The sequence below is a fragment of the Mustela putorius genome, unplaced genomic scaffold (assembly GCF_011764305.1).
Source record: "Mustela putorius furo isolate JIRA1106 unplaced genomic scaffold, ASM1176430v1.1 tig00000765_pilon_pilon_pilon, whole genome shotgun sequence".
In the NCBI taxonomy this organism is placed as follows: domain Eukaryota; kingdom Metazoa; phylum Chordata; class Mammalia; order Carnivora; family Mustelidae; genus Mustela; species Mustela putorius.
In genome coordinates this window covers 8,671,685-8,813,551 of record NW_025421470.1, presented here as the reverse complement: position 1 = coordinate 8,813,551, position 141,867 = coordinate 8,671,685, and the positions used below count along the sequence as shown (strand labels likewise).

General features: G+C 47.5%; 2 protein-coding genes across 8 annotated transcripts; both read left to right on the top strand.

Moving 5' to 3' along the window:
* Positions 1 to 13,202: 13,202 nt before the first annotated feature.
* Positions 13,203 to 21,639, top strand: LOC101679204 (carbonyl reductase [NADPH] 3). Its single transcript, XM_004762133.3, has 3 exons — positions 13,203 to 13,676; positions 15,071 to 15,178; positions 21,156 to 21,639. The coding sequence occupies exons 1-3, from the start codon at positions 13,388 to 13,390 to the stop codon at positions 21,590 to 21,592; spliced, it is 834 nt and encodes a 277-aa protein (XP_004762190.1). The 5' UTR covers positions 13,203 to 13,387; the 3' UTR covers positions 21,593 to 21,639.
* A 5,762-nt stretch (positions 21,640 to 27,401) lies between these two features.
* DOP1B (DOP1 leucine zipper like protein B) lies at positions 27,402 to 135,892 on the top strand. 7 transcript variants are annotated; one of them, XM_045084525.1, is made up of 38 exons: positions 27,403 to 27,580; positions 34,140 to 34,304; positions 61,917 to 62,098; positions 62,470 to 62,640; positions 68,014 to 68,203; positions 71,628 to 71,726; positions 72,052 to 72,175; positions 73,839 to 73,948; positions 74,210 to 74,324; positions 78,116 to 78,236; positions 79,996 to 80,115; positions 81,655 to 81,757; positions 82,851 to 83,042; positions 85,327 to 86,011; positions 87,834 to 88,105; positions 96,607 to 96,759; positions 97,440 to 97,540; positions 98,236 to 98,426; positions 101,405 to 103,034; positions 103,520 to 103,631; positions 104,468 to 104,656; positions 104,796 to 104,918; positions 106,837 to 106,971; positions 111,625 to 111,680; positions 113,081 to 113,185; positions 113,282 to 113,348; positions 115,164 to 115,308; positions 120,290 to 120,375; positions 120,614 to 120,723; positions 120,846 to 120,992; positions 121,915 to 121,976; positions 122,479 to 122,607; positions 128,600 to 128,736; positions 131,983 to 132,038; positions 132,260 to 132,421; positions 134,755 to 134,884; positions 135,082 to 135,089; positions 135,396 to 135,613. In XM_045084525.1, exons 2-38 carry the CDS (start codon positions 34,167 to 34,169, stop codon positions 135,424 to 135,426), a joined length of 6,687 nt encoding a protein of 2,228 aa, XP_044940460.1. In that variant the 5' UTR covers positions 27,403 to 27,580; positions 34,140 to 34,166; the 3' UTR covers positions 135,427 to 135,613. The 7 variants fall into 7 exon arrangements, 6 of the variants coding, with proteins under 6 accessions (XP_044940460.1, XP_044940459.1, XP_044940458.1 ...); XM_045084524.1 differs by lacking the exon at positions 135,082 to 135,089 and having other exon boundaries at positions 27,404 to 27,580; positions 101,408 to 103,034; positions 135,396 to 135,892; XM_045084523.1 differs by lacking the exon at positions 135,082 to 135,089 and having other exon boundaries at positions 27,404 to 27,580; positions 120,293 to 120,375; positions 135,396 to 135,892.
* Positions 135,893 to 141,867: the final 5,975 nt, after the last annotated feature.

The window sequence follows — 141,867 nt, the reverse complement described above, 5'->3', positions numbered from 1 at the left end:
GCCTGCTTCTCCCTTTCCCACTCCCCGTGCTTGTGTTCCCTCTCTCGGTGTCTCTCTGTGTCAAATAAATCAAATCTTAAAAAAAAAAAAAAGGGCAGGAGGTAATACTCTGTTACATATGCCCCAGAAATGGACAAGAATGGCGGTTTCTCCCAACCTTGGCAATTCCGCTCTAGAACAAGCAGTGAGGTAGGTCCCAAGGACAGAGCTAAGGACCTTAGACCCACACCTCCTAGTTCAGGCGACTCACCATTGTGATGGATACTAAAGATCTCCGGTCTTCTGAAACTTCTCCAGCCAAGCATGGGCACAGGTGATTCCCTTTTCAGGCGTGGAGCCCAGCCTTTCAGACATCACACTTAGGCCGGTTCATACCACACTGTGGGGAGAAGGTCCTACTCCAAGACTACGATGTTTCTAGTAAGCAGCATCCCTTTTCCCTGAGTCCCTCTGAGCACCGAGCCCTGAAACCACAGGGACAGCCACCATGGTGTCCCCAACAACAGTCCTCACACCCAGGCATATACTATTTGACAAGGAGCCAAGAATACCCAGTGGAGAAAAGACGTTTTCTGTTCAAAAAGCAGCGCTGGAGATGGAACTGGAGGGGATCACGCTGAGTGAAGTCAGTCGAGCAGAACAGAGAAAGACAATTATCATATGGTCTCACTGATATGCGGAATGTAAGAAATAGCACGGAGGACATTAGGAGAAGGAAGGGGGGAGGGAATCAGAGGGGGAGAGGAGCCCTGAGAGACTGTGGACTCTGGGAAACAAACTGAGGGTTTTAGAGGAGAGGGGGGTGGGGGGCTGGGTGAGCCCGGTGATGGGTATTAAGGAGGGCGCGTATTGCATGGAGCGCGGAGTGTTTTACCCAAACAATGAATCATGGAACATTACATCAAAAACTCATGACATACTGTATGGTGACTAACGTAATAAAAAATAATAATAAAAATCATTTTTTTAAATGGTGCTGGGATGGGCGCCTGGGTGGCTCAGTGGGTTAAGCCGCTGCCTTCGGCTCAGGTCATGATCTCAGGGTCCTGGGATCGAGTCCCGCATCGGGCTCTCTGCTCAGCGGGGAGCCTGCTTCCTTCTCTCTCTGCCTGCCTCTCAGTGTACTTGTGATTTCTCTCTGTCAAATAAATAAATAAAATCTTTAAAAAATAAATAAATAAATTGTGCTGGGAAAATTAGATAGTCAAATAAAAAAAAAAAAAAGAAACTAGACTCCCATCTTACACCGCTCACAAAAACTAACTTGGAAAGGATTAAAAGTGTGTAAGTGTAAGACTAGGAACCATAAGAAGAAAAGCAGGAAGAAAGCTCCTTGGCATGGATCTTAGGAATATTTTATCATATGATATCCAATACACAAACAACAAAACAAAACAAAAAAATGAGCGGGAATACATCAAAATAAAAATCTTCTGTCCAGCGAAGGAAACCATCAACAAGATGAAAAAACAACCTGCAGAATGGGGAAAATATCTGCAAATCCTATAACCAATTAGAGGTTAATAACAAAAGTATATTAAAAAGTTGGGGCACCTGGGTGGCTCAGTCGGTGAAGCGGCTGCCTTTGCCTCAGGTCATGATCTCAGGGTCCTGGGATCGAGTCCCACATCAGGCTCCCTGCTCAGCGGGGAATCTGCTTCTCCCTCTTCCTCTGCCTGTTGCTCGGCCTACTTGTATTCTCTACCTGTCAAATAAATAAATAAAATCTTTTAAAAAAATTTTAAGTATATTAAAAAGTCATACAACTCGATAGCAAAAGAAAAAACCCCACTAAAAAACAAATAATCTTTTCTTTTTTTTAATGGGCAAAGGATCTGAATAGACATTTTTCAAAGAGGATATACAAATGACTAACAGGTACGTAAAACAGGTACCAACAGGTGCTCAACATCACTCATCATCAGGAAAATGTAAATCAAAACTGTGAGAGACCACCTCACAACCTCCAGTTATAAGATGAACAAGTCTTGGCAAGGCAAGGCACACCATACTGACTACAGTCAACAATACTGTCTTGTATATTTGAAGTTGCTAGGAAATAGATGGTAAAAAGATTCATCGCTGGAAGAAATATTTCTAAGTAGGTGATGGACATTCATTAAACTTAGCATGATGATCATTCCACACTATATACATGCACCAAATCATTATGTTTCAGACCTTAAACTTACACAGTATTACACGTCAGTCTTCCTAAGTGTCTCCTGGGGTAAAATCCCCCCAGCTCTCTCAACCCGCACTGGGAATCAAGTGATCAAGGTGTCATTCTTGACTTTTCTTTGCATAGTCCACACACCATCAAGTCCTATTGTTTTATCTCCCAAAATAGATCTCAGACCTATGCATGTGCCTCCATCTGGACCACCACCCCTTAGCTACCACCAGATCCTCCCTGGACGGCTGCAAACAGTGTCCCGACTGGTCCACTGCTTCTACTCCTGCTCTATCCAACCCATTACACAAACTGGAACCCAAGGAGCCTTTTGAATTATAAGTGGATCAAAGTAATACCTCCCCTTGCTTAAGCTCTTCAGTAGCACCCACATGCTTAGAGGAGAGTCCAAGTGCCTCACCACGGTCAACAAAGTCTTGCATGATCTGTCCTGTACAGCTCTGTGACCTCTGTTTCCATCATTTGCCCTTTGCATATTATGGTGCAGCCACACTCCCCATTAGGGGCTTCCCAGAAGCAGTCCTTGAGACAAGGATTTTGATTCAAGTAGATAATTCGAGAGAAGATCCCAGGCAGCGTGGTGAAGGAGTGGGTAAGTGAAACCAGGCGTATTAAACAGTGGATTACCTCTGTGAACAACTGGCCTCAGCTCTGCTGGAGACTCTCTGTGAGTACATACCTCCAAGTCATCCCAGTTCAGAGTGAAGGAGGTGGGGAGATCATCCACCATGTCCCATCTCTCACTGTTGAGCATCATTCTGGGGATGTCACTTCCCAGTGTTCTGTCAGGTGCCCACCCAGGGCTGGGGAACACTCTTTGGAAGACACAGGACCGTGACCACCTGGACAGACTGAAGGGACCTGGTTGGAAATCCATCCGCTCCTTCAGCGTGCGGCCCTCACACCAGCTCCTTTCTACAAAATGCAACCAGTCTGGGATGAGATGAGGCGCTTGGGCCAGAATGCTGATCGGCGACATCATTAAAACATGCTACTAGAGTCTACTGACATTTTCTTCACAGCAAGACTTTCTCATTGAATTAAGCACTGCATACTGTGCACTCTGGAGTAAGCTCCTTACCAGGTCATAGCCTGGCACAGAGCCACAGACTGGTGCTTTCAATAGCCCTGTAGGTTAGCCTCTGTGTGTTGCTAGAACATGTCAGGTTTATGATCTCTGTCCTCACCATTCCCACTGACTGAAGTCACCTTCCCCTGGCTCCTGCCCAGCCTTCAAATGGTCAGCATGGTCCCACAACAGGAAGGCCTCCCTGACTCCCCATGTCAAATACCTACCAACCCCCTATCCTTGGTCTCAGCACCCTACTTATCTCCTTCAAGGTGCTAATCACATTCTACTTAATCTAGGAGTTTGTTGGCTGGCATATTGTCCATCTCCCCACTTGAATATTTATGTTCAATGGGCCAGCCAAGTGGCCTATCTCCTTTGCCATCATATCACCAGTACCAAGCACAGGGTCAATGCTCAAGAAACATGGAATGGATGATGGATGGATGGATGGATGGAGTCTGCAACCAAATCCATTTATGGGATGCCTTCCTCCCATCAGAAGGTGCCTAGTGCTGATGTACCCTCCCTACTGACAAGAAAATGTCAGTAGACTCTAGTAGCATGTTTTAATGATGTCAAGGAGGAACACAGTTCCCCCACGCTCAACACTGCTCCCACAGAAGACTCCAAGTTGTAGCTCACCCACGGTGATAGCCACATCTTGATGACAGTGCCCCCACATCTGAATTCCCAAGCCCACTCCTCTTCTCCATCCCTGAAATGTAGCATACCAACACCTTTGGAGCAGGCTACCCTTGTGGTTAAAACCACTGTCTTAGGAATTAGACACACGCAGCTTCAACCCTCAGGTCTGCCCCTGACCAGCTGCGTGCCTGGGTGGTTGAGTTCACCCTGTGAACCTCGACTTTCTCACCAGAGTTGTTGTAGGGATTAAAGTAGATCCCTTGTACACAGCAGGGTTCTTCAGCCTGGGCATTAGTGACAGTTCCAGCTGGGTAATCGTTGTCAGGCACAGGACTGAGGGTGCTGTCCTGCATATAGTAGGGTGTGTAGCAGCATCCCTGGTCTCCACCCACTTGATGCCAGCTGCAATACCCCCCAACATCATGGGACAACCAAACCCTGTCTCCAGACATTGCCAAATGTTCCCTGGGGGGTGGACCCCAAATCACTGGTAGCTGATAGCCACTGGTATAGAGTCTGTAATACAGTACTGGACAAGTTCATTGCATGTCATACCTCAGTTTCCTTACCTGTAAAGTCGACATAAGAATGGTGCCTAATTCACAGGTTGGTACAAGGGGTAAATAAGACAACATTAAGGATGTAAATGGGTAAAATATAACACAAAGGAGCAAATGAGACAATACAACGTACAGGCCTTAGTAGAATCCCTGGAACATGCTAGGGCTTTTATGACTGACGCGCTTCCTACTGCGCTAAGGAGGCACCTCATGCTAGGGCTTTTGAAACAGAAGGCTACTGGGGCGCCTGGGTGGCTCAGTCCATTAAGCGTCCAACTCTTGGTTTGGGCTCAGGTCATGATCTCAGGGTTGTGAGATCGAGTCCAGCATCAGGCTCTGTGCTCAGCACGGAATCTGCGTGAGGTTCGATTCCCTCTCCCACTCTGCCCTTCTGGTTCACTCATTCTCTCCCTCCCTCTCTCTAAAATAAATAAATAAATACAATCTTTAAAAATAAGTAAGCATGGGGTGACTGGGTGATGGACCTTAAGAGGGCCACACGACATGATGAGCACTGAGTGTTAGAGAGCACTGATGAATCACTGACCTCCGCCTCAAGCTAGTAACACGCTGTATGTTAATTAATTGAATTTAAATTTTAAAAAATATTGGGGGAAAAAGCGATAAAAGAAAAAATAAGCAAAAATAAAACAAAGGGCTATATGTGAGGGGACAGATGTGTTAATTAACCTGATCGGGATGATCATTTCACAATGTGTATGTATATTAAATCACACTGTATACCTTAAAAATGTGTATGAATATTAAATCACGTTGTATACCTTTTAAAATATCTCACTGTACACCTAAATATGTACAATTTTTGCTTGCCTATCATACCTCCACAACGCTGTTGGGGGGGGACAAAAACGTGATGTTTTCTGTAAAGAAAAATAAAGAAGAACTATTTTTAATCATAAAAAAAATATTCTATGTCGGAGCTCAGTAAAGCTGGAAAAAGGATAGGATCCCTTGAGTCTTGGGTAGTTTAATAGAAACAAGACCTGAATGGACCTGCTAGTGGCACCAGCCCTGGTCCTGGTCCAGATAATAATGTAGTCAAGAGAAAATTCAACCGGAAGTCTGAAGACCTGCTTTTCATCCTGGAGGCCTTCAAGCAAGCAGAATGTACACCCCCGAGATCACCGCAGCGTTATTCTCAACAGCTGAGAGGTGGCAGCAACCTAAGTGTCTACTGGTAGATAAAGGAAATGTGGTGCAGGATGCCTGGGTGGCTCATTCGGTCAAGCGTCTACCTTCGGCTCAGCTCATGATCCAGGGGTCCTGGGATTGAGCCCGTATCAGACTCCTTGCTCAGCAGGAAGCTTGCTGCTCCCTCTACTCCTCCCTCCCACTCCTGTGCACACTTCTGTGTGCATGTGCAATAAAAAATAAAATCTTAAAAGAAAAGAAAAGAAAAGAAAACGTGATGTATACGTACAACAGAGTATTATACAATCTTTTTTTTTTTAAAGATTTTATTTATTTATTCGACAGAGAGAGATCACAAGTAGGCAGAGAGGAAGGCAGAGAGAGAGGAGGAAGCAGGCTCCCTGCTGAGCAGAGAGCCCGATGCGGGACTCGATCCCAGGACCCTGAGATCATGACCTGAGCCGAAGGCAGCGGCTTAACCCACTGAGCCACCCAGGCGCCCGAGTATTATACAATCTTAAAAAAGAAGGGAACCCTGCCAGGTACCACAATGGGGATGAACCTTAAGGATATTATGCCAAGGGAAATAAGCCAATTGTAAGACAAAAACTGTCTGATCCACGTACAGGAGGGCCCTAAAGTGGTCAAATGCGTACAAACAGCAGGGCGCCTGGGTGGCTCAGTGGGTTAAAGCCTCTGCCTTTGGCTCAGGTCATGATCTCAGCGTCCTGGGATCCAGCCCTGCATCGGGCTCTCTGCTCAGCAGGGAGCCTGCTTCCTCCTCTCTCTCTCTCTGCCTGCCTCTCTGCCTACTTGTGATCTCTGTCTGTCAAATAAATAAGTAAAATCTTTCTTAAAAAATGTGTACAAGGGACGCCTGGGTGGCTCAGTTGGTTAAGCAGCTGCCTTCGGCTCAGGTCATGATCCCAGCGTCCTGGGATCGAGTCCCGCATCGGGCTCCTTGCTCAGCAGGGAGCCTGCTTCTCCCTCTGTCTCCTGCCTGCCGTTCTGTCTGCCTGTGCTCGCTCTCTCCCCCTCTCTCTCTCTCTGATAAATAAATAAAATCTTTAAAAAAATAAAATAAAATAAAAATTAAAAAAAAATGTGTACAAACAGGAAGTAGAATTCAGTTACGAGGGGCTGGGGGACAGGAGGGAACAGGGAGTTGTTCAAGGGGTACAAAGTTTCAGTTACAAAAGACGAAAACCTGTTCCCCAATATGCACATGGTCAGTGCTGCTACACTGCACACTTACAAATGGTTAAGAGGCTACAGCTTATGTTACGTATTCCTTACAACAGTAAATATATATACATATATGATTTTTTTAGAAGAAGAAGAAGAAATAGAGCCATCCCACACCTGCTTAACCTGCCTCCTGCCTGCCTGGTCACACCTTGCCGGGACCTGAGATGAACCCATGGTCCGCAGGCAGGTGCACAGCACAGAGGACAGAGGACAGGAAGGCGATATGGGGGGGGGGGCACTGCAGCGCTGCCAGGATTTGCCCCCCCCCCGCCCACCTGGCACTCAACAGCACCACGGTCCTGCCCCAAACCACTTCGCCGTGCACTCCTGGGAAGGGCAGGGCTGAAGACCTAGGGATGAAGAGGAGGAGGGGGCAGCGGTTACCAAACTGCGTTGACTTCTTCCTTGGTCTCAGGAATCTGACCTTAATCTTGCTTCCAGAAAGACAATGGGCCCCATTGCTGCCCAGGCTTGCCTTCAGCACCCCAAGTGTTCTGAGAAGCCGAGGGAGTCACTAGGACTTCCTTGCAGCCAAGGCTGGAGGCAGGTTCTCCTCATCTCCTACCTCTGCCTACGTTGCTACCTGCCTCCAGCACAGCAGTGTCAGCAGTTGTGACCATGCCTAGCACCGCTCCTGTTTCTAGCCAGACCTCAATACGGACCTGTAAGTGCCTGGATGTGTGGGTTTTAGAGGACTGTCTGCTTCCCCTTGCTGGAGGAAATAACAACAAACAAGTCTAAAGGGTTCCCATTTGCACCTTTATAATATTAAGTCATTCAATCCATATACCCGTCCTAAGAACTGAGCACTGTAATTGCTCCTATTCTACAAATGGCCAAACTGAGGCTTGACCAAGATCACACAGCCAGGAAGCAGCAAAGCTAAGAGCCGCTCCATGGGGGCAGGACGCTTTCCCCCAACTGTTTCATTCCTAAATGTGCCTGGAACCTAACTGATACTCAAATATTCCCCAGAGGGACACAGATGAATGAATGCCATGGACATCCAGTCCCCCGGGTGAAAACGTGCTTTTTGGAGCAGAACCACGGACACACCATGCTGCTGGGGAATACTTTGATTCTGACCCTAATGATTTAAGAAACACGAAGAGATAGTAGCCCGAGTGCAAAGGCAGCTGAAGAAGAATCACAGCTGTAAACACACACACACACACACACACACACACCCCAGAACCCGTAACTCTTCGGAATAGGTTTACCCACAGCTACTGAAATGATGGCCACTTGGATCAGGCCCAGGGGTTTGCCCTTCACTTCTGCTTTTGGTTGACACAGACCACCGACCGACTCAAGTTTTCCACGAAACAGATGATGTCAAGCGTCTTGTTCCCTTTTATTCATTCTTCCTCAATCTTCAGGAACCGCATCAAAGCTTTTTTTACCCCAGACCAGTCCTTTTCTTTAAGAATGTGTTCTAGATGCCAATCCTTTGTGTGATGCTGTGCTGGGTACCAGGGAAGGGTGTTTTCCTGACATTCTGGAGGTGGTGAGGCAGGAATCCTCCAAGAAAACTCTATCCGTTTCCAATGGCTGCCAGCACAAACCAGCACAAATGCGGTGGCTTACAACAACACAAGTTTATCATCTTATAGTCATAGAGGCAGTATGCCCTAAAGTCAAGATGTCAACAGAGCAGCATTTTTTCAGGAGGCTGGGGATGGGGGCCGGGTGGAGATTTGCTTGGTTTTTCCGGCTTTTGGAGGCTGCCTGGCTTCTGGACCCTTCCTTGGTCTTCAGATTCAGCAGTACAGCATCTCCCAATTTCCCTCTCTGCCCTCTGTTTTATCTTTTATCTCTTCTGGCTCTGAGCTCCCTGCTTCCCTTTAATAAGGACCCTGGCAGGACCGGTTGGCAGGGACACTTGGCTAGCTCAGTCAGTACTGCATGTGACTGGTTGTTGTTGTTGTTGTTTGTTTGTTTTTCATTTTATTTTATTTCTTTTTAGTGTTTGCATGTGACTCTGATCTCAGGGTCGTGAGTTCAAGCCCCACATTGGATGTAGAGGTTACGAAATCATAAGAATAAAATAAAATGTAATTAAGGACCCTTGGGACTACACTGGGCCCACCAAGATAATCCAAGATAATCACCCCATCACAAGGGCCTTGACTGAATCACATCTGCATGTGATGTGATTGGTCTCAGTGAAGTAAAGTAACATTCAAGGTTCTAGGGATTAGGACATGAACCCCTGAGAGCATTGCTTAGTCTATCTACCATGATAACCTGTGCCAAAGCTTTTCCCAGCTTCTCTCTTTTGAAAACACCAATTTTTTTTAAGATCATGTCACTTTTAACCAATCAACCCACTCTGCTACTCAAACCCAATGGCTGCCAACCTTTGTTGCACAGTGGACTCACCAGGAGAGCTTTTAAGAGTCCCAGGGCTTAGGTCACACCCCAGACCTATTAAATCACAATGTCTGGGGATGGAGCTAGGATTCTGTATTTGTTTTTCTGGGGTTTTTGGTTTTTATTTTAAGATCCCCAGGAGATTCTAACACGGAGAACTTGGGCTCTGTTGCTATGAAGGACACACTTCCTTCAAGCCAATCTCATCACATCCCTTCATTCATGGGGGTGACAAGGACCTGCTACATAATTTGCAGGGCCCAGCACAAGATGAAGATAAGGGACTCTTATTTAAAAAAATCAAGAATTTCAGGACAGCAACAGCAGAAGGGTACATGCCTTGAGGCCAGCACATGGCTCGGTATCTTCTTCTCTATGCCTGTTCTCATCTCTGATGAGGTCAGAAACCATCCAGAATCTTGACTTCCCAGTCCCTTGACCTCCATCACACCGAGATTTCCCTCCCCCTTCACAAAGTTCACATCCACATAGCCTCTGCGACTTCCATCTCCAAGAACCCCTCACTGATGCCCCAGGACCTGGCTTCCTCCAAAGGTGTCCTGCCTTCAGAGTTCTCCCCTTCCATCAACCCTAATATTTTTCCTTCATTATAAATCTCCAACTTCCTCAATTGCCTTCCTCCATCCTTTGAGACCATAGTCCTACACTATCACCCTTTCCTTGCAAACACCCTGTGTGCCTGCCAAAGCACCAGCTCTCAACTTCACCATCATTCCCAGCCTATACTAGCAGCTAGACACGCTGGGGCGGGGGGCGGGGGCTGCGGGGTGGAGGGGGGACATGGGAGAATTGCGGGAAGCTGATCATGCTGTCTTGGTGTTAATGACCACGGATCACAAATGGGGCCCAGCGCCACTAGTTAATGCTGCCTAGTTCCCTAACACATTCACCTTCACACTCCACAAGATGGCTATTATATTCTCAAATCTCCCAGACTGAAACCTCTTGCTGATGACTTCGAATGGCCGATTCAAAGAAAAAATAATGCCTTCAAGAATGACCACACATGGGGCGCCTGGGTCGCTCAGGTCATGATCCCAGGGTCCTGGGATGGAGCCCCGCATGGGGTTCTCCACTCAGCGGGGAGCCTGCTTCCTCTTCTCTCTCTCTCTGCCTGCCTCTCTGCCCACTTGTGATCTCTGTCTATCAAATAAATAAATAAAAATCTAAAAAAAAAAAAAATGACCACACACTGCTTTCCTCCTGTTACAAGAAGTGCCTGCTTCCAGTGACAAGCCCCATCTAAGCCCTAGATCCCAAATGCACCTGCCTCCCATATATTTTGTTCTTGAATTACTCCCTTTCTCTCCAACACCAATTTTTTTTAAAGATTTTATTTATTTATTTATTTGACAGATCAGAAGAAGGCAGAGAGGCAGGCAGAGAGAGACAGAGTGGGGGAAGCAGGCTCCCTGCTGAGCAGAGAGACCGATGCAGGGCTTGATCCCAGGACCCTGGGATCATGACCTGAGCTGAAGGCAGAGGCTTTAACCCACTGAGCTACCCAGTCACCCCTCCAACACCAATTTTTACCTCCCCTTGAGATTATTACCTTTGCACAAAAACATGCTTTAATATCTCTCTCCCAGCTTTTAAAACTCTTTAAGGATTCAGGTCTTACAACAGTATGTTCTCTGATTACAATGGAATTAAGTTAGAAATCAATAACAGCAAGATATCTGGAAAATCTCCAAATAGTTGAAAACTTTTAAAAATACACTTCCTGTGCTCCTGTCTGGCTCAGCCAGTAGAGCGTGCTACTTTTTTTTTTTTTTTTAAGACTTATTTATTTGGGAGAGAGAGGTAGTGTGTGCACATGAGCAGAAGAAGGGCTAAGGGGCAGGGGGCAGAGGGAGCAGCAGACTCCCCACTGAGCAGGGAGCCGGGCCTGTGGCTCTCCATCCCAGGACCCCGAGATCAAGACCTGAGCTGAAGACAGATGCTTAACCCACTGAGCCACCCAGGTGCCCCAAGCATACAACTTTTGATCTCAGGGATTGCGAGTTTGAGCCCCATGTTGGGTGTGGAAATTACTTAAAAATAAATTTTTTTTTAAAGATTTTATTTATCTATTTGACAGAGAGAGATCACAAGTAGGCAGAGAGGCAGGCAGAGAGAGGAGGAAGCAGGATCCCCGCTGAGCAGAGAGCCCGATGCGGGACTCGGTCCCAGCACCCCGAGATCACAACCCGAGCCGAAGGCAGCAGCTCAACCCCCTGAGCCACCCAGGCGCCCAAAAATAAAATATTTTTTTAAATGATTTTAAAAATAACTTTTAAATACAAGCCAGACAAGATATCAATAAGCAAATTAGGAAGTATTTTAAACTGATTAAAATTGAAAAGTCAACATATGAATATTTATGTGATGCTACCAACAGCAGTACTTAAAGGGAAATTAATAGGACCCTGGGTGGTTCAGCTGGTTAAGCATCTGATTTTTTTATTTTGGCTCAGGTCATGATCTCAGGATTATGAGCTCGAGCCCCACATTGGGCTCCCCCCTCAACATGGAGTTTGCTTGAGATTCTCTCTTTCCCCCACCCTTTCAAAAAAAGATAAATATAAATAAAGGGAAATTAATAGCCCTTAACACCTACAGAAAAGAAGAAAGATCTCAAATTAATGACCTTAGAATCCATGGTGAAAAACTAAAAAAGTAAACAAAACCCAAGGTGAGCAAGAGAAAGGAAATAAAGGTTAGAATAAAATTATAATTGGAAAAAAAAATAGAGAAAAAATATCAGTAAAACTAAAAGATGTTTCCCTGAGAAGGGGAAAAAAAACATAAAATCAATAAACCTTTCCCCAGGCAGAGCAGGAGAAAAAATATGAAAGACACAAATGACCAATATCAGGAATAAGGGAGATGGCATCACTACCAATATTAAAAGGACTAGTCAGAGCACATCATGAACAACTTCATGTCAAAACAATCAACTTCAATGAAATAAATTTTTTGAAAACCACGAATTAAGCTCACTCAAAAAGAAGTAGAAACCCAGAATAGCCCTACCTCCTTAAAATAAAGTTCCACATAATTTTTAGAGGGGGGAAAACCCAGCAGGTTGAGTCACAGTAGGGGACCACCCAGGAGAAGCCCACTTCTTGACCGCCCTTGTTGGTTTGGGGAAGGTTGGAGTCACAGTGACAGAGGCAAGCAGCTTAGCCAGCTCTGCTTGAGAAAAGCTGAGTCATAATGAGGTCCCAGCTCTCCATAAATTTAAGAGTCACTAATCAAACACCTTCAGATTAGGCTAAAGAAGGTGGGGGGGGGGTCCTAATTGCCTATGCAGATCTCGACACACCTGGAGAATCATTTTCATTTGATCTTTGTGAATGCACAGGTTTCACTGGGAGGAAAAAATATATCGATATCCCTCCTCCTTGGACAACTTAAAACTCAGACACTTGGCACCCACAGGAGTTATGTAAGGTTTAAGTAAAAACATTCCAATAAGAGGCTTGGCACACAGCAAGAGCTTCATTAACACTCCCTCCCACTTGGGGGCGCGCTGGGAATCACACCCAGAGATGAACCCTACCCCCACCCGTGAATCCACTCATTGGACCTTTTTTCTCTCATTCTTTCTTGAGTTTAAGCAAAAAGAGGTCACTATGGCCATAGAAGCAGTTGCCGTGTCTAAATAATTTCACCGCATTTGAGGAAACGGCAAACATTTTCATTTTGCAGTGGATGGTAGGCGCACGCCCAAGAAAATTACTCAGCCCTTGTTTTTCTCCTTTAGGGGTTTTCCTAAAATAGTTTTTTCAATCCAAATGCAATGCATCTCTAGCATCCATCGACTCATCACCATCGGCTTTGGTTTTGGGAAAAACTACCACCGCTCCCGCCCGCAGACCACCGCTCGACTCAGGGGCGGGATCCAGAGCGCGCAGCTCCAGGGAAGGGGCGGGCCCGGGAGGGGGCCGTTACGAAACCTTCGGGAACAGACCGCCACTCCTCGCAGGGGAGGGACCAAGGGCTGGGGCCTCGTTCTCTAGAAGTCGCAGCACTGGATCCCAGAACTCAGGGCTCTGTGGCGTCTCTGTGTCCGCGTCTCTGCAGCGCGCTCCCCGGTGGCCCACAGCCCGGTCCGCTCTCCAAGTGCCTCCCCCGGCCATGTCGTCCTGCAGCCGCGTGGCGCTGGTGACCGGGGCCAACAAGGGCATCGGCTTCGCGATCGCGCGTGACCTGTGCCGGCAGTTCTCAGGGGACGTGGTGCTCACGGCGCGGGACGAGGCGCGGGGCCGCGCGGCCGTGCAGCAGCTCCAGGCCGAGGGCCTGAGTCCCCGCTTCCACCTGCTGGACATCGACGACCTGCAGAGCATCCGCGCCCTGCGCGACTTCCTGCGCAGGGAGTACGGGGGCCTCAACGTGTTGGTCAACAACGCGGGCATCGCATTCAAGCGTAAGTCGGGGGCGGGTCCCCGGGCGCGCCACGGGTTCGGGGCAGAGAGCCGCAGGCAACCCCCACTCGCCTGCTCGAGTGACCGCGGAGCGCAGCGCCGGCTCCTCGGTCCGCTCTCGGCAGTGGCCTCGCGCGGTTGCTTCGCTTTCCACGGAGTCGCCGGAGCCGTTCGCTTTCGCGCAGGGCGGGCGGGGCGCAGCCCAGGGCCCTCCCCGAGCGGTCTGCTGTGGAAGTGTGCCAGAAAACCGGCCTCCTGGGAGGGGGCCACGCCCTGCTAAACTCATCAGCTTTCTGTCTAATGCAAAAAAAAGAGAAAAAATTTCTTTGCGAGGGGTCTCCGAGCTCACTTCAGGCTTTCGCTTTCTTTGAAAGGGTGAATTCATAGATGCCCGGAGGCATCTGCTCGGGACAGGAAATGATCGCGGAGACACGATGGGCGCGCACTGTGCACGTTAGTGGACTTGAGATTTTGTTTAATGGAGAGCTTTGATAGGCTCAGGCAGAAAGGAAGCGAGCCTTGTTCCCTCCCCCGGGCACTTAGGGTTGTCATCAAACATACATTCTAAGTGGGGTTTTAAGTAGCATCTTTGGCGGGGGGGGGAGGTCGAGGAGGTTACTTTCTCTGTTGCTCCAAGGAGAAAATTAGTTGAGCTGCCTTGTGCTGGGGTAGAAATAGGCCAACCTCATTTACCAACCTAGTGGGGAAGAGACACCCAAGAGACAAAACACAACTAGTGCGAGGCCTCGATTGATTCCCGCCCCGGCCTTGACCCCTCACCGAGGCTGTGCATCCGCACCTCCAGCTCAGCCTGCGGGCTGTCTGCGAGCGCCGGCGGGAAGGGGCAGACCCCTGCTGCAGCAGACCCCGGCGGCCGGTGGAGGGGTTGGTAGCTGGGTGCTCCGCTTCCTGGAACGCACGTCGGCTGGAAGCCCCCGCCCCCTCCCCAGGGTGGGCCGTGCACGAGCGGCACCTGCGCTAAGGCCTCCTGCCACACCTGCTGAATCACAATTTGCGTTTGAACAGAATCCCGAGGTGCGTCCCATACCCGGTCAGGATTGATTGAACAGCGGTCCGGGAAAGCCGGGAATTCCCAAAGTGGGGCTAGACCAGTAGCTGCCACGTCACCTGGGAACGCGTTCGAAATGCACATTCTGGAGCCCCACCCCAGACCTTCTCCGTCCCCAACTCGGGGGGGTGGAGCCCAGAGCGCTGTGTTTTAACCCGCCCTGCAGGTGCTTCAGAGACCTGCCTGAAGTTTTGGGAACTACCGACCTAGGGGTTTAAAAATCCTTTTAAAGTTAGCTTGTTTTTCTTGTAGTTAGAGATAAGATGCGCTTGTCGTGTACATTTCAGGGGGGTAATCCGTGACTTTGTTTCCTTCTCTTTTTGGAAGCCGACGATCCAACACCCTTCTACATTCAAGCTGACATAACGCTGAAGACAAACTTTTTTGCCACAAGAAATGTCTGCATCGAATTACTGCCGATAATAAAACCTCATGGTAAGTCCAGCCACGTGGATTGTCAAGTTGTATCCCTTGACAAGAAGTGGGCAGTGGGGCTGTCCTTCAGGAGTGACCTAGGGATGCCATTTCTCTGTGTGGGGGACACAGAAAACTGCACTGTTTTCTCCTAAGCGTTCACCTGCACATTTCAGCTTTAAAAGGCATATGGTAAGGGCGCCTGGGTGGCTCAGTGTAGCCTCTGCCATCTACTGGGGTTGTGATCCCAGGGTCTTGGGAGGGCTCTCTGCTCATTAGGGAGCCAGCTTCCCTCTCTCTCTCTGCCTGCCTCTCTGCCTATTTGTGATCTCTGTCAAATAAATAAATAAATCTTTTTTAAAAAATAAAAATAAAAAATAAACGGCATATGTACATGGCAAAGCTTTTCAGGGCCAAGTCACAAACTCAACCCTAGAGTAATCGGGAAGTCCCCAAGGGCCTCTTGGCCTCTGAGCAGCCTCAGAGGGTCCTTCTTAGCTCCCGCGGGTTGTGGGGCCACCCTAGCTTCTTTGGGGGTCTGAGGGAAGGCTCTTTCTTTTCTTTTCTTTTCTTTTTAAGCATTTTTATGACTTTCCCCATGTTCCTTTCTTCACTTCCTCAAGCTGATGCAGAACCTCCCAGAGAAGTTTATTACAGAATATCTTACCCACATTATTCAATCAATAACCTTTATGACTTTTTCATTACTTTTTCCACAAATACTGGAGGGCCTACCCTAACCCAGGGTGCTGGGGACACAGTGGGAAGCACCGTGGACAGGGAGAATCTTGACCACAGAGCACTGAGTCCAGTAGAGCAGACTATAGTTGAGGAGGGGTGACGGGGGCAGAGAAGGCTTCCCTGAGGACTCCCTTCCTCCAGAAAGGCAACTGGGACTCTTAAGAAGAAGAACTCTGTGGTTCTTATTAGAAATGTCCTTTTGGGGGCGCCTGGGTGGCTCAGTGGGTTAAAGCCTCTGCCTTTGGCTCAGGTCATGATCCCAGGGTCTGCCTCTGCTTTCGGCTCTCTGCTCAGTGGGGAGCCTGCTTCCCCCTCTCTCTCCCTGCCTCTCTGCCTACTTGTGATTTCTCTCTCTGTCAAATAAATAAATAAAAATATTTTTTAAAAAATTAAAAAAAAGAGAAATGTCCTTTTGTTGGACAATTATCATATATCTCACTAACAGGTGGAATTTAAGAATCAAGGCAGAGGATCCTAGGGGAAGAGAGGAAAAAACGAAACAGGATGAAACCAGAGAGGGAGACAAGCCAGAAGCGACTCTTAATCATAGGAAACGAACTGAGGGTTGCTGGAGGGGAGCGGGGGTAGAGGAGTGAGGTAACTGGGTGATGGACATTGGGGAGGGTATGTGTTCTAATGAGCGCTGGGTATTATATAAGACTGATGAATCACAGATCTGTATGCCTGAAACAAATAATACATTAAAAAGCTTCCAAATCTCAGACAACCAGTCAGACTAGAAGGAGCAGTGTCTAGAATTGCTTTGCTTCTCCTGTTATGCATGCATTTTTAATTAAAATAACTGCATAATAAAAATGTGCTTTTCTCAGTTTTAACATTTTGAAGAAAGATGATCTCTCATGCAAATATCTTAAAAAATCTAAAAAGAGGGGTGCCTGGGTGGCGCAGTGGGTTAAGCCTCTGCCTTCGGCTCAGGTCATGATCCCAGGGTCCTGGGATCGAGCTCCACATCAGGCTCTCTGCTCAGCAAGGAGCCTGCTTCCCCCTCTCTCTCTGCCTGCCTCTCTGCCTACTTGTGATCTCTCTCTCTCTCTCTCTGGTCAATAAATAAATAAAATCTTAAAAAAAAAATCTAACAAGATGCATGGTGAGAGTTGCATCGGAACTCCTGCCCTACTTGCCCAGTTCCCTTTCCCGACCTCTACAGGCAATTCCCTTTATCCTTTCTTAGTGGGTTGAGTTCCCACTCAACAGGCAGAGTGGCAGGTACTGGCTGAAGAAAGCCTTGGGTCCGGGTGCATGAAGATGGTGAGTGCCCAGGGCCAAGAGGATGGAGGTTTGTTTTTTTCTTTATTTTTTTTTTAAGTAGACTCTCTGGAGCCCATCTTGGGGCTTGAACTCATCATCCTGAGATAAAGACCTGAGCTGACATTAAGACTTGGACACTTAACTGACGGAGCCACCCAAGCATGCCCACACGGTGGAATTTTTTTAATGCAAATCTAAATGCATATTTTTTTGCTCTCTTTTTTACACAAAGAGAACATTAAGTATAAAGTTTGCTGCTTTGCTTTCTTCGTATATCTGGGGCTCTTTCTAGATCAGGACAGAAAGCTTTATTTTTTATAGCTGCATAGTATTCCATTGTAAGTGTGCCTTTTACCAAGTGTCTGAAGTCTTCTCTCAAGGGGCTTTAGAATCCTAGAATTTGAAAGCTGCACGGTATTAAAGAAACCTTACATTCCTGGGTCTTCATTTTACAGAGAAGGAAACTGAGATACAAAGATGTGAACACAAGGGGTGCCTGGGTGGCTCAGTGGGTTAAGGCTCTGCCTTCAGCTCAGGGTCCTGGGATCGAGCCCTGCATTGGGCTCTCTGCACAGTGGGGTACCTGCTTCCCTTCTCTCTCTGCCTGCCTCTCTGCCTGCTTGTGGTCGGTCTCTCTCTCTCTCTCTCTCTGTCAAATAAATAAATAAATCTTAAAAAAAAAAAATGTGAACACAGACAGGTAGTCACAGAACTGGAAACAGTATTCAGGTTTCCTAACTTCGCCCCTCAATCAAATCAGGATAATTAGTTCCATGGAAGGGAAGGATCATAACGCCAAATGATTGCACACAAAGCCTTTTTGAAAGATAAAAGGTGGCTGTGGGGAGGGTGAGGTTCAGGCAACAACCCAGAGCAAGTGATGACTGGCTTTAAACAGCCCTCTAATAGCAATTCCCAAAGTGGACTGGTTTACAACACACTGAGAATATTCGTGATTTTTCGGTAAAACTCAGCGTTCACCTGGAGGGCAAAAAGCTGAGGATTATTGCCTCCTGGTTGGTAGAGAATCACTTTCTCCCCCAAACAAAACTGACTTAAAAGCCACATTTTATTTAATGTTACATTATCTTTAAAGAAAGCCATCCCTCTTTCTCATTTAAGATTCTGAGGAACTAGGTTAATCAAGTGTTTGCCCACTAGGGGGAGCTACTTGCACACTTTCTAAGAATGAGGGTAGGGGTGGTTTCTGTACCAGTGGGCCCCCTCGGCCCTCAGCATAGAGGGGTGTGGGTGCAGCCTTTCTTAGGGCTGATTGGAACCATCTGGCTGTAAAGACAGTCACCCCTTGGCCTTTCCCAGAGGTGTCCCCTGAGATCAGAGAGGACACCTCTTACAAGCTTTTCATTTCCACCAAAGGCACGGAGTGGCTCCTGTAATTGGTGTTGCTTTTCTCCTTTTCCTTTTGAATTCAATTCCTTGTGGCAGCCAGGTGATTAAGAACAAAGTCGTTTAGAAAGTAATGAAGAACACGTCATCAAAGTAGTAGTAGTAGTAGTATTCCCGGCCAACCTCTTGAAGTGAATCTGATTATAAGACAATCATACCTGGGATGTCCGGGTGGCTCGGTCTGTTAAGTCTCTGCCTTCGGCTCAGGTTTATGATCCCAGGATCCTGGGATCAAGCCCCATATCGGGCTCTCTGCTCAGCAGGAAGTCTGCTGCTCCCTCTGCCGGCCGCTCCTCCTCCTGCTTGTGCTGTCTCTCCCTGAGAAATAAATAAAATCTTTAAAAAATAAAAATGCTAACCCAAGTTTACAAATAATGGCGTAGAGTCTTCAAAAAGACCATTGTTAACTACTTAGATTAAAATAGACTAAAGAGAGGGGTGCCTGGGCTGCTCAGTTAAGCATCCGACACTTGATTTCAGCTCAGGTCCTGATCTCAGCGTCGGGGATCAAGCCGCACATTGGGCTCCTCGCTCAGTGTGGAGTCTGCTTGGGATTCTCTCTCCCTTTCCCTCTGCCCTGCCCCCCAAACCCCCACTTTCTTTAAAAATAAATAAATCTTTTTAAAAAGTAGACTAAAGACATAGACTACTGAATAATCCATGATCCCACATGGGAGTCTGGATGCAAAGAAACCTGTAAAAGGAAGATTATGGAGGTAACTGGAGTCCTTTGAATATGAACTGTGCTTTAGATAATAGTTTTGTACCATGATAAAGGGCTTGAGTACGATTACTCTTGTGGTTATATAAGTAATACTCTTGTTACCATATCTGTGCTAACATGTTTAGGGCAAAGTTTTATATTTGTCTGCAGTTAAGAGAAAGCAAATGTGGCAAAATGTTAATAATTGAGGAACTTAGGTGAAGGTTATTTGGGTGTTGATTGAACTATTCTTGCAATTTCTCTATAGGTTTCAAATTTCTCAGTTAAAAGTTGGAAAGAGTGCCAGGGTGGCTCACTCAGTTAGGTGTCTGCCTTGGGCTCAGGTCATGACCCCAGGGTCCTGGGATTGAACCCCACGTCTGGCTCCCTGCTCTGCAGTGGCTGCTTCTCCTTCTCCCTCTGCCCTTTCCCCCTCTTCTCCTCTCTCTCTCTCTCCTCCCCACCCCCGCTCACTTTCTCTCTCTCAAATAAATGAATAAAATCTTTTTTTTTTTAAGTTGGTAAAGAAATACGTATTACAAGAGAAGGAGAAAATTACTGAACAGTGTTAGGTACCTGGAGATAAGTGAGGTGCTCCTGTCCAAGATAGAGTGAGGTCATCTCTGTGGGGTTGGTCCACAAGGTATCCAGTAGAATGTACTACACCCCCCCCCCACAAAGCCCCACTCCTGCCTCATCTCCATGGTGAATGCATGCCACTCAGAAAATGCAGTAAAATCCAATAAACCTGGTACACCTGGGTAGCTCAGTCGGTTAAGTGTCCAACTCTTGATCTCAGCTCAGGTCTTGATCTCAGGGTTGTAAGTTCCGTCAAGACCCATGTTGGGCTCCATGCTCCATAAGTAGGCCTGGAGCCTACTTTAAAAAAAAAATCTGGGGGCACCTGGGTGGCTCAGTGGGTTAAGCCTCTGCCTTCGGCTCAGGTCATGATCTCAGGATCCTGGGATCAAGCCCCACGTTGGGTTCTCTGCTCAGCAGGGAGCCTGCTTCCCCCCCTCTCTGCCTGCCTCTCTGTGTACTTGTGATCTCTCTCTCTCTCTCAGTCAAATAAATTAAAAAAATATATATCTGATTATCCTGTTGGATGCACAGTAAGTGGATTCAAGATAATATGTAAGAAAAGAACTCCCTAAATGTGGTGGTGGTTGATGTTGGATGAACTGTATAAATTAACACATTTACTGGTTTGGGGAATTTCCACCAATACTTCAAATTATCTTATAGTTTGAGGCCTGCATATTTTTTTAATAGACCTAACAGTGTCTTTAGTAGCTGTGAGTTGTTGTTACTATGAATATTAACTCATTAATTACATTATATTTACTTTTTGGCTATGGGCTAAAAAAAGTGATGAAAATCAAAACTGGGTTGGAGAATCAACCCACTCCACGTGTGAAAGTAGCCATCGTTAAGGATAGACAAGGCATTACCTCACCCTGATTTCTGGTACTTGGAAATAAAGAGGTGGCTGCCCTTGGCCCTAGGAAACTGTGCAAACCAAGAAATAGCTTTAATCCTCAGGGTGAGGGTGCCGTCTCTAGGAAAGCAAGCTCACAGGCACCTGGAGTGTTTGTGGGTGCCGAAGGATGTCTTTATAAAAGCACCTGGTGATTTCACTAAAGACTTACCTCCTCCTCACCTGCTTTCTAGCCCCTGTTGCTGATGGGAATGCATCCTTCCCTTTGGGGGAAGAAAGCACGAAATAAGGTCAAAACCCACTGGTGCCTTCTAGAGTCTTTCTTTCTTTCTTCTTTTTTTTTTTTTTTGATCGGCAGTTAAATCTGCCGTATGAATCAGTTACATGTAGGGTATTGTTTATGTGTGACATGCTTCCGTGTTTCTACTGTTCTGTTTCAGGCAGGGTGGTGAATGTTAGTAGTTTAGAGGGCTCAGAAGCGCTTGAGAATTGCAGCACAGATCTACAGAAGAAGTTCCAGTGTGAGACGCTCACGGAGGAGGACCTGGTGGACCTCATGAAGAAGTTTGTGGAGGACGCAAACAATGAAGTGCATGACAGGGAAGGCTGGCCCAACTCGGCTTATGGGGTGTCCAAGCTGGGGGTCACGGTCCTATCGAGAATCTTGGCCCGGCGTCTGGATGAGGAGAGAAGAGGTGACAGGATTCTGCTGAATGCATGCTGCCCGGGGTGGGTGAAGACGGACATGGGAGGGGCTCATGGCCCCAGGACGGTGGAGGAGGGAGCCGACACCCCTGTCTACTTGGCCCTGTTGCCCCCAGATGCGACTGAGCCTCATGGCCAGCTAGTCCATGACAGAGTCGTCCAAAACTGGTGAAGGTCTGCTTTGGTGCTTAATAAATGTTTGCGGAATGAATGAATGAATTCTGTTGTAGTCTGCTTCTGTTTCTGTCCTTGGGGAATGTCGATTAAAATCTCCGTGCGGGGTGGGGGTGCGCCTGGTGGCTCAGTGGGTTAAAGCCTCTGCCTTCGGCTTGGGTCATGGTCCCAGGGTCCTGGGATGGAGCCCCGCATCGGGCTCTCTGCTCGGCGGGGAGCCTGCTTCCTCCTCTCTCTGCCTGCCTCTCTGCCTACTTGTGATCTCTCTCTGTCAAATATATAAAATCTTAAAAAAAAAAAAAAAAGAAAGAAAGAAACAAACAAATCTCCCTGGGAGAAAGTGTCTTGTTCTAGAATCCTACTGAGCAATTTTGCTATGTCCGAACTCTGGCCTGAAAGGGCGAAGAATCTGGTCTAGGTTCTGCAGTGGTTCTGCAGTGTCAGAGATTGCCCAGGGTTGGGGCCCAGCATGTGCATTTCTGACAAGCTCCCAGTGGGGCTGGTGCTGGGACCCAGTTTGAGAACCACTAGTCTAGCAAGAGCTCTCGGGCTGTGGAGCAGGTTCCAGCCATGTTCCAGCCATCCCTCCATGATGCAGCGGTGTTCACTCCCTAAGGATGTGATTTATCCCGTGTCTATAGTTCTGCAATCCTACGTTGTATCACATTCTGTTTCATTATATTTGAGCATATTTTCATTGGTTCTTATGAAGCGGTATGGCTTGAAAGACTCAGAATGTCCTTTTTTCCGTTGGGGTATGATTTCTTCCGGACTGGGAAGTTTTCACTTGGGTTTTGCATTCTGTGTTGCCAGAAGGTTTGCAAAGTTGCTCTGCACCTTCTTTCAAATTGTTCCTGCCTGGGAAACTTTTCCCAGACCATCTCTTTGCTCTGACACGTACAGACACCTTCTCCCTGACCTATTCCCGCTTCTTTCTGGGCTACAGCCCAGGGTGACTCTTCAGATGCCTCCCTGAGCCCCTTTTGTAGTTCTGACGATAAGCAACTCCACATCCACTGCTTTCAAATGGGATTGGTTTTGTAATCTGCTCCCTGGCTTCTGGTTATACACTGTAGGAAAAGGACTTGGAACTTAAAGAATCTTATGAAAGAAAAGTATAGTTGTGAAGAACGTTAGCTAGGAAGTGAAGACCTTAAAAGGAATGGCTAGCCAAACAACAGAAACATAACAGGTGCACAACGGACAAACTACAAAGGAAAGAAACCACAAATGTACCAAGTATATGATGGTAAGTTCACCATGAGATACAGCAGTGTTGTCACTTGATTAGAGCCACAAAGATCATGTCATATCACCTGAGACAGCATTGCCGAAATAAAGGGTAAGACTATCTTCCTTCTGAGAAGCCGCACAGTATGGAAATGCTCAAGGTTTATTTGGGGGAACCAGGACTCTGCAGGTAACCTCATTATTTCTGATCTATCCCAGCTTGCAAAGTGTTTCTGGACTCTCCAACCTACCGATGTCAGTAGGGCAAAGTGTCATTTAGCTCTGACAACCCACACCTCACTGCTTTATCCACTTTGGGTGGAGGGACATCTGAATCCCACTCAAAATGCATCTCACTTCCTTTAGCCATCTCTATCTTGCCTGATTAAATCCAGCTTGCTCTTATATTTGTCCAGGACCATAGCTCTCAAGACATTTTAATGACTTCTTGTCTGGCTCTAAAAACATTTTAATGGCTTTTGGTATGTTTCCTCGATGTCTGTCATACTCTGGTCTCCTTCCATAGGCAGCTTCCAGAACCCTGCCAATGATAAGCAGTAGCACCAGGGCCACGGAGTACTTTCAGGTTCTGCCTAATGGAGTCACAGACAGGAAATGCACAAGTAAACAGGCCATTTCTTTTTATTTCTTCTCCCTTTTTGGTCTCTAGCCAAGCATCACCTTGACATTTTTGGATCAGTGTGTACCCGCTTAGAAGACCCTTAACTGTAAGCTGCTGATCAGAACAGCAGGTCTCATGTTTATGGAAAGATTGACCCTCATGGGCCGACTGCCCAGCACCCTCCTCCCACTGCTTCCTCCCATGTTTGGAGCTACAACAGCCACAAGGTGACTTTGCCCTGCTAGCCTCTGATGACGGTTCCAGCTGTAGGTCTGTCTTCTAAAGAGAAGGACCAGCTGGACTGGATCAGGGAACACTCAGAGCTGTTACTGTGAGTGGCCCTGCCCCACCCCACATTGTCTAAGGTGCAGAGGGAACCAAGTATGTGGCTGGAAAAAGAGGAAACCAATTTTCAAGAGACGCACTTACAGAGCGGCCCCAAGAGGAACTGTCCCACCCCCACACAGTGGCCCCTTACCTCAGATTGTTTCTGAGATCAGATTCGAGGAGATGCTCCCTGAATCCTTAAAAGAAATATTCCTATTCCTTAAGCTACTTTGAATTATGTTACTGCTTGCAACTGAAAAGAATCTAATACATGTGCATGACAATGGTTCATGGTGTGTTGTAGTGAAAAAAGAACTACGTTTAGAATGAAAAGGAAAAAAAGAAAAAGAATTAAAAGAGTTGAGAACCATGGCATACTAGGCCATATGTTATGCTTAATATTTTCCCTGTGTTGTTTTAGGTATTTCTTACAGCGTCCTTTGAGATAGGCATTAATATCATTTTTCAAATAAGGAAAAAAGGCTTGGAGAGTCGATTAACTTGTCCAAGATCACAGAGCTAAGAGACTAGAGCCAGGATCATATCCAGGATTATCTAACAGCAAGTTCCTTGGTTTTTCTTGGTGACCAGTGCTTGTCATATTATTTCTAGTAATGTTACTAGTGCTTCAATATTACGAGTCTAGAGACCAGGGCAACTCCCTGGGTGTAAAAATTAGGGGAAATGATACATCAAATCCAAGTTGTTGTTTTTTGTTTTTTTTTTTTTGACAGGGAGAGAGATCACAAGTAGGCAGAGAGGCAGGAGGGGGTGGGGGGTAGCAAGCTCCCTGCTGAGCAGAGAGCCCAATGTGAAGCTTGATCCCAGGACCCTGAGATCATGACCTGAGCCGAAGGCAGAGGCTTAACCCACTGAGCCACCCAGGTGCCCCAAAATCAAGTGTTTTGTAAGCCAAATGGTTATTAGATTCCCCACTTAGCCTCTGTGTGAACTTTTCCATAAAATAGGTAAATGAAATACGGTTTTTCAATGTGGTGTATTTTTTTTTCCATTTTCTTTTAAAGATTTTATTTATTTATTTGACAGGCAGAGATCAAAAGTAGGCAAAGAGACAGAGGCAGGCAGAAAGAGAGAGAGGAGGAAGCAGGCTCCCTACTGAGCAGAGAGCCAGGTGCAGGGCTCGATACCAGGGCCCTGGGATCGTGACCTGAGCCAAAGGCAGAGGTTTTAACCCACTGAGCCACCCAGGCGCCTCTCAGTGTAGCGTATTTTAAGTGGATTATCCCATTCTGTGTGTTTTTAAGACACCAAAGGGAGCCAGTGATTCTGTCCAAACCAACTTCTCTGTGACACATTTTTCTAGGTTGACACAGGCATGTTAAACCCACACATAGTATCAGCTTTAGGTCTGGCCTTTGGGCTTCTCCCTCACCTACTGAACTTCAGCAAAGAGTGTGTCAGACCAAGATCCTGAACAGTGATGTAGTGTGGAGATGAAACCGGTGATAATGACGATCCTGACAAAGGTTTCCTTGTTACTGCAAGTCAGCCACAAAGTGGGCACAGCATCAAACACAGAACCACACAGGACTCTGTCCAGATGGGGTGGTGGAGAGTCTAGTTTATAGAAAAGACGGAGTTAGAGGATCACCAGGATTTGCATATAGAAACTCAAAATGTGTTTACCCAGCCAATCTCTCCAACTGATGGGCCAGCCTGAGCCAGAGAATGTCACGTCTGATTTATAACCCTTCTTTATTATCAGAAGGAGTAAGGATTCTGGTTCAAATTAAATCTGAGATGCTCTGATTAGTGTGTTATTATGTGAGGAACGGGCTCTATTTATATGTCTTGAACAGATAAGCACAGCCTAGAAGACTTTTAAGAGTGACAACTTGACCCATGGAAACAGATTTCATGTGGTAATAAACTTTCGAATCTTAATGCTGTACATTTACTGTCAATCCTGATTACACATGTAGTGGCTTTTTTTTTTAAGGGTTTATGATACTTGAATCTGTCAAAATTAATTTAAATGAGTTTTCCACACACCTGGAATTCTTTAGCAAAAGGTGACAAATACAAGGCATGCATTTTATTTTATTTAATGTATCAGGAAAAAGTTACACATAGTGGTTTTGACATGAATAGACTGGTTCTCTCTTTCAGTGGGGAGTATAAGCAGTTCTTTCATTATTAGATACAGTGTGGAGTGTGGCTAGGGTTTGAGGAACTTAAAACAAAAAAACCCACCTCACCTCTTTGGCAGCTGTTTTTGTAAAAATAGAGTTTGTCATATCTTCATCAGGAAATCAGCTTCATGAAATTAATTTTTTCCTAGTAAATGCTCCATCCTTTAGCTTTCCTGTGCTTCTACTTTAAGACCACTGCTAAACTTGGCCATCAGAAGAGTCACATCTGGTGCACTTGGCATATGTCACATGCAGATGGAATCAGAATCAGAATCAGAAGCCTGGGCAGGCCAGGGACTGGCCCAGCATCCCAAACCATGAAAAAATTCTTGGTGATTTGTGGGCAGTGATAGATCCCCTTAGGAATCTGCTACAAACTTTAAACCCTTTTCCAGAAACATATACACAAAATGTTGTGTACAGCGTCGAAGTGTCTGTGGACCTCCCATTCCCACCTCCTAAGTCTTTCACGACGGCCTAGCTTTTAAGAAAGCCGGACTAGATCTGAAAATTCCTTAAACGGTCAAGGGTTAAATGGTCAGAGGCCTGTGCAGAAATTACTACCTCCACCAACAGGTGCGGCAGCTTTGATTGGCTGGGAGCCCCAGCTGGTGCAATCAGGATGCACAAGTGAACTCTGCCTGACTCCAGCCCTTCACGGTGCCTCTGGCCCGGCAGCTGTCAGGCCAGGTTGGGTGGGTCTGAACCGTCCAGGTCCCGAGGCTCCTGACGACGGCAGGATGGGGTTAGGGTTTATCTGGAAATATCAATGCTCTTTATAGAGTTGACTGAAGTCTCCTTTCTGAGCCAAAACCCACATAATGAAACTCATTCCACGAATTAATTCCCTTGCCTCTGATGCCAAGGGCCAGAAGGGTGCGGCCTCTGGGGGCGGGGGCGAACTTAACCAGGTCCCCGGGACCTCCTAGGGCCCCAGCGTGTATAGAAGGATTCATTTCACCTCCTCATCGAGGGTTTGGGTGTGGTCCCAGTGAAAAGAATGGGGTGAGTCGGATGCCATCGGCCCCACTTTTCTCGGGCCCCACGGTTCTCGGCTGTAACTCCAAAGCCCCTCCTGGAACACAGGGATAAACGGACTGCTGTCCCCTTCCGTTTGGGTGTGTCGGGGGAGCCCCAGGTGAGAGTCGGAGCCAGCCCGCCCACCAGCGCAGGCCTTCCCGGGAGCAGCCCCGCTGCGAGGGCGGTAGTTTGCTCCAGCAGCTCAGAGCGACGCCCACCGCCCGGAAGCTGTGGAGGACTCGGGATTAGAGCCCCAAGCCCCAGAGCCGTCGTCCAGGGCCCGCCCCCCGCGCTCTGAAGTACCGCCTCCTGATCCCGCCCCCTGGGTCAAAGGCCCGCCTCCTGGCCCTGCCCCCGCGCCGAGGGTTCTCCCTTGATCCCGCCCCCGTGCGCTGAGGGCCCGCCCTGACCCCGCCCCGTCCGGCCCCGCCCCGCCCCCCACGCCGAGGGCCCTCCTCACGATCCCGCCCCTCAGCCTGGGGCCGCGGCCGCTCGGGCTCGGGCGCGGCGCTTCCTACGCGGTGCCGGTTCCCGGCTGAGCCGCTGCGGCCGCTCGCTCTACCTGCCACGGCCCGGCCGCTTCCTCCGCGCCGCACGTGGGCGCGCCCGCCGACAAGGGACGCTGCTGTCGCGGGTAAGCCGCACCCGCGCCCTCGGCCGCCGGGCGAAGCCAGGGGCAGCCGGGGCGTCTCCTCCCGCGGGCCCGGGAGCGACGAGGCGGCGCGGGCGTCCTCCCCAGGGTGCGCAGGGTTCGAGCGGCGCCGTGGGGGCGGTCCCGGGGCGGGGGTGGGGGGGCGCCCCGACCGCGGCCCGGGCCCGCGGCGGGCACTGCTGCAGTGCGGGGACGGCCCCGGCGAGGCCGCGCGTGGGCGTGGGCTCCGGCCCGGGACCCCCGAGGGGCAGCCCGGGGGGGCAGGGCGGGGTCCCCTCGGACCCCAGCGGCAGAGGAAGTGCGGCCGAGCCCTCGCCAGCCCCGCGCGGCCTGCGTTCGGGCAGGTGGAGGTCAGGTGGGTCACCGCCCGCCCTCCCCTCCCCTCCCCTCCCCTCCCCTCCGCCGGCGGACGACGGCAAGCCGCGCCTTTGTTTGCCTGCGCTGTCCTGGTCCCGGCGGGGGGCTAGGGACAGAAACGTTTGTAAACCGACGGCTTTCCCGTTAAGGGAAGACCCTAGAGTCTCCCAGACTGTCCCCAGGAGAAGGGATGGGAGCCGCAGTGCGCGCGCCCTCCCCGCCCGGTCGGGGCGTCTGCAGGATCGCCGCCTGCTGCCGGGTGGATGGGTCTTTAGCAACTCGTAGGGCGGCTGCTGATGGAGACTGTTACCCGCAGGTGTTTCCCGAACCTTGCGACAGTCGCTCTGTATTTGGAGAAACCTCTGTAAGGGTTTTTTGGTAAGGTGATGGAGGCCTTCCCGTCCCCCCCACCCCCCAACGCCTGTTCTCGTTGGTGTCTTAAAATGTTTCCACTGCAATTTAATTACCACTCTGAAAGACCAGATTCAAAATAATGTGCCCCAGAGTTGATTAAACCAATGGCAGAAGAGTTTCCGTGCTTTTGGCTATGTCATTATCTAATGTTCTTGCTGGTGAGAGGGCGGCTGTTTGTGATTTTTCACTCTGTTTTCATCTAATTCACGTGTTCCTTCGTATAAACATCTTTACGATCGACTTCCTTCTGATCTGGCAGTTGATTTTTCGCCCAAGCTTGTTTTTCTAAGAAATTGAGAACGGATGAGATGGAAGATGTCTTACTGGCATTTTCCATTTTAAGGCGGGTATATCTGCTCAAATATACTGGAGCAGATATGATTACTCCTTTGTGTATGGAATTGTTAGTAGGCTGTGGAACTCTATCGGTTCTGCTGAGCTGAGCCTCTCACAGGAAGGGTATTCAGGATAGGTTGCAAGAGCGTTTTCGGAAGAGCTATTTAGTGGCTGAACTGTTCATTTTACCTGTAGATAATATAGTAAAAGGCTCTGTGCCATTGTGCTAACCTGAGCTGGATTCCTAACTCTGCTGGTTGGTTTTGGAGGGCCCTGGGCAATTTTGGGAGGGGAGGCCTGATTCCCAATATACCCTTCTTTTTTTTTTAAAAAAAAAGATTTTATTTATTTATTTGACAGACAGAGATCACAAGTAGGCAGAGAGGCAGGCTGAAAGAGAGAGAGGAAGAAGCAGGCTCCCCGCCGAGCAGAGAGCCCGATGTGGGACTCGATCCCAGGACCCTGGGATCGTGACCTAAGCTGAAGGCAGCGGCTTAACCCACTGAGCCACCCAGGCGCCCCCCCCAATATACCCTTCTTGATCAGCCTCAAGATAATACCCATGCCATAAGATTCTTGTGTGTTGCGAAAGATAAATGCAGGCATAATGTTGTATTTACCAAGCCCACCCGGAAGACTTGCCTAGTAGTATAGGATTGAATGCCTCATATTTTGAAATAAAGGAGCTTGCTTGAATTATTACTTATAAACTTCTCATCTGTGCTTTTAGTTAAACAAATAGTATTTTCTTCGTGTAGCCAACCATAACATTGAACTGCTCCAGTTACCCGCTCTGACCTGGCCAACACCTTCCTTGCCATGCAGTGGTGCCTTTTTGCCACCCCAGCTCCTAATTACAAACTACGGCAGATGAAGGCTCTCTCTCTTGGTTTTTTGTTTTGTTTTGTTTTGTTTTTTAATATTTATTTATTTATTTGAGAGAGAATGAGAAAGAGAGCACATGCCAGCAAGAGAGCTGCAGAGGTAGAGGGAGATCCGCTGAGCTGGGAGTCCCTTATGGGGCTCAAGCCCAGACGCCGAGATCATGACCTGAGGCAAAGGCAGACGCCCCACCAACTGAGCCACCCAGGTGCCCCAAGGCTCTCTTCGTACTAACTAGCTGCCCAGACTTTGAGTCTGAGCACTCTCGTCTGCTGGTAGTTGGGCTTCCTCTGTCTTTTTTCCTTTTGCCAGTGTGAACTCAGGACACTTTCTGTCATTGTGTGTGTCACCTGAAATTGAAATCATGTGTTTAGGTATTTCCTCTTGTATTATGTTATGAACAATGAAAGTGGAACCCTGTTTTTTTTTTTTTCCTGTTTCTTTGCCCAGTGCTTAGATATGACGAAGACTGTGCATGGAGTTTTGCAGTGGTTCAGAGATGTTGTAAATTATGGACTATTTGGATGTAGTAACATCTTACAGGGAAAATAAGTTGACATCTTTCATTGCCATCCTTTAATATTTTTAGAAGGTGGGAAGGCTAAGAGTGCCTGGGTGGCTCAGCTGGTTAAGCGACCAACTCTTGATTTTGGCTCAGGTCATGATCTCAGGGTCGTGGGATGGAGCCCTGAGTCGGGCTCTGCGCTCAGTGCAGAGTCTGCTGGAGAATTCTCTCCTTGTCCCTCTGCCCCTCCTCTTGCTGGCACACATGCTCTCTCTGTCTCTAAAAATAAATAAATCTTTTTTAAAAAAGTATAAAGGCTATTATTTCAGAAAAAGAGGCCTTCCCAGGAACCAGTGGGTATCTTATTGTGTACGATCATACACATAGTACAGTATATTTTCCCAGAGAGCCGCAGCATGTGCAAAGGCTCTGTGATAGACTGAATCCGTTTTAGGACAAGGGAGTGCCTCGGAGGGAAAAGTAGCTGGAGCCTTGTAGGCCATGGGGTGGGGAAGTTTGGATTATTGTAAGCGTAATGGGATGAGTCCAACATGGTGGGGATGTGCTGTGATTTATGTTTTAAGAGTCTTCTTGGACTGCTCTGTGAAAATGCACTGGAGAGGGGCGAGAGCGAAGGAGAAGCAACAGAAGCTGGCGGGGGACGCTCGCACAGTGGTGTGGCGGAGATGGAGAGCAACTGAGTCCACACGTGTTTTAGAAGAAGAAAAGCAGGACTTGGGTTGAGTGAGGCAAGGGAAGAGAAGGAAGAGTCCAGGGTGATGTCAAAGGTCCCAAGAATGGTGGGGCTACTTTCTGAATGAAGGAAGACTGGAGAAGGAGCACTGAGCAGGTAGAATCAAGACTATAGGGTTTTTTAAAAAACAACTTTACTGAGGTGTAATTTTTATAAAAGATCTTTATTCAATAGGGAGAGAGAGGGAGCATGAGCCAGAGTGCGGGAGGGGCAGAGGGAGAGGGAGAAGCCGGCTCTCTGCTGAGCAGGGAGTCTAACATTGGGCTCCATCCCAGGACCCTGGAATCATGACTCTAGCTGAAGGTAGACGCTTAACTGACTGAGCCCCCCAGGTGCCTCCTGAGGTGTAATTTATAGACCATAAGTCTGTACATTGATTTCAACCTACAATTCAGTGATTTTTAGTATATTTATGGAGTTGTGCGACCATTGCCATGATTCAGCTTTAGCACATTTCCATTACCCCAGGAAGGTTCCTGTGCCCATTCGCAGTTCTTCCTTGTTACTCCTCCCTTCCCTAGGCGGCTGCGAATCTACTTGCCGTCTCTACAGATTCACCTGTCCTGGACATGTCATGTGCATGGAATCATACAGTGTGTGGCCTCTTGTGTGGCTTCTTCCGCTATGTTATGTATTACCCAGGTTCACCCTTACTGTCGCATACATCAGTACTTGGGTCCTTATATGGCTAGACCTTATTTTGTTGACGAAAGTTTGGGATGTTTGTTTGTTTGTTTGTTTGGGACGAAAGTTTGAGACACCTATGCCACATCTGGGCAAATGAGGCAAGTAGGTATTTGCGTGAATCCGGACCTCAGAGGGGGAGATTTGGGCAGGCATTATAAATCGGTGGGTCATTAGCAGAAAGATGGTATCTGCGAGTTGTAGGAATGGGGAGATGACCAAGGATAGAAGGAGGACACAGCGTGGTGCCGGGGAGTCGCAGTGTCTGGAAACAAGGTGGAGGAGGACTAGCCTGCGGAGGAGGAGGAGCAGAGGAGAGGTGGACGCCGGCACAGGGCTGGCAGGGCCAGGGGAGGGTACGGGCTGAGAGGAGGCAGTTTCGGGAAGGAGGGAATGGTCTGCTGCATAGTCCTAGGTAAAAAGTCCATTGACACTGGAAACTTGAAATTTGTGGTGGCCTCGGGCAGATCGGACTGGGCCCAGAATGACCAGAAAGTGAAGTAGCAGATACTGTGGGATTCTTAGAAATTCACCATGGCCAATAAATGAAAGATTCAATAAATGAGAGATTCATTGTACCTACAGGTCAGTTTCTTTCATCTATGATGTGTTTGCCATTCTGCCCGATGACATGCAACTTGGTTAGCTAACTACTGCATTCTCAGTGTGTTTAATGATACCATGTTGCTCTGTATTTTATTGTCTTTTCAGACTATGTACTAGTGAAATATTAGCTTCGTATGTCAATCAGGATTGTGTTTGGTTGTGAGTAGCAGGAAACCTGATTGCACAGTGACTTAGATCAGCTCTTCTGTGCAGAAAACATCAAGTTTAGGGTTGACATGGTGCCTTCTTAAAGTCATCTGTGGCCTCAGCCGCTCTGTCTTCCCACTTATCCACAAAAGTCACGCACCGAGTTTGGCTGTTTCCTCTTGCTTGCCACACGTGGCTTCACCTCCAACATCAAACCTTTGTTCCAGGCAGAAAGATGGGCAGGAGTAATGGGCCAGGTCAGAGGAGTCTACCTCCTTTCAAACCACTTTCCTGGAGGCCCCACCACCAGCTTCTACTGACCTCTTGTTGCCTAGAGCTGTGTGTGGCCACCCAGCTGCAAGGGAGGTGGAGGGCTGTTAGCACTACCTTGAGCAAAATTTGGGTTCCCTTAGTATGGAGAAGGGGACACGGAATTTCAGGGTAGATGCCTGCCACGCTTCGAGTAGATCTTAATCAGATGACGACTAAAGGAGGGCAAGTCAGAGCCCCAAGGCCTCCCTTTTGAGAAAATGCCAAAGTATGGAACTTGGTGCCAGACCAAGGGAACCGTTGAACATTTCCATATCTTGTGGACTATTTCACAGTTGTTATTGTTTGAATAAACTAGTAGGTTGACCTACAGATTTTTTTGTTTTGTTTTTAAGGGAATAAAAACAAAACTCGACATAAGCATGCACTCGTATTGCGTCCATCGTCACATATTAAATGACAGATAGTTTCATGAAGTCAAATGAGTGCAGCATTCCGTGCTGTTCTTTGTTTCCTTTTGTCACATTGGAGATAAAAAGAGGAAATGGTTGCTGTTGGCGCCTGGATGAGACTGTATTGGTCTTAGGCTTTATAATAGCTGCAGTGGTGGTTCATACATAATGAATGCATCTAGCCACAGGAAAAAACCAAAAGAATCCGTCAAAGAATATACAAGGGCAAGAAGAATAAAGTGGTGATTGCTTTGGCCTTGACGTCGCCACCCCACGTCCAGGCTCTACCTTGGAGGAGGCATGAAACTGTCAGCCCAGTGGCTGGCTGGCGGGGATTTATGGGGGATTGGAGCTTAGTTACTGAACAGGCACCTGGTGGATTTCTGGCAACACTGATGTCAGACAGTGCATTCTTACATCCTTATTTTTTTAAACTTCTTTCTTCCCTATCAGATTTTCTTCTAGAATATTCCCAATCCTCTGACATAGTCTAGTTGTAAAGGATTAGATCACTAGAGGTTGCTCTGATTACTAGCACTGACCTGCTTTTCCTTAGCTTTTTTTTTTTTTTTTTTTAATTTTATTTATTTGACAGACAGAGATCAGAAGTAGGCAGTGAGGCAGGCAGAGAGAGAGGAGGAAGCAGGCTCCCCGCTGAGCACAGAGCCCGATACCGGGCTCGATCCCAGGACCCTGAGATCATGACCTGAGCGGAAGGCAGAGGCTTGAACCCACTGAGCCACCCAGGCGCCCCTTTTCCTTAGCTTTTATAAATGCCCTACTGCAGGAAGGGCCACTTGCATTCGGAATTACCAGCAGGCAACAATATTTAGTGAGCGGCTTTGTACTTTTCACTCCTAGAATTAATTTGGTCAGTTAAGAGGAATCCTGGCATTTTTGCTGCTTTTCTGCTCTGTCCATTTGTCTCCATAAGAATCCAAGAGGACCGGAACTGTTTATCTTTTATCTACCACAGTGCCTGGCCCAGGAGCCTTGCTAAATATTTGAGTTGCATCGCTGAGTGTGTTTGTGCATGGGAGTGTTTGTGGACACGTGTCCTCTGTAGCTCTGGGCTGGAAGGAAGGCTCGGGGTCCTTGAGTAGCTCCCTCATTTCTTTCTTGATTCGCTTTTAGATACTTTCTCCACTGTGAGAATGTAAGATGGATCCAGAAGAGCAGGAACTCCTGAATGATTACAGATACAGAAATTACGCCTCGGTGATTGAAAAGGCTTTAAGAAATTTCGAGTCCTCAAGTGAATGGGCGGATCTTATATCTTCGCTGGGCAAGCTCAACAAGGTATGTGGGGTGTAGAATATTTAGATTGCCTGGAGGTGGGGACACAGCTGTCTTTTTATTATCTCAAGGAATTCTTTTTATTATTACATGACATGCTGATTATAACAATTAGAAAATGCTGATAAGAATATCTACCTGTAATTCTGTAATTCCAGTTGCCTGCTGTTAACCTAGTCAGTATATTTACCTCTTTCCAGCTTTGCATTTTTTTCTGGGCGTAGAATTATATTGTAGATATAGTCAATGGAATAGCTGAACGGTGTTTTTCTCCACTATATTTACATCTAAATAAGATAAACTTTAAAATTGACCAAGCAGTTATTCAAAGATGAATTATCTTATTTATTTATTTATTTATTTTTAAAGATTTTCTTTATTTGAGAGAGAGGAAGTGGAGGGAGGTGCAGAGGTAGAGGGAGAGAGAGAATCCCAAGCAGAATCCCCCACGGAGCTTGGAGCCCAATGCAGGGCTCGATCCCAGGACCCTGAGATCATGACCTGAGCCGAAGTCAAGAGAGGCTGAACCACCCAGGTGCCCCAAGGATGAATTATCTTTCATGTACTTCTTAGTACTTAGGACTTTTATGACTTTTTCTTCTTTGGTCTACTTTTTTGGCCATTTGAATGCTGAGGGGTAACTCATGGAAGACCAAGGGATGACTCAGGTTCTTCTGGGTGTTTCAGTGTTTCATTTAGTACTTGACTCTCCTGGCATCTAAAAATAGCATGCTTACTTTGGGAGGGCGTGTGCTTGTTATTTTTGTTGTTGAGGTAAAATCCCACAAAACCTAGAACTTGTCATTTAACCATTTCCGAGTGTATGGTCACCTGGCTTTTCCTGCATTCGCAATGTGGAGCAACCATCACCACCATGTAGTCCAGAGCATTTTCACCAACCCAATCGGAAACCCTCTGATCTCCCCCTGCCCAGGCCCTGGCAACCACGCATCGACTTTCTGTGTCTGGACATTTCATATACATGCACACGCACAGTATCTTTCTGTGTCTGGCTTCTTTCACTTAGAGTGTTTCGTGGTTCCTCCATGTTGTAGCGTGTATCAGTGCTCTATCAGTTTTTACAGCTGAATAATACTCTGTTATGTGGATACGCCACATTTTATTTATCCAGTCATCTGTTGACGGACATCTGGGTTTCTGCCTTCTGGCTGGTTGTGACTAGTGCTGTTGTGAACATTGGTGTATAAGTTTGCGTACACCTGTCTACACTGCTTTGGGGGTATAGACCTAGAAGTGGAATTACAGAGTCACATGTTAATTCTGTGTTTAGCTTCTTGAGGAACTGCCAGCCTGCTTCCTCAGAGGCTCCGCTGCTTCTTGTGCCACCAGCAATGAACGAGAATTTCCATTTCTTCATAGTCTCACTAACCCTTCACAATTTTTTTTTTTTATCTTGATGATAGCTGTCGTGATGCTGTCTCATTGTGGTTCTGATTTACATTTCCCTAGTGACTTATAATTTGGATATCTTTTCATGGGCTTATTGGCCATCTGGATATCTTCTTTGGAGAATTTCTATTCAAATACTTTGCCCATTTTTGGAGCATCTGGGTGGCTTAGTGGGTTAAGCCCCTGCCTTCGGCTCAGGCCATGATCCCAGATTCCTGGGATCGAGCCCCGCATCAGGTTCTCTGCTCAGCGGGGAGCCTGCTTCCCCTCCCCTCTCGCTCTGCCTGCCTTTTTGCCTACTTATGATCTCTCTCTCTGTCATATAAATAAATAAAATCTTTAAAAAAAAAATACTTTGCCCATTTTTTAAACTGGGTTGTTTGTCTTTTTGTTGTTGATTTGTAAGAGTTCTCTACGTATTCTGGTTACTAGCCCTTTACTGGATATATGGTTTGCAAATTTTTGTTTCCCATTCTTAGGTTGTCTTTTTACCTTTTTGATGGCGCCCTTTATGCAAAAGTTTTAAATTTCTGTTTCTGTTTCTTTTTTTTTCTTTAAGTAGGCTCCACACCCAGCGTGGAGCCCAATACGGGACTTGAACTCATGATCCTGAGATTAAGATCTGAGCTGAGATAAAAGATGTTTAACTGTCTGAGCCACCCAGGCTCCAAAGAAGTTTTTAATTTTGATGGAGTCCCAAGCTACCTACTTTTTCTTCTGTTGCTTGTGCTTTTGGTGTCATATCCAAGAAACCATTGCCAAATGCAAGATCATGAAGATTTGCCCCTATATTTTCTTCGGAGAGTTTTATAGTCTTAGCTCCTACATTCAGGCGTTTGAACCATTTTGAGCTAACATGTATGCATGGTGTGAAGTGAGGCTCTGAGTGTAACCTTTTGCAGGAAATCCAGTTGTCCCAGCACCACCTGTTGGAGAGCTTGCTCTTCCCAAGGGCCTGGGAACCCTTGTTGAAAATCAGTTGGCCATAAGTAGATGGCTTATTTCTGGACTTCCGTTTCTTTTCCATTGATCTATCTTTCCTTAGGCCAGCCCCACACATTTTGATTATGTAGCTTTGTAATAAGTTTTGAAATAGGGAAATCACTTTGTTCCAACTTTATTGTGCTGGATTGTTGTGGCTATTCTGGGTGCCTTGAAATTCCATATGCATTTTAGGATCCGCTTGTCAGTTTCTCCCAGCAAGCCAGGTGGGATTTTCATAGGGATTGCAGCGACTCTGTGGATCACTTGGGAGAGTATTGCTATGTGAACAGTATTGTCTTCCAAGTCCATGAACACTGGACGTCTTCGATTTATTTAGGAACATACACATTTTGAGCTAGCTAAAATAATAAACTTGGTCAGTGCAATCCATGAGGTATTCTGTTAAACAAGCCCACTTTCGATATGCCTGAAAAACTTCCTAAAATGTTTAATCATCTTAACCCACCTTTTAAAATGCAGGTTATCGGGCGCCTGGGTGGCTCAGTCATTAAGCTTCTGCCTTCAGCTCAGGTCATGATCCTAGGGTCCTGGGATCGAGCCGAGCCCTGCATTGGGCTCCCTGCTCAGAGGAAAGCCTGCTTCTCCGTCTCCCACTTGCCCTTTTTATGTTCCCTCTCTCGCTGTGTCTCTGTCAGATAGTAAATAAAATCTTTTAAAAAAATGCTGGTTATCAAGTACAGATGAACTCTTCTTGGAGGAGCTTTAAAAGCATTAGCTATTCGTGCATTCAGTAGCTATGTGAGTCCCTACAATGTGTTAGTATCTGTCCTAGGCATCAGGGCACAGAAGAGAGCAAAAGCAACAAGACCCTGCCCACATGGGGACCAGGGGAAAGCTGGAAGATAAACAAAATATACAGGAGGGTAGATAGCATTGAAGGAAGGGGATGGTGAGTGTTGAGGATGCATATGAAAAGGGTCTTTATGGGAGACCTTGCTGAGAAGGCACCTTTTGACCGAGTAGAGGGGATCTGGTGTGTCTGAGGCCGGTCAGGTCACAAAGCAAGCAAGGGATGGGGCGAGTATAGGACACAAGGCCATAGAGGAGAGGGCATCCAATCTCATAGGTCCTACAAAACTGGAGTCTCACAGTGGCCCCTGAGTCAAGGGGGAGGTACCCTGGAGAGCAGCTGAGCCGGCAGCATGGCCTGTCTTAGTATGCTAGAGCAGGTGCCAGCTTCTCTGTAGCGGGTAGAGAATGGGTGGGGTCAGGCAAGGCAGAAACAGGGCAACCATTTAGGAGCTGTTGCGGTAACATAGGTGGGCCATAGGAGAAGGGCTTCGATTTTGAATATACTTTGAAGATATAACAGTTTGTTCATGGATTGGACTTGGGATACAAGAGAAAAAGAGGAGGCAAGTGGGACTCACAGGTCTTTGCCCAGAAGCCACAAGATGCAATGGGGGGAAGCCCAGGGAGGAGCCCGCTCCATGGGGCGGGCAGGGAGACCAGAGGTTCACTTTGGGACAGGCTAGTGTGAGGTGTCTGGTCGATGTCCCCATCTGATGTCTGTAGGCAGTTGGTTATGAGTGATATTGAATAAAAGTTTATAAAGACAACTTTTTATTATGGTGGGTACCCAATTCTGTGTAATGCTACTACTATGTTTTCTGTGCTGGAGCTTCCTGTTTTCTGTTTCTATGTATGATTAAGTGATGAATAAAAAAATTTGCAAGACATTTAGTGGGATGAGGTGACACTGTCCATCTTTGCCTCAGCCCTGCCTATGACAGCTGACATTCCTAGAGAGCATACCATGTGCTAAGAACTTGATGTGCATTATTTTATAATATAACATATCTGGAGATTGGTCTTAGACTAAGCGACTTCTGCAAGGTGAGAGCCAGCAAGTGCAGAGAGAGCTCCAAGCCCATGCTCTGGGGCTTTATTCAGGTCACTATCTGCGTGGCTCACATATGGGGGCAGGGATACACCTTTCTGATGTCAGGGGCACTGTCTTCATTATCCACATGAAGCAGTTGCAGTGAACTACTAAAACTCATTTTACCAATGAAGGTTTATTAACTTGCCCGATGTCTCATGGCTACTAGGTGGTTGTTACAGGTTGAATTGTGTCTTTCAAAAAAAAATATGGTGTTTTTTAAAGATTTTATTTATTTATTTGACAGATCACAAGTAGGCACAGCAGCAGGCAGAGAGGGGGGCAGCAGGCTCCTTTTGAGCAGAGAGCCAGATCCAGGGCTCGATCCCAGGACCCTGAGGTCATGACCCAAGCCAAAGGCAGACAGACGCTTAACGCACTAAGCCACCCAGGTGCCCCCCCCCCCAAATATGTTGATGTCCTAACCCCCAGTGTCTCAGAGTGTCACCTTATTTAGAGATTGGGTTTTTACAGAGCTCATCGAATTAAAGTGAAGTCGTCAGGGTGGGCCGTGCTGCACTCTGACTGGAGTCCTTCCGAAAGGGGGCAGTCTGGACACAGACACAGACATGCATAGAGGGACAACACCATGTGAAGATGAAGGCAGAGACCTAGCCAATGTGATTATAAGGCTAGGAACACGAGAGATTGCCAGCACACTGCCGGAAGTAAGAAGAGCAGTCTGGAGCGAATTCCCCCTTAAGTCCTCAGAAGGAGCCAACCAGCTGACTCCTTGATCTCGGACTTCCGGCCTCCAGAACTGAGAGACAATCCGTTTCTGTTGTTTACACCGCCCAGCGTGTGGTGCCGCTGGCACACGCTACCACAGCCTGGCAGACTGATCCAGTGGTGAGACCAAGACATATTGAACACCGAGGGGCTGGGGATGTGACACTGAACACAACTTTCATAAGGCTTTGTTGGCAGAAGACAGACAATAAATATGTGACATCAGGTGCAGAACGCTGAGGAAGAATAAAGCGGGCCAGGGAAATAGGGTAGGGAGGAAGAAGGTGGTGTTTAGTTCAGACGGAGATGGCTCTGATAACGTGTCATTTGAGATTTGAGCAGAGGCCTGGATGCAGTGAGCGAGCTGGTGGGGAGACCATCTGGGGCATGGGCCTGTGTCCAAGGTACAGTAGGGGGCGGGTGTGGCTGGGCTGGAGGGGTGATAAGGGAGCAGGGAGGAGAGGGAGCCAGGGCAGGTCACACGCTCCTGTTCCGCAAGAGAGGAGGAGCCGTTGAGCAAGGTGCCGGTGGCCTCCCTGCTGGAAGATTCCCTCTGGCTGATGCGGGGGCAGTGAGCCTGCTGCGGTGGCAGTGGACAGCTTGTGCAGCCAGATCGGAGGTCCTGGGGCCGAGGATTTGGGAAGGTGCTGGGTGGAGTGAGCCCCGTGTCAGTGTCAGCAGTTACTTCACTCCTGAGAGACTCACAGCTTCTGTGTGCATGAACACAGTGAGAGTTGATGTGAATAAGGAGGCTAAGGCCTCGGCAGTGGTCCGGTTTCCTAGACTCCTACGTGTACACGGAAATTCAAGTGAGTAGATTAGTGATGAATTAGTAAAAGATCTTTATACTGCAAATAGAAACAATACTGTAGGTTAATAATAAGGTTAGGTCAAGATGCTTTTTAATTAAGGTAGGTGGTTGTTGGCTATAAAACATTAACTGTAGACAGAACAGAAGGCTCATCTAGCTCAACTCTTGGCAAATGAGAAAACTGAGCTCCAAGAGGTCTTGGTTTGTCAGACTATCTATGAGTTCTAATTGTATCAGTTTTTAAACTTTCGGTATCTTCTTCAGAATTTTATATATTGGAGAAAAGTTTACTTTTTATGGATTTCAGGTATAGCAACATGAACAGGGTAATTTTTTTTTTTAAGATTTTTTTTTTTTAATTTTATTTTTTATTTTGACAGAGATCACAAGTAGGCAGAGAGGCAGGCAGGGCAGGGGTGGGGGGTGGGGGTGGAATGTAGGCTCCCTGCCTAGCAGAGAGCCCAATGTGGGGCTTGATCCCAGGACCCTGGGATCATGACCCAAGCCGAAGGCAGAAGCTTAACCCACCGAGCCACCCAGGCGCCCCTGAATGGGGTAATTTTTGCTTAATTGTTTATCTGAGACTTCAAGCCATCATCTTCTGCTGATTATTTTTAGATAAATTTTGATTAACAAATATATGTTGAGTCCTGATGAACCCAACCACTTGCCAAGCCTGGGTTACAACTTTGATTATGGAAACAGAGGATAGTAGAAATGAATGAGCTCTGTGCATTTAAAAACCTTATCTTTGGGGCGCCTGGGTGGCTCTGTCAGTTAAGCATCTGCCTCCGGCTCAGGTCATGATCCGAGCATCCTGAGATCAACCTCCCCCAACCCCCACTCAGTGGGGAGCCTGCTTCTCCCTCTGCTCCTCCCCTCTGCCCGTGCTTTTTCTCAAATAAATAAATAAAATTCTTAAAAACAGAAAAACAAAACCTTATCTTTAAAACTCCTTTTTATTTTTATTTTTTTTTAAAGATTTTATTATTATTTGACAGATCACAAGCAGCCAGAGAGGCAGGTGGAGGGGGGGGCGGAGCCCAATGCGGGGGGCTCAATCCCAGGACCCTGAGATCATGACCCAAGCCAAAGGCAGAAGCTTAACCCACTGAGCTACTCAGGCACCCCTGAAACTCCTTTTTAAAAAATGTCATAATGGTCTTAAACGAATCACCTTTTTTGGCTGCTGCTTTTTAGCACCGTGCTGTTTCATGAAGTGACGAAAGCAGGTGACATGAATAGCAAGAGAAATAGGAGGTGCTGGGTATTGTTAGTTTTAGCTTCTCAAGTCTTAGCACTTAAGGACACCACCTCCTTGTTAACGCAGAGCCTTCTCATGGCATTTCAGAGTTAGCGCTGTGTTATTTCTGGAAGAATGGGCTGGAGATAGGAGACCAGGTGAACTGTTCTGGTCTACAGCTTCCACGTCAGGACTCTTCTACTTGAAAAGCTAATGAGTCTGAGCTGGATCCTGATGTTTACCCTGTCCCTAATCAGCTACTTTTCTGTATTAGATAGTATTCAGATAAAGCCTCTTTAATCTGAGGTCTGTATTATTTGGCTAAGCTGTCAGCAAAATCCCACACACGTGACTTAACAGAAATTAACTTCCACACAGTTCCGGAGGTTGGAAGTCCCAGATTAAGGTCCCGGCAGACTCTTCTGAGGCCTCTCACCTTGCCTTATAGGTGGCCGCCTTCTCCCTTTGTCCTATCACCTAGACTGTGACATTTTATCTTCATTGCCTTTCCAAGGGCCTGGTCTCCAAATACGGTCACATTGTAAGGTGCTAGGGGTGAGGGCTTCAACACAGGAATTTGAGGGACACGATTTAGCCTGTAGCAGGGTCTGACAATGAAGTGCAGATTGTCTCTCCAGTTTTTTCAAAAAGCTCATTTCTGATGGAATCCCAGATGGTTTTCCATCACACCCCTTATGGAATGGTAGAGCATTACTTCTTTGATCTTGTACTTACTGCCCTGCAGTATTGTGAAGAACTCCGTTCTGGCTTGTGTGGTGATTTGATGTGTGCCAAGAACTTTCTGACTGTCTCGGTCTGTGCGAACTGCTGTAACAGAGTACCCCGGACCAGATGCAGAACAGCAGGCCTTCCTCGCTCACAGTTCTGGAGCCTTGGGGTCAAGATCAGGGCACCGGCAGATTCAGGGTCTTTGTGGGCTGCTTCCTGGATCACAGATGGCCGTCCTTTCATTATGTCCTCATGTGGCGGAAGGGGCCAGGAAAGGGCCAGGGAGCACGGTGAGGTCCCTTTTATAAGGGCACTAATCCCATCCTGAGGGCTCCACCCTCATGACCCAGTTACCTCCCGATCCCACTTCCCAGTTCCAATGTACTGTAGGACACAAACATTCAGCCCGTAACACCGATGATTCGTGTCCCATCTGACTTCACCTCACAAGGTCTGCACCAGCTTTCTTGTAGGGGCTTTGTTATGGGGCATCTTTTTGGGGGGAGGGTATTGTCCTTCCAGTTGGCCTTTCCCATGCGTCTCTCTGTGTCCTCCTCCCCAAACTCTTCCTCTTTCTATTGAGATGCGATTAATTTTACTTACTCATTGAGATGTAGTTTTGGTTTTTTTTAAAGATTTTATTTATTTTATTTAATAGAGATCACAAGTAGGCAGAGAGAGAGAGAGGAGGAAGCAGGGTCCCCGCCGAGCAGAGAGCCGGATGCAGGGCTCGATCCCAGGACCCTGAGATCGTGACCTGAGCCGATGGCAGAGGCTTTAACCCACTGAGCCACCAGGCGCCCCGAGATACAGTTTAAATCACTGCTCCTGATCCCCTGGACCAGACTCCCTCTAGCCAGTGATGTGGGGCAGGACCTGAGCCCCTCTCAGCCTTCACTGTTTTCACATTGTGGTTCTGAGCCTATGTGACGCCTGGTTCCTTCTTGTCACCTCACTGTGAGCAGACGCCTGTGAGAGCGTGGTACCTCAGTTTGGGGCAATTGTTTTAGTCGTTTTCTAGCCATCTGCTGCTGCCTGTGGCAGTGACCCCGAGGGTAGAAGCGGTCAGGTTAGTGTGATGTTAGATGTGTCCTGAATGCCTTCTGGGAGGGACCAGATTGGAAGGTTGTCTGTGGCAATTACTGATTCTTCATGTGTCAGCAAAGTAGAACTGGTTCTTTGCAGGATAGTGGTAAGCACCAGGCCCATTTGCTTCTGGCAGTGCGCTGATATTCTTGGCACTGGGAGTTAGCAGACGTAGCTAATAGAAAGTCAGAGGGAACTCCCCGTCCTACTGTGGCAGGGGCTGTTAAGTCCTTTGCTGCTGTTTATCCTCCTCCTCTTGGTAGGTGATGCGTTAGGGCTCAGGTGGCATTATTGCTTCTTGCCCTGTCCCACGTTCTCCGGAGGAGCTTAGGATCAGCGAGGGTGTTGCTGATTCGGGCTTGTGGGCGCTGCCTCGCTCTGAGCCGCTCAGACATGTCTGCGTAAGGCTGACATGGTCCTTTGAAAGAACATTTCTCTGCTGAAATCAGGAGACTGGTATGCTTTCAGTAGTTTATAGCGAGGGTAATGTATATGTTTTACATGTGAACAGAGGACATTTTTGCTGAACTTTGAGATCTGCTGGAGGGGTAGAAATAGTCCAGATTTGGGCAGGTGAATTGTTCTACTGGGAATCTAATGGCAAAAGCTCATGTTGGGGAAGAAAAAGCTCGTCTAGCAGAATCGAGTTTATGGATAACGAAAGAGCTTGTTGTCTGCTTACGTTTTATATATTCTGTCCAGAAGTTATGAAATTAGAAATTTCACATCAGGCCGTGCTAAGGAAGGTACTATGGACTGAATTATGTCTCCCCCAACCCTACCAAACTTGTATGTTAGAGGTCTAAGCCTCAGTGTGCCTATATCTGGAGATACATCTTCAGGAAGTAATTAAGATTGAAGGAAGTCATTCATTGGGGTGGGGCCCTAACGCAGTAGATTGGTGGCCTTATAAAAAAGAGGGAAAGTTGGAGAGATGTTTCTCCTCCATGTTTTTACACAGCAAGAAGGTGGCCGTCCACAAACCAGGCAGAGAACTGAGTTAGTTAGCACCTTGATCTTGGATTTCTAGCCTCCTGAGCTGTAAGAAATAAATTCTGATGTCGGAGCCACCTAGTCTGTGACATTTTGTTACAACAGCTCCAGCAAACTAATACAGAAGGAATTAAGTTAAACTTTGCTATTTTTCAAAAAAGGACAGCTGATTGAATATGAACGCCTGTATTCAAGCTTGTATGCGAGCCAAAGATAGGCATTCCGATTTATTTATCTTTTTAAATTTTTATTTATTTATTTAAATGTATAATATGTTATTTGTTTCAGGGGTACAGATCTGAATCATTAGTCTTAACACAATTCATAGCACTCACCATAGTACATACCCTCCCCAATATCCATCACCCATCTACCTCATTTATCTTTTTTAAATGGTCTTTAAATTTTTTTTTTAAACAGCTTTGCAGACATGCAGTAAACTACATATACTTAAAGTGTATAATTTGATGAGTTTTGATGTTTGTATATACTTGTGAAACCAACACCCGTCGAAGATCATGGGCATGTATCTGTCACCCCCAGAAATCCCGTCCCCTCCCTCTCTGCCCCATCTCCAGGCAGCTGCTAATCTGCTAGTTTGCATTTTCTAAAATTTTATATAAACAGAATCATACAGTATCTACCCTTTACTTCCTGGTCTGGCATCAGTCCCTCGGCAACACCAGTCGGAGAGTCAGCCAGGCTGATGTGTAGATGGATCGTTCATTCCTTTTTACTGCTGAGTAGGAAGCCATGGGTATATTCTACTTATTTGTCCATTTTCCTATTAATGGACATTTTGGGTTGCTTCCAGTAGATAGATACATACTTCTTAAAAAACTGGCAGATCGTTTTCCAAAGTGGTTGTGTCATTTTATAACCCTCCAGCAGTGTACGGGAACTCTAGTTATCCCATATTCATGCCTACACTCGGCATGGGCAGTCTCTATTTTAACCATTTTAGTGTGAGTGTAGTAGTAGCTTCTTGTGGCTTTTGCATTTCCCATTTAAATGACTGCAGATTAGAGGGGTGCTTGGGCGGCTCAATGGGGTAAGCATCAGTCTTTGGCTGAGGTCACGATCTTAGGGTCCTGGGATTGAGCCCCACATTGGGCTCAATACGGATCCTGCTTTTCCCTCTCCCTCTTCGACTCTCTGTACATTCTGTATATGTATTTTGCTGCTGTGAATGGGTTTATTTCCCACTCTGTGTTTGAACTTGTTGTTGATGTGGACAAAATGATTAATTTACAGAGTCTGGAAACTAGCCATCTTCGTGAATTTATTTCTAAGTTTTTTTTCAGCTGATGGTTTTGAGTTCTGTGGCTAGACAAGCATAGGTATCATCAATCAATATACTGAATTTGTGTGGTTTTTTTCCCCTGGTATTTTGCTAGCATTTTCTGGAATGGCATTAAATAATGATGATACTTGCAGTGTATTAGTTACAGTAAAGTCAGCTGCTATAACAAAGCCGTCCACAAACTCAGGGCCACCAATAAGGTAGAAGTTGCTCACTCCTCTCTCTGTTCAGCCTGGTGTTCCAGATTGGGCAGCTCTCTTCCCCATGGTTATTCTGGAGACTCAAGCCTGGGACTCTGCCATTTTTAACACATGGCTTCCAGAGTTGCTCTGTTCGCTGCCGTTCTGTTCCACAAGAAGCGGGGAGAGCATATAGGAGCGTGCATAGATCTTAATGGCACACATTTCCTCCAGGCATGTCTTCAAGGGAGAAGAATATTCTGTGGCGGAGGAGCCAGGGCCCGGCCCCCACCTCTGCCACAGAGGCGGGGATCGTGATTCGGGTGGACGTTGCAGTCCCTACCCCCACGTGGTGTGCGTGGATTTTATGGGGGCCCCTCCTGTCTCTTGATTGTCTCAGCCCCGCAGGCCCATCGGATTGCTGTCCCCTGAAACATCGGTTTAGTCTTTATTTACTACCTTAAACAACTTCTTACCATTATATGGCCAGAAAGTATGCCATTTCATTACCTTATCGGTCCGTAGGTTGTTGAATTGTTTTTTTTTTGTTGTTGTTGTTGTTTTGTTCTTTTTAAAATATTATTTATTTGACAGAGAGAGACACAGTGAGAGAGGAAACACAAGCAGGGTGAGTGGGAGAGGGAGAAGCAGGCTTCCCGCGGAGCAGAGAGCCCGATGTGGGGCTCCATCCCAGGACCCTGGGATCATGACCTGAGCCAAAGGCAGACGCTTAATGACTGAGCCACCAGGCGCCCCTTGAATTGTTTTTCTCAAAGCCACATGTTTCTGCCTTAACATTTTATTCACGTGCTTTTGGTGATGATGTTACTCAAACTGATTGTCCCAGTGCCTGAGATGGGCCTTGGAAATAAATCTGCTGGAAGGTACGATAATGCAGATGTTGTGGGATAAGAGAAGGTGAGAGGGTCACGTTCAGGCTCACCACTTCTGAGCTTGAGCCGCACGTGCTGGTTGTCTACCCCACTGTTCACCCTCTGCCTTCTCAGTTCCGTCTTAGGGATCAGGTGGTAAAGCACCCCACGGGGGAGCGCCCATCTCCCAGCCTCAGCAGTAAGTTACTGTTCTCGGACTTCTTCCCAGGAATTCTGTTTTCCTTGGCAGGTTTTGACTCAGACATGGGCATTGACCTTCCCTGACCTATGAGATGTGGCCAGCTAACTTCTGGAAAGGGTTTCCTCTAATACAGAGAGACAGGAAACGAACAAACACTTGACTTTTTTGTTCCTCTCTTTAATCGTGGGAGCGTGTAATGCCTGATGTACAGCAGACGTCTGAGGCCACAGCAAGAAAAGGCCGAGGAGAAGTCAGCTCACCACGAGGAGCATGTAAGCACACAAAGGCTTGTCCTTTTAGGATGTCACTGAGCCCTTGAATCAGCAAAATACAGGACTGTGCTTCCCCACACCAGTCGCTTGACCTCGGCACTGTTGACCTTCAGTGATGGGGCAGGGAGTCCTGTCCTGTGCCTTCTAGGATGTTCATCAGCCTCTTGGCCTTTGTCTGCTTTATGCCAATAGCATGTCCCACCCCCAACCCCCACTGTAGTGCCTCCAGACATTGTCCAGTGTCCCCCAGAGGCAGAACTGCCACATTCTGAGAACCACTGCTCTAGACTTTTGGTTGTGAGGTGATACATTTCCTCATTTCGATTTGTGTAGCTGGATGTGCTGTGCTTTATTGCCCGATGCCTGGTAACTGAGTCCACAACGTCAGACCATCCTTAACCCACGGGAACCCGTTTCCTCTGTGGGCAGAAGCAGACACACTTGTTTCTCAACAGTAAAGGTGTTTGTCCTTAAAAGATGCGGCATGTGCCATGCTGGTCGGTAACCTCACCACCTGCTTTGGCGTGGTTCTGGCTGGAGATAAGGCGCGGACAGAGAAACGGCAAGGATTTTGTCTCCGCGCCCTGGTTTCGTCCTCACTGCACAAGCCCCGTTGTGTTTCTGAGGAGGTAGTGTTCCTTCAACGCCTGCTCTATGCCAGCCGTGTGTTCAGCCTCTTGGTTTTGGGTGCTCCGGGCCATTTTAGAGCTGTTGGGTTCTGGAGAGCGGAACCCGCTGGGGCCTGAACAGATCTGAGCGAGCCAGGCTTTCCTGCCTCAGTTCCTGGGTACCTTGTCAGCAGCCTTCTTCCTCCCATCATGGTTCTTTAACTGCTGCCTGCTTCTGTCCAGGTAGCTTATCTCATCAGGGCCGGGGAAACAAAGGGAACCGTGGAGGAGGAGAACCACAGGTCGGATTCAGATGAGAGCGAACAGGCAGAGCGGGTTGGAGAGGTGTGTTCGCTCTTCCCAAGCCTGACTCTGAATTACCCTTGCTGCCTGCGCAGGGCCCGTGATCCCAGCTCCCAGTGCATGCCTGAGGCTCTGTGCGCTGGCAGAACCAGAGCGCTCGGGGAGGGTGTCCCCAAGCTGCACACAGCCCTTCTGGACCCACTTTGCTTCAACACCAAGGATTGGGAAGTGCCGTTCCGGAGAGCTCGGGAAACCTGCTCTGGCAGGAGGAGATAACATTTCGTCTCATTTGAGTGTGCCAGTTCTGTTCTTCTGGGTGTGAATTCTAAAGAATATTGAGTTCTACCCGTAGAACTTTCGGGACTGAAGCCTGTTTGGGATTTGTAATGAGACTCTTTCCCCAAGATGTTCTTGTGGCTTTTCTGGCTCCAACTTTAACAAGTTGGTTTCCATATAATAGGCTTTTGGTTTGTTTGTTAAATATATCGTTTGTATGTGGGTTAAAATACATTTAAGAAGCAGAAAAGAAGGGGCGCCTGGGTGGCTCAGTGGGTTAAGCCTCTGCCTTCGGCTCAGGTCATGATCTCAGGGTCCTGGGATCGAGCCCCGCATTGGGCTCTCTGCTCCGTCTGGAACCTGCTTCCTCCTCTCTCTCTGCCTGCCTCTCTGCCTACTTGGGATCTCTCTCTCTGTCAAATAAATAAATAAAAATCTTAAAAAAAAGGGGGGGGGCAGAAAAGAAGGTGTGTCCAGACAGCAAGTCATTTAGTATCTTAATGATATGCTTACTTTTATGAGATCTTCTGGTTTGCGGTTACAAATTCTTAAGTATCTTAGTATTCTCTGCATCACGCACGTGTCCGTGTTTAGTCCCGCAGGGCCTGTCTGCCGCACATGTCCATTTCCTTTTATGTGGTTCGCTGTCGAGCTCCGCTGCCGTGACCTCCTCCCCGCCGTCCGTCGTCCCAGCCTCTTGGCTCATAGTCCCCAAGGAACGATGCCCTTTCGTGAGCCCCAGTTACGAGCTTGTTACTCATTGTCTCTCAAACCTATAATCCTCCGAAGTTGGTGCTGCTCAACCTTTTTACTGGGGAGGACGCTGAGGGAAGCCTCCTTGAGGCTTTCTGGTTGAGCGTAAGGTGTTCAGCTCAGACGGCCGCGCTGCAGGCCCACGTGCAGGTGCGTGGCTGGGAGGGGGCCCGGGACCTGCACTGCGGCGGGAAAAGAACGCGACAGAAGTCTGGAAGCCTGGAAGGTCCTACAGCCGGCCGTCTAAAGTTTCTGTGTGGGAAGATAGGGAGAATTGCTGTTGGTGGTGAGAGGGAGTGGTTTCTACAATAGATGTTGTAATAAATCCACAAGGAAAAATAAAGAACAGTCTTTGGACATGTGTGTTGCCGCTGCCTTCTATGAGGCAGCAATGCTCTGTGGTGGTTTGTTTCGGGCTTTTTGTTTCTGGAGGGAGGGAGAAAGAATCTCAAGCAGGCTCCACACCCAGAGCAGGGCTCCATCCCACAGCCCTGAGTTCTTGAGCTGAAATGGAGAGTTGGGTGCTTAACCAGTTGAGTCACTGAGGCACCCCCGTCGTGTTTTAAGAAGTTTTCTGACCCGGCGTGGAGATTCCCAAGTCCTCTTGACCGAGAGCCTGGACCCAGTGTTCGTGTCACACGCATACAGACACATGCGTTCCTTGTGCATCCGGATGCCCTGGGCAAGTGGGAATGGCGTGAATACCCCGGTGTTTCAGCTCCTTTCGAGTCTCGCCTGAATGACCAAGTCCCCTTGCTCAGGAAACCTGTGACAGGCTGGACAGCTGAGGAACGGTGGTGCCCCGACTGGGCCACAGGTCAGCTCATTCCCAGACTGGGCTGTCACATGTCCCCTGCCCCCACTTTGCTTTGTCATAAGTTTGACCAGCAACACGTTCCTCCATAGCAAAACCAGCTCTGGTTCAGCTGAGAAAAATGAGCTTCCCAGACTGTCCCACCGAGGTGTCAGCCCCGGGCTTGTGGATTCCTGGTCAGTGGCAGCCCCGGGTTGGCCTGCTGTCGCCGCCCTGTCCTGGCCTGGGGCTGCCATCCTCCTGCAGTGTGTGTGCTCAGCCTTCAGTGGGGCTCCTGGCAGGCAGCGTGGTGTTTGCTCAGAAACTGTGAGTTAGTATTGGCTCCGGCAGCGAGATAGAACGGATCCAAAAGGAATAAAATTAATTGTGAGACATCTTTAAGACCAGAACATGTATTCTGATGCATCTACCTTGTGTGGAAGGTCGGGTGAAGCCGAGAACACGGCGCCCTGCCAGCAGCTCTGCTGCAAGCTGAGGTCGTGGGATGTGCTTGTTGTAAGACGCGGTGACAACCCCCCGGGGTCACTGCTCGGCAGGTGTGCCCTCGGCGGTCTGCTGACTTGTCAGTGCCACACAGCCGTGTTTCCGTCGGGGACCGTGTTAGGAAGGAAGCTCTCTTTTCCAGAAGGGTTGTACAGGTGTCATTCCCCCAGTTAAAAAGAAGCGAACTTCGTGGGTTCTCTGTGAAATCCCAACTCCCTGTCGTGCCTGTTCGCCTGTTGCTTCTGTCTCTCGCCGTCCCCGTCCTCCTCCCCGGCTGGCACGGTGGCTGAGTCACTGCCGTCGCAGGTAGGACATGACCATCTCCGCCTTCAGGACTCGGCCTACTTTCGTGTGGGAAGTCCCGGCAGTTGGTTATTCCTCAGCGTCTGTCCTGTGTTCCTTCTGTCTGAAGGGCACCGTTGGTGTCCCTTGGCAAGTATTTAATGAGCGTTCAAGCTTGTGTCACCTGGCCAGCCTTACTCACAGTACGGCTCGGTTTTGTGGCATGAAATGAACGGCCTTTTAAAGATGAGCACCTTCCAGAAGGAAAGCCTGCTGGTATTTTACCATTTGCTTGATGCAGGGCCGGCTTTTGAACGGGCTCGCTTGTGTCTCCTTATAGACGAGCATCTGGACGTCAGTGTTCTCACCGGGAAGAGCAGGTTTGGGCGATGTCTTCTGGGAACTTTTTAAGATCAAATATAACTCACCCCCTTCCCGTATTGTTAAATGTCTCTTTAAACATTTTTTAAGTGTATTAAAGTACTTTCTGCGTCTGTGGCCTACTCTTTTGGAATTTTTAACGCTGTTTTTCATACAGAACCAGTCTGCGTCATGCTCAGTCCTGTCAGATAGCGTGATGTCAGAGGAAAACAAAGTGCAGCGCAGACATTATCGTAGATGGGGCAAAGCGAGACACTTCTGGTCTCTATTAACCAAGCTCGGATGTGGTTCAGACCTTTCTTTTTCAAACTTGGGTTTTATAGATTTTTTTTTATTTTCAGGTCAGCTTGCTGAGCCGATGCATACAACAAGGTCCCAACTATTATATCTTGTATTAGCTGAAGGAATGCTTTTTTTTTTTTTTAAAGATTTTATTTATTTACTTGAGAGAGAGACAGTGAGAGAGAGCATGAACGAGGAGAAGGTGAGAGGGAGAAGCAGACTCCCCGTGGAGCTGGGAGCCCGATGCGGGACTCGATCCCGGGACTCCAGGATCGCGACCTGAGCCGAAGGCAGTCGTCCAACCAACTGAGCCACCCAGGCGTCCCTGAAGGAATGCTTTTGAAAGAGTTTCATTCTTGAGGAAAAGAAGGAAGGTTTATTTCTGCTTTTCCTTCCTGTTTAGCATTTTTCAAAGTGATTTCGAAAACATGGCCATTTTTTCCTTCCAGATTTACGAGTTTCCTTGAAGTATTTATTCTGTAGCTGAAGAACATTTCTCATCTTTTTTTTTTTAAGTATACATCATTTTTTATGCCATATTTATCACATGTGTTGTATATGTAATGTAAAAATACACTATATTTTTATATCTGTATCTCTCAATGTGTCCGTTAAGCCTACTCGGGTTTCTGGTTTCCAAGAAAAACACAACCCAAACAATGAAACTTCCCTGGAAATACTGGGCTTTTCCTGCTAGAGGAGCACACTGCCTGGATAGAGGCTGGCAAGAGCAAGGCAGCGTCAGGGTGGCCCTCCCTGACCCACACCGGGGTCCCAGTCTCGGCAGCTTTCAAACTGCCAGAAGCGGGTAAAGAGGAAATCAGGAGTTTTTAAGTGCTAGAAGGTGGACTCCATTAATGTGGCTATTTTGCTAATTAGGGGTTAAAGACACACTCAGGGGTACCCAGGTGGCTGAGTCAGTTAAGCATTGGACTCTTGGTTTCAGCTCAGGTTGTGATCTTAGGGTGGTAAGATGGAGCCCTGCGTTGAGCGTAGAGTCCGCTTGGGATTCTCTCTCTCTCTCTCTCCCTTTCCCTCTATCCCTTCCCCTCCCTCTCCCACCCTTGCTCACTTACAAGTATTCTCTTGCTCTTTTTTTTTTTTTAATATTTTATTTATTTATTTATTTGACAGAGAGAAAGAAATCAAAAAGCAGGCAGAGAGGCAGGCAGAGAGAGAGAGAGGGAAGCAGGCTCCCCGCTGAGCGGAGAGCCCGTTGCGGGGCTCGATCCGAGGACCTGAGATCATGACCTGAGCTGAAGGCGGAGGCTTAACCCACTGAGCCACCCAGGCTCCCCACAAATATTCTCTCTCTTAAAAACGAAAACAAAACAAAAACACCAAAACCTCACACTCAGGAGAGGCTGGACCCAGTCCCTGGGTCCCTTCAGGATTTATCAAAAGGAGTCCCTTTGTTCTCTGGTGAGGAAAGAGTTTTCAGTTTGTTTCCAACAAGCGTCACTCAAGGAAGGATTCATGGTTCTTGCAGCTCAGCTGCAGGACCAGTTGGGTAAAACACAGCATTCATTTCTTTTTTCTTTCTGGGTGATAAAATACACATAAAATTTACCATTTTAACTGTTTACGAGTGTACTGTTCCATGGCGTTCAGTGTGTTTTCCTTGTCTTTCAACCAGCACCGCCATCCAAAACTGAGACCGTTCCCATTAAACACAGGCTCCCCATCCCCTGGTCCCCTCCCCCTGTTCCGCTTTCTGGGTCTGTCCCTTTGATGACTCCAGGGACTTCGTGTAAGTGGAATCATACAGTGTGTGTCCTTTTGTGTCTGGCTTACTGCGCTGCCTGCGGTGTCTTCGAGATTCATCCATATGGTCGTGTGCCTCAGGATTTCCTTCCTCCTTCCTGCTGAGGAACACTCGGCTGTTTGTGGAGACCACATTTTATTGCTCCATTCATTGACGTTTGGGTTGTTTTCACCTTTTGGCTATTGTGAATAGTGCTTTTGTGAACACAGGTGTGCAAATACCTGTTTGAGTCTCAGTGCTTTTGTACATGGGCTCGGAAGTGGAATTGTTGGATCATATAGTCATTTGGTAAACAAGTCAAATGGTTCATCTTTTTTTAAAACAAATTTTTTATTTATTTATTTATTTATTTATTTATTTATTTATTTATTTATTTATTTATTTATTTATTTATGGGACGCCTGGGTGGCTCAGTTGGTTGGACGACTGCCTTCGGCTCAGGTCATGATCCCGGAGTCCCAGGATCGAGTCCCGCATCGGTCTCCCAGCTCCACGGGGAGTCTGCTTCTCTCTCTGATCTTCTCCTCGTTCATGTTCTCTCTCACTGTCTCTCTCTCAAATAAATAAATAAAACTTTATTTATTTATTTATATTTTAAGATTTTATTGATTCATTTGGCAGACAGCCCAAGTAGGCAAAGCGGCAGGCAGAAGGAGAGGGAGAAGGCTCCCTGCTGAGCAGAGAGCCCGATGTGGGGCTCCATCCCAGGACCCTGAGATCATGACCTGAGCTGAAGGCAGTGGCCTAACTGACTGAGCTACTGAGGTGCCCCTATTTATTTATTTAAAGATTTTACTTACTCATTTGACAGAGATCACAAGCAGGCCGAGAGACAGGCAGAGAGAGAGGAGGAAGCAGGCTCCCTGCTGAGCAGAGAGCCGGACGTGGGGTTCGATCCCAGGACCCCAGGATCATGACCTGAGCCGAAAGCAGAGGTTTTAACCCACTGAGCCACCCAGGCGCCCCTTTATTTATTTTTTAAGTAAACTCTGCACCCAGTGTGGGGTTCTGACTTATGACCCCCCTGATCAGCAGTCACGTGCTCTGCCGACTAAGCCAGCCAGGCACCCCTAATCCTTAGAGGAGCCACCATCCTGTTTGCACAGCGATTGCACCATTTTACATTCCCACCAGCAGTGCACAGCACTCCGTTTTGAAACCTCCTAGGCCAGGGCTCTTCTAAATAGAACATTTTCTTTTTCAAAAGCAGCGACAGCCCTGGGCATCTGGCTTGATCTCACTCTCAGAAAGGATGCAGCAGAAAGCCTCCAACTTCCTACTGAGAAGTGTTTTTCACATCCTGAAAGTGGGCTGGCCACATGGGCCAAGCACTTCTCATGTCCAGGGATGCCTGAGTCGATAGGTCCTAAGCGGAGGAGATCTGAGTCAGTGGTGGCTGGCAGAAGAAAGCCACCATGGCCGAACCACCACCCTGAGCTCTGCATCTTCAGCAGCCAAAGTGGAGGAATGAATCATCGGATGACTCCTTCCCCTTTAAGTTTGCCCTGAAAACACAGAGATCGTCCCCTCAAGGCCATGCATTAGCCCTCAGTGAACCTAAAGGGAAAGTCTTACAGAGAGAGAATTTTGGGGGAGCCAGAGTGGGAACCCTCACGGTGGCCACTGTTTCCTTAAAGCCACCAGGAGTTGGCTTAGGTTCTCCTTCAGGAACTTCGGTGAGATGCTACTTACTCCTGCTCACCCAGAAGGTGTTTGTTTCGCTTTATTTATTTATTTATTTAATGTAATTCATTTAGCCAACATAGAGTACATCATTAAGTTTCAGATGTAGTGTTCAGTAATTCATCAGTTGTGTATGACACCCAGTGCTCGTCACATCGTGTGCCATCCTTGAGGCCCATCCCCCGTGACCCCAGTCCCCTCTCCCACCTCCAGCAACCCTCAGTTTGTTTCCTGCACTTAAGAGTCTCTCGTGGTTTTTCTTTCTCTGATGACTTCCCATTCAGTTTTCCCTCCCTTCCCCTATGATCTCTGCACAGTTTCTTATATTCCGTGTATAAGTGAAACCAGGTAATTGTCTTTCTCTGATTGACTTATTTCACTTAGTATAATTCCTTCCAGTTCCATCCATGTTGATGCAAATGGTGGGTGTTCATCCTTTCTGATGACTGAGTAATATTCCATGGTGTATATGGACCACATCTTTATTTATTCGTCTGCTGAAGGGCATCTCTGCTCCTTCCACATTTTGGCTATTGTGGACATTGCTGCTATGAGCATTGGGGTGCATGTGCCCTCTCTTTTCACTACATCTGTATTTTGGGGGTAAATACCTATTAGACCACTTGCTGGGTTGTAGGGTAGCCCTATTTTTAACTTCCTGAGGAACCTCCATACTGTTATCCAGAGTGGCTGCACCAGCTTACATTCCCACCAGCAGTGTAAGAAGGTTCGCCTTTCTCCACAACCTCGGCAACACCTGTTGTCTCCTCACTTGTTAATTTTAGCCATTCTGACTGGTATGAGGTGGTATCTCATTGTGGTTTTGATTTGTATTTCTCTGATGCCAGGTGATGTGGAGCCATTTTTCATGTGTCTTTGGCCATTTGATGTCTTTGGAGAAAGGTCGGTTCATGTCTTATGCCCATTTCTTGACTGGATTATTTGGTTTTTTTGGAGGGTGTTGAGTTTGATAAGTTCTTTATAGATCTTGGAGATGAGCCCTTTATCTGATAATGTCATTTACAAATATCTTCTTCCATTCTGTAGGTTGCCTTTTAGTTTTGTTGACTATTTCCTTTGCTGTGCAGAAGCTTTTTATCTTAAGTCACGGTAGTTCATTTTTTGCTTTGGTTTCTCTTGCCTCTATCTAGCAAGAAGTTGCTGCGGCTGAGGTTGAAGAAGTTGATGCCTGGATTCTCCTCTAGGATTTTGATGGATTCCTGGCTCACAGGTCTTTCATCCATCTTTGAGTTTGTCTTTGTGTATGGCGTAGGAGAATGGTCAGGTTTCATTCTTCTGCATGTGGCTGTCCCAATTTTTCCGGCACCATTTATTGGAGAGACTGTCTTTTTTCCACTGGATATTCTTTCTGTCGAGGCTTATTTGATCATAGAGTTGAGGGTCCATTTCTGGGCTCTCTATTCTGTTCCATTGATCCATGTGTCTGTTTTTGTGCCAGTACCATACTGTCTTAATGATTACAGCTTTGTAATCTTGAAGTCTGGCATTGTGATGCCCCCAGCTTTGGTTTTCTTTTTCAACATTCCTCTGGGTATTTGGGGTCTTAACTGGTTCCATACAAATTTCAGGATTTGGGATTCCCAGCTCTTTAAAAAATGTCCATAGATATTTTAACATATCTCAATATCAAAAAAGCCATCTATGAAAAACCCACATCAGTTATCATTCTCAGTGGGGAAGAATTGAGAGCTTTCCCCCTAAGATTAGGAACACAACAGGGATGTCCATTCTCACCACAGTTGTTCAGTATAATACTTAAGCTCCTAATCTCCCCAATCAGAAAACAAGAAGAAATAAAAAGTATTCAAATTGGCAGAGAAGTCACACTCTCGTTTTTCGCACACAAAATGATACTTTATGTAGAAAACCCAAAATACTCCACCCCCAAGTTGCTAGAACTCATACAGGAATGTAGCAACATGGCAGGATATAAAATCAATGCATAGAAATCAGTTGCATTTCTATACACAAACAGTAAGAAGAAATAGGAATTGAGGAGTCAGTCGCATTTATAATTACACAAAAAACCATGGGATACCTAGGAATAAACCTAACCAAAAAGGGAAAGGATCTGTACTCTAAAAACTACAAAACACTTGTGAAAGAAATTGAGGAAGACACAAAGAGATGGAAAAACATTCCCTGCTCACAGAAGGTGTTTTTAAATAGGACTCACAGCCTCATTTCCTGCATAGTCTGTCGCTCTGGGGGAGGAGGAGCTCTGTTCGGGGGGAATCCTTTGTTTCCAGACTGCTCCAGATGCACTGCATGCAAAGCAGTGTTTTTTTAAGATTTTATTTGAGAGAGTGAGACGGACAGAGATTGCCACAGAGATCATGAGCAAGTGGGGAAGAGAGGGAGAAGCAGGCTCCCCATGGAGCAAGGAGCCCACCTTGGGGGCTCAGTCCCGGGACTCCACCATCATGACCTGAGTCCAAGGCAGACACTTAAGCGACTGAGCCACCCAGATGCCCCAGGCAAAGCATTTTCAACTAGTGATTCTAATCTTCAGTTTTAAGTCTTGCAAAATGTTGGGGCACCTGGGTGGCTCAGTCAGTTAAGTGTTTGCCTTCAGCTCAGGTCATGATCCCAGGGTCCTGGGCTCCTTGCTCAGCAGGGAGCCTGTGTCTCCCTCTCCCTCCGCCTGCCACTCCCCCTGCTTATACTCTCTCTCTCCCTGTCTTCTCTGTCAAATAAATGAATAAAATCTTAAAAAAAAAAAAAAAAAGACTTGCAAAATATTGTTTAGAAGTTTTCCTTAAATATCATGTAGGATATATCTTATTTTCCCTTTTAATGATAAATATTAATTACTATTTATATTTTCCTTCTTCTTAAAAGGAAATTTCACGTTCCCCAACTCCATCTCGTGGGTGCCGATTTCCTCCTCGGCTACAGTGTCTCTTGGGATTTTCATATTTTGGGTCTGCAGGCATCTTAACTCCAAACATAGAGCAGTCGGAGCTTTGCTTTTCTGATTCAATGTATTTCTCACCCTTCTTCCTCAACACACCCAACTAGTGTCCTTGTTTGCTTTTGGGCCAATAAAGACATTATCTGGAAACGATTGGGTTTCAGTGGATTGTTTTAAAATGCATCTTCTCTCCATCTCTGGGAGTCTTGTCCTTCATTTTCAGTTTGTTATGGTAAGAGGTTGTGTTTGCTGGCTGCTTCCTGGGTGCCAGACGTTGCTGTACTGCTTGTATGGGGTGTCTCATCTGATGCTTGCAACTTTGCGAGGAGACGATAGCTGGAAAGTTTAAAGAACTTGCCGAACAAGCAAATGGTAGGACTGGAATGTCCGGCTCTGACCCCCAAGCTCACTTATTAAACCAGTGTTATAATATCTCTCATTCGTTTGCCTAGCCTCCGTGTGGAAGCACCTGTTAAGTCTGGTTCTGTGGGAAGTGGGTTAGCACAATCACCATGACCTAGCCATGATTTTAGCCCCGTGATTAGTGGTGAAAACGATGCAGAAGGGTTGACTCTCCCACTGCCCCAAGGAGCAGGCTCCCAAAGTCTGTCTGGCCACATCCTGACTCAGCTTGAGGAACAAAACTCAGCTCATGATCTCTCGGTAGCTCTGCTCTGCTCCTGAACTTGTGTGCTTTGATCTAGCTTGACAGTCTGATGGGTGAAGAGAATGGTATTTTCTTGTAGTTTTAATTGCATTTTTCTTACCAGGAACAACAAGCAGCTTCTCGTTCTTTTAAGTATAGTCTGTTTATATCCTTTGTTTTTGCTGAATTTTCAGATCCAACAGCTTCCTTCTTTCTTTCTGTCTTTCTCTCAACAGCACTAAGTCCCTTTCTCAGACGTGCTGTGTTTTCGTGGATTAACACAGACGCAAACAGTGAATAACCTGTTCCATGTTCACTGGTCACAGCCTCAGTACTTGTTATGTTTCTTTTCCTATGTCTTTTCTCAAATTAAGTGACACACTCAAATGAGAAAGAAATAGCAAGCAGCCTCATTCATTTGGAATGGATGGTTTGGGTTCATTGTAATTGCATTTATGTGGGAAGAGGTTTATTAGTTAGGATAGAGAGGGTTATGCCATGGTAACAAACAAGGCCTAATCTCAGTGAGTTTTACGTGGTTGAGTTCTGCCTCAGTGGGTCAGCACGTGGTTTCTGCTCTGTAGGTTCTCAGGGAGCCAGGCTGGCCAGGGGGGCTTTGGCTCAACCCATATGTCCATGATCTTAGAGTCAAGAAAAGGGAACCCAACAAGCTTTGAGTTGGCTTTTAACCAACTTTTATTGCTCTACTCATCCCGCTGGCCAGACTTGGTCATGTTGCAGAGGGTCAAAAGGGCACAGAAATGGGATATGGACATGCACAGCCCAAGGAAGGCAAACGCTGGTGAGTCCCAGATGACCACCACGGTGAGTGTGCCCTGACTTTTCCACATCAAACAGCAGGAGTCCTTGGAATACGCTGAACAATACCAGAGTGGGTGTGACTTAATAAGCAAGTGCGTGGGGGCGCCTGGGTGGCTCAGTTGGTTAGGCATCTAACTTTAGCTCAGATCATCATCTCAGGGTCCTAGGATCGAGCCCAGTGTCTGGCTCCATACGCAGCTGGAGTCTGCTTCTCCCTCTCCCCTCCCCTGGCTCATACTCTCTCTCTCTCTCTCTCAAATAAATAAAATCTTAGGGGAAAAAAATGCAAGTGCTTGATTTTGACAAAAACAGTTACTGCAGGTGAAGACAGAGGCCCTCTCTCCTGCTCTTGAATCCCCAGAGAAAGTCCACAGCCGCATAGATAAGCCAGTTGAGGCACAGACATGGTTTCTTCAGGACTGGCTGGCAGCTGATGCTCGTTGAAGCCCAGTGAGGCTGATGTTGCTGTTCCACCTGCTTTTCTACGTGTTCAAAAACGTGCATAACGAGGGGCGCCTGGGTGGCTCAGTGGGTTAAGCCGCTGCCTTCGGCTCAGGTTGTGATCTCAGGATCCTGGGATCGAGTCCCGCATCGGGCTCTCTGCTCAACAGGGAGCTTGCTTCCTCCTCTCTCTCTCTGCCTGACTCTCTGCCTACTTATGATCTCTCTCTGTCAAATAAATAAATAAAATCTTAAAAAAAAAAAAAAAGTGCATAACGAAACGCAGTTTCCTGAACATTTGGCACATTCATGTCCCCTCCGCCAAAGCTATCTCACTTTGTTCTTATCCCCTGTTACAGCGTGTGTTTTGGCTTACCTCAGGATTTGTTTTGACAGGAGCACATTTAAAAAAAAATTATTTGGGGGCACCTGGGTGGCTCAGTTGGATAAGTGCCTGACTTTGGATTTCAGCTCAGGTCACGATCTCAGGGTTTGTGAGATTGAGCCCCATGTTGGTCTCTGTGCTCAGCATGGAGTCTGCTTGAGATTCCCTCTCTCCCCCTCTCTTGCTCTCAAATAAATAAATAAAATCTTTAAAAAAAAAAGATTTTATTTATTTATTTGACAGAGAGAAATCACAAGTAGATGGAGAAGCAGGCAGAGAGAGAGAGAGGGAAGCAGGCTCCCTGCTGAGCAGAGAGCCCAATGCGGGACTCAATCCCAGGACCCTGAGATCATGACCTGAGCCGAAGGCAGCAGCCCAACCCACTGAGCCACCCGGGCGCCCTAAATAAATAAAATCTTAAAAGAAATTATTTTGTTGGCTTTCCCTTTGTTTTAAAATATGAGACTTTTATATATAAGGTTTTAAGGTATTTCTGGATGACCTTTACTTATATGGGTTTTTTTTCCAAGATATGGGTTTATTGAATTTGATAATTCAGTTAGACTACAGGCTTCTGATGAAAAAATATATTATTTTCCTTCCTTTCCTTTTACTTCCTGCATAAATTCAGTGCATGTGTTAGGGACAGGATCATTTTCTTTGATTATGAAGAAAAAGATATCATGGCCCTAAGACCATATGGCCCAGGGCCAGCGGTTGGTAGACACAGACAGAATGCAGTTGGCACATCTTCTGTTCTTCCAGAAGGCCTGCTTTGTTTTAGGCTCTGTGCAGAATGCTGAAAACCACAGAGGGGAAGGCAACAGACCTGGCCCTCAAGTTGCTCCCTGCCTGAGTCAGCCCCGAGCTGATAATCATTAGGACAGGGTTGTAAATCGGTGACAGATGTGCACATGGAGCCCAGGGCAGAAGGAACTAAACATGCAGGATGGCGGCGACCATTCTGCCTCCAGGGAAGGGGACGCTCAGTCTCCTTGGGGAGGATTAGCCAAGTGGACAGGAAGGAGGTTGGGCAGGGGGCAGAGAGCACAGGCAGGACTCACACACGGATCTGTGTCTCTGCAGAGTTCGAAGCCGAGGTAGTAAGAGATGGGGGCAGGGGAGGCAAAGCGGGCAGGAGTCATGCCGTGGAGGCCTCTGAGTGGCTTTTTAAGACGCGTGGACTTCACCCTGTAGGCTTTGAGCAAATATTTGCCAGCTGTTCCATAATGACAGACACTTTGTGTTTCAAGATTGAGTCATGAGGAGCCACCCGCCACAGCACTCTGCCCGCGGTCGCTTGAGGCTGTGCAGAACGGTGGTGACCCGTTCACTCTCCGGACCGGGTTCCTCAGGTACCACAGGTACCCAGGCCGCTTTGGCGCTGACGAGGCTGGTCTCTGGCTGCTGAGGCCTGGCTCAGGAGCCCTGTGGCTGCATCTCGGCAGAGAGCGGCATTTCTCCTGCGGGCCGGGGTCCTTCCCACCCAGCAGGACCACCAGCTGCCGGAGATACCTGGAGTCATGACTGAGAGGGGAGCCCGCCTGTTTCTTCTGGGGCTGACCCCTCCCTCAGAGCCCCCGGGCTGTGAAGCTGAGCTGGGGGAGCGCTGGGGATTCTTCAGACCTCTTCCTCTCCCCAGGCAGATTCCAAGGGCTTCCCCAGCACGCAGTCAGGGGTCGTCTTAGGGATGGGGGTGGGTGGGTCACGTCCCCTGATATAGTCTGTGTTCTGCTTGGCCTCATGTGTGGACAGGAGCCCTCTCTGGTACCCAGGTTTCCATGTGTGACCGAGGAGCGGGTCCGATGGTCACAGGGTCTCCCTTGCTCTTGATCCTGGCGCCTGCCTCATCTCCAGTGTTGCTAGGGGCTTTGCTAATACCCATGTCCCCGGAGCCTGGCTCACGGCCCTCCTGGTGTTCCCTGCGCAGGCCCTCTGTCTTCCTTTTGTGTCTGCTCGTGTCTTTCCAGCCTCTGCAGGTTTATTTTACGTGGTAAATGTTGCTGCCTTCTTCCTCATGTTCTGCCTTCTGTTTTCCAGGCCCTTCAGAGTAACTTGAGATACTCCTTATTGCCAAGACGGCTCATTATCAGCAAGAGGTTAGCTCAGTGCTTGCATCCTGCCTTGCCCAGCGGTGTGCACCTAAAAGCCCTAGAAACCTATGAGATTATCTTCAAAATTGTGGGGACCAAATGGCTGGCCAAGGATTTGTTCCTCTACAGGTATAGTAGCTTCCCTACCATATTACGTTATTACCATATTACATTATTACCTGAATAACCGTATTTCAGTTCGTAAGATAAGAAAATGACAAACAAAATAGGGAGTGGTGAGCAACAACTCATGGTCAGGACGCCAGCAGGAGACAAGCTGCGATCACCTCTGGAGCGCTTCCTCCCAGGCCTTTCTTTAAGTGTGTTCTGAACCTGCTGCCTCCTTACTGGACAGTCCGCTGTGACGATCCTGTGACAGGCAAGCGTCTGCAGCCCCAACGGCTGGCTGGCCGTTGTTGAAAGCTCCCTCTGGCTGGGTGATTGTCCCAAACTTCCGATTCCGTGTCTCATTTACCCCTGCTCTCTCTTCTTTCCCAAAGCTGTGGGTTGTTCCCTCTTCTGGCGAACGCGGCCATGTCCGTGAGGCCCGTGCTGCTCGGCCTGTATGAGAAATACTTTCTCCCGCTGCAGAAGCTGCTCCTGCCCAGTCTCCAGGCCTTCATTGTGGGCCTGCTGCCCGGCCTGGAGGAGGGCTCCGAGATCTATGACAGGTGGGTCTCATCTGGCTCTGCGGCTTCCGTGTGATGCCGCCGCTTTGGGAGAAGCAGGGAAGGAGCTACAGAGGGAAAGGCACGGAAGTCAGCTTGACGCTTGTCATTGCTGTGCTGGTCCCCGATTGACCAAATACTATGTCGTCCTGGGAATTGCCTCTGGTCACGGGTGAGAGAAAGTGAGAAGGTTTCCCAGAGTCACGTGGTCAGTGAGTGGCAGAGCAGGGACCCTGAGCCACATGGGTCAGGTTCCGAAGTCTTCCTTGTTCCCATCACACTAGGCTGCCTCTCAGTCGAGGCAGCGCCACGCTTCACTGATGGCTGGGGCTTGCAAAGGCGATGCTGAGCAGAATAGCTTGACAAGTTTCAGCAGTACTTTGCGTTAATTTGTAAAGCTCGTACTCATAAAAGTTCATGCAGGGGTAATTTTTGGTCATGCTTAGGAGCAGAAGAAAGCATAATTCCATTCAGACTACTGGGTATACACAGTATCCTGTTTCTCTGGGGAATTATCACATAAGAGCTCCCTCCCATCATATTAACCATTCTGAGTGCTGTGATTCACCTCTGTTACTAGGACCTGCTTTAAGAACCCATGTGCAGCCTGACTGGGAGGCAGAAACCTCTGTGCTTGCAGAAGTTTCCGTCTGATGACACCATTCCAGAGGCCCCAGCCACACTGCCTTTGTCTGCCATTTCGTCTGTGACCCGGGGGGTGTGGGGGGCCGGGGTGGAATGGAGGAATCCATCTGAGTTCTGTTTGGACATCTCCCCTAATTCAGAGAAGTCAGAGAATGAGAGTGGTTTGAGGGATCGTGGCTAGTGACCACAGGTACGTTTAGGTCATGAGCACTTGTGGTAGAATTTGATAAACCTAACCAAAAATTTGTACTTCGAACGTTTCAGGCTTTCACATAAAGCGTGTTGTGGCTTCCTGCTTCCCAGTGAAGAGTCCCACCTTTGAAGTGGGTGGGGTTGGTAGGAGGCACTTTCTCAGGAGGCAGAGTCGGTGTCCCTTCTGTTGTGAGCCCTACGGCCGCACGCAGGATTGGTAGGTGCGCGGAGGGAATGAAGGGAAGGTCACGTAGGAGTCGGCGAGAGGACCCTTACCAGCTCTGTCTCTTGACTTCTAGTCCCAGGCTCTTCCTAGAAGTTCTGGCCCATTCCTCGTTCCCAGAAAGATCTGTGTATGTGTGTATATGAATGTTTTTTCCATCATCTGACAGATGAACACATCAGTTCCCAAACTGTATTGCAGTTTCTTGAATCACGCCAGAAGAGTGTAAATAGTTGGGGTGTTTTTATGCATTCTCTTAGTTGACCGATGAGGGTTCTATGGAACAGTTGCTAAAGTTGCTTCACTTAGATTTTTTTTTTTTGATGAGATTTCTTGACATTGAACCAAGAGCTGAGTAGAGCTGCATGAATCACCGAGTAGATGGAGCCATGAGAGAAAAGCGGGCCCCGTGTCTGCAGCGCTCCAAAGCCGTTCGTTATCAGCTCTCCGAGGTGGATGCTGGTGGAGGGTTCTAGATCTCTGAGTGGGTGTGTATGGGCACAGTGACTGGGATGACTGCTCCAGAGTCTTTGGTCTCTGTGTCCGCGTTACTTTGAGAGAAGTCAGAACTCTTTCTTCCCCTAAGTGCTCAGGAGCAAAGGCAGACACCCCCAGCAAACTGTGTGCGGGATGGGAAAGAGAGGGGCAAAGGGAGGGACCTGATGTCCCCACTGGCAGCAAACGCAGAGGACCGAGTTAGGCCCAGTGACTCACAGGTTCCTGGAGTTGTTCCTGGTTTGTGTGTGTCCATGAACCCTAAGAACGGAAACTCTGGCCAGTGTTAGGACTAATGCTTCACCCTGGCTTTCTAACCCTTGTGTGCCTGCAGGGATCCTGGCCAGACTGTCGTCTTTAAAGTGCCCATGAAGTAGCTTCACAGCTGTGTTTTGCTGCACTGATGAAGCAGGAGTAGTGGGGAGAAAGTACCATAAAGTACCAAATCCTCTCCTGAGGATTTGGGGGAAAGGTGACTATTCTCAGAGGTCTGTACGGAGGCAAAAGTGTGAGTCAGCGATTCTCAGCTGGCATAATTTGTGTCCTCCAGGGACATTTGGCATCTTTCTTTGGGCTGTTACCAGGGGGTAGAAAAGGTGCTGCTGGCATTTAGCACTAAGATTCCCTGCAGTGACGTGATTGTCCCTATGATGAAGGCTTATCTGGCTTCCAAGTCCATCCTGTTCGGGTTGAGAAAACCTGAATTAAATAGTTGAAATAGTTGAAACATACATATGTATCTTTAAGATGATTTATTTTAGAGAGAGAGAGAGCACACGGACGTTCAAGGGAGCAGGGGGAGGGGCAGAGGGAGAGAGAGAATCTCAAGCAGACACCCGCTGAGCACGGAGCCCAGCGTAGGCCTGGATCTCAGGACCCTGAGATCGTGACCTGAGGCGAAATCAAGAGTCAGATGTTTAACTGACTGAGCCATGCAGGCACCTAGAAACATATTTAGTGACCTTTCTTTTGGTCGATCCAGACAGCATGATGAGTTCTGCTGGCTCTAGAATTTTTTTGCCCCTCTGGGCACGGACCTGACCTGTGTTGGGACAGGATGCTGTTGTCAATGTTGAGCTCATTTGGACACTCATGCCCAAAGCTCTGTTTTAGCTCTTTGTCCAGTGACCATTTGGCTTTCCAGGACTGTCCACCAGGCAAGTGGCTACAGGGCCGGAGTTGGGTTCATGGCAAGCAGTCCGTGTCCCTTGCTGTCTGTTGACTAGAGGAGAGCATGTCGGTGTCTGAGGAAGCTGGTGTTCGCGGGAGGCTGGAGCCCGCCAGCCAGGGTGGGGCAGGATGGATGGAAACTGGAGGGGTTTGGAGGTTGCTGGTTGATTCTGAATAGGAAAGGTTCAAGCCCTGGGCTCTGCTAGTTTTGGAATCTCGGAGCTTCACATCTGAGATGGTAAGACTAATTCTTAGTTAATCGTTACTTGACTCATCCGGGTTATCTTCTCTCCACTGTGCTCTCCATAGCCTAGTCTCGTCACAGTTGCCCTTTTGTGAACCACAGCATCATTCAGGCTTTAATATCAGTTTGTTTTAGGATAAAATGAGGCTCAAGCTGCATTTTTTAAATAAAGAAAACTAGCCGGTGCGCTCTGAATATCGAAGAAGGGATAGCTGAGGTGGCTGTTCCCAGATTTCTTGTCTGTGGGACAGCTCGTGGCCCCGGTGCTCCATGGAACTGACTTTGGGAATACACTGTTCTGAGCAAAGGGAGACGTGATATTAGTGCGTTCATTGTCGTGTTTGCAGTGGGTTTTATCTAAGCATCAGTCTTCCCTTGAGAGGGATCCTGGAGAGAGGGAAGCACTCCTGGGGGCCTTCTCAGTTAATCTCCTTCTGTAGGAATCTGCCTAGCCTGGGGACATCCTGTCTGCCCAGGGGACAGTGACCCACGGCCCCACCTTCTACACCTCCACTGTTTCCAGAGCTGGGTGCGACAAGCTGTATCTGTTTGCTCAGCCTCAGTAGGAGAGCAGTGGGTATCTTTAGCCACTAAACCCTTCTATGTGTGTTTCCTAAACATTTGGCTGTTAACTCATGCCTCTTCAGTTTTGTTTTGTTTTGTTTCGTTTTTTCTGTAAAGATGATACTGTGCATCATTTGCACAGTAAAATTCAAGTATTTTATGAGACAAAGAAGTTTAGACTAGTTCTAAAGAGAACAAAATTCGCTGTTAATGTAAAAAGGTAGGGGCGCTTGGGTGGTTTAGTCAGTTAAGTGCCTTACTCTTGATTTCAACTTAGGTCATGATCTCAGGGTCATGAGATCGAGCCCTGCATTGGGCTCCATGCTCAATGGGGAGTCTGCTTGAGGTTCTCTCTCTCTCCCTGGGTGGCTCCATTGGTTAAGTGGCTGCCTTCAGCTCAGGTCCTAGGGTCAGCCTAGGGTCCTAGGATCAAGTTCCCCATTGGGCTCCTTGCTCAGCAGGGAGCCTGCTTCTCCCTGATTGTGCTCTCTCTGGCAAAAATTTTAAATAAATAAGAATAAATCAATCTTTTAAAAAAATGATAGTAGATAATGTTTTTGTATGAAAAATCTCTGTATACCCTGGACCGATAATTGAAAAGTAAGCCGGACACGATTTGAGTCCTAATAAAGGGGAAAGGGTGGCATTCACTCCACAATGTTTTTGCACACCAGCTGCGTGTCCGCCAATCACCTGGAGTAAGGCTCATCAGCAGACAGCGCAGACCCGCTGGTCATGGCAGGCGGTGGGGCCCGAGCACTGACTGTTTGCCTGTGCGGAGTTTTACACAAGCCCCTCTGGTCCTGCTCAGAACGTCTTCCCCTCACTTCTGTATCTCACAGCCGACAGCTAACATGCACACAGTACACTCGTCCTAGGGACCAGTGCCAGGAAGCAGACGCAGGGTTTGGACGACAGAGGCCTTACTCCCGGGGAGCCCAGTGCGTCACACTGGCCTGTTCCTTCTGTGATGTTTGTGTGTCTTTGCAGAGAGGAGATGTGAGGGACGAAACTCTTTTGGAATGGAGTTCGTCCTCATTCAGTGAAAGCCCTTTCTGGGGGTTTGCTTCTGCTGTTTTACTGACAGGAGCTATCATTGGCCTGGTAAAGCCATTTTCCTTATTGACGGGGAAGGTGCCCTCGTCAGCTGCACACAGGCCACGGGGCAGGGGTGGGGTTGCAGGGAGGGGCGCCTGGCCTTGGTCAGTATCTGTGGAAAGAACAAGCCCGGATCTGCCGATGACGCTGCTTCTCCTAAGGGAGGGACGTGAAGTTGCTGATGGCAGGTCAAGGGAGAGAGACCCACATAGAGACCCGGATAGAGATAAGGGACAAAGAAACGTCAGGCACCAGCAGAACTTCCCAGAGTGGAAGTCAACATAGGGGTGTGCTGTGGGCAGAGTGACAGGCTTTACGGAACTTGTGTCGGATGGGGGGCCCAGGCGAATGTTGTCCCCCGTGCTTGTGAAGTCACATGTCCCCAGCTGTTTTGCTGACAGGAGTAAAACATGTGTCTCCAGTCAGTCGCACCAACCCCCTGGGGCATCCCCTCCTCTGAGCCCCGCAGATCCACAGCGAGGCCGTGGAGAGCGATGGATCTCTCTGTGCCGCGGGGACACGACCAGCCGGATGCTTCCCGTGGGCTGCGAAGCTGAACCTCTCGGGGCCACGTTTGTTTTAGCAAACTCCATTTCAGTGACTGCCAGCAGGTGGACAGAACAGAAAGGCGAGAGATGGCAGCCACTCAGAATGAGGAGGAAATGGGCTTTCACAGCGGCGGGAGAGCCGGGCGAGCGGTGGCTGCTGGGACCAAGCCCTTACAGTCGGTATCTCTTGTCCACAGAACAGACGCTCTGCTCCTGAGGCTGTCCCTGGTGGTCGGCAAAGAGGTGTTTTACGCTGCCCTTTGGGGGAGCGTCCTGGTGAGCCCGGCCATCCGCCTTCCCGCCTCGCTCTTTGTGGTGGGCCACATCAGCAGGGACTCGCCGGGCAAGGAGCAGAAGTACATGCTGGGGACGGATTACCAGCTCACGGTGGGTGCTTTGCTCCTCACGGGGACGGCTTCCTCGTGCACAGGCTGTCAGCTGGGGCTGCAAAGGGGCATCAGTGGAGAGCAGCAGGGAAATAGAGGTGTTCCAGGCATCAGAGTATGTGCGCTTAGCTGCCAAGCAAGACGAGGCGTCCGTACGCAGGACTGGGGTGTTTGTTTTTCACATATGCATTAACCGTTTACGTATACAGATACATGTTTGCCCCTAAAGAGGCCCCTTCTGGAGGCCCCGCCAGTACGGTTAGCTATAAGCAGTGCCCCAGGGGCCTCGCAGAGTCTGCTGCTTTGGCTAGAACCTTGCTTCCTCCGTGGCCTTTGTCACCCAGCCCACCGTCTGCTCATCTCGTTCCCTGCTCCCCCGGTCACCGTCTCTCAGTCCTGCTCCAGCTGTCGTCCTCTCCTCTCTCAAATCTAGATTGTCAGGGCGCTTCCGGTGTCCATCCTCAGGCCCTTTGGAGGGCTGCTTGCTTCCCTGGCAAGGCCGACCTTTCTCATGACCCTGCTGGATCTTTCTCTTCTCCCCACACTTCCGTCCTGTGTGTCTAATGGCCTGCAGTCTTTCGCCACCTAGTGGTAAACCCTAACAGCTTGTGTCTCTCCATTTTCACGGCCTTTCTTCCTTCAGTTTCAGAGGCTTGCTTGGACTTTGCCATAATTTTCCGACAGGCTCCTCCCCAACCCGTCCTCTGCTAAAGCAAAGCTTCGCTCCTATCTACACTGTGCTTGAAAGATATCTGGATTCCTCTTGCCTACAGATAAAGTCCAAACTTGAGAGTATTTTTTTCAAATTATTTCTATTCACATATAATGTATTGTTTGCCCCAGGGGTACAGGTCTGTGAATCATCAGGCTTATGCATTTGCACAGCACTCACCATAGCACATACCCTCCCCAATGTCTCTAACCCAACCACCCTCTATTTTAAGTCCACTCCCAACCTACCCATGCCTCGACCTCCCTTCAGGCCTTCTGCCCCCCTGAATGGACTGCCCGGGCGCGCCTGTAGGTCTGTGGGGCCACCTCGCTCCTTGCACTCGCCCCCATCTCCTCTCCACCATCTCCACACACATCTTCCCTGTCCTTCGAGCTCAGCCTTCTCAGAGTTTTGTTGTTTCCCCCAGTTGAAAGATCTTTCCCTCCCCTCTTCAGAATTCTCATAGCTTTTTATTAGCGTTTTTCTTACGGCTCTTCTGTATCCTGTGTCTCTACACTTGGAAAAGACACAAAATGTGTATTGAATTGGTTTGGAATCCATTTAACAGGATGTCTTTGGAGTTTCAGGTTAGCCAGAAGTTCTTTTTGGAACTGAAAGACATTCCTTTCTAGGATCATGGAAGTTGAGGTCTTAGAATCTCACCCGCTGGTCCAAGCCCCTCCAGGTCTCAGCTGGAACATGCGAGGCCCACAGCTAACCAACTCTCCGGTGTCGCACTGGCCATTTCCAGCCTCCTTGGGGGCTTCTGGGTATCACCTAAAACTGGCCCGCGTAGGAGGCAGGCCGGGAGAGACCAAGGAGAGAGGCCGGCCGCTCCAGATCCATAGGCGGCCAGTCGAATAAGCAAGAGAACTAAGAGGCTTGTCTTGGGTGGCCACAGGTCCAGTAGAGCTCCATGTCTGTTCTGAAGAAAAGATTCACAGCAGCCGTACTCTCAGTTTTGAAGGGGAAAAAAACATTTTACTGATACTATAAAAAGCTAATTGAAACAGAAGAAAAGGGACATCTGTGCACAGGTGAGGGCAGTAGTAAGCAGTGAAGGAGAGTAAGACAGAGTTCCATCACATTGGGTCCTTCCCGCAGCCGGCCTCTCTAGCTGGGGAAGGCCTGTGGAGACAGCCAGGCCGGAGTCCCGGAGGAGAGGCCCGGGCAGAGCGTCCTCCCCTCAGCTGGGACTTCCAACTGACCATCCCCATAGGGCAGGTGACAGGGGTCTGAAGTTAAACAGTTACTCACCTCCGTACAGTTTGGAGTGAGCTGTATTCCTGTTGTCATGCCTTTACATCTTCAAGGAGCCTGGGCTGGCTGTGTTTGCCTCCCCTTCGGGATTCCATTCTGGGGGAGCGCCCCGGCCTGGAGCAGGAGGGGAGGGAAACCAAATTTCACAGCTCTTGCCGTCCAGACCAGAAGGGCCCGTTCTGACTGGGAGGCCCGCGGATGTCCACTAACCAGGATCCCCGGGTCACCTATGCGGTATGAGTCTCAAACACATTTTTTGACCTACCTGTGTATGTGCAGGTCAGGGTGGCTGGTTATGCAGGACAAATCCCAGTGATGAAGTTCTAGAACCTAGGTGAGGTTCGGTGGGCTGAGGTCCGGAGCCGATGACCAAGAAAGAATTCTTGAGACATCTTTGGTGCACAATGGTGGTTTATTAAAGCACGGGGACAGGACCCGTGGGCAGGAAGAGCTGCTGTCCCGGGCTGTGAGGGATGGCAGGATACATATCTTGCGGTTGGGGGAAGGGGAGGGGTAGGGAGGTTTCAACGAGTTTCATATGCTAAAGAGGGCCTACAGGTGCCCTGATACCAGAGGCCTTGAGGCTTGATCAGTGTTGTCTTCAGGCCAGCCATTAACATCAAGATAGTTGGGAGATTCTTGGTGGGATGTCCTAGTAATCAATCCACTTCAGTCGTCTTTGTTAGTGAGATTTAGGTTTAGAAGAGATTTAACTATATTTACATTCCCTTTATACCTCACCTTCGTCCTTCAGTTTTGTTTATGGTGGGGAAGGTGACCTTAGGGTTTGAGGAACTCAGCTATTTGCCTCTGGCTATTGATTTGTAAACCAAGGGAGACTCCGATCTTGTAGGATTGTGATTTCTGCAAGTTAGCTATTTGTTTCTTGCTTATGGCAGTCGGGGTGCCAGAGGAATGTCACACACATTACCGAGGGGAGCGGGTGGAGAAGGGGGTGCAAAGTGCCAGCTTTTGCTTGGTCTTCTGCCAGCCTCCTGCTCCCTCATCACCAGAAACCTCCGTCCATACAATTCCACACCCACCTGCCAAATCTTAAAAGTCTACGTAGCGGCCTTAACTAGGCTCAGTAACGTATATCGCGCAGGTGTTCTCAACACCACATCTCTGTCGCAAGGCTATGTCCCTTGGGAACTTGAGCGGGCAGGGCAAACAGAGTGCACATTCCAGGATCTGGGAGGGGGTGAGGCGCCACCAGCTCCACAGGACAAGTAGTCTTGTCCATGATCTCTCCAGCACGAATTGCCCCCCAGGGTCTAGGGCTGGAACCCTCATTTCCCACACTGACGCCTGACTGTTCAGTTCCTGGCTTCCCACAGTGGTTTCAAGGTTCCCGGTAGAAGTTACTCTCATTTCTGTGACTGTAAGCAGTAGCCTGCCAAGTACTGCTAAATGTCTGGGGAGTGAAATGTTCATGCTGTCTTATCGTTTACAGGTAAAGTCTCTGTGTGCCTCACTGTTGGACTCAAATGTCCTGGTGCAAAGAAATAACCTGGAAATTGTTCTGTTCTTCTTTCCATTTTATACCTGTCTGGTAAGTCACCTGTGTGCTTCCACGGGAGTCCCTGGTGTTTCCTGAGGACATGGGGCAGGTGGGTTGGACCTCAGAGCCACTTTGTGATCACCATTTGCTTTCAGCCAAAACAATTTTTCAGTCCTTGTTCCTTTCTGTGAGGAGGATGTTTCCATAGCAAAAACTGCATGGCTTCTGGCCGTGGGCATTGCAAAGGTCCAACTCCTTCTGAGAACTTTCTTTTTAAGATAAAGCTTTGTAGACTGGTAAGGGGGATCGCGTGTCCAAAAGCCAGTACTCTGTTCCATCATCCCTTTGCAGTAAAGTGTTCTCTGTCCTCCAACAGGATTCCAGTGAGAGAGCCATTCCCCTGCTCAGATCGGACCTCGTGCAGATCCTGTCAGCGGCCACCCAGACCCTACTGAGGAGAGACATGTCTCTGAACAGAAGACTTTATGCGTGGTTACTAGGTCCTGAGCAGTTTCCAATAAGTGAAAGTCAAAGTTAACATGAAACCTTTTAGTGCTGATTTTTGGAACAAGTTTCAATCTTGGTGATAACGTTTCTGAATCATAAGCTATGGAAAGATAACACGCTGATTAAATAGGGCCTGGTCGGCTGAGTTCTGCCTGCACTGTAGCTTGGCTTATGTTACAGGTATTACACTTAAAAACAGGGACGTAAGTAAGTGGGGTATCTATTGAAGATTGAACATTGAATCCCATTTTAAGAAGCTTGAAATACCACCAAAAAAAAAAAAAAATTGTAGCTAAACCTTATTCAAGTAGAAACCTGTTGCTGTGAAAAAGTCTCATGGGTTTGGGGGTGTGAGAGAAGACCCACAAATGTTACAGATTTTGTGTAAAAGGAGGTTTGGCCTGGATAGGAATGTCTGTGGCATTGACGTCAAGTTTTGGAAAACATTTGGATGACTTAAGGGGAGAGCTTGAGAACCCAGGCTTCTATTTCTGCAGACAGCCTGTAAACTTGTAGAATAAGAGCCCCTGACTGTTGGTTGGAAGTCTTCATAGGGACAAGAGTCCAGGAAACCACAGGGCTAGGAGGCGAGCACTTTCTGAATTTTATAAATTCCCACGTTCATGTTCTTGAGCAGAAGTGGTATACAAAGTGACCATGAAAGGACTCCATAGCTTTTTTTCTTTTTAAAGAGGAGTTTTGGGTTCACATCTAACCTAAGAGGAAGGTACAGAGAGTTCCCAGCTTCCCCCAGGTTCTCCCTCCCCCCCCACCAGGGTGGCACATTTGTCATAGTCGATGAAGCAGCGCTGGCACGTCATCACCCAGACTCTGGTTTCCATCAGGGCTCACTCTTGCTGGTGTGCTTTCTGTGGGTGTAGACAGATGTGCGAGGGCGTGTGTCCACCAGGACAGCATCCACACAAAGTAGTCTTACTGCCCTAGAAAATCTTCTGCTTCACCAAGTTTATAACCCTCAACATGGGGGTCTTCTCACACCAGAGTCAGAAAGTTCCCTCTCCCCTTTCTTTCCTCTTTTCTCCCTAGATACAGAACTTTCAGAACCCATTGCATAGAAGTTTATGAAGGATTTCAAGAAGAATATTTACAGGCTTTTTAAGCATTTTTATCAAAAGGATGATTTTACTAAATGATCAGCTCTGTTCTGGTTGACCTTGACTTGCTGTGTATGGAGAGGACCCAGGATCCAAGTCCAGTGCTGAGTCTAGCCTGTTAGCCTCAGCCTCTGAGCCCACGCTCTCTCCTTATACCATGAGTTGCCCTCCCTTGGTCTTTACCCAAAGCTCAAAATAAGGGCATATATGTGAGAACAGCTTGGTTTCACATACTGTCATACAGACGCTGGTTTTAAAAACTGATCCTCATGCCTTTAGATCTTTGTAATCAGACAATCAAAGACACCGAGGGTGAATTCTCGGGACAAACTAAATTGATGCCTGTTGAAGTGGAGTCCTTAGCACCCCCACATTTTTCTCAAAAGAAGAAAATGTGACTTAGTCTTGCCAGATTGGAATTTAGTTTTCTGTTGGAGGAATTCTATTTTTAAAAATGCTGGAGCATGAGACCTTTGCGCAGGATTATGTACTTTAAAATTTTAGATCTTGTTAACAGCTCATGATCCTTGTTCTTTTATAGGTTCAGATATTAAAGGAAATACCATTGTGCCAGAATCCGAGCTCTCAAATTCTTACGAAGACCAGTCCTCATATTTTTTTGAAAGATATTCCAAGGATCTTTTAGTTGAGGTAAAGGAGCCTTTCTGCAAAGTAGATCCCGGTCTAGAACATTCCTGGTCATGATTCCTCTGTGAATTGATGGGCAGGACCTCAGAGCAGACATGGGGCATGTCCTGGATCCACGGTGGGGAAACCTTTTCTGTGCTCATTTCACGCTGCGTGACTGGTTTTCTCTCTATCCCAGAGTTTTTACAAGTAGAACAACCAGTAGTGTCAAACTGTGCTGTGTACAATATCCTGATCTGTGGCTTTAAAAACAAAACAAAACAGGGTCTAGCTGAAATACTGCACCAGAAGTTCTCAGACGCCGACGTAGAGGAACGTCACCACGCGTACCTGAAGCCGTTCCGAGTCCTCGTCAGTCTGCTCGACAAGCCAGAAATAGGTAACGTGCGAAGCGCGGTCACCATCATGAGCCCGATGTGGATTGCCTGTGCGAGACACATCAGCATGTTATTTTGGGTGTGAGTCCATCAGAACTTCCAAATCTTGAAGTACTTCAGCCCGGTTATGTGCTCAGTGGCCATATGTAGGCACCACTTACGAGTTTTGCACAATAACGTGAGCACTTTTGTTAGAGAAGTCCTTTGAGCTCCTGCTATGCACATTTTGGCGTGTGCGAACAGAGCATATACTGTACTGACTTCGCGAGAATGTTCCTTCTGTCAAATATCCGGCTTCAAGTGAGCTTTGATTTTATTTTCAAGGGAGTAGGAGACCCTCCTCCCTCGTTTTGCCTTGTGACCCGGGGCAGGCACTTCTGCCATGTGGGCCTCAGGCTGTTCCTCTGCCAAATGAACAGAGCTGAGCTAGACTCCGTTTCCTAAAGGGTCTCCTGATACACACTGTGGTCCTGTGAGCCTCAGCTGAAAAAATGACCTTCTCTCCCTTGCTTAAAGAGTAGAAATTGCTCCGATATCCATTCACAGTAAGATCTTAATATCCAAAGTGCCTAGGTGGCTCAGTCAGGTAGGTGTCTGCCTTCCACTCAAGCCATGATCCGGGGGCCTAGGATCGAGCCCCACAGCGGACTCCCTGCTCAGCGGAGAGCGTGCTTCTCCCTCCTCCCCTTGCTTCCCTCCCCTGCTCATGCTCGTGTGCTCTCTCTCTGCCAAATAAATAAAATCTTAAAAAAAAAAAAATTAAAGATCTTAATATTCAGTCACTTGAACACCATAATGGGTCTCCAGCTTCTCCATAGGATTTTAAGGGGTTTTTTGTTATTGTTTTTTGTTTTTTTTTAAAGATTTTATTTATTTATTTGACAGAGAGAGAGAGATCACAAGTAGGGAGAGAGGCAGGCAGAGAGAGAGAGAGAGAGAAGCAGGCTCCCCGCTGAGCAGAGAGCCTGATGCGGGACTCGATCCCAGGACCCTGAGATCATGACCTGAGCTGAAGGCAGTGACTTAATCCACTGAGCCACCCAGGCACCCTGTTATTGTTTGTTTTTAAAGATTTTATTTGAGAGAGCAAGAGAGCACAGGTGTGGGGAGGGGCAGAGGGAGAAGGAGAAGCACACGTGGGGCTCCATCCTAGGAACCTGGGATGAGCTGAAGGCAGATGCTTGACTGACTGAGCCACCCAGGAGCCCTGAGATTTCAAGTTTGATGCTGTCGTCTGAGCGCTCAGGATTTGGACACTGCCTGGTCGCTGTTTGCAGAGAACAAGAATCGAGGGCTTTATTGAGGTCCCTTCTCCCTCTGCTCTTGGGGTGGAGGTTGGAGACCGTTTATTCATTCAGGGACAGGCATGGAGCATTTGCTGTGTGGCAGGGATGATGCTAGGTTCTAGGGATGCAAGGGGGGGAAAAGGCATCCAGTCCAGTTATATGGAAGGGAGACTCTGAGGTCCTCATGTGTTTTTACTGTTGTTAATCATAACAGCTGACATTTTTTGAGCATTTTTTTGTGTGTGAAGTGATTTGTATACATCATTTACATCTCCCTATGTACCTTCTTGCCTCCAACAACCCTGAAGTGGGTTTTCTCACTATTCCCATCTTACAGATGGAAAGACAAAGGTTGAGCAAAGTCAGTGATTTGCCAGAGGCTGCCTGGGAGCTGAGATTAAAATGCAGTCTGTTTGACTCTAGAGCCTAAGCTCTCTGACAGGGCATAGCTGCTTACCTGACTGCGCGCAGACCCGCCACACCCGAGACGCTCGGTCATGGAACACGGATGACCTTGTATCCCGTGATATCCCGTGACATGTACAGCTCTAGCTGCTCTTGGCCAGACTCAAAGCATGAAGTGTTTGTCCCTCCCAACTCTGGCCTTAAGTGCCCCTGAGCTTGCCCTGTGCCTTTCCCCCTGTCCCTCCCCTCCTCTGCTACCTCAGTCCGCTGGCGATGGCTCTACCTCTTTGTGTGGAGTGACTGCAGCTCAGAAAAATCACGATTTCCACTAAAAAATGAAGTGAGCTTTGTAAGTGTATTGGGAGCTTCCTGCATAACTTGGGGAAATGACCAAATTAAAAATGTAACCGTATTTTGGAGGCTGAGGGTTTTATGACCTTGACCCTCAGCCAAGTGAAGTGTTGCTGCCATCTTGGGCTCCAGGTCGGCGTTTCCAGACGGGGATGAATGGCAGCCTTCTGCCCGATCCAGCCGTCTGATTTTCCTGTCTGTTACTTTCGTTGTCCCAGGGAAGACATACTTGGGAGGCAGAGGAGTGGATTATACAGAAGTAGAGCTGAAGGGGCAGGGCGGCCCTTGCTCTGCTACCAGGCGTCCGGCGCTGCCTCATTTTCTCCTTCAGTCACGGAAACAAACTTGCCTTCATTTGTAAAAAGCATTCAGCATCTTCACACTGTAGATAAAATATATGCGGGGCTTTCGATGAAAAAAGTTTTCTCAGAGGCACATCCTCTGTTTTTGTGAAAAAGAAGCATAAAAGAGTGGATCGATCTGCTGGCTGCTTTTTAACACAGATACGTTGACAGAGCTTTCATTTCCTCTGAATCGATCTAGTTGTCCTCCCTTGAAAACATGGGTGAGAGGTCGCTCCCTTCCCTGCCCGGTGGTTGCTATGGACGCAGCAGAATGTCTGGCTGCCTTCCACCTGCCTGATCGGTAGGAATGTTTCCCTAACCTGCAGCTGGTTCTGTTCTTTTGTGCCATTTAGTAAGCTCTCCAGGAGTGGTGGCATTTCTTTTGTGGGATACCAGGTCATGATTAAAAGATTTTGTGGGGAGCACCTAGATGGCTTAGTGGGTTAAAGCCTCTGCTTTCAGCTCAGGTCATGATCTCAGGGTCCTGGGATCGAGCCCCACAGTGGGGCTCTCCGCTCAGAAGGTAACCTGCTTCCCCCCCTCCCTCTGTCTGCTTGTGATCTTTGTCAAATAAATAAAATTAAAAAAAAAAAAAAAAAGATTTTGGAGGGTTACCGGACTGGCTTAGTCAGTGGAGCATGTGACTCCTGATCTCAGGGTCATGAGTTCGAGCCCCAGGCTAGGTGTAGAGATTACTTAAAAAAATAAAATAAAATAGGGGTACCAGGCTAAGTGTCTGACTCTTGGTTTTGGCTCAGGTTGCAATCCCAGGGTCATGAGATTGAGCCCTGCATTGGACTTGTGCTCAACCTGGAGTCTGCTTGGGTTTTTCTCTCTCTCTCTCTCTCTCTCTCTGTCTGCTCTTCCCACCCCTGTGTTCGCTCACATTCTCTCCAAAATAAATAAATCTTAAAAAAAAAAATAAATAAAAATGTAAAAAAATGTTAAAAGAATGTAAAATAGAAAAGTGGTCCTACTCATTGGTATTTATGCTGAGTAGCATCTCTGGTCAAGCAGTTTGTGCACACTTACATACCCTGAGCACATATCCTGGCTCCCCCAGACAGAGTCTGGCTTGGATAAGTTCCTTCGCCTCTTGGTGCCTGTCCCTTATCTGTCATCAGTGCAGCAGTGCAGTCCCTGGTCTTATGGCTATTGGAAGGAGTAAATAAGGTTTAACCGATAGAAAATGCTTAGAAGTGTCCAGCACGTGGTAAGCACTACAAAAATATTGGCCATTTTCATGGATGGTATTCCCCAGCTAAAGTTGTTGTCACACGAGTTTCTGAGCATTTTAGACAATGAAATTGTGTGTGCAGTTATGCTCTCTCTTTTCACACCTGTGTTATTTACTGTTGTAAACATGAATTGTTCGTCTTTCTCTGACCGTTTTTGTTTTAACTGCAGGCCCTCGAGTGGTTGGGGATTTGTTTCTCGAAGTCATCCGGGCCTTTTATTCTTACTGCGGAGATGCGCTTGGCTCCGATCTTAAACTTAGTTATACCCAGAGTGGAAACTCGCTAGTAAGGTATGGGTTTGCCCCCCAGCTTCATGCTTCTTCCCCACTCCCTTATGGTACGAGTCTCTTGTCCTTGCTGTTTATTAGAAATTATTGGGGCTGAGAACATGGGCACGCAAGGGATCACACCAGCCATGAAGATAACTGATGCTCTTGAGTCCGTCACCATGAATGGCCTGTTTCCTATTGGCTGGCGTCAGAGGCATGTGAGCTAGTCTCTGCCCAGCCTGGGCTGTACAGACCCTATTTACTGGCAGGTGCACAAGCCGTTTAAGGGCAGCTGGATCTGGTGTCCCCATGTGGGGATTTAAAAGGGAGGACGGCAGGGGCTGAGAGAAGATTGGGAGGTGGAACTAGGGTCCAGCGGCAGAGGGGACACCCAGCCAGGGGCTCCCTTGAGGACATGTGCTGCAGGACACCGAAGGCAGAGCATGTGGGGTTCAGGACCTGGCAGGGGTGTTGTCTTGGAACATGTGGTTTTCTCTCAATCCCGGGTTTTGTTCTTGCTTTGTTTTGTTTGTTTTTTTTTAAAAGATTTTAGTTATTAGACTGGTGGTGGGGTGGGGAGAAAGGGTTGAGGGAAAAGCAAGCTCCCCGTGGAGGAGGGAGCCCTACACGGGACTCAGTCCCAGGACCCCAGGATCATGACCTGAGCCGAAGGCAGACACTCAACTGACTGAGCCACCTGGGTGCCCCTTGCTTTTGTTCCTTTTAAGACAGTACAGTCTCTTCCTTTTTACTTTATCCTTGATGTAATTTCCTTCTGCCTGAACTGGCATTGCGTATATTGAAAATATAAATCTATTTGAAGATTTCTCTGGCTTCTCAATTGTGAATGTACCAAGAGTTCTGAGTGTTTGCTTTTTTCTCCTAGAATGTTTGCTCTTTTCTCCTAGAATTATTATTTTTCTGAATGTGAAAGTAATACATGCCATTTGTGGAACATACTGATATTTAAAGGTATCAAGAAAAAAGATATCACCCACAATCCCACTGCCCTTGAGAGAAACACATGAAACATTTTCATTTCTCTGCAGACTTGGAATGCATACACTAATCGATAGTTGTATGTCTTTTATTTTAAAGGTGGAATTCCGGGGCTGCCTGGGTGGCTGGGTCCGTTAAGCGTCCAACTCTTGATTTGGGCTCAGGTCATGGTCTCAAGGTCATGGGGTCAACTCCATGTCAGGCTGCATGGTCAGCAGGAGTCTGCTTGAGATCTTCTCCCTCTGCCCCTCCCCCAGCTCCTGCACGCTCGCTCGCTCTCGCTCTCTCTCTAAATAATATACAAAGATGGAATTACGTTAGCTATTTCGTTGCCTGTTTTTTTAAATGCAAGTTGTGGGTAGCTCTCCTGTCTTCTGCAGTGGAGCGTAACTTTGCCTTAGGCTCCTCAGTAAGGATTTATACTGGTTTAAAATAAATCCCGACTGACCAAACGGGTGTACCATGTTATTTCACCAGCAGGTATCTAAGGCCTCACACATGGGCTAAAACTGCTTTCCTTTACCAGAGTCTTTTCACAGTAGCTCTTATACTTACTCCTAAGAGAATGCCTCAGTGTAAGTATTGTTTATACAGTGTAAATATTGTTTAGGATGGCGTTATGCAAACTCTTTCCTATATCAGGCCAATAACATTTTTACCTTTATTTGATTTGTCTGTCTCTCTAGAAGTAAGTAAACGAAATACAGTTTTTTAGACATGGTGTTCTCACGATAGACGGCTTCTCACAGCTGCATTCATGAGCATCTGCCTTCCTTTACAGTGCAATAAAAGAAAACAGAAATGCCTCCGAGATTGTTAAAACAGTGAATTTGCTGATCACGTCCCTCAGCACAGACTTTCTCTGGGACTATATGACCAGGTGTTTTGAGGACTGCTTTAGGTAGGTATCCAGTTTGGGATTATGGAATGTTCAAGAGGCTTTTGTGGTTTCATAGCTGTTAACGTGGCTCAGGTTGGGTGGTCTCTGCTGAGCACATGATGGGAAAGAATTCTCTTAAAATTGTAGTAGAATAAAAAAACATTGCCGGTAAGAAGCCTCAGGTACTCTGTGCCCCATAATTCTGGAGCTTCCTTATTTATTAATTCGAAGTCGAGAAAACCTTCTGCATTTTCTCGTTACATTGACCAGATACATCTGCACGCATGTTCCCGGAAGCTCATTTGTTTAAAGGGGTGGAGATCTGTGGTTCTTGTGACTAGAGTGCATAGTTTTAAAATCATTAGTCTTAAATTCTTACTGAAATTTTTGTATCACTGGTCAGATAAAAGCATTAAGCTGCCATGAGCAGCTATTTGTCACCGTTCATCTGGTCAGTGGCTTGCACCACCTTGCCGTTGTGGACTGTGGTGCGCTCTGGGGAACCGCATGCTTCCCTGTCAGCCTATCCCAGGTCCCTCTTCTCACAGCGTGAGGAATAGTGTCATCTCTCAGACCCTGTCTTGCCCTGAGTCACACGGTTAGACTTCCTTGCTGCCACTGTTCTTTCCCTACCTGGCAACTCAATCGAAGTTTTCCTTGTTGTTTGCTGTGGGCTCTCCTCTGGCCTGAAAGCCTTCCAGGTATACTCACTAGCTCCTCAGGACACCCCAAAGAGAAGCAGACATTTGGATCACATAAGAAAGTCAGAGCCCAGGGACAAGAGGCCCATCGCGTGGCATTGCCCAGGAATTAGCAGCCAGCCGAGGCGGGAACCCAGGAATGCCTGACCTCCCAGCTGCTCCCCACTGTGCCCCTCTGTGTCCTCTAGAGCCAGGGCCCGGTGGGCGTTCAGGTCTGTGGCGAATCAGTTACCTGTAGCCGGACCCAGGGGCAGCAGCAAGGCCATGTTAAACTGAAGCTGGAGTATATTTTGGTCAGCCTGTTTCTGTTTCAGAATTACAAAGGTATGCTTTCTTTAAGAAAAAAAAAAAAAAAAGAAGGAAAAGAAAAGAAAAATCAACTACAAAACATTTCAAATGTAAGAAAGAATAAGAAATAATGCCAGACACACACACACACCCATTACTGAAATTATACCCTTGGCCATTGTTTTTCAGATTTTTTTTTTTTTTTTCAAGGAATAGAATGTTGCTACCCAGACTGCCCTTGGAACATGGTTTGGGGGGGCACCTGGCATTCCTCCTCTTGCTGGAGCTCCAGATCCGCTGGGTGTGGCATCCCACCTGGGCCTGGATCCACCCTCATCTGAACTGGTGACGATCAGGTCTGAGTGAACGTGTTTCAGAGACACGCAAATTCAAGGCACAGACTGACACTCCATGTCTGATAGTTTTAGGCACTAGAGCTTACTTACCAGAGTGACAGAGCTGCCTTTCATTATGTTTGAAATAGGGTAACTTGCTTGCACATCGTAAGAAATGCTTGAAGTTTTCAAAGGAAAAAAAATTGATTTGGTTTTCTTTCCTGTGACTTGTGTAGACCAGCGAAGCGGACTTTTCCTGTTGGGAAAAGCATCAGCCCTCCACCGACGGTGTCAGAACTCTGCACCCTCTTGGTGTTCCTCCTGGATGTTATCCCCTTGGTAAGGCCCCTTGCTGAGAGGAGGCGGCTCTGTGCTTGCTGTTGTTCACCTTATCATTAGTGTCCTTGGCCTGATAAACCTCACCTTCCTGAAAAATGGGTACACGTAATGCACACTTGCAGTGTTTGTTTTGGCGTGGAAGATGTAGCTGAATGTAATCTCCTATGCCTTTTATGTCTTATTTAAAAGAGATTATAGGGGCGTCTGGGTGGCTCAGTGAGTTAAAACCTCTGCCTTCCGCTCAGGTCATGATCCCAGAATCCTGGGATCGAGTCCCGCATCGGGCTCTGCTCAGCAGGAAGCCTGCTTCCCCCTCTCTCTCTGCCTGCCTCTATGCCTACTTGTGATCTCTCTCTGTCAAATAAATAAATAAAATCTTTTTAAAAAAATAAAAAAGGTTATAACTTTGAGCCAGTTGTAAGTGGCCTAAGCCGAAGTTTTGTCCAGCAGAGATGACTTGGCTTCACCCTGAACCTCGGTTCTTCAGGAGTGGGATTAAAGGTATTTCTACATAAAACTGTGCCGTTGGCTAATTTTCTCAAAGGAAACTAATTTCCTTAATATAGAAATAAACCTGGCAATGATTTTCTGTTAAGAAAGGTAAAGACACTTGGGCACCTGGGTGACTAAGTTGGTTGAGCGTCTGACTTTGGCTCAGGTCACAATCTCAGGGCCCTGGGATGGAGCCCCACATCGGGCTTCCTGCTCAGTGGGAGTCTGCTTGTTCCTCTGCTCACCCCCCACCCCCGCTCACTCTCACTCTCTCTCTCATAAATAAATATAATCTTTTTAAAAAATGGACTTTCTGGGTGCCTGGGTGGCTCAGTGGGTTAAGCCGCTGCCTTCGGCTCAGGTTATGATCTCGGGGTCCTGGGATCGAGTCCCTCATCGGGCTCTCTGCTCAGCAGGGAGCCTGCTTCCCTCTCTCTCTCTCTCTGCCTGCCTCTCTGCCTACTTGTGATTTCTCTCTGTCAAATAAATAAATAAATAAAATCTTTAAAAAAAAAAAAAAATGGACTTTCTAAGGCACCATTTTTTTTTCTGACCAGAAATTGGAAACATGAGTAGTTATACTTATGTCTGTTTTCCACAGGAACTTTACTCTGAAGTGCAAACCCAGTACCTCCCTCAGGTGCTGGGCTGCCTGGTGCAGCCTCTGGCTGAGGAGATGGAGGCGTTGAGCTTACCCGAGCTCACCCAAGCCTTGAAGACGTGTTTCAAAGTGCTCAGCAAGGTCCAGATGCCACCTTCCTACCTGGACATGGAGCCCACGAGTGGAAGCACGGTACAGCCCTGGGGAGCGGACATGGTTCTCTGGGCTTGGCTTACTTCCTGGGAGTGGGAAGTAATTAGGGTGGGCTAGGGTAGAAGTAAAGACCAGAGGATGTAAAGGTGTTACCTAAAATCTGCTTCTAGAATCCTCAGACGCTTCCCAGAAGCTTTTAGCGTGGAAGCTGACCACCCCCCTTCCGCTGATCACCCCCGCCACTCCCCGCTGCAGGTACTGGTTTGATTCCAGTACTGGTTTGTCCAGACCTTGCTGTGTGTGTGTGTGTGTATTTGTGTGGTGTTGGTGTCCTTTTAGACACATAAGTGAGATGCTCATTTACTTGGGCTGCAGTAACAAAGTACCACTGATCGAGGGACTTAAATGGGAGGCAGTTACTGCCTCCTGGTTCTGGAGGTCAGAAGTCTGAGGCCACTGTGTGGGCGGGGATGGTTTTCTCTGGGGCGGGATGGGGGGGTCGGCTCCATCCTCTGTCCCTGCTTCTGGTGGTGCTGGCAGGTTCTGGGGTCTCCCTGCTGTGGACTCGGCATCCTGCTCTGTCTTCATCCCCACCCTGTGTGCAGATTTCCTTTTTGTAAGGACATGGGTCATGTTGGATTGGGGCCCACGCTAATGAGCTCATTTTGACTTGACCATCTGCAAAGTGCCTGTTTCCAATAAGGTCACATTTCCAAGTACCGGGGGTAGGACTGATTCATCTTTTGAGGGGGACACAGTTCAACCCATAACATACAGTGTTCTCTGACTTGCTCTGGTTCTCAAACAGTATTTTGGGGACCTCATTCCATACCGGTTTATGTAGAAGCTTTTTACTCTTGGGTGACTTCTGTGCGATAGTCTAGGTGTGGCTTTCCCATGGCTTCCGGGCTTCTCCTCTCAAGGGCAGTTAGGTGATTTCTGGCTTTTCACTGTTACAGGCAGCGCTGTGCTAAGCTTCCTTGCACAGCTGGCTCGTGGTTGCAGGTTTCTCTGAAGGGTCAGTCCTTCTCCGTGGGTTGCAGTCAAACCCATTTCCTTTCAAACTGGAGAGATATGTGCGCCTTCTAAATTGGCACAGATCTGGGGTGCCTGGGTGGCTCAGTGGGTTAAGCCGCTGCCTTCAGCTCGGGTCATGATCTCAGGGTCGTGGGATTGAGTCCCGCATTGGGCTCTCTGCTCAGCGGGGAGCCTGCTTCCCTCTCTCTCTCTCTGCCTGCCTCTCCGTCTACTTGTGATTTCTCTCTGTCAAATAAATAAATAAAATCTTAAAAAAAATAATAATAAAAAAAATAAATTGGCACAGATCCTGCCAAACGGTGCTCCCAGAAGACGGTAACCAGTCAGGAGCTGGGGGCCTGCAGTCTTTGGGTTATTTTTATTTTCTACTTTGTTTAAAGATTTGAAACCTCAGCCCTTGACACCCGTCCAGTGCAGCTGCGGGCTAGAGTGCAGGCTGACTGGGCGGCGGACACCCAGAAAGGGAGCTGCTCCCAGCACTCGGGGCTGGGGCCTGCACTGGGGTGTTTTAACTCCCTTTCCAGAGTTAGTCCTTTTTTGTTTTTTTTTTTCCTAGCTGCAATAGCTAATAAAAAAGTCCCTTAAATGATTTCAGATACAAAGTTTAAGCATGTGTCTTCAAACATAATTATCGATGTTTCACAAAGCGTGGACTATTTCATTCTTCCTGTAGAGCACAGTGGTTTAAATGCTGGAATGTTTTAAATTTAATGGGATATTAATGACGTTAGCAGTGTAAGAGGAGAGGTTGACTGATTAAAGATCACAGTGTCATCCCTCGGAAAAAGTGATGGAGCGCGCGTATGCACGCTCACACACACTCACACATTCCCCAGTAGGTCGGTGGAGGGGTACTTATATGTACATGAGTAAACACTTTATTCTGGCTTTCTGCTTTCATTTTATTTCTTCATGCCTTTATTTTGCCCTCAGCCTGACATCCTCATTCAGTTTTTTAATTTAAATATGCCAGAAACCCTTCTTAAAATAACGTTTTTGAACCTTGATCCTAAATAAATAATACAAAGTGGGCTCAAAGCCCACTTTCCTGGAGAGTGTGGGGCCCAGCAGCCTCCTCTTTGGGCTTGCCCCCCCTTCTTTCCCCTGTTGTGCCTTCTTCATTGTATTATACACTTTTACACAGGGGTTCTCTTGGTGTAGAAAATTAGGATTTCAAAAAACTGGAAGTAACCTATTCATGATTTGCCCGATTCAGCTGGTATTTGAATCCCTTGGCCTTACGAGATGTGTACAACACAAATTTCCTTTTTTTTTTTCCCCACAGAGTCCAGTAAAAGGTGAAAACTGTGAAGTGATTATAGACACAAAGGCAGTGATTCCGGCTGACGAAGATGCTTCGTTTCCTCCCCTGAAATCTGAAGACAGCGGGATCGGGCTCAGTGCCTCGTCACCAGAGCTCTCGGAGCACTTGAGGGTCCCCAGGGTTTCTCCGGAGAAAGACGATGTTTGGAAGAAGGGTGGGAGCATGCAGAGGACGTTCCTTTGCATCCAGGAGCTGATCGCCAACTTTGCGCACAAGAACATCTTCGGAGCACAGCTGGCAGGGTCCCGAGAAGAGAACAAGTGTGACGAGTCCGCGGCCCGGAGGGACGAGGACGGGCCACCGTGCTCAGCGGGCAGCGACTCCGACAGGAAGAACCCGTGGGACACAAAGCCCATCAGCGTGCCCCAGTTTAAACAGATGCTTTCAGACTTGTTCACAGTTCGAGGGTCTCCGTTTAAGACAAAAAGTGCAGAGCTGCCATCGCCTCCGCCCAGGAGCCCCGGCCAACAAAAGGAGGAGGACTGGGCTGTGGAGCAGGTGGTGGTTGACCTGGGGAGCTCACGGGAGGGCTGCAGGGAAGCCTTCGCGGCCGCCTGCCACCTGCTGCTGGACTGCGCCACCTTCCCCGTCTACCTGTCCGAGGAGGAGACAGAGCGGCTCTGCGAAGCACTCTTCCAGCTTCCCGGTGAGAGGGCTGCCCCCCTGGAGTCCGCCCTGAGGAGTCCCGTCACGTGGCCCACACCCTCTCTGCCATGTGTGTTTTTGTCGTTCGTGGTGTGTGCTTTTGACTTGCCTCTTAAAGATGGCAGATTGGTGAGGCTGGGACCGTATTTTTAAACTTGAGGAGTCCCGCAAAGCCTGTTAAGAGGCCTGGAAAGTAAAAGGTGCTTCATGATAAATAGTAAATAGACTAGTTCATGAGACCGGTCGTTAAAGATTTGTGTTTGTCTGCTAAGGTTACTTTAATGAAGTACCACTAAGTGTCTTAAACAACAAAAATGCATTGCCCCACAGTTCTGGAGGCAGAAGTCTGAGATCAGCATACTGCCTGGGCTGTTCTGGAAGGTTCAGAAGGATGTGTTCTAGCCGCTCCCTAGCTTCTGGTAGTTTCTTTGCTCATGGCATCATAACTCCAGTCTTTTCATGGCTTCCCCTTGTGTATGTCTATACGTCTACGTCCTGTGTTCAGTTGCCTTTTTATAAGGACACCAGTTATTTTGGATTGAGACCCACTCTAATATGACCTTGTTTGAACTCATTACATCCTCATCAACCCTGTTTCCAAATAAGGTCACATTCTGAGGTCCTGAAGGGACTTATAACTGCAACATAAGAATTTTGGGGAGTCAGGGGGACACAATTCACCCCATAACAGGCGGTGTCTTAGAAGCTCAGGCTGCTGTAACAGAAAACCATAGACTGAATGGCTTAAGGAACAGAAATTTCTTTCTCACAGTTCTGAAGGCTGGAAGTTTGAGATCAGGGTGCCAGCATTGTTTCTGATAAGAGCTCTCCCCTTGGTTGTAGATGGCCACCTTCTCACAGGGCGCTCACATCCTGGGGGCACGGGGGCATCTCACTGGCGTCTGTTCTTATGGGGGTGCTAATGCCGTCACAAGGGCCCCACCTCTGAATACCAGCACGTTAGGCATCGGGGCTTCAACATACGGATTTGGGGCAGACACAATTACAGTCTTTAGCAGGCAGTGAACTCTTAAAAGAAAAAAAAGAGGAAGGTGGAAAACAAGAAAGTGATGAAGTTGGTAGGAACACAGGACCAAGCCGTCCCCTCTTGAAGTCATCAGTTAATTTCCTCTGCAGTTTCCTCGGGAGTCATTAGCCGCACATGACGCTGTACTTGAGGATCGGCACTTAGAATTGAAGTCCACAGTTTATTTGGGGCCTCTTTTTTTTTTTTTAAAACATCTTATTTATTCATTTGAGACAGGGACAGAGCATGAGCTGGGGGAGCGGCAGAGGGAGAAGCAGGCTCCCTGCTGAGCGGGGAGTCCCATGTGGGCTCAATCCCAGAACCCCGAGATCATGACCTGAGCTGAAGGCAGAGGCTTATCCATCTGAGCCCCCCAGACACCCCTGTTCTGGGCCTCTTTGATGCCATGTGTCCTGCCATCAGGAGAGCTTTAAAAAATGTTTTGAACTCGATACCCACAAATGTGGATTTACTACATGTAAATTTAAAAGCAACTTTTAACATGAGTTCCACTATATGTAAGTTCCTAAATAAATAAATAAAAGGCAGGCGCTCTGAGTCATCTCAAAGCCCTGAGACTGACATATTCAGAAGTCGAATAACCTGACAAGCTTTTGAAAGCAGACTCAGGGTCCTTTGTCCTCTGGCCCCGAATGATTACTGATAATCATGGCACCACCAGAAGGTTACTGTCACACTGCTGGCCGCCTGACTTGTGGCTCTCAGAGGGTCTCCGAATCTGCACACAGCGAGCCATCATCACATGGTTCTGTCTTTCTGACTGGCTTCCTTGCAGGGGCCGGCGATTGCAGCTTCCCGTCCTGGCTGAGGTCCCTCATGACCGTCAGCTGCTGTGTGACCGACTGCTTCCTCCAGAACGTGGCCATCTCCACCCTGCTGGAGGTGATCAACCATTCCCAGTCCCTAGCGCTTGTCATCGAAGACAAGATGAAACGTTACAAAAGCTCTGGACACAACCCGTTCTTCGGCAAGCTGCAGATGGTGACAGTCCCTCCCATTGCTCCAGGGATACTGAAAGTCATCGCAGAGAAGACCGACTTCTATCAGGTATCCCCCACTGGACGGAGGTGGGCGAGACCCTCTTCCCAGCCATCTGTTCAAAGCTGTCTGCGACGTGGTGGTCTCAGGGATATGGCGGCTCTGATGACAGCCCCAGAGAGCTGCTCGAGACCTGCACCCGCCTTTTCTGTCCCTCTCTTTCAGGCTGCAGCACAGTTTCTGGCTCTGCTCAGTTTTAGGCTGACTAGACTTCATGTGTAAGGATGGTTAAGTTATATATAAATATATGGAAGAAGAGACTGTGTTCTAATTTATAAGGGTAAAGGCTTTGAAGCTAGTTCACCTCAAGGAAAGCTTAGTACTTGTCAAATTTAGAGAAGATTATTCCTGAAGATGGTGAGCGGGTCTTGCGTCCATCTTTGAGGGGACAAAGTAAAATCACTTAAAGCTATATATGATAGGGCTCGTTTAATTGCAAAAAAAAGCTAAAAGCAGTTGTGGTGAGCTCGTGAGAAAAAGTCAAGTTTCTTATAGAGACAGTGCCCACAGATGTCAAAGGTCAAGAGCGCAATCCAGCTGGGTCTCATGGGGTCTCATCTGGGGGCTCTAAGATCCTAAGACTGCTCCCTCTGCACCTCGCTTGGCCGAGGGGGTGTCCAGGGGTCACCTAACAACTTGGTTGCCACGTGACCTTCAGTCTGCCTCATGACCCTCAAGTTTGGTTTCTATAGCTAATGATGCTCATATACCTTTCCCACAAGCCTGAGCTAACAGGTTGGGGCTGTTAGTCTGTCAGTGAGGCACCCTTGGGTCAGCGCCTTCTGCTTCTTCAGCCCACGCAGCAGTGACAGGGGCCAAGGGGTAGGAGGTCATGTGGGGCAGATGGGGACGTGCCCACTCACTGGGACCTGCGGGGATGGGGCTGCAGACACCCTGGAAAGTTTTGGCACTTGGGAAGAGATATTTTATATAATTTATGGGTGAATGAGATGTAGAAACTCTACTGTCCCTTCAGGTTCTAACAGCCTGTGTGTTGAAAGCCTTTGAAATAGGCTGCCTTGGGGCACCTGGGTGGCTCAGTGGGTTAAACCTCTGCCTTCAGCTCAGGTCATGATCTCAGGGTCCTGGGATCGAGCCCCACATCGGGCTCTCTGCTCAGCAGGGAGCCTGCTTCCCCCTCTCTCTCTGCCTGCCTCTGTGCCTACTTGTGATCTCTGTCTGTCAAATAAATACATAAAATCTTAAAAAAAAAAAAAGAAAGAAAGAAAGAAAGAAACAGGCTGCCTTTTTCTTGTTTGGGATGAGCTCTTCCCAAGCAGGTCACATAACTGGGGCCACCTCTCGGCTTTGTTTCTTATTGTTGTTGTTGCTGTTGTTAATAACAGCTGTAGTTAGATAAAATTTACTTACTATACAAGTCTCCCACTTGAAGTATACAATTCAGTGGTTTTTACTATAGTCGCAGAAGTGTGCCATTTTACTTGGTGTTTTCCCTATTTTTTGTTATCCTTCCTTTACAGTTTTCTTTTCCAGCAAATGGATATTTTTCTGTGTAATGTTTTAATTGCTCTAATAGTTTTTCTCAGTATATTTTTGGAGTTGTGTGTTTCTGCATGTACTAGTAATAGTGCAGTGATGCCTGTGTGCCTTGCATTTTACACAAAATTTTTTTTAAGATTTTACTTATTTATTTGAGAGTGAGAGTGAATGAGAGACCACAGAAGGGGAAATGGCAGGCAGAGGGAAAGGGAGAAGCAGGCTCCCCACTGAGCAGGGAACCTGACAGGGGGCTCAATTCTAGGACCCCAAGATCGTGACCTGAGCTGAAGGCAGACACTTAACTGATTGAGCCACCCAGGTGCCCTGCTCAGTCTTTTCAAAAAAATCATTTGACAGAAAGGAGATAGGCATTTAAGCTGTCTTTTTAGAGCTATACAATGACCTTGACTGGTGCTTTTTGTATGGATTTGATTAACTATCTAGGGTCAGTTGCTTACACTTGGAAGAACTTCCTAAAGTGTTTGTTCTGATTTTTTAAAATTTAAATTCAGTTAATTAACATATAATGTGTTAAGAATTTCAGAGGTGGAATTTAGTGATACACAAACCCAGCAAACAGTACCCAGGGCTCATTTCATCAAGTGCGTCCTTCTGCCCGTCCCTCTCACCGCCCCCCACCCCAGAACTTCCTTCAGTGTTTCTTGTAAGACAGGTCTGCTAGATGGGACGCCTGGGTGGCTCAGTTGGTTAAGCAGCTGCCTTCGGCTCAGGTCATGAACCCAGCGTCCTGGGATCAAGTCCCACATCGGGCTCCTTGCTCCGCAGGGAGCCTGCTTCTCCCTCTGACTCTGCCTTCCACTCTGTCTGCCTGTGCTCGCTCTCACTCTCTCTCTCTTACAAATAAATAAATAAAATCTTTAAAAAAAAAAAAAAAAAAAAAAAAGACAGGTCTGCTAGCAACAAATTCACTCAGTGTTTGTTATCTGGAAATGCCTTTATTTCTCCTTTTATGGAAGATAGTTTTACTAGATACAATGTTCTTGGTTAGGTTTTTTCTGTTCTTTCGAAACTTAGAATATAAGAATAAATATACTTTAATCAGTCCCAGATATGCTTGAATATACAATATTTAAGTAAAGCAGCAGGTTTTTTGAGAGAGAGAGAGAGAGAGAGAGCATGTGTGCCTGGTGCACAGGGGTGAGGGTGGCTGGGAAGCAGAGGGAGAGAGAGAATCCTAAGCAGGCTCCAGCACAGAGCCCACCTTGGGGCTCCATCTCATAACCCTCAGATCATGACCTGAGCCGAAATCAGAGTCAGATGCTTAACTGAGTAAGCCACCCAGATGCCCCAACAGCACTTTTTCAATAATCCCGTAACAAATGCTCAATGTGAATGTTTGAACTCACATTGGGATTCACCATTTGGATACGTGACTCACTGTCTTGCCTCTGGCATTTCTATGAAAAGGCAGCTCTGGATCTTCTTAAGTTTCCCTTATACTGATGAGTGGTTTTCTTCTTGCTGCCCTCAAGATTTTCTCTTCATCTTTGTTAGCATCTCATTGTGATATGCCCATTCTGGATCGTGTGGAGTGTATCCTACTACGAATGCTTCAAGTGTTATGCCTGAGTTTTCGTGTCCGAGAGACCACCAAGGAGCCAAGCACCAATGCAATCACACGAGGGTTTATTTGACAAGCTTAAGCTTGGGCCCAAGTATACCCGGCACAGTGGGGTAGGGACTTGGACCCCGAGCCAGATTACAGTCAGAGTTTTTAAAGGCAGAGTAGGGGTGGACTTCGCAGTGGGTGAGGACAAAGGGGGTTATGGATGATGTAAGTCTCTAAGGAATTTTGGAAGTGAGGTCTCCAGGACCTTGAGGGGCTAGCTGTTGTCTGGGAAAAGGTTATTCATTACCAATAATAAAAATCTTCTTGTGATACCCTTTAGATGTATATCAGTGGGTCATATGCTTGGGAATGATTGCTGACACTACCTTGGAGGTTTAGAGATAAAGTTTCACACTTCTATCAAGTGTCCTTGTTAGTGAGATTTGGGTTTAGAAGAAATTTAACTTTATTTACATTTCCTTCTACCTCAGCCTCCTTCAGTTTTATGGAGGGGAGGGTGATGTTAGGGCTTGAGGAACTGAGTTATTTGCCTCTGGAAATTGTGCTGTTGATGGATAGCTTCTTTGTCGTAAATCTCTAGGTCATTTGTAAACCAAGGGAGACTCCTGTCTTGCAGGATTGTGATCTCTGCAAGTTAACTATTTGTTTTTCTTTTAGGACAGCCAGGGTTGGTTGAGGAATCTCACACATACCACCGAGGGGAGGGGGGCGGGTGGAGAGGAGGGGGTGCAAGGTGCCAGCCTCCGCTTTGCCAAGATGGCTGTACTTATGTCAGGGCTAGACTCGAGGTAGGTACAGCCTTGTTTTTCTTGGCCTCCACACAAGCTTCTTGGATATGTAGGTTAATGTTTTTTTGTTGTTGTTTTATCAAATTTGGGGAGTTTTTGTCCGTTATTTCTGCACGTATTTTCCCTGCTCCTTTCGGTTTCTCCTCCCCCGGCACTCCCGTCCGTGGGTGTGCTGCTGCACTTCACGGTGGCCCCAGTCCTCTCAGGCCCTGTGCGTTTCTCTTCATTCTTTTTTCTCTCTGTCTTTCAGATTGCATCATTTCTGTCCATTTTCTTCACCGAGTCTTCTTTCCATCCATTCAGATGAGCCATGGAGCCCCCGAGGGGTGAAAGTTTCATTTCAGTTATTATACCTTTAGTTCCAGAATTTCCATATGGTTTTGTTGTTGTTGTTTTGGTTTTGGGGGGCTTTTTTTGTTTTTACCATTTTCCATCTCCATTCCTGGCCCTTGACTTGTGGATTCGGTCTGTACCTGGGCCACAGCCTCCCCCCGGTGGACCTGAGCTCCTGCCTCCCTCCTCTGTGCCGCTCCACACAGTGTGTTTCTGCATGTTCTGCATGTTCCGGTGATATCTGTGTGCCTCGCGTTTTACTCAGCCTTTTCTTTTTCTTTTTCTTTTTCTTTTTTTTTTTTTTTTCAAGATTTTGACTAGAGCAAGCAAGAGAGAGAACAGGTAGGGAGAGCAGCAGAGGCAGAGGGAGAATCAGGCTCCCCACGGAGCAGGGAGCCCAGAGCAGGACTCTGTCCCAGGACCCTGAGATCATGACCTGAGCCGAAGGCAGACGCTTAACCTGACTGAGCCATTGTTGATATTGTCTGCTTGATGAGAAATTGTCATCATGCCTTCCTTTACTTTTTAAAATATGGTTTCCTTTAGTATTTGAGCACACATACAGTGGCTACTTTGAGGTCTTTGTTGAATAAATCTGACCCCTGTTTGCTCTCACAGATACCTTCTACTGCTCACTTTTTTCCCTTGTGCGAGTGTCGGATTTTCCGGTTCCTTTGTATGTCTTACTGTTTCTGTTGAAGACTGGACATTTTTTTTTTTAAGATTTTATTTATTTATTTGTCAGAGAGAGTGAGCACAGGCAGACAGAGTGGCAGGCAGAGGCAAAGGGAGAAGCAGCTCCCTGCTGAATAAGGAGCCCGATGTGGGACTCCATCCCAGGACACTGGGATCATGACCTGAGCCAAAGGCAGCGGCTTAACCCACTGAGCCACCCAGGCATCTGGAAGACTGGACATTTGAGATAGTGTATCATAGCAGCTTTACTGTATTCTGACCCCCCCCATCTTACTTTGCCCTCGTCTGTTGTTCACTGTTTGGTGACTTGCCTAGACTGGTGAGTCCGTCTCCCCCGCCGTGTGAGTCCTTTGGCGCTGCTCCCTGGAGGGATGTGCGGTCCCCTGCGTTGAGGGCAGTCTTAGCAGTCACTGACTGTCTCTTTCCCTGCTCTCTCTGTGAGGCTGTCTCTGTCACCATCACACACAGCCGTTAGGCCCCACGAACTGCTGGCTGGCTGCCTGCTCTCGTGTTTTCAGCAATGCCCACACAGTCTGATCGTTTTTGGAGGCCAGACTGTGAGTTGTTTTGTTTACCCACGAGGGTTCTTCCTGGCTCTCTCTCGTCCCAGTTACTTCCGGTAAACAAGCTGGCCTCTGGTTTAACATGTTGCTGTTGTGGGGCTACTGGGCTTGTGGTAATTACTTACTACAGAATTCCACTGTTCTTGAGAGCACTCCTAGGTTTGAATTTCCTCACGCTTTCCTTGAGGGAGCTCTCTGGGTCGTGGCCATTGCTCAGGAAGAGCTGGGAACTGAGACTGTTACCTGTTTTCTCTTGGAGGGAGGTCTCCCAACAGGAGCGGTGGCCCTAGTTGTCTGAGCTTGCTTCTTGGAGCACATCACATCCCCACACAAGCAGGCTAGGGTGAGAACGATGTCTGGATACAGCCTCCTCCCGGAGGTGAGGAAGAGGCATGAAATGCCGTGGCCCGCCCCTTCCTCGGAGATGCAGAGCCCTGGACTGGGAGCTGCGGGGAGGCAACTCCTCCTGGAGGGGATCGTCACGTTCCCTGTCACACCAAGCTGGGCTGAGTTGGGGTGGATTGGGTCACAGTTCCGCTGCCACAGACTTGTTGCTTTTACTGGAATTTAGTAGATTTTCTTTTCTTTTTTTTTTTTTTTAAAGATTTTATTTATTTGACAGAGAGAGATCACAAGTAGGCAGAGAGGCAGGCAGAGAGAGAGAGAGAGAGAGGAGGAAGCAGGCTCCCTGCTAAGCAGAGAGCCCGATGTGGGACTCGATCCCAGGACCCTGAGATCATGACCTGAGCCGAAGGCAGCGGCTTAACCCACTGAGCCACCCAGGCGCCCCAGTAGATTTTCTTGAATAAATGTTTATTTCCTGAGTGCCCTTAGGATAATTTCCAGAAACTCTAAATGTTTGATTTGTGGGTTTGGTGATTTTTTTTTTTTTTAATAATTTTCATCAGTTATGGTAGTTTTTTTCTGGAAGAGTTCACAGAGCTCCTCACACAGCCAGACTAACTTGTGCACTCAGACCCCATCTGCGGGGTTCGGTCCTGGTAGAGCCTCATCTGATTGCTGTTCGGCTTGGGCACCTCATCCCACAGCCACTCCCTTTCTTTCCAGAGTTGAGTCCGTGTGGATCTCGGAGCAAGAACTATGATACAGTAGCAGTGACTGGGCTAGTCCTTCCTTGCTCCCGCGTGTATCTGAGCAGCGGTGGGTCATTGTGTCATAAGGCACAGGGAATGGAACAGAAGGAAGAATTAAGTCTGTGAGTCTTCGGAAAGCTGTTAATAGAATAACAATGATTGCATTAAACACTCTTGTTTTGACGATGTACCCTTGGTCATGTTTTTGGAAGGCAGGCTTTTCTGAGTTCTTTCTGAAGCCTTGATTTTTATTTTAAGTCATATTTGGCACATATCTGAGTGCTTACCACTCCCCGGGCATGGAGTGCACTTTGTAGAGTGTAAAGCCATCCAGAACGGCAGCACTGGCTGGCTGCTTCCCACGTCGGAGGCAGTGAAGCCGCCCACACCCGCAGCGGGCCCTGCCCCGGTTCTCGGGCTCCAGGTGTGGGGCCGGCCCCGATCTTCTGCTCATTCCCACAGAACAGCCCACATGCCGGTGTTTGCGTCGCCCACCATGCAGGGAATAAGGCCCGCTATCCCACGGGTGCCCCGATCTTCCCAATCAGGGGGTAATGGCAGAATTCAGTTCACTAAGACAGTGTCCAGAACGTAGGGATTGAGAAGCCCAACACCAACCAAGGAGCAGGGGTGTGTGTTGTGATCAACATCAGCTCCCTAACCCTTGGAAAAACATGGTTTTAAACCTCCCAAAAGCAGTTTCCTCCGCATAAATTTGCCCCCAGGGATGACAAGTAAGGGGATTGTTCTGCTTAATTAAAAGTTTTGTATCGAGTTTCATTGCAATTTGGTAATTGGTCATATTCCCTTAGACTAAAAAAGTAATGACAATAATGGTTAGGAGCTCCAGCCAGTCAACGGTTAATTTGATCTAACAGAGAAGATAGTTTTGTCAAATAGAAATAAATGGGTCAAAAAGTGTCATTTGACCTGAGATGTATTTATAAAATACCACAGTTTATGATGCGTGGTCTTTTCCCATGACCTGGAAGAATACCTTCAGAAATTCCCTTCTGGAAGTGGGCCCTTCCCTTTGAGTCTCATCTGGTTGGGTCAGCCCCCCCGCCCCCCACTCCTGGGTGCTCCCTGGGACTTTGGGAGGGGCTGTAGCCACTCCAGGCCCCATAGGTTTAAAGAGCTAAGATCAGGGCTGAGGACGTGGAGGGCTTGATTTGGGTGTGATTTGTGACCTGAAAATGAACTGGGCATCTGCCATGGCACTGTGCACAGTGATGGGAACGGACAGGTTTGTGGAGTTAAAGCAGAAAGCCATGATTCTTCGTCAGTACCGCATGGTGACCAGTGTAAGCCAGCCCTAGGTGGTAAGGTGCTGTGAGTGTGTCTGCCTCGAGACTGGTGACCAGTGCAAATCCACCACACTTCCTGGAGGCCACAGCTCTGGAAACCCCTGTAACAGCATGTAGTAAGCCTTGGTCAAGTGTGCTTGTCTTGTCGAAAGGATATGTCAGCCAGTAGGTTCTTGCTTCCAGTTGATTTCTTCCCTGAAATAGTGCTGATACCTGGGCAAGAGCTGCAGTGTGCTTAGCTACAAGGTCAAACTTCCATGTTTCAGGGAGCACCTGGCTGGCTCATTTGATAGAGCACATGACTCCTGATCCCAGGGTCATGAGTTCAAGCCCCACATTGGGCATAGAGCTTGCTTAGCTTTCAGATGCCTGGCTAACTCAGTCAGTTGAACGTGTGACTCCCGATCCCAGAGTCATGAGTTTGAGCCCCATATTGGGTATAGAGACACCTTCAAGTTTAACCTGGAATGTCACCTGGTGAGGGTTTGGTTTGGTTTGGGGTTTGGTTTGCTTCCTTTTGTTTGTTAGTGGTACTCCTTTGTATATTGAGGACCCAGTTCCTCGGGGCTAGGATTGGACTGGCACAAGGAGGAAGCACGGGCGCTGCCTCTGTTCACACATTCTGCCTTCTGCCCCAGAGGGTGGCTCGTGTGCTTTGGAATCAGCTGAACAAGGAGACCCGGGAGCATCACATCACCTGTGTGGAGTTGTTCTACCGGCTGCACTGCCTGGCCCCGACGGCCAACATCTGTGAAGACATCATCTGCCATGCCCTCCTGGACCCTGACAAGGTAGGTCTTTGCAGCCTGTCATCTCCGTCCTGCAAAGATCCCAACTGCCAGGCCACCCATCCCTGTACGTGCCTGGGGCAGACTTACATATATTCAACCCTTCCGGGGCTCAGTGGTCATCCTAATCACGAAGCAGAGGTGTTACAGTATCTCAGGATTGGGAGGCCTTCAGAAGGACTGGCCATCCCCTTTAGAGTCCTAAAGGATGTGTCCATATTAAGACCATCAGGGAAATCTCCCCCAACTCCCATGATGTTTGCAGGATCCTGAGTGCTTGCAGGGATCCTAGAGCTACTGGTAAAGTAAGCAGTCATAGAGAATATGTCACCCTGGCCATTCTTGGCGGTTGTGTCCTTGTGCTCTGAGCCATTTGGGCCTGGCACGTCTGAGGTATGTGAGAACACCGTGCTCTTCGTGGTCTTGTGATCTTCGACCACAGGCCCAGGTCTGACCCTGGACATGAGTTAATGTGGAGTCTTGAGAACGTGTTCTACCATGTCCGGAAGGAGAGGGTGCTGGTTCCTTTCCCCGGGGCCACGTGAGACCCCCGAGGGCCCAGCACCGCTGCTGACGTGGCCGTCGTTCTGCTGAGTCGTGTGTGTTACTGAAGGCGGGTTTGCTGTGACTGTAGTGCGTTGTGAGAGGAGTAGGTGCCTCACGCTGTTTATTTCCTCATCAAGGGAACGAGACTGGAAGCTCTGTTTAGGTTTTCCGTCATCTGGCACCTGACGAGAGAGACCCAGGGCAGTCGTGTGACATCTCACAATCGCTCCTTTGACAGGTAAGGTGGTCCTCAGGGGTACGTTACTCTTAATGCAAAGGAGACTTTGCCGAGGTTCCTGGGTGGGGTCTTGGGCCGGGAGGGGAAAGCGTGTGAAATGGATAGCATGACCCCATTTTCCGGATGCCCAGCAAACAATTCCCATGATTCCCTGAGTGACTTCAGGCCAGACTCGTGTGGATGTGTAGTAGGGATTTTCTAAATTTGGTCTTGGGGCGGGAGGCCCATGCAGCAGAATCACCTGAGCAGCTTTGAGATGGTGCCTTGTGAGGGGACCTTCGTAGGGAAGTGGAGTAGTCTGGGTCTTTATCGGGGCCGTAGCTGCATCGAGTGTGGGCACTTGAGTGTCATCAACCGTGTGCTCGAGATGTGAATTTTATTGCAGTACAGTCTGTTGCACTTAAAAAAAAATCCCCTTCCTTGTTTCCAAAACTAGGTGTGGGGCCAGACACACACCCTTAGAGAAATGCCAGCTGATTCTGATGGTGGGGGGACACCCCCATAGCCAATTAATCAATTTGGGGTGAAGCCTGGGCATCAGGATTTTAAAAAGGTCCTCCGGTGATTCTAGGGTGGAAATCCCCTTGTCTTTATCTGCTTGGGTCTCCTGGGTCCAGCATGGATGAAGCTCCCCAGGGCATCCTGGTGCATGGGATGGCCAGATGCTGGCCCCATGATACCCCTCCCACCCACAGATCCCTGTTCGTCGTGCTGGACAGCCTGGCCTGCACGGACGGCGCCATCAGCGCGGCAGCCCAGGGCTGGCTGGTGCGCGCACTCTCCTTGGGGGATGTGGCCCGCATCCTGGAACCCATGCTCCTGCTCCTGCTCCAGCCCAAAACCCAGAGGACCTCCATTCACTGCCTCAAGCAGGAGAACACAGCAGGTGAGCACACCTCTCAGGACACCTGGGGGAGCACTGTGTCCCCAGTGTCCCTGGGCGGGAGCAAGGGAAGGGGCTCCAGGACCCCTGGACCCAGCTCTAGACTCTAGCTGCCAAGGGGGACAGTCGAGGCACTTAGCCCTGCTCAGTGGTTTGGCCGGATACTGGCAGTGTGAGGGCACTTTGTAAAGTTGTAAGGACTCTTAAAATGTGAGGAGCAGACAAACCAGCACTTAGAAATGCTAGGGAGTGGGTTTGTTTTCACTGAAAAATCAGATTTTTTTTTAATAAAAAAAGATACAGTAACCCATGTTCCAATAAAAATAGCTTATTTTTTATTCTTCTGCTACTGAAAACAATTCAAGTGCACCTAAGGCAGAAGGAAAGAATAACAGACCCTCCCCCCCAGTGTCTCCCAGTGTGCCTCCGCTTACGAGAGTTGCAGTTCTGGCTAGGCTGACACTTCTCTCCAGATCCCTGCTTAGATCGAGGGGTAGTTGAGGTTGCCTCCAGCTATGAACGACCAAGAAGTTGAAATTTCCATGTCATGGGGTCAGTTGTACGTATCTAAAACATAACTTTTTTATTAGTGAACGTTCGACACCCAAGGTGAGTGGTTTCTTTTCTGTCATGACCTGAGCTGAAGCCAAGAGTCAGAGGCTTACCCAGCTGAGCCACCCGGGCACTCCCAGAGGCATCTTGAGCGCAAATTAGTAGAATATAGGCAGGAAGAAGAGAAACGAGCCTAAAATAAACCCGATGAGCACATTACATGTGGGTGATTAGCGCCTAGCGCAGTTCATGAACTAACATGTCTAACGCAGTAGCGGTGGTTCATGACTTCCTGCCGTTTTCTCAGTGATGACTTCACAAGTTTTGACTTAGCTTGTTGAGCCCACCGGGCTGTGAATTTTCTGTTTGCACCAGTCTTATCTTACAGGGAGAAGTAGCCTAACACCCCCATAAGCAGTCATTTCTGAGACCCTTCCTCTCTTTACAAGGTTCCCTGACCCAAACCGGAACCCCTAGTTTTCCTTTAGGAAGGAGAGTTGGCTGCCTTCTCAAAGAAAAGCCGTTCTGTTATTCCATGTTACGAGAAAGTAGAGCACCTTCTTCAAAGTTTGGCTATCATTTGTGGCAGCTAAATTCTTCTAGAGTTCCTTTGCGTTAAGAAGAAAGTCCTAACACCGCGCGTCCCAGTTTTCAAAGTCTCAGGGCACTTCCTGCTGCTTCCTCTAACCCATGTTTCCTGCTGTGGCCCTAATAGGAGAAAATGTCTTTTCCCTGCCTTGTCCTTCCCCTGGAAGTTACCAGAAGAGTTCTGCTTTACTCCCCACCCTATCCCTGTAGATACCTATTTTGAAAACATCACCGTGAGCCTTAGGCAGCTCATGTATTTCTTTCTTTCTTTCTTTCTTTCTTTTTTTTAAATTTTTTATTTATTTGACAGAGATCACAAGTAGGCATAGAGGCAGGCAGAGAGAGGAGGAAGCAGGCTCCCCACTGAGCAGAGAGCCGGATGCAGGGCTCGATCCCAGGACCCTGAGATCATGACCCGAGCCGAAGGCAGAGGCTTAACCCACTGAGCCACCCAGGCGCCCCAGCTCATGTATTTCTAATGTCTGTTCTTCTTCCTTCCCTAATCTTGCTTGACGCTCACAGAATAGTTTTGCAGAGAGCTGCCTGTAAAGATCAGGTTGGTGGTACCTACCAAAGACTTCTTTCTGGGTGGTGTTCCGTTTTGAGGAGACCCGAATATTTTAAAGTGTTGCATATTTTCTGATTACAGAAGTACTTACATGCTTATTTTAACAATCGGAGTAATAAGGAGATCAAACCACGCACGGAAGTCCCCTGCAGTGCTCGCTGAGAGGACTAGGTCCTGTTGGTGGCTCGTGGACAGTCTTCCAGATTTTTTCAGAGCTGCGTTTATAGGTGTTGTCCCCTAAGGGAGCTCGTTCAGTACAGCTTGGTTCTGTGGCTTGGGTTTTCTTCTTTTACTAAATACATCCTGCACATTGCTCCATATCAGTACACACAGATGTGTCTTTGAAAAACCCCAGTAGTCCTCCGTGGCAAGCTTGTGCTGTAAGTTGTCTCAGTCTTGTCACGTTTTGTTCACCTTCCAGCTTGTCTTCACATGTGAGGGTTCACCGAGCACCTTCCCGCTTTGAAAACCTGACATTTCTGTGGGATATGTTTCTTAAAAGGAAACTCACTTCTTTTTCTTTTTCTTTTTTTCTTTTTTTTAAGATTTATTTATTTATTTGTCAGAGAGAGAGAGAGAGAGCACACCCAAGCAGGCAGAGTCAAAGAGAGAAGCAGGCTCCCTGCTGAGCAAGGAGCCGGATGCGGGACTCGATGCCAGGAGCTAGGGATCATGACGTGAGCTGAAGGCAGTGGCTTAACTGAATGAGCCACCTAGGTGTCCCGGAAACTCATTTCTTGAAAGGAACAACATAATATGCTTTTTTTTTTTTTTTTAAATCACCCTCCCCATAAAAGTTGCAATACTTATATTTTCTGTGATAGTGTGACCAATATTCTCTGATGCCCTGAACATTTTATTTTTTTTTTTTTAAGATTTTATTTATTTATTTATTTATTTGACAGAGAGAAATTACAAGTACACTGAGAGGCAGGCAGAGAGAGAGAGAGAAGGAAGCAGGCTCCCTGCTGAGCAGAGAGCCCGATGCGGGACTCGATCCCAGGACCCTGAGATCATGACCTGAGCCGAAGGCAGCGGCTTAACCCACTGAGCCACCCAGGCGCCCTGCCCTGAACATTTTAAAAGACCCGTTCACTTTTACTTGGTCTGCCTCTGTCCATAATACGATGTAGACTCTGGCATTGTAGTTTTATGGGGGAATTTTATTAACATCGATCTTTCTGTCTGGGTTTCAGATAAAGATCATTCTAGAATTAACTTATCAGAGCTCCCTCTTCTGTCCTGAAGTCATTTGTCATTTTGTAATTTTCAGAAGACTTGCACCGTTGGTTTAACAGGAAGAAAACCCCCTTCAAAGAGCCCTGTGGAGCGCCCGAGGTTCAGGAAGGCAGCTCCGAAGAAGGCGTGCCGCTGAGCCAGTTCACCACCGTCGACCGTGAGGCCATTTGGGCCGAGGTGGAGAAGGAACCAGAGAAGTGTCCGCCTGGGAGCGAGCTGAGCGAGGATGACCTTCCCTACTACGTGGACCTTCCCGACAGGACGGCCTGCAGCGGCCCGGACAGCAGCGAGCACACGGAGTCTGCGGACACGAGCTCTGCGCACACGGACAGCGAGAACACGTCCTCCTTTTCCTCCCCTTTGCATGACCCGCAGGAGCTGAGCAACGAAGAGAGCTGCTGTGCGCCCATCCCCATGGGCGGCAGGGTTCACCCCAGGCGCTCAGCCTTGCTGGCCGCCTTCCAGGCGGAAGGCTTCAAGTCCAGTGCCAAGTTAAGCCTGACACGCGTGGACTCAGACAAGACCCAGGCTTCGGAGTCGTTCTCCAGTGACGAGGAGGCCGACTTGGAGCTCCAGGCCCTCAGCACATCCCGGCTGCTGAAGCAGCAGCGGGAGAGGCAGGAGACCATCGAGGCCTTGTTCAAGCACATTCTGCTCTACCTGCAGCCGTACGACTCCCGGCGAGTTCTTTATGCCTTCTCAGTGTTAGAGGCCGTGCTCAAAACCAACCCCAAGGAGTTCATCGAGGCGGTGTCCAGGACCAGCATGGACACCAGCTCCACCGCGCACCTCAACCTCATCTCCAACCTCCTCGCTCGCCACCAGGAGGCCCTCGTTGGCCAGAGTTTCTATGGAAAGCTCCAGACCCAGTCTCCCAGTGTGTGTCCCCACTCTCTGCTGATTGAGCTCCTCACCTACCTGTGCCTCAGTTTCCTGCGCAGCTATTACCCTTGTTACCTGAAGGTCTCCCACCGAGATGTCCTCGGCAACCGGGACGTGCAGGTCAAAAGCGTGGAGGTGCTGATCAGAATAATGACGCAGCTGGTGTCCATGGCCAAGTCTGCCGAGGGGAAGAACGTGGAGTTCATTCACAGCTTGCTGCAGAGGTGCAAAGTTCAGGAGTTTGTCCTGCTCTCGCTGTCCGCCTCCATGTACACGAGCCAGAAGCGCTACGGGCTGGCCACCTCCGAGCGAGGCCGGGTGGCACAGGAGGAGAGCCTCTTTGAGGAGAGTCTCATCAACCTGGGCCGGGACCAGATCTGGAGCGAGCACCCCCTGCAGATCGAGCTGCTGAAGCTGCTGCAGGTGCTCTTTGTCTTGGAACACCACCTGGGCCAGGTCCAAGAGGAGGCCGACAGTCAGCCAGAACTGTCCCGGGAGTGGCGGAGGGCCCTGAACTTCCAGGAGGCCATCAGCGCCGTGCAGTATGTGCAGCCCCACCCGCTCACCTCCCAGGGGCTGCTGGTGGCCGCCGTGGTGCGGGGGCTGCAGCCGGCCTATGGCTACGGCATGCACCCGGCCTGGGTGAGCCTGGTCACGCATTCCTTACCGTACTTTGGAAAGTCCCTGGGCTGGACAGTGACTCCTTTCATTGTCCAGATCTGCAAAAATTTGGACGAGCTGGTCAAGCAGTATGAGAGCGAATCCGTGAAGCTGTCTATCAGGTATGGCAAACCGTGTGATATGTGCCGACTACCTTGAGGCCAGTGTTTGCGATGAGTGGCTGGTGTGCAAGGGAAGCCTGGAGGAAGGTAATTTTCAGCCTAATCAGAAGCTGATTTAGCCTTGTCAGGAGGGGGTAACCCGGAACTAAATGCTTCCCGTCCTTCGTTTTTGATTCCACACAGATACCCAGGCTAGCTGAGCGTTGCAGCCACTCTCCGTGACTTTTGCAAAACAGAAATAAAAGCATGCATCACCTTCACAGAAAGTCTAAAGCATCTGAAAACATTTTTTCCAAAGGGACTGTATGAATGTGAAATAGCACACAAGATGCCTCTCATTATTATAACACAATTTCATTACGAGGGCCCCAGGTTATTGAAGATAGTGCTTGCTTTCTGGTTTCTGCATGTAGGGGTGGGGTTAAAAACTTGACAGCCTCATTCTTCAAAATTCTCAGAACAAGTTTCTCATTTCTTCACCAAAGCTTAACCTCCAAGAGGGAGAACATTTCTCCGGATTACCCACTCACTCTTTTGGAAGGTCTGACAACCATTAGTCATTTTTGTCTTTTGGAACAGCCCAACCAAAACAAAAAGGTAAGATTTTTTCCCCCCAGGTGAGTTCCAGGCAAATTTCATATATTGTTTTGTCTTCATTGGATTATGACCTGTTCAAATAAGAAACGTGCACTTGTAAGGAACATAAATATATATGGAAATATATGCTTGCAAATGATGCAAGCGTGTATGCAAATATGTGTGCACAAATATGCAAAAGTAATGCAGATATAGTTTAGTTCTTCAGGCACTCCCTGAGGCGCCTTCCCATTGCCCGTTGTTTTATTAGTAACCCATTTGGGATAAAATGTCACCTTTTTTTTTTTTTTTTAAAGATTTTATTTATTTATTTGACAGAGATCACAAGCAGGCAGAGAGGCAGAGAGAGAGAGGAGGGAGCAGGCTCCCTGCTGAGCAGAGGGCCCGATGTGGGGCTTGATCCCAGGACTCTGAGATCATGACCCGAGCCAAAGGCAGCAGCTCAACCCACTGAGCCACCCAGGCGCCCCCAAAATGTCATCTTTTTCACGTGTATTTTTTACTTGACCTCCTGGTGTTTGTGAAATCTGCAATCTGAAGACATTTTAGCTGTCAGTTGCTCTGTCCTTTCGGGGATTAAATTTTTGAATGCAACTAATGCTTTGGCCGAATGACTTGAGTCTAACGTGGAACCTCAGACTCCCAGGTGCCCAGAAAGGAAGGCTACAGGTTGACGTGCACAGGAAGCGTGTTGCTTCTGGACCATGGCCAATGGGGCTTGCTCAGGGGAGTGCTAGGGCCCAGACCCCCACCCCACCCCACCCGTGCCCTGGCCTCGTGAGAAGGGACCCAGTGCCACACATGCAGCTGAGTCTCATATTCATTTTCAATTTTAGACCACCGCTGTAAGCGATCCTACCAGTTTGAAAAATGCCAAGAATGCCATTCTGGAAGAGTTGCCTCGAATTGTCAACACCATGGCCCTTCTCTGGAATGTTCTCAGAAAGGAGGAGACTCACAAGAGACCCGTGGATCTCCTTGGAGCCACGAAGGGATCCTCTTCCGTTTACTTTAAAACCACCAAAGTGAGAGAACTTCCTCTGTGGTTTTATTATTTCTTTCGTCGTGTGTTATCCCACCAAAATAAACATGTTTGGGAATATATGTATAACATGATAGCCCTGGTACTACTCTGCCCTAACTCTTCTCTTTCCCCCATTCTAGACCATACGACAAAAAATTTTAGACTTCTTGAACCCGTTGACGGCCCATCTTGGGGTTCAGTTGACAGCTGCAGTCGCGACAGTGTGGAGCAGAAAGAAGCTGAAACGTCTTAGTAAGATGAAGGTAGAGTCTAAGACTTAGAGTTGTACTTGAACTCACTCTGCCAGAAATACCACAGTTGCTTGTCATCAAAGGTGACATCAGAGGCAGGCAGGGGAAACTGCTGGAGTGGTTTCACTGTTTTTAGTTTTTTTTTTTATTGTGTTACGTTAGTCTCCATACAGTACATCGTGAGTTTTTGATGCAGTGTCCATGCTTTATTGTTGAGTGTAACATGCAGCGCTGCAAGCAGATGCACAGATAACACAGCTGTGCCTCCGGGGAGGCTCGTGGGCGGGCCAGGTTGGGGAGTGGAGCTCGCCCTGGCTGTCTCTCCGATTTCTGTGTAATGAATACCTAGTACTTCTGGTTAACCTTGTAAATGTGGTAATTATTAGCACACATACAAGTGTGTGTGTGTGTGTGTGTGTGTGTGTGTGTGTGCGCGCGCGCCACAGATCAGAGAAACCACCGTGAACCCACCACCCAGCTCGAGGAATGGTACTTTATCCTTCCTGTGAGAACCTGTGGATCCTTCCCTGCTTATAGTCCGTCTTACAGCTGTTCTTTAAACTATTATTTTAAAGACTATTTTTAAATTTTTAAATTTTTAAAAGATTTTATTAAAATTTTTCAAAAGATTTTTTTAATTTTATTTATTTTTAAAAGATTTTATTTATTTATTTGACTTCACAAGTAGGCAGAGAGGCAGGCAGGGGATGGGAAGCAGGCTCCCTGCTAAGCAGAGAGCCCCATGTGGGGCTCCATCCCAGGACCCTGAGATAATGACCTCAGCTGAAGGCAGAGGCTTAACCCACTGAGCCACCCAGACGCCCCAAGACTATTTTTTTTAAAGAGCAGCCTTAAAGTTCACAGCAAAATTTAGGGGAAAGCACAGAGATTTCCCAAATGCCCCCCACCCCACATGTGCATGGTCTCCCCCATGATCAGCAGCCCCCCCCAAGTGGTATGTTTGTTCCAGTCGTGAACCTACATTGACATACCAGGTTCCATAGGCTTTTTACTGATTTACACCCTCCCATTCCTATTCCCAAAGATAACTTCAGTTCACAACTGATCCGTTCTTTAACCACCGAATGGTCCATCACTGAATCCTCCAGGGACATGGTTTATTTCTGCAAAATAAAAAAAAAAAAATAGGTCTCTTCCTTTGTTCTCTCTTGACCCTCTATCTCAGACCTCCGTCAGAGGGTCAGTCCCACCCCCTGGACACTTTCTCAGTGCTCAGTGTAGGCTCCTGGTCCCTGAGGACGCACGAGAGGTCCGTGGTCCAGGCCACCCTGCTTAGCACCTATGGGGTCTTCCCTGGTGGTAAACTTGATCCTTCCAAGTGCGTGCGACCACATTATGCAGACTTGCGTCATCCAGAGTGGACCTCCCATACCAGGGCTTTCCTGCCAAGACCAACTGTTGAGAACCTGGTTTATCTGGTTTTTCTTTTACCGCCATCATGCTTTTGGGGCTATCTTTCAGGGCCACTCTGCTTCCTTCCAATTAAGTGGGTCTGTTTCTAAAATGCTTTCTGAGGGGCACTGGGCTGGCTCAGTCAGTAGACCATCCGCTTCTTAAAATCAAGGGATGTGAATTTGAGTCCCACGATGGGTATAGAGATTACTTTTTTAAAAAAATGAAATGACATGCTTTCTGCACTCAAACATACCGCTGCCACTGCCCCCATCATCACCTGCCCCTGTTATTCCTAATGTATGTCAGATTCTGACTACGTTCCTGTGATTAAACGCTCAACTTCCTCTTTATCCCTACCAGTAGAGTCCTTTACCCAATTTTTGTTTAGATATTTACTTAAAAGATTAAAGCTCTTTCTCCATGGGGCCGCTATTGTAGAATATTTTCTGTGCACCATTCTTATTTTTGTTTTCTCTCTGTGACCTTTAAGGGAGCTATTTTTTTGCCTTGGCAGATTGTCCCAGCGGCAAGTGCATCCCAGCTGACCCTTGTCGACCTGATCTGTGCGCTCAGCACCCTGCAGACAGACACGGTGTTGCACCTGGCCAAGGAGGTGGTGAAGAGGCCGCCGCAAATCCGAGGGGATGAGGTGGGAAGCCTGGGGATCTTCCGGATGGACGCGCAGCACCTGCCTGTCTCCACGCGTTATAAATTGTGTTTGGAAGGGAAGCAGAGGTCGAAGGAGCAACTTGGATTTCCTGGGGCAGGGGAACGGAGGTGTTCTGCTGGGCTTGGGGGAGACCCCATGAGGTGTGCCTAATGGGCTTCGGTGCACCTGTTTGAAGGTGGTTGCCGCAGGAGGCCGGGCCCATCTTTCATCTGTGCACCCCGGCTGCGACACGCCCTGCCCAGGAATGGGTTCTTACCAAGTACCTGCAGCCTGAAGGGCATCCTGGGGAAGCAGAGCCAGATACTGTGTAAAGGTGGCAAAGACTGACTTTGTTCAGTAGCTACTGTATTGGGGGAGAGAGCTGACCTCAGTTCTGGTTTGTGCAGGGGCAGCAGGGTACTTGAGCTGGAAAACGGGGGAGCACGAAGGGTGAACGAGCAGGGTCTCCAACAAAGTCAGGGAGTGGAAAATTCCGAAGCGGGGTGGAGAGGACTTGGTCATTGTGAGTGGATCATCTGGGTTTGCTGAGTGGGGCTGGTGGCAGGCAGGCTCCTACACTCCAGGAGCCTGGGACACAGGGGCCCTGTCTCTTTCAGTGGCAGTATGTCCGAGGATGTCTCCCAGGTCCTTGAGAAAGACATTTTCTATTGTAGGAGATGCATGTACTTCTTAAAGGAAGGATTTAAATTTTTTTTAAAAATTTATTTGACAGAAATCACAAGTAGACGGAGAGGCAGGCAGAGAGAGAGAGAGGGAAGCAGGCTCCCTGCTGAGCAAAGAGCCCGATGCGGGACTCGATCCCAGGACCCTGAGAGCATGACCTGAGCCGAAGGCAGCAGCTTAACCCACTGAGCCACCCAGGCGCCCCAAAGGAAGGATTTATAATAATGCTTTTCTTAATAAATGCTCTGAGAAGGGAGGTCAAGATCCTATCCCGTGTTGACTCAACAAATGGCAAATTGTTTTGCAGCCTTGAGCTCTCTTGGGCAGGCATTTTAAGGGGCAGTGGTTATTATGAGGGACCCCACCTTGAGCTGCTAGAACCACAGCACTGTTTGTTCAGGTTAGGGCATGGAGTCAGTCCTGCTGAAAGCCCTAGTCCCCACAGGCCTAGTCGAGAAGAGAGCCTTGACCAGAGCTCAGAGAGAAGAGGAACATCTTTGTCAAAGGGCAGGTTAAAAGTTTGCATAATTTTTATGTAAAAGTGAGAAGTACAGGTCTGGGGACAGGACTCCGAGGCATTCTGAGAAGGAAGAGCTTCGTGTGGCTGCGGTGGCAACAGTGCTGGGTAAAGGGCACCAGCCCGGAACCGTGCAGCTCCCAGAGTTGTGCCGCTCCGCTTCTACACAGCAGCCGAGCCCGGAACCGTGCGGCTCCCAGAGTTGTGCCGCTCCGCTTCTACACAGCAGCCCAGCCCGGAACCGTGCAGCTCCCAGAGTTGTGCCGCTCCGCTTCTACACAGCAGCCGAGCCCGGAACCGTGCGGCTCCCAGAGTTGTGCCGCTCCGCTTCTACACAGCAGCCGAGCCCGGAACCGTGCGGCTCCCAGAGTTGTGCCGCTCCGCTTCTACACAGCAGCCGAGCCCGGAACCGTGCAGCTCCCAGAGTTGTGCCGCTCCGCTTCTACACAGCAGCCGAGCCCGGAACCGTGCGGCTCCCAGAGTTGTGCCGCTCCGCTTCTACACAGCAGCCGAGAGGGTCCTTGCTGCCTCGAGGCCTTTGCCAATCATGTGCGGTGGTTTTGAAACAGAGAGGACTTTGTGGTTTAGCCTTTTTTTATGCCATTAGAGCTTGTTTTTTTAAAAAATAGATTTTATTCTTCAATAATCTCTACACCCAATGTGGGGCTCGAACTCATGACCCTGAGATCAGGAGTCACACGCTCCACTGACTGAGACAGCCTGGCACCCCAGAGCTTTTTGTGTGTACCAAAGCAGGGTGCCTCATTGAAAGTGTAGAAGCTATTCTTACTTAATTTGATAGAAGCCAGGGATTTATTTTGACTTTGAAATAATTGCCTCCTATCACATGATTTAAAATTGTCAGGAAAGGGGCGTCTGGGTTAAGCAGTTGCCTTTGGCTCAGGTCATGATCTCAGGGTTCTGGGATTAAGCCACACGTCCAGCTCCCCATGCAGCAGGGACCCTGCTTCTCCCTCTCCATCTGCCCCTCCTCCCTACTCATGGACACCACTATGTGCACACACTCTTAAATAAATAGAATTTTTTAAAAAATAAGTAAATAGGGGCGCCTGGATGGCTCAGCTGTTAAGTGTCTGCCTTTGACTCAGGTCATGATCCCAGGGTCCTGGGATCGAGCCCCGCGTTGGGCTCCCCGCTCTCCGGGGTGCTTGCATCTCCTCTGCCTCTGCTGCTCCCCCTGCTTGTGTTCTCTCTCTCACTGTCTCTCTCTCTCTTTCTCTGTCACATAAATAAATAATCTTTAAAAATAAATAAAATAGAATAAAAAATGAAAAAAAAATTAAAAATAAAATTGTTAGGAAAAAAATAAGAATAATTCCCTAAATGAAAACTGGTGGAGTGGACAAGATGATTATTTAAAAACAGAGTTTTCCTCAAACAGGTATTTGTACACCAGTGTTTATAGTAGAATTACTCAAAATAGTGAAAAGGTAGAAGCAACCCCAAGTATCCATTGATGGATGATTGGATAAATGAACAAGATCTATCCGTGCAGTGGAATATCATTCAGCCTTAAAAAGGAAGTTAATTCTGACACCTACTGTAACAGTGGGTGAACCTTGAGGACATGCCAAGTGAGGCCAGTCACAAAAACGTGATTCCACATACCTGCGGTCTCGGGAGTAGCCTGTTGCTTACATACTTTCTACAGAAGGGAGCGAGGTGGTTGCCAGAGGCAGGAGGAGAGGGAACAGGAGTTCCTGTCTAATGGGGACAGTTTCCTTTGGGGAACATGAAGTTCTGGAGGTGCGTGGTGGCGATGGTTGCCGCAATGGATGGCGATGATATGAATGTTAATGCCACCGAAATGGACACTGAAAAATGGTAAAAATGGCAAATTTTAGGTATATTTTAAAGATTTATTTATTTTGGAGAGAGTGCGAGTGGGGTTGGGGCAGAGGGAGAGGGAGAAACCTCAAGCAGACTCTCTCCTGACACAGGGCCCGATCCCAGGACCCTGAGATCATGACCTGAGCCGAAATCAAGGGTTGGGTGCTCAACCGTCTGAGCCCCACATATATATATTTTACCATGATATAAAGTTTTTATAATGAATAAAAGGAATACAGCTCTGGATGTTAGGGTCATCACACTGGGGATGGCAAAGAAAAGCTGAACCTGGGAATCAGCCATCTTTTCATCCACATCTCTCCTGTAAGTGAGAAAACTGACCGAGAATTTCTTGAGCCGTTTTTGTAGCTTCCCCTGTCTTAGGGTAGAGCTCTTCCCTTGGATGCCGCCTCCGAAAGGGCCCCTGGCACATGGCACCGGGGAGCCTCTGCAGAAACGTCCGTGCGTGGCAGGCCTGTCATGGCTTCCAAAGAGTCAGTTGCGCTCAGGGCCCTGGTCCCCTTCCTTTGTTCCAAAATTGAAAATCAGCTGTGTGCTTCGGTGATAAGGAATCCTAAGTAGTGAAACTATTTCTGCCCCCAGTTAGCTGTGTCCTTGTTGAGGAAAGAGGATAGGCCAGCCGTGCAGCCAGGGGATGGAACAAGGAATCAGATGTGCAGTGCATGTGGGAGACATCCGGGGCCTTTGTTGGGCCTCCCGTGACTGCCGGGTGGTCTTGCTGCCTTTGACTCTTGTACATAAATATTGATCAACCCTGAAGAGAGGAGCGGGGACAAGGGGCCGTCGGATCTGCAGTGACTTTGTGTTTATAACCCTGAGCAAGCGACAAATGTCAGGACAGTGACCCTGTGTGCTAGTGGTGCCTTCCTGCGGGCGTTGTGCTGGCTGCCGCCCCAGAGCGGGCTGCCTCCAGGAGGAGCCTCTGCAAACAAAACACTAGGTCTCACATGGCTCTTGGGTTTATTTATTTATTTATTTATTTTATTTAAATTCAGTTAGCGTGACTGGCCGGTTTTTGGCTCTGCAAGTAACAGAATTAAATTTTGTAGTTAGTTAAATTAATTCAAGTTCCATAACCTCTACAGATAACTTCTTATAAGCAGGGAGGGGGAAAATGTATTTTCAAAACCAGTTTCTAAGCAGTTGCAGCCACTTGGGATTCAGGGAAGCTGTCTAGCCTGAGTGTGAGGAAATTCCTTGAGCTAAGAATTAGAATTTTGTTACCGTCTCTTGTCTGTAGCTAGTTGCACGCACTGGTGAGGGTCCGCATCGGCCACCACCTTTTTGTTCAGGGAGGTTCAGTTATTACACCATCTTTTCCCTGAATACTTGTTAAAAGCCTGCTGTGGGCTCGCCCTGGAAGTCTGCTAGGAAAGTCAGTAATGCTTGGGGGCCTCATAGCTTTGTTCTGTTACACCTGCGGGATGCATTCCCGCGCGTTAGTGTATTTGAAAGGCTTTGGCTTAAAAACCTTTGCTTGGTGAGGATGTAGACTCAGTTTCGTTTTGTATTGTAATTTTTTTTTTTTTAACCTCATTTCCTACCAACTTGGAGTCATTGGTTTCACTTTTTATTTTCAGAAAGCACCCCTTGTGGATATCCCCGTGTTGCAGTTTTGCTACGCTTTCGTCCAAAGGTAATGCAGCCCTTCCCAAACACGTCTCAATGATACATGCCGTCGCAGTGATTCTAAATGGAACGTAGATGGTACTTGCTGACAGCTGGAGAGCCTTAGTTCAGAAAATGTCTTGACAGGGTCTTAGTTTCCTCCTGAGGTGTGAGAATACCCTGATGATCTTACTTTTCCTTCCGCAGAGACCTAATCTGACTTTATAAAATCCAAGTGCTTTTATGTTCAGTGTTAAATGTGTTAAAGACTTCCTTTAGCAAAAGGAGAAATGGTTCTTCTGGGTGCTGTCCTCAGTGTTTTCCCGTGGCTTCTGCCTGGGTGTCCCGAGCTCACTAGCGCTTTTGATTTCCCACGGGTGGAAAACAAGCTTCCCAGGCTGCTCGGGTCTTACACAGCACATCTGGGTACAGCTCGCGGCCCCTCCACTGTGTGGGGCCATCTCTGTTGCAGTAACAAGGGGGATGTAGGGGGTAGAGCCCCCCTCTCAAGGACGCCACCCAGTCCTCACATGTCTGGCAGGAATTCCGCAGTCAGGTGGCCCGACGACCAGATACGAGCTCCTTGGTTAACCCAGTTCCCGTTCCGTGGTTCGAATTCACCGCATCCTGAGTTTGCAGGAGGCTCGATCAAGGGGGATCAGAATGGCAGGAGTCCCCGGGCCTGGGGTGCAGTTCAGACTAGCTGTTGATGCTTCACCCAAGCATCGTTCGAGTTCCTTCCTCTGGGATTTAGAGAGGAGCCAGTCACGTCTTTCCTTGTGGTAGCTGCTGTGCGGCGTCCGCCACAGCGGTCTGAGTGATACGTGAGCTGCTGGAGCAGCAGCAGGTTCGGATTTTACCGTCCCCTTGCAGAGGAGGCACTGCTGAGGTCACTCCCGAGGTGGTATGTCAGGCACCAGGCCTTGAACCCAGGGCCCTTGAGCTGCGGCTGAGCTGCTGCATGTTGTACGGCTCGGGCTCACTGTGACAGCTGCCGAAGATGAGCTTCCTGACGGGTGACCTTGGGACCTGGGGGCTGACTAGTACCAGCAGCACTGGGGAGGCCAGATACTCGAGCTGGGCAGGCCGAAGGGATCAGACAGCCCTCTGGTTCAAGGCCTTTATTTGATAGACAGGAAACCAGGAGCATCTGACCTGTCAGCGGCAGGATTTCTGGTCTCCACACTCTGGGTTCTTGCCCGAGTACACAAATCTCATTTGTGCGTATTTTAATCTAAAAAAGAAACAGGTCAGTCAGATACTCCGTCTTACCTCTGCTTTATAACTGCCCGGACCTAAAATCCTAAAATGTGCTTGTAATATGTGTTTTGACTTGTTCACAGTTGGGTATTTTTTCCTCTTTCTTTTTTTTGTTGTTTTGTTTTGTTTCTCCTTTTTTTTTTTTTTTTTTTTTTTTAAAAAAAACAGGCTCCCAGTAACAGCCTTGCAAGAGAACTTCCCATCATTGCTGGGCGTGTTGAAGGAATCCGTCCAGTTGAACCTAGCTCCCCCCGGATACTTTCTGCTTCTCAGGTATTGGAACCCAGTGTTCATGTTACTGTGTGTTTCTGCCAGGACACCCCTCGCTTCTGCAGCGTTCTTAGTCTGAAGCTGGTTGTCTCTCAACAGCATGCTGAATGACTTTGTGACGAGAACTCCCAACCTGGAAAGCAAGAAGGACCAGAAGGACCTGCAGGTCTGTGTGTGAGAAGTTCAGGAGACGTGCCCGTTCCGGGAGCGGTATCCACCTTAAGAGGACGTGCCTGTGGATCGGCAACACTGGGCAGAATCGTTCTTAGATTCGCATTTGTCCTCATAGCTGGCTTCCGCTGTTAGTGTCTTCAGAGGGCTCCACAGACCCGGGCAGAGTCGCCTGCCTGAGTTCTCGTGTCAGACCTGAGCAGTCCACTGTGGGATGACAGGGTGCCCCACTCCTCAGGGTACCGGATGTGGCTGGAGCCGCCTCGGCAGCGTTACATTAATAACTCCATCCATACTGATGCCTTCCCTGCAAACGTTGCTTTTCCCCATTATTAAAGTACTATGTACTCGTAGGAAATCTCAAAAATCCTGAAAAATCAGAGTGAAACTCACCCTAGGAAAAGGGAAATCTTAGAGTAGAAAGGCAACAAATAAATAGAGCGATGGAGTGAGGAAGTCACTATTGTGCAACCGTGAGAATCAGTGATTCAGGGATTTGGGGAGCCAAGGCTTCAATTTCAGCTGGGACGTGTATCAGCTTTATGCTCTGGCGATAGTTCTGCGAATCCTTACGATCCCGGGCGTTGGTGAATGGTTTGTCCAGTTCCCACTGCTGAACCACTGGAGCTCTGTCTGAAGCACAGTCGGGCGTCATTAGGAAACTCAGGGTCTCCTTTGGCCTCCAGCTGTCACGACAGAAGCATCATTAAAGCCCAGATGCTGTGTGACCAGTGCCTGGACAGCACTTCCCGAACTCCCCACTCAAGGCCCCACTTTGTGGCCCATTGCCCACAGCACATCCCTCCCTTCAGTCCATTCTTGCCATAGCTTTGGCCGCAGTGTTAGCGCAGCTGGTATGGCTGGTGCACCTCGCCCCTGCTCATTTGCAGCTGCTTCTGTCCCACAGTGCTCAACCTCCTGATGCCAGCTCCTCACCCCTGCTTCGAGGAGGGGCCTGCCCTTCTTCCCCATCACTCACTGCATGGGAAGTGGGACCTCCTCTGAGCTCTCAGTCCCATTTCCTGCTCTTTTCGCCACCGTCACCCACACCACGCCTATGCGTACGCTCAGGGCAAGGCAGTTCCCTCAAGTGTGCCCCTGCCGGCCACAGGCTGGCGGACATGCTCTTGCCTCCTGCCTAAACACAGCACAGCGGAAGTCGGTGGTTCGATTCTCAGATGTCCAGGACTTTCGGCCAGTCTCCGCGGGTGACACTTGGTGATGCTGGCTTGAGAAAGGGGCTCAGCATTTCTCTCCCTGTCACAGCCACGTGACCCGCTTCTCTGCTGATTGTGCTTCTGATACGGATCCCTCGTCACTTCGCCCTCGAGTCCATTTCACTTACTTCTTTGTGTTTCTTGTATGTTATTGAAAGATGCAATTCTAGCAAGAACCTGTGGTCCTCGAGAAACTGGAAAACGAATGTCCCAGGTGCCGTTTCTCTGTGGTGTGCCCGCAGTGGCCAGTATTGAAGCCGGTAGTCTTATGTGGCTATTAAGCACTGGGAATGTGGCCTGTCTGAACTGAATGTGCTATAGTATAAAACAGGCATCAGATCTCAAAGGCCTCGTGCAAAAAAAGTGTGAAATCTCATTAATTTTTATATTGATTACACATTGATCATATTTTGGATATGTGAAGTTAAACATTAGGAGCTTGTTTCTTCTGATCTTTTAATGTGGTTCCTGGAAACTGCATCTTATCTGTGTAGTTCGAGTTGTGACCTGCATTGTGTTTCTGCTGGTTGGTGCTGTTGAAGGCGTTTTGAGATTCTGAGCTGACCTTTCCTCTTTCTCTCCGTTACTCTCAGGAAGTCACTCAAAAAATCCTCGAAGCTGTAGGGAGCATTGCTGGCTCTTCCTTGGAACAAACCAGTTGGCTAAGCAGAAACCTGGAAGTGAAGGCCCAGCCTCAGATTTCTCTAGAAGAATCTGATGCTGAGGAAGATTTGTGTGGTAGGTACAGAGACAATCAGAAAACAATGCCTGCTGCCTGCTACTGCGAGGGGGTCTGGTTTTTCCTTAAAAGTAAAACAGTCTGGGGGCGCCTGGGTGGCTCAGTGGGTTAAGCCTCTGCCTTCGGCTCAGGTCATGATCCCAGGGTGCTGGGATCGAGCCCCGCATCAGGCTCTCTGCTCAGTGGGGAGCCTGCTTCCTCCTCTCTCTCTCTCTCTCTGCCTGCCTCTCTGCCTCCTTGTGATCTCTCTCTGTCCAATAACAAATAAAATCTTAAAAAAAAAAGTAAAACAGTCTGGGGACACCTGGGTTGCATGCATGGTTAAGCATCTGACTCTTGATCTCAGTTCAGGTCTTGATCTCAGGGTTATGAATTCAAGCCCCGCACTGGGATCCATGCTGGGCACTGAACCTACTTTAAAAAAAAAAAAAAGCAGACAGTTTGTTTTTACTATTTACAACATAATTTGTGTGTAATAAACAATAGGATTCCACTGATAGAGCCCCGAGTGACGTATGCTACCATGGCAGCCCTCACTGATCCTAGATCAGAATCCAAGAAAGTAGCTTCCCAGGATAATCTACATAGATTAGGTGAAAGAAATCCGTGGGGTATAAAAAATATGGAGATATATGTTTTTCTTTTCATGGAACTGTGGAAAGAAAATTCAGTAAACCAGCGAACTGTCATCAGGTGGTTAGAGTCATTAGATTGTGTCTTTTCTTTATGCCTAACACACCCATGCCTCTCAGTGCCTCGTCACTGCCGGGGATGTGAAGGTTTTTCTAGTGGAGGTCACATGGGCTCGGCACACCCCAGCCTTGCTCTCAGTTATAGCTTCCGAGGAGAGCAGCCAGGAGACACTGAGGGGAGACTCCTCTGTCTACTTGGGCCGTGATCAACCAGGTGCTCTGGAGGAGTCTGCCTTAAATGCAGCCATGGAGGTGGTTCATTGCCAGTGCCCTGAAGACCACCGGACAGATCTGCCAATGAAGCAGACCTTAGGCGATCAGATCTACTGCAGGGAGAGACAGACTTGGCAGGGTCATAGCAGCGTCTCATTGGGGGAGTTTAGGGAGGACCTTTGTAGGGTGTAGGGCCTTGGCCGAGTCCTTTGAGGCAGATCTTTTAGGGTGGGGAACTGGTCAGGATTGGGCAGAGCTTTGGATGGGTGGGCACAGCACAGGGTGAGAGTCTTGAAGTGCCTCTTGATGAGCACGCTGCCTGTTGTGATATGTAAACTGTTTTAGTCGGTTTTCAGTGGTTCTTTCAGGATTAAGTGTATCTTGGAGAAAGTAACTGTTTTTGTTAGTTCTCCGTATTATTTAACCAGGGGACAGGAGCGTGTGCCCAGTCCCAGTATAGGTTACACCAAACGAGTAAACCAGTTTGCTCTTCGTTTTACGAACACAAGAGCAAAAAATTACATTTAAGTTCTCAATAGGAACTACATAGTACAGTACCCACCACAAAGGCAATGTTCAAAAGCTGTCCTGTGATATTTTACTGGGTCTTTCATTGTCATTAGCAGCAGTTACAGCAACAGCTCAAAGCTACGTCTATGATCTTTACCAAAAGAGAGTCAAGAAGTCAGGGCTCTTTTCTCTCACAGGTAGCAGAAATAATAGAAACAAAAGAACAAAACCACTTTGGCTCCTGTAAGTGAAAAGCCCTTCGTTGGTGTCTAGTTCTAGGCATACCAGGAATCAGGCATTTGGCTCAGGTGAACCAGGTCTCATGGCGGAGGTCCCGGGTGGTTCATTGCCGACCCGGAGGAGGAGAGGGAAGGGCTGGTGCACGGGAGCCTTGAGAAACGAGTGCCCACCGGAAGGGGCTTCTCTCTCCCCAAGAGGAGGAAGGATGGCATACTCGGCAGACTGTGGTCCACCGGCCGCTACTTCTGCCGTATTAGCCTGGTAACTAGTTTTGTGGTTTGCGTAAGAAAAATAATTACCCTTGATTGTGTAATGAAGCTGCCACAAGCAGTGCCCTGGCATTTGCTGACATAAAGCAGCAGTGAGGCTTTTCAGGCTGTGGCTGTGTTTATAGCTGTGGAGGGGGCTCTTGCCTCTGCTGGGCTCAATCCCCGGGGTCATTTCTACCCCACGTGCTGGTGTACAGCTGGAACTGCTCCACCAGAGTGGCTGGACTGACTGCTTGGACGGACCACGGTCACTGGGCCTGGCTTTTGCACAATGATTTCATTTGACCTCGAGATAATGCTAGAGTAAAATTACCTTATTTTTGTTTAAAGAAATCAGAGAATTCCAAAACTGGAGGTGATTTTGGAGCTTCTCTATAAAACCTAATTATAATTTGGTCCTCTCATGATAGAGGACCAAAAACCCTGAGTGTTTAGGTCATGACCTTGTTTGTTTTTTTTTTTAAGATTTTTTCTTTCTTTATCTGACAGAGATCACAAGTAGGTAGAGAGGCAGGCAGAGAGAGAGGAGGAAGCAGGCTCCCTGCTGAGCAGAGAGCCCGATGCGGGACTCGATCCCAGGACCCTGGGATCATGACCTGAGCCGAAGGCAGAGGCTTAACCCACTGAGCCACCCAGGTGCCCCATGACCTTGTTTTACTTAAACAAATTACGTGTATACATATGGGCCACAGAAAGCATGAAACAAAGTGAGGCTTCAAATAATGTGTTTGTCCCCATTTAGAGTTTGTGTGCGTGCCCCCGGTGTGCGGCTTCTCACCGCGAGTCCGCGGGTGGGGTGTCCCACGTGCGGGGCCCCAGCACCGGCGCACGCAGCAGGGAAGAGAATAAGCAAAAAGCACATTAACAAAGGGACCTTTCAACTCTTTTGAAAATCTGAAGTTCTTTAAAATGAAAGCTTTTTAAAGATGAAAAGAAGAAGTAAATGACCCTGAGAATTGCAGGTGGTTCTTCGTGTAAGGACAGTAGGAGTCCGATTAGCAGGAGCCGCAGGGAGCGGGGAGGTGTTACAGAGTGTGTCCTCAGGGAGGTGACAGTTGCTCCGAGAAGTTAGGGGACAGCTGCACAAAGACCCGGAGGGCACTGCTCAGAGGGATGGCAAGTCCTGGCGGTGGGTGTGGGCCAGAAAGCAGGAGACCAGCCTGGCTGGAGCTCACTGAACAGGGGGGAGGGGCCCGAGTGGGGTGCCTGGTCAGGAGCTTAGATTTCATCCCACTCGCTGTGGCAGCCATTAAAGTGTTTCAAGCAGTGACGGGCTCTTCCTCCGTCTTTAGAAAACAGTTTGGCTGCTAAGAGCAGTAAGGGCTGTATCAAATGAGAGCGGAAAACGGAAGGCCAGTTAGCAGCGCTTCACAGTGGTGTGGGTGAGAGACAGTGCTGGCTCGGAGGCAGGGGTGATGGAAAGGTGGACTGACTTAGATGCAGAGCCAGCAGATTTGCTGATGGGCTGCATGTGGTGGTTAATGAAAAAGGCAATCGAGAATGACTTTGGGTTTTAGCTTACGCAATTTATCGAGGGGGAGAAGACCAAAATAAGAACATTCTGGAACAGGAAACTGAGCTTGGTTTTGCAAGCATTACATTTGAGATGTCAGAAAAAAAGAGAAGGAGCCAGAAACGATGCTTAAGTGGTCACCAGGGTAGGAGAGAAACCAAGAGAGCACAGAGTCATGAAACATGAGAGGAGGGTGCTTTCAGACGGGGGGAGGAGTAACACAGTGGGAGGCTGCTGAGAAACGGGAAGGTGCGGCAGAGACCCACTGGGCTTGACAACATGGAGGTTGGGAACAAGGAGGGAGAGAACACTGGAGCCGGTGGAGAGGAGGCTAGGAGAGGAGGAGGAGGCCGTGAATGCGGAGAACTCCTTGAAGCTCACTTGTCATAGGACAGTAACCGAGTAGAACTAATGGCCAAAGAATAGCCCTTATGTTCTTGTTTTTAAATTGGAGTATACCAGAGCGTATTTGTATGTGAAGGATATGTGCAGCAGAGAGGGAAAAATAAATACCAAAGAGAGAAAGGGCAGTTCGAAAGCAAAGCCCTCGATGGCCGTGGGGCCAGGCTTGATGGCAGAAATGGAACTACTGTTCTTCCATAGGAGCCAGGAGCATGTGCATCAAAACAGGAGACAGCGCAGAGAACAGAGAGATGTGGCCAAACTGAGGGAGTTCCCTTCCATTTCCATTAACTGCCTTGGTGAAATAGGTGCGGTTATCAGCTGAGAAGGGAAGAGTGTTGATGGTTATTGAGGAAAGATTGACGCGGCAGAGTAGGAAAGCCAGCACACCGCCGGGGCACGGCTGGTGGGACGATGTGGTAGCATCAGGTCCTTTTTGAGATTCACGGTCATGAAGGAAAGTGAGATCTATTCCATCGTTGTTTGGTTTTCTCCGGAACGTTCAACTACACAGAAACTCCACAGGCTGATCTGCGGGTTTAGCCAGCTTTGCATTTTTCCAGGTGAGTTCCTCAGAGGGAGAGAGCAGCAAAAGAGCCCAAGATGTTTGCCAGGTCGATGGGAGACCATGGCTTAGGTGGGGAGGCGAGAAGGACAGACCCGGAGGTGTTGGTGGGCGGTCGGGGCCAGGCCGAAGGGTTGGAGGTCTGCGCAAGGGTTCGGGAAGGGCAAGATGCGGTCAGAGGGGGAGGCTGGAAGTGGAGATTTGGGAAATTGCTGAGTCCAAGAGTGTGGTGGTGACAGTGGGTGACCCAGAGTAACAGATTCTTGAAAGAGAGGAGGTCGGGGGTCAGAGGCCCCGAGGGTAAGACGGATCATCCGCGGGGATGTGGGCATTCTGAGAACAATGCTGAGAAGAGGGATGGGGAGGAGGACGGCGAGTCAGCGCTGATTTATGTGATCTCAGTACCCAGGTTCTTCCTGAAGTTGAACATGTCAACAGAAAGGAACCCCTAAGGGATACTTATGTGCAGCCTCAGTGTGCAAGGCTGGGGTGCATCGCTCACATCTGTGAGATGTCTCAGGGGCAGAAATGGTGGCCCATCCGCCATGACTGAAGCACAATGCATCTTTCTGTCAGCAGATACCACCGCAACTGCTTCAGCAATGGTGTCCGCGTCTGCGCCGTCGGTGTACAGCGTGCAGGCCCTGTCTCTCCTGGCAGAGGTCAGTGCACACCTGACTTGTCCTCCCTCGGTGGTGTGATGGCCGGCTCGGAGCTTGGCGCAGGCTCTCCAGTCTTCGGCCAGAGAGTACCGGCCGCCGCTCCTGCTGGCCTCCGGAGCTCTGCCAGCCTCCAGCTGCCCCGGGAGTTGTCTTGTTGGGTTATGTGCCCCTCGGGGACTAATTCTTACTGTCGCTGGCCTCAGAAGGTTTCTGTTTCCTTGTGATCCTGCTCCGGTAGGTCCTGGCATCTCTCCTGGACATGGTTTACCGAAGTGACGAGAAGGAGAAAGCGGTGCCCTTGATCTCCCGCCTGCTTTATTATGTGTTTCCTTACTTACGCAATCACAGGTACTGTCATCTCCTCCTTGTGTCCTGCCCGTAGGGAGCAAAGTCGGGTATGGGAGAGGCACCAAGCGGCTTTCTTTGCGCACTCTTTGACCTTGAGCCTTTTCCTCCCCACCCGTGTTCAGTGCCTACAACGCGCCCAGCTTCCGGGCCGGCGCTCAGCTGCTGAGCTCTCTGAGCGGCTACGCCTATACGAAGCGAGCCTGGAAGAAAGAAGTCCTGGAGTTATTCTTGGACCCTGCTTTCTTTCAGATGGACACTTGCTGTGCACAGTAAGAGACGCTGTTCTGACAAAGGGCTGGTGCAGATCCTCCAGTGGAGAAAATGTTTCGGTTGACATAATTCTCCTACTTGAAATGGGAGCAGTTAGCATCAGCCCAGATCCTAGGACGGCCCTGTCACAAGCTCGCGAGTTAACCGCATTCATGGCAGGGGGTTGGGTGCTTTAAAAATATAGAGGTGCATTTTTTATCAAAAGGATTTTGGTGACGAGAGCACGTTATCCCCGGAGCACACAATCCAGGGTTCCAGTGTCCCCTGGAGTACTCCAGTGCTAAGATGACAGCCTGCTGGTGACGCCGTGCTGTCCTTACCCCACGTCTCAGCACACGCTTCACACGTTCTCACTGAGACTGTGCAGCCGCCCGGCATAGCTGCTGAAATAGAGATGTGAGGTGAACTCCCTGCGCCCTTTCCGGAAGGTCCGCAGAACCACACAGTGGCTCTCCCCCATCGGATTTTGGTTACGAGAATATATCAACGACCTCGATGGCGGGTAGCGACTGGCCCGAGTCTGTCCTGCTGCCCTCCCACCCCCACTCCTCGCAGCCCTGCGCCTTTCACCTTGAAAGGCTGTTGCTCTTCTGGGGAGCCCACTGGGAAAGTTAGTCGTATTCGATATCACTGCTCCTACTTTCCATCAGCACAAGGGCAACTCTTGAAAAACTGTTTCTCTTTTACCGTAAGCTGGGAATTATTATTTCTTCCCTTTGTTACTCGTCGCCTGTGTCATTAAGTTATAAATGAAGAGCTTTTGCTCAGCTTTCCCTTGTATTAAAACCTGTTTCTTTCACTAACTTCTTTTCAGGAAACAGGTTTTAATAGATCTCAAAGGGGCATGTTCTTTTCTTGATGCCTCTAATCAGACTGTCATCCCTTACATATTTAATTAACTTTGCTTTTTTTAATATCCAGTTGGAAGTCCATTATTGACCATCTTCTGACTCACGAGAAAACAATGTTTAAAGATCTAATGAGTAAGTTGCATGTTACTTGCACATAAATCACACTTTTAAAGGCCCGATCCCCTCATAATCCTCCTTTACCACATAGCTCAGGACTCCCCTCGGATCTTCAGCGATGCCGTCCTAGCTGCAAACTATAATGTAACATGCCTAATGTGTCGACTCACGAATGAGCCTCCCGGTTCTAGTGCATTGACAGAAGGCCCCGACAGCCTTTCCCTACAGCTTTACCACGGGGGGAATACTTTGAAAGTAGTGATAGGTTTACCATAATTGATTAGGAGTAATTGTCTGTCCCTCGTATCCTCTTCTAATGCTCTATTGTTAAATGTTCTTCAAGAAGTATTTACGTTTCCTCATAAATATGTCAGTAATAACCACGAGACGATGATTACCTTAGGACCATGATTTTTCACCAGGAAGGATAGAAATGACACGATTATGAATGGCCTGTCACTTACCTCTGATTGCGGTTTTCTCACTAAATGGAACGTATTGGCTATATTTATTCTAGACATGCAGAGCAGTTCTTTAAAACTCTTCTCGAGTTTTGAGCAGAAAGCCATGCTGCTAAAGCGCCAGGCTTTTGCCGTCTTCAGTGGAGAACTTGATCAATACCACCTTTACCTTCCTCTGATACAAGGTAAGAAGGGCACCCCACCCTCACCCCCAGCACACACCCCCCTCGTGGATGGACACCCAGCTCAGGCAACTACCGGGGTGGCCCACAGCATGCTCGGGCCGGATGGCAGAGTGTTAAAATGAGTGCTTGTGGAAGACCTCTGGAAATTTATCAGTGAATCTGAAACTTTATTTTAAAAATCAACGATTATAATGCTGTTAGTTTTTCCTAGGTAGTTTCTGAAAGTCTGAGTACTTTCTTAGCATTGCCTCCTGCTAGATGCACCTATGGTCAGGATATTTGAGGTCACAGCACCAACCGAAGCTAGTGAAGGAGAAGTCCCTTTCCTTAACAGTTTTTCTCTTTTTTGTACTTGCTATATTTTTTGCCTCAAAAATGAACTACTGCAGCTATTGTACATGATCTTAAAGGTTTTTTTTTCCCCCTCATAAAATGTGCAGGTGGTGAAGTGGGCATTCTGCCTAAATTCACAATTCACCCTTCTCCAAGATACAACAGAATTCTCAAATAGAAATGTGTTTTCTTTAAGACTCATAGCCTGAATGGAATCAAATAAAATTAATACAATCCTTAAGGATTTCTTTGTTTAATAATATGAAAACTAGTATATCAAATAATTTTTCAAATATTAGAATTATAGTGTGAATTCTTTATTGAGGATCAGGTTTACTAAGGTATAATTTACATACAATAAAAGTCACCTTTTTGGGTATACAGTTCTGTGAATTTTGATAAGCACATATAGTCGTGGAACCATCACCATAGCCAACATGCAGAACATTTCCATCACCCCGGAAAGTTCCCCTGCGCCCCTTGGAAGTCATCCCCTTCCCTTCCCTTGGGTTAGCAAGTGCTAATCTGCCTTCCTCTCATAGTTTCCTCTTGCCCCGAATATCCTAAATGTCATTAGGTGGGGTGAAGCCTTTGCGTCTGGCTTCTTTGACTTCCCTAACGTGTTTTGAGAGTCGTCTATACCATATTTATCAACAGCATATACTGGTTTTTATTGCCGAACGGTATCCATTCTGTGACTAGCTCACCAGTTCACCAGTGTAGGGCATTCGGGTTATGTCCAGGTAGAATTATGACATCCATCTCTTGCTCTGCCCTTTAAAAAAAAAAAGTATTTATAAATATCTGTCAGCTGGGGCACCTGGGTGGCTCAGTTGGTTAAGTGCCTGACCCTTGATCTCAGCTCAGGTCTTGTTATCAGGGTCGGGGGTTCAGGGCCTGCACTGGGCTCCACACTGGGCATGGAGCCTACAATTAATCAATGTATACATAAGTAAATATATAAATATAAAGAAATTTATAAATGTATCTGTCAGCTCACAAATTCTCTTCCCCAAGTCATCCAGGTGACTCTTGATATTAGTAGTAATTGTCAGCTTACATGCCCACTTGATTAACTATTTGAAAGGTCTTAATTGTTACAGTTCAGAACATTAACAGCTCTCACAATTATTAATTATGACTATATTTTATATTTGTAATAATAAAATATCTTTATACTAAAACTGACATAATTTTAACCCGTGAAACACAGAAGGAGATTTTCACATCATAAAGTCCTGAGTACGGGATGCCTGGGTGGCTCAGTGGGTTAAAGCCTCTGCCTTTGGCTCAGGTCACGATCTCAGGGTCCTGGGATCGGCCCCACATCGGGCTCACTGCTCGGTGGGGAGCCTGCTTCCTCCTCTCTGCCTGCCTCTCTGCCTACTTGTGATCTCTGCCTGTCAGATAAATAAAATCTTAAAAATAAATAAATAAAAATAAATAAAGTCCTGAGTACTTGAAATATGTGAGAGCAAATGTTCCGATATCAACAGATCCTTTCTTGTATTGCTGATTCAGGCAGATGGTGGCCAGGATTGCCAGTAAGGGTGATGGCAGCCCTCCAAAGACTTTGGCTGAGTGCAGAGACCATAAGACACTCTTAACTCTAGGAAACAAACTGAGGGCTGCTGGAGGGGAGGGGGGGAGGGGATGAGAGAAGTGGGGGATGGGCATGTGATGGAATGAGCACTGGGTGTTCTATGCAACTGATGACTCACTAAGCTCTGCCCCTGAAACTAATAATACACTATATGTTAACAAAATTGGATTCTCTCCCCCGTCTCCCATCACACACCTTTAAAATAAGTTGCTGAGGCCCGGAGAGCCAAAGAGATGGTATTGGGTGTATAGAACAAGAAAAGAACAGACCAGAGCCTTTCTCAAACAGCGTGGTGTGGTTTGACCACAGCAGGATCTAAGCATCCAACAATTCTAAGGAAGTCATGCCTCTGAGAGGGAGAGAGAGTAGGAGCTCAGGGCTCGCCCCCATTCTCTGCTCACAGAAACTCCTTGGGTTTGTTAGGTTTATCACTCAGCTAAGGAAGGATGGTTAGAGATTGAAGAACATTCGTGATTCTAAAATAGATGATCTTGGCTGAAGAATAATCTCATGAATTTAGCTTTTCTTTGGAGTACCAATATGAAATATTTGTACAAATCATTTTTTCCATAATACTTTCTGTTTTGGGGACACCTGGGTGGCTCAGTGGGTTAAAGCCTCTGCCTTCAGCTCAGGTCATGATCCCAGAGTCCTGGAATCAAGCTTTCTGCTCAGCAGGGAGCCTGCTCTGCCCCCTCCCCCACTGCCCAACCCCCCCCCCCCCGCCACCTACTTGTGATCTCGGTCTGTCAAATAAATAAATAAAATCTTTAAAAAAAAAATACCTTCTATTTCAAAGTGGATTAAGACTGACAAGCAGCTGCACAGCCAGTACCAAGTGTTCCTGTGACTGTGCGCCCTGCTTCCCCTCTGGTAACACCTCACACAGCGCAGTCCATTAGCAAAACCGCTTCAACCATCTGGCATGGTTTAGAAAGATAGAGAATGTCCTTTTTACTCGTGGAATGCTCTTTCAGTTGCTTTATTGTCTTGATGTTCCACATTTCCAACCATTTCTGATTCGTTGAAGAATATCTTCTGGATGTTCTTTGAGTACCGGTCTGCTGGCCACAAGTTCTCTCTGTTTCCCTTCGTGGAGACGGTTTATCTCATCTTCCTTCTTTTTGGTGTGGGTGACCAAACACCCAGAAGGATGTTTTCATGAGAAATGGAATTCTGGGGTGAAGTTCTTTTCAAGTAGCACTTGAAAAATACGCTACTTTTTTCTGACTCCATGGTTTCTGAGGGAAGTCTCTCATTCAAATTATTGTTCCTTTTTAGTTACAGTAGCCCCCCTTTTTTACAGGGGGTACATTCTAAGACCGCTAGTGCATACTTAAAACCATGGACAGTACCAACTACTACATATACTATGCTTTTTGCTGTACATACATGCCTGTGGTTAACTTAATTCATAAATCAGGCACATATAATGCAACAATTATTATAGTATACTATAGTGAAAGTTGCATGAATGTCATCTCTCCCTCAAAATATCAGAAGGGTGGCCATGTGGTGAGATGAAGTGAGGTGAATGGCATAGGCCTGTGATGTTTAATGTGAGCCCAGTACTGACCCCCTGACGATAGGTCAGAGGGAGGGTCATCTGCTTTGGCAGTCAGCCAAGGTCAACCTCAGAAAGCAGGACCATGGATAAGATGGGGACGGAGGAGACTACTGTAATGTATCATTTTCCTCTGACCACTATCAAGACTTCATCTTTACTTTTTCACGTTTTATTATGTAACTGATTTTATTATGTAACTGAATGTTACATCATTTCTTTGGTTTTATCCTTCCTAGACTTCACTCACCTTCTTGTATCTGTAGATGTCCATCTTTTACCAAATTTGTAATGTTTTCGGACATTATTTCTTCAAATATTTTCCCAGCCTGTACCCTTTTTCCTCTTTCTGGGACTCCAGTGACTGAAACGTTAGATCTTTCATTGTCCACTGGTCCCTGAGCCTGCTCGTTTAATCCCCCTCACTTTTTTTTTCTTTCTTTTGTTCAGTTTCAGTAATTTCCACAGATTCCGTCTTCAAATTCCCTCTTTCCTCTGTCATCTCCAGTGTGCTGTTGAGCCCACCACTGAGGGTTTTTCTAGTAAAGTGATTTTATTTTACTTTTTAGTTCTAAAATGTCCATCTGGCGCTTCTTTGTAGCTCCTATTTCTTTGCTGACATTTTCTATTTGTTTCAAATGTCCGTAATTGATTATTGGAATATTTTTAGACCACATCTTTTTGAAATCCTTTCCTGATAAACCTCTGTTACCATCTCTGTATTTGTGTCTTTTGATGGCTTTTCTCATTCAGGTTGAAACTTTGGTGTTCAGCTTACCATCTCCTCAAGTGCCTAGCCCAGAAGAAAATAAAAAATTAAAAACCCTCGGGAACTCACCTTCAGGTCATTGCTTAAGTCCCACGGATCCTAGCCGGTCCGGTCACCTTCCCCTCGCTTTTCAGTTTTCTGATGCAGTTTATGTATTTTTGTTCCAGTTTATTTTTTTTAATTGCTATTAGAGAAATAGGATGTAATCTGTTTATTCCATCTCATCCAGAACCAGAAACCCAAAGCACTCTTTAAAAATGCCACTCTTGGGTGCCTGGGTGGCTCAGTGGGTTAGGCCACTGCCTTCGGCTCAGGTCATGATCTCAGGGTCCTGGGATCGAGTCCTGCATCGGGCTCTCAGCTCAGCAGGGAGCCTGCTTCCCTCTCTCTCTCTCTCTGCCTGCCTCTCCATCTACTTGTGATTTCTCTCTGTCAAATTAATAAATAAAATCTTTGAAAAAAATGCCACTCTCTAATGCCACTTTTAAAAAAATGCCACTCTAACTGAGCCAGTAGAATGTGTGACTCTTGATCTTGGGATCTCGAGTTCAAGATCCATGTTGGGCGTAGAGATTATTTGAAAAGAATTTTAAAAGCAAAAAATGCCAACATATCTGTCAAGTGTCTGAGTTATGCTTGATCCTTCATTTGGTCAAGAGTGTTTTTTTCTTTCTATTTAAGTAATCCCTACCCCCAATATGCGGCTTGAACTTAAACCCTGAGATCAAAAGTCACATACTGTACTGATTGAGCCCGCCAGGCACCCCGGCCAAGAGTTGTTTTTTTTTTTTTTTTAAGATTTTATTTATTGATTTGACAGGCAGAGATCACAAGTAGGCAGAGAGGCAGGCAGAGAGGGGTGGAAGCAGGCTCCCTGCTGAGCAGAGAGCCCAATTCGGGGCTCGATGCCAGGACCCTGAGATCATGACCTGAGCCAAAGGTAGAGGCTTTAACCCACTGAGCCACCCAGTGCCCAAGTCAAGAGTATTTTTAAAAGCAAGACGTAAAAACCTATTTAAGCTAGCTTACATAAATAGTTTAATCGTAACTAACATGACAGTAGTTCAGCTGTTTGCTGTAGCAATTTTATCATGTTCCTAAGAAACCTTAAATTATCATGGCAGGGGGGAAATCACTTTCTGCAAACAATTACTTCCATGGAGAAGTGGGGAAGACTATTAGGGGCTAGAGGAACTCACACCTTCTTCTCCTACAGGAATTCAAGTTTTTAAGAAGTCTTGGCCATGAAATACCAACTTCACTGAATACCTCTCCCTTTCATTCACTCACTCCACTTCCCACTCCTCACTCCCAGATACGATGTCAGTGGCCAGCCAGCCTCTGTGATTCTAGAACACCATCACTCACCAAGGACCTTCTGTGGTTCTTGGGTCTTATATTTCATATTCTCAGAAGAGCATTTAGTGGCCATTGGTCATCCAGTGGATTTCCAGGCTAAGTCAGAGGTTGATGTCTTTCTGGTCAGCTGTGGCAGGGGCAGAAGCGCAGTTGGTTCACTCCCCTTACCACGAACCGCTTCACTTCATAAAGCAGAGGGCTGCTGGTCAACGAGCCGGCAGAAACATTCTCCCAGCACCCATTTCTTAGGCTGCATTGTTGTTAAAGGTCAAAACAGATACAGTTTTGGTTTTTTTTTTCTTTGTCTAGTGAGAAACCTCAAACTGCATATTTGTGTGACATCTTGAAAATCTTCTTTCCTTAGAACGCCTGACAGACAATCTCAGAGTTGGACAGACATCCATAGTTGCTGCTCAGATGTTTCTTTTTTTCAGAGTTTTGCTGCTAAGAATATCTCCCCAACATCTGACTTCACTGTGGCCCATAATGGTCTCTGAATTAGTAAGTACAAATATTTTACTCTTGGAAGCAGGGCTGAAGCAGGTTTTTTTTGTTTTTGTTTTTGTTTTGTTTTTGCTTTTTTTCAGGATTAATATACTGTTTCATTTATATCTTAATTTTATCTGCAACATTTTCAGCCAAGCTGGTAGCACATCGTCAGCTCTTGGTTAAATAGGGTATTTGTTTTGAGACAAAGCCATTTAATGCATCCCTGGGAAATTTTGTAGTTTGTATAAACAAAGTATAAAACTTTAAGGCACAGTGAGTAACTATGTACACGTTACCAACTGACTTCCATTGGACAGGTCAAGAAGGTAAAATTCAAGAAACGTAAAAATCTCTGTAAGTTACTATCTTCCTGCTACTATGGTAAGGAAAGTTCCTAGGCGAGCTCTTTCAGATCTAGTGCCTCTAGGGTGAAAAGAGGGTCAGATCATCTTCTGGTAATGCTTGCCCTCCCAGTATCTGGTTGGAGGGGCCATCTCAAGTGAAGTCAAAAGCAAATTAGAGGGAAGACGTCAGGTCATCATGTCTCTGAGCTACTGGTGTGAACTGTAATTTATAGTGACGTTATTTACATAATCTGCAGATTAATCCTTTAAGTTCTAAGTTATAGAGTTTACACCCATGACTGGAAATATTACCATCACATACCTTGACCTACCATACCATACCACGAATTCACATAACTAAAGATTCCTAATCAAAAATTATCCTTCCTGGGCGCCTGGGTGGCTCAGTGGGTTAAGCCACTGCCTTCGGCTCAGGTCATGATCTCAGGGTCCTGGGATCAAGTCCCACATCGGGCTCTCTGCTCAGCAGGGAGCCTGTTTCCTCCTCTCTCTCTCTGCCTGCCTCTCTGCCTACTTGTGATCTCTCTCTGTCAAATAAATAAATAAAATCTTTAAAAAAAAAAAAAATTATCCTTCCTAAATCCCTCATATTTCCGTTGAAGAACTTCCTAGCCAGATATTCACATTCACTGATAATAGATTTCCATAACAGGCTCACTGTATCTATGTTGTGAGTTTCTTTGAAGCCGAATCTTATAGGGATATATTTAAGGTTGAGGGTGGCTCAGTCCATTGAGCATCTGCCTTTGGCTCACGTCATGAACCCCGGGGTCCTGGGATGGAGCCCCGTAGCTCAGCGGGGAGTCTGCTTCTCCCTCTCCCTTTGCCTGCCTCTCCCCCTGCTTGAGCTCTCCTCTCTCCATCACATAAATAAAATCTTCAAAAAAATATTTAAGATTAAAAGCTTAGTGCTGTTTAGAAGGCTATTAACAACCATTAATCTCAGAAAGCATTATAAGTCTGTGGGTAGGCTTTTAAGAGCAGCATTTCTGAAATACTCCACACACTTTAGTTCTTCCTTACTCACATTTAATTATAAATTAGACATAAAGATATGTTTTAAGATTCTGAACACATATTTAGGAATATTTTCAAAATTCTCTTTCAGGAATAATGTACTATTTCATCTATATCTAAATTCATATGAAAATTTTCAAGTTGGTAGCACATAGGTTTTAGTTAAATAGAGAATATTTTATCTTCTGTAATCATATTTGATCTTTTAACCATCAGCTTATTCCCACTGCTTTAAATTGTTTGATATTATTTGCTGTTTTTTAAACTGTTTTTTTCGGGGCGCCTGGGTGGCTCAGTGGTTTAAAGCCTCTGCTTTCAGCTCAGGCCATGATCCCAGAGTCCTGGGATCGAGTCCCACATCGGGCTCTTTCCTTGGTGGGGAGCCTGCTTCACTTCCTCTCTCTCTGCCTGCCTCTGCCTACTTGTGATCTCTCTCTGTCAAATAAATAAAATCTTAAAAAACAAAACAAAACAAAAAAAAACTTTTTTTCCAGTTTTACCAAGATATAATTGACATACAGTAATATATAACTCCATATATGGAGAAATGATGACCACTGTAAGTTTAGCTAACCTCGATCATCTCATAGATATAAAAAGAGGAAAAGAAAAACATGTTTCTTCCTTATGATAAGAACTCTTAAGATTTACTTTTAATTATTTTATATATACCCCACGGCAGTTTAACTATTGGCGTCATGTTGGATATGATGCCCTGGTACTTAACTCATCTTAAAATGAAAGCTCGTGCTTTTCGACCACCTTCATCCCATTTCCCCTCCCCCACACCTGCCTTTGATAACCACAAATCTGATCTCTTTTCCTATGAATTTGGTGTGTTTGTTTTTAAGATTCTACATATAAATTAGATTATGTGGTATTTGTCTTTGTCTAATATATTTCACTTATTATAATGTTGTCAAGGCTCATCCATGTGGTTCCAAACAGCAGATTTCCTCCTTTTTTATAGCTGAATAATATTATACTCTATAATCTACAACATTTTCTTTATCCATTCATCCATCAGTAGACACTTGGGTTTTTCCCATGTCTTGTAACTAACACTGCAGTGAACATGAGGAGGCAGATATCTCGTCAACACGGTGTTTGCCTTTCCTTCTGATACATTCCCAGAAGTGTAATCGCAGGATCATAGCATAGTTCCATTTTAAATTTTTTGAGGAACCTCCTTCCCAAGGCGGTTACACCAGTTTGCATTCCCGCCCACGGTGCACAAATGTTCCTTTTTCTCCACATCCTCACCAACACTTGTCATTTCTCGGCTTTCTGATGCTAGCCATTCTGACAGGGGTGAGGTGATATCTTACTGGGGTTTTGTTTGTTTGTTTGTCTTGCATTTCCCTGATGGTTAATAATGCAGAGCATCTTTTCATGGACCTGTGGGCCATGATATCTTCTTTGGAAAAATGTCTATTCAAGTCCTTTGCCCATTTTTACATTAATTTATTTGCTTTTTTGTTATTGAGTTGTATGACTTTTTAAATATATTTTGGATGTTGACCTCTTATCAGATATTTGGTTTGTAAATATTTTTCCCCATTCTGTAGGTTATCTTCTCATGTTGCTGATATTTTTGCTTTGTTATTTTTTTTTAAGATTTTACTTATTTGTCAGAAAGAAATGAAGAGAGAGAGCATAAGCAGGGAGAACAGTGAGCAGAGGCAGAACCAGGCACCCTGCTGAGCAAGGAGCCCAACTTGGGGCTCGATCCCAGAACCCTGGGATCATGACCTGAGCCGAAGGCAGATGCCTAACTGACTGAGCCACCCAGGCGCCCCAGCCATATACATTCTAAACATTAAGCTCGGTTTAATCTCTCTCAAATAGTAAATTGTATTTATGTTTTCTTTTGAAGATTCAGATATTCATACAGCTTGAAGAAGATCTGAGAGACGATGATGAATCGTTGAGGTGAGTTGTGCGAGGGTCTGTGTGCATCCGTGAGTGGTGCACATCACTTTGTGATGCTCGGTTATCTAACACTCCATGTTATTTTCTCAAAGTACTTAGGAAGGGACCCGCTATTTGACCATTTCTTAAAGGAAAAGGGCTCCTTAAGGACCTTGCACAGGCAGATGGACTACAGCGTATGTGAACAAATTTGTAACAAGAGTTTCTTTGCAAATTTATAGAAACAGCAATAAAATCAACAGAATGAAAGTTTCAGTTGCCGATGGAAATGGGCCCTCCGTGGGGGAGATACCCCCGAGTGAACTGGTCTTATATTTATCAGCTTGCAAATTCCTGGACACAGCACTTTCTTTTCCACCTGACAAGATGCCGTTATTTCAAATGTAAGTCAGATAAGACCATGTGTCCTCTTTGAAATGGTGACTTTCCTTGTCAGCACTTTTACTTTGTTGTGACCCGTGTATGGGAAGCCCCGGTAGTGGTTTCTAATGGCTGAGGAGAAGACCAGGTTTCAGAGTGCTCACAGCACCTGCGGTTTCCTGAATTTGGCTCATGGTAGTGTTTATGGATGGGTTTCGGGGAGTGTGTGGGGGGTGGTTGTTCAGGGGGTTTCACTACTGAGTGTTTATAAAACAAGAAGTAGGGGCTGCCTGGGTGGCTCAGTGGGTTGAAGCCTCTGCCTTCGGCTCAGGTCATGATCTCAGGGTCCTTGGATCAAGTCCCGCATTGAGCTCTCTGCTAGGCAGGGAGCCTGCTTCTTCCTCCCCCTGCCCCTCTCTCTACTTGTGATCTCTGTCAAATAAATAAAATCTTTAAAAACAAAAAAATAAGAGTTGGGGAATGGTGGTCCTCACTGCATTTGTGTAGATTTCATTATCCGTTTGTTTCTAATTAAATAGATGGAACACTGTCTCCAGCTCACTTTGCGTCTGTTGGCTTACATTTCCTGTAGGCTTAACACAGCTGCTCATATGGTTAATTTCATGCCCGGCCCCAGATGCCACTTCTCTCTGTCCTATCCCCCTAGAGAGAGTAATCATGTAGAAATGTTTGTGGTTACAATGTGGATTCTTCTTTACAGCAGACTACAGACTACAGAGTGAAAGAAGCCAATCTGAAATGGCTGTAGACTGTATGATTCCAACTCTGTGGCATTCTGGAAAAGGCAAAACTGTGAAGACAGTGAAAAGGTGGTCAGGGGTTACAAGAGAGGGAATCAGAACACAGATGGTTTTTAGGACTGGGAAACTACTTTATTTGATACTCTTCTTTTTTTTTTTAAAGATTTTATTTATTTATTTGATAGAGATCACAAGTAGGCAGAGAGGCAGGCAGAGAGAGAGAGAGGAGGAAACAGGCTCCCTGATGAGCAGAGAGCCCGATGTGGGGCTCGATCCCAGGACTCTGGGATCATGACCTGAGCTGAAGACAGAGGCTTTAACCCACTGAGCCACCCAGGCGCCCTATTTGATACTCTTAACAGTGGCTACGTGTCATGACATTTATCTACATCCAGAGAATGCGCACCAAGAGTGAGGCCTAAGTTGAACTCGGGACTTGGGGTGATAACAGTGAGTCAATGTCAGTTTCCCGATGGTTACAGACGTACCATTCTGGTGGAGGCTGTTGGGGCTTTTGCTAGTTCGAAAGTCTTTGGACTTTCCAGGCAATTGTGTTGTGAACCTAAACCTGCTGTAAGGAAGAAAGACTTTTTTTTAAGTGGGTTCTGATATATATGAGTATGCATGGCAGCATTATTCGTAATAAGCAAAAAGTGGAGAAAATCTAAAGTCCATCGATGTATAAGTATTCATACAGTGGGGGCGCCTGGGTGGCTCAGTGGGTTAAGCCTCTACCTTCGTCTCAGGTCATGATCCCAGGGGCCTGGGATCGAGTCCCGCATTGGGCTCTCTGCTCAGCAGGGAGCCTGCTTCTCCTCATCTCTCTCTCTACCTGTCTCTCTGCCTATTTGTGATCTCTCTCTCTGTCAAATAAATAAATAAAATCTTTAAAAAAAAAAAGTATTCATACAATGAAATATTCAGCAATAAAAAGAGATGAAGTACGCACGTGCCCTTGCAGCATGGACGGACCTTGGCAGCATCATGGGAAGCGAAAGACGGGAGTCACAAAGAACCACGTGTTCTGTGATTCTGCTTATATGACTGTCCCCAATAAGAAAATATGCAGAGGGACGCCTGGGTGGCTCAGTGGGTTAAGCGGCTGCCTTCGGCTCAGGTCATGATCCCAGCGTCCTGGGATCGAGTCCCGCATCGGGCTCCTTGCTCGGCGGGGAGCCTGCTTCTCCCTCTGCCTCTCCAGGCCTCTCTGCCTGTGCTCGCTCGCTCTCTCTCTTCCTCTATCCCTGACAAATAAATAAATAAAATCTTAAAAAAAAAAATTTAAAAAAAAAAACAAAACAAAAGAAAATATGCAGAGACAGAAAATAGATGGGTGGTGGCCTAGACGAAGCGGACGTAAGGGATGGAGGGCTGATAGGTAAAGGGAGCAGCGCTTCTTCATGAGGTGATGAAAACATCCTAAAGTTGATTATGGTGATGGGTAGACAATTCTGCAAATAAACGAAAGGCTACTAAATTATACACTTCAGGGGGGTGAATCGTATGGTGTGTGAGTTGTATCTCAAGAAAACTGTTTAAAAATCTTTTTGAAGTTGGCTCTGAGCCAAAAAAGGTTTTGTTGTTTTTGTGTCCAGTTACAGGTGGGCATTTGTTCCAGAAGTGGACACAGAGGGCCCTGCCTTCCTGTCGGATCTTGAGGAGAGTCACCAAGAATGCAAACCCCACACTGTTAGGATTCTGGAACTTCTAAAACTAAAATATGGGGTAAATGTCTTCCTTTTTGCAATTTATATTTGTGGCAGAAGGGACAAATCTAGGCAGTGAGAGAAGTCCTTCACGCGCCGCTTGACTTGAATGACTTTGAATAATTTTCTAAAGTTCTTTGATCCGAGTGTTAAAACTTGGAGGTGGTAGAAATCCCATCTTTACTTTCTCATTTTTATGTCACTTTCTCATCCCAGTTGCCGAGGTAATCATCCTGGATGACAGGATCGGGATCCGTGGAAGTTTTATACACAGAGTCCCTTTATTATGCTGAGGACAGGCCTGTAGGAAAAATGTCTGGAGCCTGGCTGGGGTGGAAAATGTCAGTTGAAGACCAGCATTTGAGTTCATTTGGAAACTGCCATGAGTACTGGTAGTGAATGTTCCTAAAGAACCCACTGCTTAGGTTTGCAGCCCGCGTGTACCTCACTTGCATCTCTAACACTTAACAAAGCTGTATCATCTTTACAGGGTTGGGTGGTGTTTTTTTGTTGTTGTTTGTTTTTTGCAGGAAATTGGCAGTTCTGATGAGATCACCATGAAGAATGAATTCCCCCTTCTGCGCCAGCATTCTGTTTCCAGCATCAGGCAACTGGTGCCATTCTTCCAGACTCTCAGTTGTGCTTTTAAAACCCAGAGTAAACTGCCTGCTGATACCCAAGGACCTCCGGTCTTGGAGTTTCCTGTCACAGATAGCCCAAGGGTCTTGAAACAACTAGAAGAATGTGTTGAGTATGATTTTTTGGAACATCTGGAATGTTAACCACGTAAGACAGAATTTCAAATCCGTTTACTGATATTGCTGTGAAAACCAGGATATATCCTAAACAAGAAAAGAGCCGGGATAGTGCTTTTAAATAAGTTTATTTCAATTTTGAAGGTCGATTTCAGATACTTTTCTGTGGGGCAACAAAACACACCTCCCTAAATGCCTTGTAATATATTTGGATCTGATTGTATGTTTCTTCCTCAATTTATGTAAAGAAAATAAAATAATATATCATCTGATGCTAGCACAAAATTTGTAATATGAAGTGTGAAGGTAATGAGTTGTATTCTTTGTCGATGTAGATATATGGGCTGTCAGTATATTTCCCTAAAAGTTTACACTTGTTGAATATTACTTTCAACCTTTCAGTCATATCCTTCTTTTTTTTTTTTTTTTACAGAAGTCGTATCCTTTAAAGCATTTATTTTCATACCGTATTTTAAAACCAAAGTATGTTATTTTCTGAAAATAATAATTGCCATTACCATTGGCTTCAGCAGTGCTGAGGGCTTGAAGATAGCACAGTGTATTTAACTCTTTCCCATTAAAAGCACATGGTAGGTGGCTAAGTTGGTTAAGCTCAGATCATGACCTCAGGGTTATGAGTTCAAGCCCCAGGTCGGGCTTCATACTTAGAGCAGAGTCTGCTTGGGATTCTTTCCGTCTCCCTCCCCCTCTGCCTCCTCTCCCCCAGCTCTTGCATACATTCTCTCTTTCTCTCAAATAAATAAATAAAATCTTAAAAAAAAAAATCACATGTTAAGGGGCACCTGGCTGTCTCAGTCGGTGGAGCATGTGACTCTTGATCTTGGGGTTATAGGCGTTCAAGCCCCACATTGGATACAGAGATGATAAATGAACTTTTTTTCTAAAATCACATGAGAAAATCACAGTGCATCCAGCTTCGAAAGAAATACATAGTCTTCAAAACTCTAATGGCTGGAACCTTAGTTATGTACAGTTAATTGCTTTGCCAGCACTTTTCCATCGTGGAGCCTTTAATGCCTGAAGCTACTGTCAGGGAAACTGACCCTTTGGACTCTTCCCTCATACGCTGTCCTTTCTGGGATCTTTTTCCCACTTTGTAGACACCCCTTTTCATTAAAATAATCCCTTTCTCAGCACAGACTCCTCTCGCCTGGCAGCAGGTCACCCCACTCTTTCCCAGCCTCTGTCTTTCTGCCAGCTACCCTATTCAGAGTCCTGGCTTGGCGCCCCTGCTCTGCTGTGGGAGCCTCCACTCTGCCAGCCAGCGTGCTTTGCCTTCCAGACTTGCCTACCTCATGTCCCCCTTTCAGCCTCCGGAGCACTGCGTGGAGTCTCATTCCCGCCCAGAGGGTGCATACGAGGCCCAGTGCGCGTTCTCAGGTCCATCCTTTCTGTAAACCAGCGTGTTCTGGGATGCAACCAACATTAAGTTCCTCCTAACATTCTTCTACTTAATGGTCTGTGTGCGGTGCCAAAGCAGCTCGCAACATTAGCCCCGGTCTAGGATTTGGGGAGCACATATCCGCCTGATTACCTAAATAAGGGCTGAAGAGGAAAAAAAAAAAAGCACCCCTGGAAACATGGGTATTCATCCAAATGTGTGTGAAAATTACAGTTTTTTACACCTAAGGGGATATCTTTAAAAACTTGCAAGTTTGGTCACTGAAATTTTAAATATTGAAGTGTAGACTTCCAAATCCTGCATAATTTACACTGTGAGTTAGCTGTAATTCAGATTGTGAGGAAATAGCCATCGGCTGATGAATAGTTAACACCAAGGTGAGTGCATATGTTCATATATCAAAATTTACAACAAAACTAACAATGTCATCAGCTATTATGCTGTGGAAGGCAGTTCTTGTATCTGTACCTAGATTTACAAATTTTGTTTTTCATTTTTTTTCTCCCCCATATCTAAAAGAGCTTAATGGTTTCTGAAAATATATGTCATTTAATCCTTATTTATTAAATGGAAATCTTAAAAGACAGGGATTCAACAACATCCCTATGTTTCTCCTAGAACACCGACAAAGTCTCGTAAACATGATGTACCTCTAAGTCTTTCGTTAGCGGTACCTAAGCAGCTGACAGTGGAAGCTCCAAAGCCAACTTGCCTGGGTGTGACTCAGCTTCCCCACATACTAGCTTGGGCAAAACTTTGTGCCTCAGCCTTCTCAGCTATAAAATGGGAATACCGACTGTAAATGTATCTTAGGGTCGTAGCAACTTACCATCTCCAGGCTGCCTTTATGATCTATAAACAGTTTTGATCATGCAGGCATCAGTAAAAAAGTAGACTCAGCCCACCCCAATGTCTGGAAACATGAGGAAAAGCAAGATTAACAGTTTGGGTATCTTCTTTTTACTTCCCAACAGAGGCCCTTCTGCACCCCACTTTGGAGCCAATGCACTGACTCCATTCCTCCCAGAGGAAGCTGGTGCTCTGTGTTTAGCTCTTCGCCACTGCACTGAGGGCAGGGAGTGTGCTGGGAGAGGTGGGGTTGCCAAGGGCGGCCACAGCAAAGCGGAACACAAGGGCGCTCTAACAGTTGGACACCCAGAGGCGCAGGCGGTGTTGATGGGGATGACATGATCCCCACTGCTAGGGCGCTTTCCAGGGGCCAGGCACGGCGCCAAGTGCGTTACCCGAACCCTTTTCTTTCTTACCACCTCCTTAGGAAGTAGGGGCCTACCCCATTCTGCAAGTTCAGCAGAGCCAGGAAACAAAACCTAAGTCTGTCTCCCTCTAGAGCCCTATGTTCTCAACCTCAGCGCTGAGAAAGTGAAACAGGAAATCCCTGAGGTGGCTGCTCCTTTCTGGGAACGTGTGGAAGGCAGTTTCTGAAACGACCCTCCTATCTGTCACTTCCTGTAAAGCCAGCTGGTACAAGACCACAGCACTCCTAGCTTTGAAGGTGTGGTGAGATGTGTTTTAGAGGACAACGAACCTTACTGCCCACTCGGTATACATTATGCCCATTTAAATCAGGAGTACAAGTAGCTAGATTTGTGGAAATAGTTGATGAAGTTTGTACCTAAAAGTTTTGACCGATTACCCAGGAGACTGGACAGAATTCTGTGCCGCTGGAATAAAATACTTCGGTGTGAGGGGCGCCTGGGTGGCTCAGTGGGTTAAGCCTCTGCCTTCGGCTCGGGTCATGATCCCAGGGGCCTGGGATCGAGTCCCGCATGGGGCTCTCTGCTCAGCGGGGAGCCTGCTTCTCCTCATCTCTCTCTCTGTCTGTCTCTCTGCCTATTTGTGATCTCTCTCTCTGTCAAATAAATAAATAAAATCTTTAAAAAAAAAAAAAAAAAATACTTCGGTGTGAGACCTGCAAGAAGGTATTACCTGCAGGTCAGTGAGGCAAACCAATGAACACGCAAAACCAACATCTTCAAAGAAGAAAGTGTGATTGGGACCAGGATGCGGACCAATTAAGGAGTTTCCCCACTCTACATGAAGGAACAGCTGGGCTTCTGTGACTGTTACAGGAGTGTCATGTGTGTGTGCGCGTGCGATCGTGTGTCCATGTTTTGTTAAGTCCTGTAGTAACCATTCCAGACTATCCAATCCTCTTCAGCCAGATTCGGTGCTGTCTCTGAAGTTCAGAGTGAAGGGGACCCTTTCCAGCATTTTTGAGAATGGGTATGAGTATCCCAAGGTCAGCAATCTGTCCTTTACAGTTGGAATCCAGCAAAGCAACTATGCTTAGCAGGGGTCCTCCCACTGGGATGTGCAGGAGACCCTCCTGGCGAGCTGGCTAACTTGCAGAATGCCTAGCCTCCTCCCCAGAGCGTCTGGATCAGTCAGTAGATGGGATGACACTCAGGAATTTGCTTGTGTCACAAGTTGTTTTTGTCGCAGGAATGTTCAGGAAGGTCCCTGAACCATTCTCGGAGAAACACTAGTTTTCAGAGCAGTTTATTCACAAATATAGTTACTTTCAAGGAAGCCAAGAGGAAACTAGCAAGCTGAGCTTGTTAGGTTACTTCTACTCCCATATAGGGAGCTCCTTCCAAGTGGTTCTCCATCTAAATCAGGGAAGTCCACTTTTAAGCCAAGGTGGAAAGGAAATAGACTTTAAAATACTGTAAGTCTGGGACAAGAATAAGGTACTTCCTCAAAGAGCTAAAAATAGAATTACTATATGATCCAGAAATGCCACTAAAAGAACTGAAAGCAGGGTCTCAGATGATGAAGTTCTAGAACCTAGGTGAGGTTCAGTGGGGTGAGGTCCAGAGCCGACGACTAAGAATTCTTAAGATGTCTCTGGTGCAAAAAGGTGGCTTATTAAAGCACGGGGACAGGACCCGTGGGCAGACAGAGATGCTGCTCTGCTATCCTGAGGAGTGGCTGATTATATACACAGGAGTTGGGTAGGTGAGGACAAAGGGGATGATGTTAGTCTCTCAGGAATTTTGGAAGTAAGGTCTCCACGACCTTGAGGGGCTAGCTGTTGTCTGTTGTCTGGGAAAAAGGTTATTTATTACCAATAATAAGAATCTTCTCTTGAGACCCTTTAGATGTATATCAGTGGGTCATATGCTTGGGAATGATTGCTGACACTACCTTGGAGATTTAGAGATAAAGTTTCAGATTTCTCCTATCAAGAGTCCTTGTTAGTGAGATTTAGGTTTAGAAGAAATTTAACTTTATTTACATTTCCTTCTGCCTCAGTCTCCTTCAGTTTTTATGGAGGGGAGGGCAACATTAGGGCTTGAGGAACTGAGTTATTTGTCTCTGGAAATTGGGCTATTGATAAGATAGCTTCTTTGGGGGTGCCTGGGTGGCTCAGTGGGTTAAAGCCTCTGCCTTCAGCTCAGGTCATGATCCCAGGGTCCTGAGATAGAGCCCCGCATTGGGCTCTCTGCTCAGCAGGGAGCTTGCTTCCCTTCCTCTCTCTCTGCCTGCTTGTGATCTCTGTCAAATAAATAAATAAAAATCTTAAAAAAAAAAAAAAAAAGCTTCTTTGTTGTGAATCACTAGGTCATTTTTAGACGGAGGGAGACTCCTGTCTTGCAGGGTTGTGATCTCCGCAAGTTAACTATTTGTTTTTCTTTTAGGGCAGCCAGGGGTGCCTAAGGAATGTCATAGGTATTACCGAGGGGAGCGGGTGGAGAGGGGCTGCAAGGTGCCAGCTTTTGCTTTGTCCTCAGCCAGCCTCCTGCCTCCTCCTCATCAGATACTTGGACCCCCATGTTCACAGCATTTCCACAACAGCCAAGAGGTGGAAATGACCCAAGTGTCCATTGAGAGATGAATGGATAAACAAAATGTGGTCTCTACACACAATGGATTATTATTCAGCCTTAAAGAGGAAGGACTTCTCACACATACTATAACATGGACAAACCTTGAGAGGACATTATGTTAAGTATACCAGTCCCAAAAGGATGAATGTATAATTCCACTTGCAGGATGGACCTGAAATAGCCAAATTCAGAGACACAAAGTAGAATGATGTGTACCAGGGGCTGGGGGTGGGGGATGGGGAGTTAGTGTTTAATGGGTATAGCATTTCAGTTTGAAAGATGAAAAACTGGGGCACCTGGGTGGCTCAGTGGGTTAAAGCCTCTGCCTTCGGCTCAGGTCATGATCCCAGGGTCCTGGGATCGAGCCCTGCATTGGGCTCTCTGCTCAGCAGGGAGCCTGCTTCCCTTCCTGCCTCTCTGCCTACTTGTGATCTCTCTCTCTCTCTCTCTGTTAAATAAATAAATAAAATGTTTAAAAAAAAAAAAAAAGAAAGATGAAAAATTTCCAGGGATGGATGGTAGTAATGGGGACACAGCAATGTGAGTAAAATTAATGTCACCCGATTGTACACTTAAAAAAGGGTTAAAGTGGTAAATTTTAGGTTCTGTATATAGTACAATTCTTAAAAACAAAAATACTGTTAGTTTAAAGTGAAGGCATGGGAGACAGCTGGGGTTCCCTCTTATGTAATGAACAAACATCTGTCTCAGGATTTCCCCCTCAAAGTCAACCAGAAGCAGATGGGAGGTGGAAAATTAAGGAGAAGATTGCCCTTCAACATTTTGGCTCTAAAAGAAGTCACTAGCATATTACGCTAAATTGAGATTGTAGTAATGACTCGGGACCTGGCGGCCTCGCCTCTCTTCTGTCTCCTCCCATCGCTCAGCGTTTCCCATCTCTTGCATTTCTATCATGTTCCAACTGCTTGATACTATCTCCTCTTCTTTCACCCAACAAGTCCTGCTTAAGTCG

Coding starts and splice junctions, on each gene's coding strand:
- LOC101679204 (XM_004762133.3), top strand. CDS start 13,388: ATGTCGTCCTGCAGCCGCGTGGCGCTGGTGACCGGGGCCAACAAGGGC. Junction 13,677..15,070: donor CGCGGGCATCGCATTCAAGC/GTAAGTCGGGGG, acceptor TCTTTTTGGAAG/CCGACGATCCAACACCCTTC. Junction 15,179..21,155: donor GCCGATAATAAAACCTCATG/GTAAGTCCAGCC, acceptor GTTCTGTTTCAG/GCAGGGTGGTGAATGTTAGT.
- DOP1B (XM_045084521.1), top strand. CDS start 34,167: ATGGATCCAGAAGAGCAGGAACTCCTGAATGATTACAGATACAGAAAT. Junction 78,237..79,995: donor AGTGGAAACTCGCTAGTAAG/GTATGGGTTTGC, acceptor CTTCCTTTACAG/TGCAATAAAAGAAAACAGAA. Junction 113,349..115,163: donor AGGACCAGAAGGACCTGCAG/GTCTGTGTGTGA, acceptor CGTTACTCTCAG/GAAGTCACTCAAAAAATCCT.